This window comes from Pagrus pagrus, assembly GCF_965226575.1.
Source record: "Pagrus pagrus genome assembly, chromosome: 18".
Lineage (NCBI taxonomy): Eukaryota > Metazoa > Chordata > Actinopteri > Spariformes > Sparidae > Pagrus > Pagrus pagrus.
In genome coordinates, this window is record NC_140202.1 from 14675507 (window position 1) to 14786157 (window position 110651).

Below are 110651 nucleotides of genomic sequence, written 5' to 3' on the forward strand. Positions count from 1 at the left end.
CATACATTATGGGGGAAAGCAGGGGTCGCACGTGCATTTGTCCCCCTCCCACTAAAAATATGAAAGAAGCCAGGACTTTATTTTTACAAACGGCTTGCCTATTATATTTTGAATTGTCACCTGGCACCTGATTATTGTGTATTCCCTCACTGGAATAGCTTTCAACCATAAATTGAGACAGAAAAGGCACAAAAGGACTCCTACACTCCCGGCTTGATTCAAGTTTTAAGGTTCATTCGATTGTCATTCTGCAACACAGCGTTGTTCAATGAAATGCATGTTGTATTCCCTTTATGCTACACAAGAAAAAGAGTGTTGACGATGAGTTCAGGAGTCTCACAGCCTGAGAAACTGCTCAGTAGTCTGGTGGCACGACACCGGATACATCTGTAGCTTTTACCATGCGGCAGCAGGGCGATATGAACTCTCATCATACTGCGGACGATGAAGGTAGTTCCTCCTGCTTACTTCGCTGTAGAGTTCTCTGGATGTCTGGGGCAGTGTGGAAAGGATGGGGCTGAGCACACAGCCCTGGGGGAGTTGAGAACTAAAGTGTGACTGACAATCCCAAACTATCTTGGGTCTGTTTGTGAGGAATATGTGTCCCCTACGCCCTTGACTGTACACTTCTGTGTGTGTGTGTGTGTGTGTGTGTGTGTGTGTGTGTGTGTGTGTGTGTGTGTGTGTGTGTGTGTGTGTGTGTGTGAGCATGCTAGAGTGAGTGAGTTCAGAAATGCAGATGTGAGGTGAAGATGGCATCATAGCCCGCTGACGTCAGCCCTCCATCTGTGCCCCGAATGTGAGGACGGGTAGCTTTGCTGATGTAAAACCTATTCCTCATGTCAACAAACTGGTTGAAAAGGGGGGCCATTTGTCACGCAGGCTTGAGCACAGTCACCTGCAGTTTTGTTATAGGGAGCATGACTGCCTCAACGTATGCATGAGAGTAAACTCTGCAGCAGACACCAGGGTTCCTCAGCAGGGTTTATTTTAGGCTGCATCGATCGCTGGTCTAAGTTGCTCTGACTTTGAAAGGAGCAGGAGAGGAGAGAGTGCAGGGAAGAAACATTATTTGATGCAGGAGCCGAGAGTATGACATGAAACGGAAAGAGAAGGCATTCAGGAATTTATGGAATCGAGCTGTGGGTGGTGGAGCATGAAAAGCAAGTGAAAGATAACACTGTGTGCTGAAGAGGTATGCATTTTCAGCCATGGTGATATGAGTTCTGTGTGATTTCGCAGCACATATATATACATCTGTGGACAGTACAGAGAGAAAGAGCAGAGCAGAGTTCTTGGTTGTTCAGGAAATGGGGGAAGGGTGTACAGGGATGTTTCAGCGGCCAAGTCAGATGTGATTAATGTTGTCGTCGCTTGAGAGAACACACAGCCCTGCACACTCTGGGATACACAGTGTGTGTGTGTGTTCGTATTACACACCACGGCACTGCTGGACTTTCATGGTAGTTGTAGTGATGAGGTGGATTTAAATCGGCGTCCTTTAGATCAGTGGCTCCTTTTCACAGCAGTGGAGGGGTGACGAATTACAACGTCTCCTCCTGACCTGCGAGGTTTTCTGCTTTTTAATGGAGCATCGGTCGCATTAGTAGATTTCCACGGATAGCAGTCGACTGAATTACACCGAATTCTGCTCCACTTGTGTGTCCGAGTTGTCCTCCTCATTAACATATAGATTAGATGTAGAGAAGTCAGTGTGGTTTATAACCCTTCTTCCCCACTTCTATTGCATCATTAGTGTAAAGGCGGAGGAGGTCGGGCAGGGAGGCGGAGGTATCAAAGGTTGACACAGAAGCAACGAAAGCTCAAGTATTACCATAAAACATAATTTGATATGGTCATGATGATGTTATGAATGTCAAGCTTTTGTGCAGAATAACACAGTAGGTCTACTTTACTGGCTCATTCCTCATCCCCGCTCCTCTCTCTGTCCATCTGCTTTTCTCCTGCCTGTCTGTTCATTCTGTCCTGTCTGGTGTTTGTATGTGGGCTCACTAAGAATGTAATCCTGCTCTCTGCACATATATAATATATAAAGCAGGTCCGCCCACTTCATCCTGGAAGAAGGGGCCTGTTTTTGTTATCAGTAAAGGATTTCTTTTGGGAGTTGTCCCTCATTCAAACCCAGGATGTAAGTATATACTGTAGGGTGTTGTATACAGTTAAGATTTAACAAACCACTTCTAACATGTTAAAAATGTGACTACCAACACGTTGACCTATTTCTTACAGGCACTGCTGATGCTCAAAGACAGGATTAGGAGTTAGAGGCAGTGATTCAGTGGGACTATTGTTGCAAGTGGCGTCAGCATACTGCAGTTCCCACTGACAGCCAGTGACAGTTAATGTCAGGTTTATACACCGGGGAAGCTACAGCTTCAGAATTACCAGCCGAGAATGTGACAGGTGTAAAATGTCATATACAAACAAATCATGAAAGTGTAATGGAGATTGTACTGTTTGCATGAATAGCCCTATAGGGACGTGGCTCAAAAATGCAGACTCACTTCCTGGTTTTACAGCAACAAAATGTAAAACTAGGCCAACATTCAGATGATACTAAGTATTTACATTGTTCAGTCAAGACGTGTTGCCATTGAACTTGCTCTATAGGGAGAGACTGCATATTTTAATACACCAGAAGAGATTCAGTGACCTATAATTCTTCAGTGCTGTTTGATGTGTTACAGAAAAGAGGAGCTGCAGTAGGACATGTAACGCTGCTCCACAGCCTCAGGATTAGGAGCTATTTACAGCCCAAAAGCAGATTCTCCTCTTCTACACTCACGTGCCTTCTCTGTCTCCCTCCCATAAAGTCTGTCTTCCACAGAGACTTAATAGTGAATAGGACATCTTCCTTTTTAAGCCTCCGCAACCAAACCCTTCTTCACTATCGCTCACCTTAAATTCAATACACATGCTCTTGTTTATCTTACAATGACTGCTGCAGCATCCGATCACGGCCTATATTTGCTGATTTATTTTAAGAATTTAAGAGTTGATTAAGCGTTACTCACTTGATTTTACCCATATTGCCAGGGTAAGAATTAGTGCTGCTGTTAAAATCTTTCAAATACATCATCGCACCACAGTGAGACGTGCAAAATACATTCCCACGGGTCCGTCCTATTTTAAATTCTTAAATGTGGGTAAATGTGGGGTTTTGTAGATATTAGAGTCTGGCAGTGGATTTCTACATGCATAATGCTATTAGAAACCACAAGCAAAAGACTGCACTAAAAACACAAGTGGTGACCCAGTTTTTCTGAACCATAACATCATTATTTGGCATTGCCGCTGCTTGTGTGGCCCACAGTGCACTGCAGTGTGTCGCTGCCATTTCCTTTCATCGTGTAGCCTTGTTTCTCTGCACTGATTGCACAAAAAATATAAAATTACAATCCATGTGAGTTGACTCTTTTCTTTGGGTTTGATAAAATATTCAATTCTGGCGCTGGAGTGGGGTGCATAGGACGATAAATGTTTCCATACAATAAGAGATTATACTGAACATTTTCAGCTACATATGCAGCTATGACGATATCGACAACTTGTGAAAGGTCTCGTATGGCATTTGGTAATTGGTAACATGAAAGTTTGCAGCAAACATTCATGTCCACCTCAAGACCTTATAACTTTGATGACTGCTAAATTTAGCATTTAGCTCAAAGAGGCTCTGCACCTAAGCTGAACTCTCACAGAGCCACAAGGATGGCTGTAACTCTTAACAAGTCACCCAAAAACTGAAAGTCCAGTCATCCATGGAAAGTCGACTGAAACTTCATAGTCCACAAAACATTTCTGAAGCTTCACAGCAGTATTCTCCTGCACAACTGAGAATGGGAGCCCCAGAGATCCCAAATTGATTTGAAAAAACACGATATTTACACCCTTTTAAATCTGGACTCTTCACTGTAGCTGCTCAGCTAAAAGCCTTAGCTTGCACCCCTTCTAAAGTGGGTGCACAAGCTCAGCTGCATGTTGAGGGTGTCATAGTGTCTTTCCAAATCAATTTTGGACTTCCCGGGGCTTCTGGAGACACGCATTATGCCGAATAAGCATCGTTATGTTCAACAAGGTTGTACTTTGTACGGCAAGCACAGATCACGTTGTGTCTTGTCTGCAGCGACAGACCTAGAACGCTGAATTTTAAATGAACAAAACCTGTCCTACTTCCTCTATGTTCTTCTTTTTTTAACCTGGAGTTAATGTTGGCATTTAGCTGGCCCTGCAGTTTCTGCCAATATGAGAGACTCATAGTCTTATTTAACTTTTTGACAGTAATGATGTACTACAGACGGCGGGCAGGAAGTTGGTTTACTGTGATCAGTCACAGTTCATGCATCATATTGTGGGTTTGAATCCAATTCGTTGTTGCCATGGGAGTCCTCGTGTTCTGCCTGATGCAGCTCCTTCTGGTTTCTCTGAAGCAGAGCTGTGAACAAAACATTATCACCCTGTTGGATTCTCCCCCATTGAAAGTAGGTCACATTACCCCCTCATAATTCATGATTACAAAAACTTTCAACAGCTCTTCTTCATGGATTCTAGTTGATTTTTGCAGGGGTTAAACAAAACTATTTGATTATCTTTCACATACATCCACACACAGCAGATAACGGCTTGTAAGTGGAACATCAGTACACAGGCAGTCTCTTTACTTTAGATTCTTGAAGCTAATTATGTTCGACACGAGGGGAGCAGAGTTCATAATTCAGTGTCAGGAAATGTGCTTTAATCTGGACTCGACGCCTAGTCAGATAAGCATGTATTAGAAAGGACAGGTTATTCTCCCCAGCAGGATGGAAATGATGTATTTTCAGCAGTCACTCAGCTGATTTACTCTCCCCTCTCACATTCAATCTATCTCTCCCCGTCTCTATCTGTGCTCTCCTGTCCAGACAGTTATTAGAAAGAGTGAACCTGTCAGTCACAGACAGTATTACATCCTCTGCTGGTCTGGCCTCTTCTCGACATCCAGGTGCATTAGTAGTACAGCTGCTGTTATTAGATGTCACGCGATCGCGCCTTCAGAATTGATCTTGGTTCCATCGACCAAAGTCTAAGGTAAGATAAGATATGGAAAGATACAACTTTCATTTTCCTAATGTGGAAAGTTGGACATTTGAACCAATGTAATCATTAATTGTGATCTCACTTCCTTATATGATGACTAGGATATTCAAGAAGTCTTCTGGCAACTTTCTCAGTGTCACAAGCTTTCTGTAATGTTTAACTAGTCAGAGCAAAGCTTAACAGGACCGCCTACAACCATGTTCATAAAGATTATACAGACTCTAGCCATCCAGCTTGACTGACTGTAAAAAGTACATGCGCCCCAGAGGCTTTGTTTGAAATTTGATGTGGATCATTAAAACCCCAGGTTGGATTAATCCATGGTGTAAAGCACAAAACAGCCCAATAACCAGGACAGGCACACAGATGGCGGCTGGATCATACAGAGGATTGACCTTGTTTCCTCCTCAGCTCTGGATTTGATTGTGCATAATCCTGGCCCACTGACAGACTGACTGATCATCTGCAGATAAAAACCAATGTCAGCAGTTTCTTTTCTCTCTCTCTGGAAGAAAAAGAAGAACGACCGGCTCAGTTTGAACATGACCTTCAAGTGCCTCCTCAGAACCAAATCTGTCAGCAGGGTAGGTGAGAGAAAAGTGCTAGAGTGCTTTTTAAGCAAGAAACTGCATCTGCCAGATGTACTATGTCAGATAACTGCATGTGCTCTGACCCTGCAGGTGGTCCAAAAACTTACTACAATTAAGGTCTCTTTAACAGACTGACCTGGTCTCTAGGCCCATAGGTCTATAGCTCCTGCGCTAGCCATGTAAACACTAATGGCATTTTTACCCCAGTGCTTTTTGCCGTGCCGAGTCAAACCGAACCGCGCCAAATAGCTTGTCCATCACCAGTTTTATGAGTAGGGCCAAGCCGTGCTCGCTATAAGGGCAGCCACAGTTAGCAGTAGTTAGTGTTACCCTGGTGATATGCTGCTGGTGATAAACTAACTTACTTTAAAGTTAGCCTGGCATACTGCATGAGGAAAAAATTATGCTAGTGTCAAAGTTTAAGAGGTGAATTAACCCTGCAATGTTTTGTTTTGGTCTATAGGGGGCAGCAGAAACAAGTGTGAATACAACATTGACATATCAATGTTTATGTTAATCCAGTAAACATGTTAGCTAACAGTTGCTTATTTACACATCCAGCAGTTAAGGAGCAACAATGTCATTCATTTGGAGTTGTGTTTGTGGCCACCTGCTGAATGTAAGTCCAATATTCACTCTCTTTTAGCTCTGTGTTTGGTCTCCACCAACTCCTGAGGCAAATATCTGTTTCTTAAGCTGCTAAATAGTCCCCTTTTGTCCACTAGCTACGTGCTAACTGCTAATATCTGCAATATGCAATACGTTTAGAGTAGTTTTTAGATCTTTTTCTCTCAAAACATTAGCATGATGCAGCTGAAAACAACACCGTGAGAGGGATTAGTGGGCCAAAACAGAAAAGTCAGACAGCTGAGCAGTGAGCTGAAACTTGCTATAAAGCTCCATGAAGACACTTCTTGTCATACAGTTCTTAAAGTGTTGATTATAGCTGCTTTAAAGCAAACAGAAAATAATTTGATTATGTTCAATGGCCATATAACAGAGACTTCTTGAGATCATTGCTGTTCCAATTTGTGTTCATGTTGTGTGGGCTTTGCACATACAGTAGCCTACTTTTTAGTAAGAGAAAGATATCATCACACTGCACAGCACTACCCTGATTATACTCTAAGTGTGTGACTGTGTGTGCCCCCCCTGGATTCACTGAGGGGAGGTGGGAGGGGGGGAACAATAGGGAGGTGTGAGAGAGGAGGGGTAGAGCAGCAGCAGTCCCACCACCTGCCACCCGCTGGGTTGTAGGTGGGGTTTAGGGACCCGTGGGGGGGGGGGGTTTTGGAGGGAACGTACCCCAGTTTTAGCCGCCTCTCTTCTCACGTGAGCATATGCACAGCGAGACAGACACGCAAAAACCAGACCTGCCCCTAATCTAGATCCCAAATCTGCCTCAGAATGAGATTTGTGATAATCTGAACGCCTTCAGACTAAACACCAGCGTGACTCGCGGCCTTCTGAACAAAAACACAAAGGATGTTTACAGTGCGCGTTGCTTGCTTGCTCTGCCTGAAATTCCTTTCTGTATCTAAATGAAAACACATGCACGGTATGCTGCGACCTGTTTAAAACATCTGAAATGGGATTATCGAAATAACTGCAAACGCCCTGGTGCATATTTTACACGCTCTAGTTGTAGATAAGAACATTAACTGTAGTTGCTGAAAAAAGAGGTGTAAAGGTCAACACTCTCCTACTTTCTGTGTGTTTTGACATGTAATATCCTTGTGATTTTACAACACAACCACTGCAGTGTGCAAATGTAACACCGGCCTACAAAGAGCACCTTGTTTTCTCACAGAATCTGGCCTGCTGCTGCCGGATCTATTGGTGGCTTTTTGTTATGTTGTAATAAGTGAAGCAGAGTGCAGTGTTTTCCTGAGGGAGCGGAGGGAGAGAATGGAGGCGCAGCTCTGAGGTCAACAACACAGAGGCCTTGAACCAGAAACTGATCAGCCGTTAAAAGGTGCTTCACTGCACCCCTTTCATCCTCCTCTTAAAGGTCAAATCTAGCCGCGTCACCTTTGAACCAGAAGTGATTCTCCAAATAATGGGAGATACCTGCACAGAAAGAGCACACAGATTATTCACCTGCTGGGCTAAAAAAACACAGAGAGAAACAAATGCATCCTTTCATGGTCTTCCCCTCCGCCGCCTTTAGAGCATCCCTCGCCTTTGTGTAATTTTCGTCGGCTCCGTCTTGTGATCTCGCAAGAAAGGGGGGAACATTTCAGACACGAATATAGGCCACCGACTCTGTCTTCTTTAGCCTTGTTATTTCTCCCTGCAAGCTTGAATGATAAATAATGCAAAGAGGCCCCCCTGCTCACATGCACATACAAAAACCCCAGTTAGATTTAAAAAGCACCCGTTTTTCAGGGGGTATCCCCTCACAAAAGTCCCACCCGGCTCACTTTTTAATTTGCTCCTTCTCTCTAAACCCTGCACCCTCCTCAAGCGCTCTCTCTTTCAGTTTCTCCTCCGTCCCCTCCCCCTCTATCCCATTTATTTCTTCTCTTTTCTCAATCCCCTGGTTTCCCTTTCATTCTCTCCCCCTCTCGTCCTTGTTTTAGGGATCCCTCGCTCTCTGTGCAGTCTGCAGCGTGGCAGATAAGACAGACAGAGGACAGAGTGATAATCATGTTTAGCCACAGCAGAGATCCCCTGGCAGTGTGCGAATGTCTGGCTGCAGGAAGGATGTGGCGTTTGGTTTGTTATGGCGTGTCCCCAGGTGACTTTACATACATACAGTGTGTGTGACTCGTGGCTGTGTGTGGAAGAGCAACAGAATAATGTAGTAACAGAGAGAGCCACAGTGCCTGAGTCATTCTGGTAACTAGCCATTTGGTTAGTTTTGTATCCTCTTCTCTCCTCTCCTTTCCTTTCCTTTCCTTTCCTCTCTCCTTCTTATTCCTTTCCTATTTTTTCCTCTCCCCACACATTCTCTCATCTCTTCCTCTCCTCTGCTCAGTTTCTCCTACCTTTTCTCTGTCCTAGCCTCACCTGCTCTCTCCTTTTGTTCGTTCACCTCTCCTCTTTAGTCCGTTCCTTTCCTTCCCTTTCCTACCCTACTTTGTCCTCACTCCCTTCACTCCCCTGTTCTCCTCTCTTCTTTCCTCCTCCTTCCTCCCACGCTACCTTGTCCTTTTACCTCCTTTCCTCTCCTGTCTTCTCCTCTGTCTGTCCTCTCTCATCCTTTCGTCCTCCTATCCCTTCTTTCATCCTTTCCTCTTTTCACATTCTCCCTCCTTTCCATTCCTCCCCTCGTTTCTCCTCCTCTCTCCTCCTCTCTCCTCAACTTGTCTCTTGTCTTCTCTCATTTCCCGTCTCCTCCTCTCCTCTCACCTCACCTCACCTCTTTTCTCCTCTCTTCTTGTATCCTTTTCTCTCTTCTCATTGCATTACCTCTCCTCCTCTCCTCTCTCCTCTGGCAGAGGAGGAGGATCTATCTGACAGGCCCAGCCCCCTGCGCTATGACTCGTCCACACTGTGTGACAGGGGAAGGCTGGGCTGTCCCGAGCTTTATCTCAACACACACACACACACACACACACACACTCACACTGAGACACACACTCTCTTACACACACACACTCAGTGACTGCCTGTGCCAGAGCCTGCCTGCGCTCTCAGCTCAAGCCCTCTTAAAGCTGTTTTTCTGCTGGAGATCAGCGAGAGCTAACGACACACAGCTGCCTCTGCTGAAGACAGGAGGACAAGAGGAGAACAGAGGGAGGGGAAAAAGAGGAGCAGGAGGGAGGAGAGGGAAACAAAACCACCAGCAGCCTCTTAACTTCTGTCTCTGCGTCTCTCCGGCGGTCCGGTGCAGTCATTCTTCAGCAGGGAGTGTGTTCTGCTCCAGTTCAGGACTTTTTTTTGTTTCTCATTAAGAGGGGGTGGATAAGAAGAGGAAGAAGAAGAGGGACTGGAGTTCACATGACATAATCAGAGTGAATGGGTTGCCATGGTGACTCACCCAGGGAGCCTGACCCGTGCAGAGTGAATGGAGGGAGCGCCTTGGACGCCAAGTGAACGATAAACTAACGGAGGGGAGTCACCAGCGAGAGAGGAGAGGAGAGGAGAGGAGAAGGAGAGGTGGATAACAGAGGGAGTAGAGAGGAGCGGAGCAGAGGTTGAGAATGGAGGACGGCTTTTCCAGCTACAGCAGCTTGTATGACACCTCATCACTGCTACAGTTCTGCAACGGTAAAACTACTAATCCTCTCATCCCCATCCCCTGTGTTCCCTCTGCTGCATGTTGTTTCTCTGGACTTGACATGTCACCAGCTGACTGGCTAAACTTGACACCAAGTAGAGGTGTGTGTTGCTATATGTGCGTGTGTGTGCTGCAGACGTGAGCTATTTTCAGCTCCAGTGCAAGCTTTTTATGTTCTTCTGCATGTCAAAACATTTGCTTTTGAGCATATGGTCTTTGGTGAATATTTAAGGAAATGATGGAAAATAACTGCTGGAGAATCAAAATGAAGTTTCTGGTTTTCTGCGTGTGAGCCAGCAGCCACCAAGAGAGCCAATAAACAAAGAAGGAGGGAGGATGAGGAGCAGTCCTTTGCTCACAGCAGCTGCCCTGATTACTCTGGTTCTGCTTGATGTGATGAGGTTTATGTTATGAATATATTTCTCCCCTGTTGGCTGATTGCGATCAGTTCACTGAACGAGACAGCACAGAAGTGACGGGACGGGACGCTACTGCTCATGTCGCCTGCTGCACTAATGTTATTTATTTGGTGGCAGAGGGAGAAACCATACTTCAGGCTGCTGATGTTATGGGTGGGAGAGGGAGTGACTCAGGGAAGAAGTAAGGCAGCATGACACATCAGTATGACATCAGTTTAGGATTTATTTCCAAGAGAGCTGCAGTTGCTTTTTTTAAATAAAGTAAACACTGGTAAACTATGCTCACAAAGATGGTGAGTAAGCTGATCTTGGTCCAACATTTCTAATCGCTTTTGAATGAGGTTCAGTTTAACTGCGTGCATACTGACAAACTAGAGTTAGCGAGCCCCCTTCACAAAGGGGATTATCCCCAACACAATAACCTGTGTCCCTAATAGAAACTGTAGCGCAGGGACTTTGAACCAGGCTGTAATGCTGATTCGAGCCTCACTCAACCAGCTAAATGAAAATAAAATGAAATCTTTTATCATATGACTCTCACACACACTTTTCATTGTGTACTTAGCAGTTGACTGCAAACTGGTTAGCGAGCGTAAGCTATCATTGCTGAGGCATAGAGTAACCTATAATTGGCACTAGTGGATAATGAAAAAATCAATAATATTTACTGCGCTGTGTAAGCAGTAGCTGTCGATGGGATGAGGGAACACTGTTGTCCAACAGAGCAAATTATAGCTGTGGAATTACATAGAGGAAGAGGTATCCCCCCCCAGCCGTGGATACTGGGAACCTCACTACTTTCATGAATGACTGATGAGGTGAATCCGGTTAAAAGCTTTTATCCCTCATGGATTTCCCTCATTAAATTTATAGCGATCACAAAGGAGGAGATGCAGACAAAGAGGAAAAGATGGGCTAGAGAAGCTTATAGTTGTGATAAAGATCATCCGAACTGAAAAAAATATGTTTTTCTTATATATTTAGTGTAACAAACAGAGATATAACTACTCCCTTGATACAAGTCCATAAATGAGTAATTAAAGATGGAACATCTGCTCCAGTTTTGAAGGTCACTTGTAAAGAGAAACAGGAATAAGTAACAAAGAGGAGGCGTCAGATTGAATCCAGTTCATGGTTTTGCGTCAGGGTTGTGCCATCTCGTATCCTTCAAGATAATATTGGTATCATTTTAACATGATAATGATAATAGCCTGTTTAAACACACGGCAACAACAACAATGGCTGAAAGCATAGGTAACATTGCTCCTGGCTCCAGGGTGGAGGAGCTGACTCTTCATTAACGTTACCATCGCCTCCAGCCTCACGTTCACCTTGCAGTGCTTTTTATCCTCAGTTACTTTACCTTTCACAGCTAGCTTTGTGTTCGTAACACGGATATGCTTCACATTACATTGTGCAATCTCTATTAATCTCTATTAATCCCTGTTAGCTGGGGGAAGAGAACAGAACTGGGTTTGTACTTGTCTACTCACATGTTGTGTTTCTGTGCGCCAAGGATAACAACTGAGGTGGGTTGGTTGGATTGACCTGAAAAACAGGTGTAGCAGTTGTAGTACAGTAAGAAGAGCTCTACGGATTCCTCTGAGGAAATGACTGACCTTTAAACATCTCACAAATTACAGCGCAGAGGTGGCAGGTACAGCGTTTCAGTGCTACACGCCCTCGAGGCTCAGTGGTTTGTGGACAGGTGGAAGAAGTTCAGTGTCAGAGCAGGCGAGCGTGGAGAGAATCTGTAACTTCCTCCTCTTCTCTACACTTTGTCCACTCAGTCTACTTTTGATTACGCTTAAGATTCCCCTCTTGTCCTTCTTGCCATGTCATTTCCTGCAACCAGAGTGAGAGGCTGTGAGTTTACACTGCGAGGTTGTTTGTAATGCTTCACAATGTCACGTCTCCTCTCTGAGAGAAAGCAGATGAAATAAGACAAGCTCCTCGGGGGCTGTTGCCAGGGATTTTCCAGTCTCCAAACAAACTGATTTCTCTCTCTCTCTCTCCTTCACACACACACACACACACACACACACATAAAACTAAAACACACTTAACTGGGCAGCAGCACTTTGCTCGTTGTTCCAACAGAGTGCTTAATTGGTTGAGCCTTACTTAAGGTGAGTGTGTGTTTGAGTGTATGTAGGGTTACAGCAGCTACAGCAGATATTCTTGTGTTTGTGTGTTTGTGTGTAGGGCCTGTAGGCCAAAGTGACATCACTCTGCTGCTGCCGTCCAGCTGAACCCAGATCCACTCAAAGCAAAAGTCAATGATGTCATTCATCCTCCCTCTCTCTCTCTGTCTCTCTCTCTCGGCCCGTGTGTTGTGGAGCATCCAACCAGACTAATGTTCGGAGACTAGGTCAGCTAAACTGCAGAAACACGCGCAGGCTGCATGTTTTGTCCTCAGGAGGTTGGGGCTAGCTCAGGCTAACTGGAAATTAGCCTCATTACACACTCTGACACACACTGATTACAGCTGATGAAGGAAGCGAATCCTTTAGAGAAGCTTTCTGTCTGTGTTAAATATATCAAATTACATTTGGGATCTACTGGTTCTGGAGAAGAGGACAGTTTGATTGAATTAGTCTGTGTTGTGCCCCTTGTAATAAGATTGCTGTTGTTTTTATAGAATTATCATTGTCCTTGTATCAGATTGGCAGGATTCTTGTTCAGTTTAAGGGTAAAAAAGTGTCACATTTGATGCTACCATCACTTTAAAGGACCATCATGGTTGTTTTTCCTACTTCCCTGACATCGTACAAAGGAGTATTCTGGCCAACAGCAATCTTTTTTCATGCAATAAGAAATTAATTCCTGAAAAATCTCTCCACTGTCCCGACTGCTTGTTGTTCATTTTCTGGCTTTAAATTTGCTAGTGCAGTGCCTCTTCAAAACATGCTGTTCAGCACAGATTATCTGGTAATGTGAGGGGTTCACAGATCCAGTCTTAAGCCTCCTGAAGTGCTCACAGACTCATCGGGGTTGCCCTGATGATATCAAAATAAATTCTGGATGATTACATCCGAACTTTTTCCGAGCCAGACCACAAAAACCAATGAGAGAAGACTCCCGGTGCAGCTGACGGTGCTGCCTTGAAAGGGTAAACATTCAAGCCCTTGAGGCCTTGTTTATGTCTGCTTCCCCATGAGATTGAAGTGAGTATCAGATCAGATTTTCACTGCTTGATTACCGTGACCGAAAATAATTCACGATATCAATATTATCCCAATATCTCGCTCTAGATTCTATCTTTCTAAAATCGTTTGCTGCTTTGGACGAAGATTTGCAATACTTGAAACAGTAGCTGAAACATGCACGATCATTAGAGCAAAAAACATGACTTAATGCGATTCCTTGTTCCTTATCTCCTGATGCACCAAAAGCTCCTGATGTGTTAATAAGTAAATCTGTTAATAAGTAAATCCGGCTCGCTTACAGCACTCTAATACTGATGATCACACACTCATGTTCATCTCGAAGCGCCCAGCCTCTACATCCTATCAAATCCATTTGCCTGCGCTCATTAGTGAGAGGTGGTCTTGTACCGTTTTGAGGTAATGACGTCCGCTCAGATTTGGATCAAAACATCCCTTTATCTCTGTGTTCCACACTCACGCTGTACACCCACAGGCACACTGGCACAGCCTGCACCTCAGCTGCAGCGTACCATGATGGCACCAGAACATGTCAGCAAGACAGCTGAGGGGGCATGGTAAAGACGGGATATAGAGAAATTCGGAGCAAAAGAACAGCAGAGTGAGACCTTAAGAAAGAGAAGGAGGAAGTTTGAGTCAGTCGCAGTGCAGATGGATGGGGCAGGCATGCTGGGCGGAGAGGGGAAATTAATGAAGACGGAGGCTCTTTTGATGTTTGTCGGAGGTATTTTGACACACAGTGGAGGTGACGCGACTCCATCCAGTCTCCTCCTCTTCTTGGCTGTGCATCTATGGGTATCTGCATGCAAACCCTGATTGGTGATGGCACGTGCAGGGGGATTAGGATTAAAGCCCCGCTCACGTTACCAAGCACAGAAGCCAAGAAAGGGTGCCAGGGAGGAGGAGACGGAGGTGCATGTGTCTGTATTTGTGTTTGAGACTGAGTTTGTTTTCTTCAATTTAGAGGCTACAGTGAAACTTCAGGTCAAATAGTGTTGATAGAGCCTTAATTTTAGATTTTTGATTTTCTTGTGGACCTTTAAAGGAGACATATGCTCATTACATCCCCTCCCCCCATCCACCAGGTGTGCTCTGACTGGTCATCTTGCACATACCTGAGCCAAAATTGTTAGTCACAACAGAGCAACTTTGCTAAATCAATTCTTATGTACCAAACTAGCCGCTAGGCATTACATTATGCAAATGTGCGACATGCTGATGGAGTGTGATGTCACAAAGTCACACAAGGCAGGACTTCTGACGAAGTGTTTCAGGAGCACTGTTTTCTGTGGGAGAGAGGAGCTTCTGTTGCCTTTTCAACTTTCAAGATCTTTTACTTGCACAATAACTTATAAAACAGAGTCTCTCTTAAATAATACAACATTTCCTCCTAAAGTGATAAATCAAGTAGTTTGAGTTATGCCTTCCTGATGTGGTTAAATCCACATGTATTGACTCTCAGCTTACCAGGAAATATCCACTCCTCTTCATCCTTTTAACCTCTTTCCCTGCTCTTTTACATCGTCTATCAATGTCTAGTAAAACCTGCTGGCAGGCTGACCTGCACTCTGATATTTCCTCCACTTGAGTAAAGGTGCACTAAAATGTCAATGCAGAAACAGTTAGAGAGAGGAGTTAGAGGAACTGATGTCTTTCGCTGCCATTATTCATGTGTCACTGTAAAATGTAGCAGAGCAGCAGTTTAATAATTATCGACCTGAATGGGATAACTCATCCACTGCTGCTGATTCATTTAAAGGTTGCCATTGATTTCCTATTGCTGTGTCAGTGAGAGCACACACTACTCTCCATTTCTTTTTTTTTATCGCGCTCTCTCGACGTCGCTGGATTTCTTCCTTTTACAAGACTCTCTCTGTCCTTCACCTCACTTTGCTTGCCCTTTTCTCTGTTCACCCCTCATCCCGGTGTCAGACTCTCTCACGCTCTTTGTTTGATCTTGTGAGAGTGCCCCAAGTAGAGCTCACAGTGCTTTTAGTTTTTTATCTCCAGACAGTCAGATATTGAGCTGGGTGGTTTGGGCTTCTGTAGTCACGAGTCTGCCCACCCCCCTCCCCCCCACTCCTTATCTCCCTCGCTGTTTTTCTCGCCTTTCTCCTGATAAGGTTCGTCTTGCACTTTCTCTTTCATGCTGCAGAATAGCTGCTCACAGTTACACCCAGTGGCTCTAATCAAACTTGGACATGCTAACAGCTATATTGAGTGTGCGCAGAAGGCTACAGCAGCGGCTACACTGTGACTCTGTGGTGTGTTGTCCAAAACAGCAGATTGTGCTGCAGGAGAGTCAAGCTGTGTGTGTGTGTATGAGAGTGTGTGTGTTTGCGGATCTGTGGCTGCCCTCGTTGCCAGTTGAGAAATGATGCCGATTACATAACGAAAGCAGTCCAGTGACCACGTAGTGCCAGCCCTCCTCTCTGGGATCCTGCAGTCTGTACAGTGGATACACACTGCATAGAGAGGAGAGTGAACTCTATCTGTAGAGATGTGCTGTATAGTATCTGCATAGAGGCCACGAGCCAGGATCATGCTGAGTCAGGATCAAATGATGCAGAATAGCAGGTGGGAATGTGAACAGCCCCAATAAATAATTTTATTGTACATCCACAGTGGATGTACTTTTTGCTGAGATGAAATCCATATTTGAGTCATGATATCCGAGCTTTGTCCAAACAAAAAATTGTTGTTGCTGTTTTCCCTTTGAGGGCTGAATGCAACTTCAGTTGTTGTGCTTTTGTGCTGGGACAAATTGTCAATACTGCAAAAATATAGAATATGTTTGTCAATATGCTGGCACCAGCGTCACAATACTTTCTGTTGCCCTATTGAGGCGGAGGCACTTTCTTAGTTTTCTGCTGACGTTGCACGTCTGCATGAGCTCAGCTCTGTATAAAACTCTCCATAAAACTCAGAAGTATTTTGTTATAGTGTTGTGCGTGGTGCGGTAACCTTGTGATGCGGTGCGTTTTATGCAGAAATAAGGTCAGAGTCAGTGTGCTCGTGGAAAACAGCCTCTTGGCGAGCCAGCGGGCAGGGGATGCCATTTGTTGTCCTAACTGAGTATTCCCCCTCTCCTCTCTCTCTCTCCCTCTCTCTCCCTCTCTTGTCTTTTCCTCCACTGACACACATTCACGCAGCCTCATCTCATGACCCACTAAAACAATCAGGCATGTAAAGCAGGCGTGTGTGAGTTCCTGTGCTAAATATATATACTGGCTAATGCGTCTGCCGGTCGAACATGAGAGGGAGAAGCACTCTCTGGTCATGTGTGACTGTATTTGTATATCTGTGTGTGTGTCCATCTTCAAGTTCATGTTGTGCATGTGCGTGCATGCCGTCACAAGGTCAGGAGAGGAGACACACAGGCTGCATGAGTCCTTGGACAGGATGTCAGGGGTGTGTAAAAATACCATGAAAGAGCCAAAAACAGAATTGCCTCAGATGCTTCCACTCTGCATGGAAACACTAAGTGTGCTCAGCAGCGCGTCGACTTCTACCTGTGGGGGAGGGCAACGAGTCATAAATCACACAAGTCAGCAGAATCCCAAGGAGATGCCATTATTTTTAGTCCCTGCTTGATGCTCAGAGTAACACCAAAGCTACTCTGTTCAATCAGTGAGACACAAGAAAGGAAAACAGGCATTAAAAAGTCATGAATTTTTTACATCTGAAGAAGCTGTATGGCGCAGTCAGGTATTCACGTGTGTTTCAAATTAGTATGCAAATGATTTCCAGCACAGATCATCAGTGTGTGTCTGCGTGAGTGCAGGTATGTCAGCAATCATGAGTGCACATATCCGTGAATATGAATGTCTGTGCATAAATCTCCCTTTTAATCCAGCAATATGCCACCAAACAGTTTAAGATTAATCAAAGATCAATTTAATTACTGTAACAAGGCGAGCGATGTCTCGATTAGATTTATGGTAATTATCTCCAAAAGCTTATTGTCTCCAGTGGGCCCAAAGCCATGGCTCATTGATTTGTCCGCTCCTCATCTCAAAACCTCTGCCAGGATTTCATCTGTCCAGTTGTGATGTGAACAGATATAATTAACCTCTGGGTGCCCGTGGTGCAGCTCCCAGGAGCTGCTCAGCACCCTAATTGGTCTCTTACACCTGCTGTTAATGGAGGAACCAAGAGGGAAGCCCCAGCTCTGCATGCATGTGTGCGTATGTCCGCTGTTGCATGTGTTCAGCCTGTCTGTAACAGATGGAGAGGGAGAAGAGGAGAATCCCATTAGAAATTCCATAAAAAATAGATGCATCAAGAACACAGGTGCAGAGATGAGAGGAAAGAGGGTGGACATGATTATTTGATTTCTTTTGCCCTCTTTCTGTCAGTTTCAATGAGGGGATAAAGGAAAAGTCAAAGCTTTAAACATACATTATTATTATATTTACATAGTTGCAATGTACTGTCTTTTCTTTGACCAGTGTTGGCATATTTTTCAAGCTCGATAAAATACTTGTCATTAAATCAGAATTCATTCATCATTAACATAGATGGTAAATGTCACATTTTGTTCTCAGAGTCACAGAGCAGTGAAGGTAAACAGTTACACAGCCAGAAATACTGAACGCAACAACAAGCTACCAATCCATATATTAAAAGAAATCATTAACAGAACAGAAGACCTGTTAACTCACTTGAAACTTGAAGCTGTCTCATTTTTTCTATTTGCTGTGGATTAAATCTGACGTAACTCAAAACTGTTGTTCCCAAACTCTTTTAGCCTAAGGTCCCCCCTCAAAAGAAATGTTTAGCATGGCACCCCAGAGCCACCCGATTTCCAGTTTAGCAAACATACACACATGCTTATCGGTTTTCACACTTTTTGATTTAATATTACTAAATTAGGCTATATTGTACAGAATTAGTTCAAGATAAATAATACAGGCCCGTTCTCAAATATGAATAAAAGCTGCAGATATATGATGTTGGGAACACACAATACCACACTGACAATGACAGATATCCATCTGCAAAAGCAGCCAAAGCCTGTCGTGTGACGGTGTCAACAGAGCAGTGTTGAGTCTGATTTTAGTTTATTAATCTGCTCAGATTCACTCCTGTCAGACTGTGCTGAGGGCTGAGATGTATCAGCACTTCTTTGAACTCTGTCTGTTTACCACCGCTGCTGCTCTGACTGAAGGTTGCTATTTTTCCGACTGCTGAGGAGCTGAAAAATGTGTTGCTATGACAATGAGAAACTGTGAGTTGTCGTGTCACTGTCTGTGGCTCAACTTAATACAAAGTTATTGATAGCGTGATTTTGATTTTAACTGCTGTTTTTAAGGCTCTGAGGGCACCCACTTTGGGAACCACTGATCTACAGGCCTCAGTCAATGCTTACATTTAAGTCTGGAGAGCCAACATTGACAATCAGTGAAAGCCCATGGCTGACTGGTCCAATCAGTGAGCTATGGGAAGAATTTAAATGATTACTCAGGACTCCTCAAAGTCACCAAAACTATTTAAACAAACCAGAACTGAAACAGCGCACAACTCCAAATGTGAGGGATATTTCTTTTCCCAGATTTATTTAGAAATCTGTACAGTTTTTCATGCAACACCCATAGGAAATAAAGCTCACAGCCCAGAGAATTGCATTTAAGTAAATCAGAATACTTGTAAACATCCCACGGGTCTGAAGCAACTGTCCACTGTGACCACAGCGAGCAAAGAAAATATAATGAGGTGGCCTTGTGAGGTTTATCGCTCACTCGAGATAAACATAGCTGGGACAGGCTCAGGTGTGTTTTCTGGGTGATGTGACGGCTCTGGTTGTAAAAATAGACTGCATGTAGAAGCAGATATGGTTTGTTGTGTGATAAGCCTGAGCGCAGAATAGTGAATCATCCCTAAATAACTCCTGAAATGCATTGAGCATCACTGACATATAGCAGCGTGAGTGCATTGGAGGGATAGAATTCAAAAATAGAAATGTACTAAAATTAGTTTTTTAACATTACCATCGGTCGAGTTGTGCACACTCCATGCAATGAGCAAACATATGGGCCACACCCATGTAGTCCTAGATCTGATTGGTCAGGCCCCCAATAATCTATCGCCTCCCTTCCCAATAATCGCGCCGCCTGGTCTCTAGTTGTGTAATGATCTCATTCGCTGCCAACACTAGTGCCACTGTATGTTCTCTCGCCTCCAGATGGCAGATATACAATTGGCTGATGTTCAGGATGGTGACAGTCTGTATGTGTGAGACCATTCTCACACCATGGAAATCTGGTTTCCCATAACAACACTCTTACTGGATGGAACAAAATGAGTGCACACACACATATATTGGATAGAAGAAGTGTCCCGCCTCCTGTTCCTTCCTGGTTGTTTGTTACAGAGGGACAAAGCCCTGTTTTATGTGGGGAAAGGTTGAGACTGAGAAAGAGGCTTGTGTCAGAGCCCAGAGTCGCTGCCAGGCATGACTTAGAGCTTCTGTGGTCTGTTTCTGCCCTAAAAGTCACGGCAACAAGAGGGGTGTCTGTCGTCAGCCGTTTGTTACTTTTATTAGTTTAATCCTAGACAGAGATGTCATATAAAGTACAAATCACCGGTGTTTGGGTGAAAATAGCTGCCATAACAACTGCCCCGCTGATGAGTCAGCAAAGAGCTCCCTTTTCATTCAGGGACTGCAGCCATCTGTTTACAATATTATGGCTGGGATAGTAACAGGCTTATAGCTGCAAACTTGTCGCCTTTTTGCAAAATTCATCAAAAACATGGCTCCCTTGCGACTCATATAGATACAAAGAGTTTTTTTATTAGGGAAGGGGCTTAAATATGCATATATATATAAGTCTAGATACACCATACACCATCTGACTCTGATATGATATGCTGCCCCTTGTATTTTTGAAACGACCTTCGAATTCTGGCCAGATTTGACATAATTGCACCTTTAAACCTTTTCAGCCATTGTGCAGCCTGTCTGAAGAAGCGATGAATAAACGTTATCTAAAGGCCATCAGAGGCTTTGACCTTTTCTCCAGGCAGGGAGCGACATTAAAGCATAAAACACGCAGCAGTTGCTGCTGCATCTTTTTCCGTTAATCTCTCGTGCATGTAAGGTCATTTAAATCCATAATGGGAATGGCAGACCCCGCCACTAACAATGAAAACGACTACGTAGAGATATAATTACACACTTTACATACATTGAATGACGTTTGCTGAATACATGCAGACCATTAAAATTATCGATAACAGGGTTTGAGTCAATGAAAATCTTCAGTATTGCAGCAACTTTAAATATGTATTTGTTCTACTATCCTATAATCCCATTATATGACAATATCCATGTGTATCTAAGCCCAATTTACAGTATGCTACATACTACTTGTGCAAAGTCAGTGTCATTTTTATGGCTGCACACTGCATAGGTTGCTTTCTGAATTCCACTCCAGTTTAGCATATCAATGCTCCAAACATCCCACGCTCGGAAGTCTGCATGTCCTCCCAAAAGTCTGTCGCTAAAGCTAATCTGTCATTGGACTGAGCAGCCGAGACGAGAGCAAGAGAAACAGAGGACAGATGTTGGAGAAAAACTGCCGAGCCCTATTTAAGTGTAATCCTCCAGTCTCTCTTTTTCCTCCCACAGTCAATTCATTTCAGCCTTGATTCAAGACTCCATCCCACCACAGCTTCATGAGACAGACAAATAGAGGGAGAGGTGAAGGAGGTTAGAGACGGAGCGAGAGACAGAATACAAATCCAGCCGGCTGCTAAGCTCAAACCCCCTGAGTGTAGGGATCACTAGCACTGAGCAAGATCTGCTCCACATATCCAGCATAATCCCTCCGCCACACCGTGAACACTTCCTCTTTGACAGTGTGTGCAGGAGTGTGTGATTGTGTCTGTGTGTGTAGGGTGTTATTGGTGTATATACAGTATGGAGTTAAGAAGGAGTTATTCTGCCTCAATGGGCCGTGTCTTTTCTCTCTCTCTTTTTGACTTTCAGATTCCTCACACTGTCTCAGAAAGTCTTCAGGGACTGTAGCAAAGTTACTGTTGGTGGAAGGGGGGGGGGGGTTACACCTTATATTTCAGTTTATTAAAATGTCCAGACACCCCCCCGCATTGTTATTATTTTATCTGGACCTGGAAAAAAGACATTTAACACCATCTTATATCTGATATCTCTAATATCTCAACAGTACTGGGCCGCTACAAGTCTTTCAAGCATTATTAACTGAAAAGACGAAACTTTTCCTGAGATAACAATATAATTAATTCAATATTAAATAGTATATATATATGACACATTTAATGTTTTACTTTTGATTTTGATGCAGAAAAAGGAACGTCTTTTAGTAGAAATCCCTGAAATAGAAACATATTCTCTGCATATGGGAAAGTGCACCTTAATGACCCACTGTGCCCACTAAAGCGATCATTTACAGCAATTTGATTCTTTTTTTTTATCAATCCAGCGAGGGACTGCTGCGATATCATTCGAGGTGTTAAAAAAACTAAAAACACCAAAGAAAAAACACACAATGCTGCCCCTTTCCTGACCTCGCCTCCCCCTCTAATAATTTGTACACAGTCCCTTAGATCTCTGTAGGCAGACAAAAATGCTGATGGCGTTTGGTGCATCGCCTGATCATTAACTCAGCCACACCCGACTCTGCTTGTGCATCCGTGTGTGTGTATAAGTGTCGGTGCATGTGTGGGAGTCTTTGTGACGGTGTGAGCAGCAAGGTGGGGGAGCTTGTATCATCCCATTTGACCTGCATTTGACCCCAGGAAGGATGTAGCTGATGGGAGGAAGGAAGGGCTGGAAGGGTTTAACATGCTCTTAGGAGGACAGTAGTGTCTCTCGTGGGGGTCGTTTGGCCTCTCTTCATGCTCCTCTTTGACTCACACACACATATCAACAGTTCCATCTTTATTTTAACCCCCCTGTCAGTGTTTGTGCGATTGTCTCTCTCCCTGCACCGTCTCCTCTTTAATCTCCACTCAGGTCGTGTGAGGGCTTCCCTTCTCTGATCCACCTCTGTCTATTTATAGCCCCTAAGCTCCGGTCCAGCAGGAGCCATCAAGGCGGCTTGTGAACCAAGCATCTGTCTCCCTAATCTGGCTAGTTGATTAGCTAACACACCTCTCTGCTTGCTGCAGGTGACACACAGGATTGATGAGACTTTAAGTTACTTTTTCTTTCTCCTTCGCTTTCGCTCTTTCTCCGGTCTCATTTTTCATTCTGCTGACATGCACCTGATGGATGATTTCAGTCATGCCTGGGGCAGACGGCAATTTTCTAAATGCTGCAATTTCAAGCGTGATATTTGTCATGTCTCGCACTGTGCATGTTATTAAAATTCAGCAACATGCATTCATATTAATTCAACCTTTTAGCTATGCAGACAGCGTGGATGGCAGTGTCAGTCAGTTGGCCCACCGCATTGGTCCAGACAGAAATATCTTAATAACTGTTGGATGGGTTGCCATGAATCTTTGTCAAGACATTCATTGTCCCCAGGGGATGAATTCTAATGACTTTGTCCAGCACTTTGATTTTTGACCAAATTCCTGCTAAACTATTGACATCCTCATCAGCCTCAGCTGTACTTTGTGTTTAATGCAAATGCAGATGTTAGCATGCTAACATGATACTCTTAGAGGCTGTTCACATTTGTTTTTACAATCCATCCTGACTGATCCGATCGCAGGTGGACAGCTTCAAGCCCGTCAATTCACCGCTGGCATTAAATGTGTCCCTCACTTTCCCACTCTATATGCAAATATACACACACATCACTGAATCAAACAGACACTTTTTCACATGAAGAATGAAATATCTTCTTGTATTATGTTTGCTGAATTAACAGGTAGACTCAAATAGTTAAGAATGTGTTGTAAACAGCGTTTCACAGAGTTTAGAAAGTCTCTCCTGACGCAGCAAGTCTCAAAATTGAGCTTTTTTTTAAGGGAGTCTGGGGATGACAAAGAAGTATCATGTATAAGTTACTGTTTACTGTATTATTAACAGCCAATATGTTATATTCTTTAGTAAATTTGGTGTAAAGGTGAATCAGTTGAAAACTGAACGTCACTTCAGACGCAGAGGCAGACAGGGCTTGGATCACTCAGGACACATGATGATACCACATCTGAAAAGCCTTAGCATACTAGCATTAGTAAAAGCAGCACTATACTTCAGTACATCCCACGGAGCTACTAGCATGTCTGCAGACTCTTGTTTTATTATCAAGGTTATTCACTGCACCACCTACATTCACTCTAATTCAACTCTCTCTCCCCTCTGCCTTAGTCCCTGTCTGTCTCTAAATCACTGCCTCCTTCACCTCTTGGCATGAAATTAAATCCTGCATGCCATTTGATTATGATTAGGTCTGGACTTCCCTTAGTGAAGCCAGCAGCAGACTGAAGTCAGGTTGTTTAATAAGTGTGACTCATTGGTCTTGGGAGAGAGATGGCTTTCCTGGAGGCACAATCTGCAGCAGCTGAACTGGCACGATACGGCGGTGCACCACCTGGTCGTGTGCGCTCACGTTATGAAATTAAAACCAGTTGGCAAACTGTTTTCCGTCAGCATCCAGCAAATGGGAAAGACGTGCCAGCAGTCAGCGTTATCTTTTCTGTCTCTGGAAAACAGGAATTGTAGTCGTAATGTTGTGACAGGCTGTTTCCTGCAGCCTCGTGTTTCTTTGATCTGTTGGATTTCTGCAAACACTGGTTGGTGGTTTTTCAAAACCCCCCATTGTGGGCGCAGCTTAACCTGGCTGCTGAACTTTCCATCAAGTCAATTCAGCTTTTATTGTTCTGCTCTGCTTTTCACCGCTGGGTGAAAAGAAAATAGACATCAATCACTGTGGTTGTCAGTGTGCAGGAGTTCTCGAACACATGGCGAGACAGCTGGTATCCCGACGGGGAATTTCCTTCACGTCATCTTCTTTGATTCCTTGAGTGTGTACTATATATATTCACATCCTCACGTGTTTTTATAAGGTATATAAAAGTGCACGTATAAAAGAAGAACGCCAGACAGCTCAGGGCTGCTGCAGAAGATGCTACATGAAGTCGCCATGTATTGCTCGAAATGTGACAGTGCCAGGACTATTTTAGCATGTTACTCCTTTAGTGTATTGATCTTCTTGGTTGATGAGAGTGCAGAAGGGTGGAAATGGGTCAGAGCATTTGTGCATGCACCAGTGTTCATAATTGATGGCGGCGAGGTCAGTAAATGACTCAGGAATAAGGAGGAGATGAAAGTAGGGGCGGGTGTGGTTATTTTAGAGCAGGCAAAATGAACTGAAGAGAGTGCCTGCTTTCTATTCGCCCTTGATCGAGTCGCTGTGGCTGAAGTGATGGACAAGCACTTAAGCAGGCAGGTGGTCCTGCCAGAACGACATGGCCTTGCAGAGAAAGGTAATAGTGTCACAATGCATTAGGGCGAGGATAGCTCTCCGTCTCAGATTTGTGATCCAGCCACATATTGACCAGATAATGAAACAAGGACGGAAAAAGACAGCGAGGGAGAAGCTCCGACGGGGAAGATTGGCAGAAATGAAGTAATTTAAGCAGCCGGCTGACAGGTGTGAGAGGAGAGGAGGGTGCTGGGGTGAAATGAGATGCTTTTGTGGGGATGAAAGAGAGGGACGAGTGTCCAGGGGTGTGATGTGTGATGGATTTGTTGTTAAATGAAGATTGACATCTCACTGATTCAGAGTCTCCAGACAGAAATCACGTGACCTGCGCCCCAGAGAGCGCTGTCACATCAAGAGCAAATTTAGGCGCATCAGTGTCACACTATCATCACACATGCTCCTGTAAGAAAACAAACACCAAACTTGAGCTCCACTGACCTTTTCTGGTTTGAACGTGTTATTGGGCGTTAACTTGCCCCAGAGCTATTAAACCGGGGAGCGGGGTGACAGAGGGAGGACGTCCGAGCGGAGCTGTGACAGCCAGTCATTGTACCTCAACGACTCATGGTATCATGCTGTCATTGTGTCAGTGTTGGGAGCAGACCCTCAACAGATGCTGAACAGATAATAGAGGCTTTATGTCGGGATATTCACTGAATATGAACAAGGAGGGCTTCAAAGAGAGCGTCTCAGGTGAGCAGACAGTTATTTCTGAAGACAAAGTTATGAAAGAAGGAAGCTTCTCCTTTGAGTATGAATCTGTAAGTGAATGTATAAGTGTTTGAACTAAAGCAGAAGTATTTTTTATTGTATTTCACTGCTGGGAGTGTAATATATTAGATTGTGCACCCGCAGGTTTCATCTAACTCCATTTCTCCAGATGGGGAGTTTTCATTATGGCACTTCGCTGGGTGGCCGGTGAAGCAGAGTGTGTTTCCGAGAAATCTATGTGTGTTTTCATCACAAAACACCAGTAATAGCTGTGACAGTGACGGATGCGATTCCAGTGAAATCAAAGAGGGCACTGGAGGACGCCTCTGTGTGTGCGTACAGTATGTGTTGGTGTTTCTGTTTGAGAAGTAATTGGTTGATCCAGCCGTGCTGAATCTGTTCAGATTTCCATTTTCTGCTACAAGCGTCAAGTGTCCCTTCTGCCTAATGCAGCCATTCACCATCCCGTCTCATCGAGGGTTTTCCCGACTGAAACAATTCATAACCGGCTCACTAATGGAATTTGTCCACTCATAAACAAATCTGTGAAATTGGTTTTCCGCCGTAATCTGCCAGTTAAATTAAACTGACCTTATTGGACCTGATGGGATTATAGTTTAGTTCTGAATATTTGAGAGATGAAAGTGTTTCTTAAGAAATGTGGCAGTTCTGATTTGGTTTTTGATTGACTTATCAGTCAGTGTGACACTTCCATGATATTATTTATTAGAAAAACACCTGTGCTAACAAGGACCCTGACGAAGGGTCCTTGTTAGGAATTGTGCCCAAATCCTACAGTGTGCCTGCATTTAAAATCTTTTATCAAGATTATTTCACCCATGCAATGAGCCCTTCACAAGATGGAATAACCTTTGCTGCTCAGTTGGAAAATCTTGTTTGGTAATTTATTTGCGTTTCAGTCATCATCTACTCATCCCCATGCTGATGGAAATTCAGGTGAAGTTTCGTTAACCACAAAGCATTTCTGGGGCTTCACAGTAAAACAGAGTTGCACCATTCTCCTGAACAACTACAGAGTAGATGGGGACTTGTTTTAAAATGCTCCATCCAGATCTCGTCCAGCCCTGAGAACCTACATTTATTTGAAAAGATGTTATTTATACCCTTTCTTTAGCCAAAGTCTTCAGTGTAGCTGTTACACTAAAAGCATTAGCGCACGCCCATCTGAAATGGATGTACGAGCTCAACCTCATGTCGAGAGCGTTTAATGTCTTTTCAAATCAATTTGGGATCTCAGGGCCTCTGGAGACTTAGATTACACCGGACAAGCTGTATAAAGGCCATTTTATGTGTTTCGGACATTAAGAGGCTCTGATCAAGGATGTTTATTTAATAGACTCGTCACGCCACTTTGCTTTCAGCAGATTGTCTGAATTCTGACACATTTGGGGTATTTAAATGCGTTTAAAACACTGTTGTCCTTGATTGTTTGAACATGTTATTTACAGAAGTCAAGCGCTTCCTCAGAAACCCATAATGTTAGCAGGCAGCTCAGACTCACAGGAGGAACACAGACTGCAGATCTGCCTAATCACCAGATGCCTGCTCTCTAATGCATAATGCATTAAACTGTTATTGCAAGTCTGCAGGGAAAACACAGCAGTGATTTACATTAATATTTCATCAAGTCCCTGTGACATCAAAGTCTTAATGGAGGAGACCCTGCCTGCGTGTGTGTGTGTGTGTTACCATTAATGAAGTGGACCCCGGTGGCCTGTGCTTGGCCTCTATCGGGGGGTAAGATGGAGAGGTGGTGGGAATGACGTGTTAAGTTTGTTTAAACTCGACGAACAGACAGACAACTCATGAATAAAAGGTTTAATAGAAAAGCAGCCAGGTCTTTGAACCAGAAGCTGAACCCTTTCACAGACAGAGTCCGAGGGTATACAAAGCATAAAAGTGAGATTATAGTGTGAATGGAGTTTGTATATCAACCCTGGCTTTGCACTTTCTTTTACAATCCTTCCTTTCTGTCTTTCTCTGTCCTATATTTGTCTCCATCTGAATGAATGAAAGGGTATAAAAAACCTTTTATATAAAAAAAGTTGATAGTAGTGATTTTATGTGAAAGAAAACTCTTCGCCTGATGTATCAGCTTTGTAACGCTTTCCACATCTCTGACATGTGTGTCCTCAGATGACAGTGCGTCAGCAGCCAGCAGTATGGAGGTGACCGACCGCATCGCCTCCCTGGAGCAGAGGGTCCAGATGCAGGAGGACGAGATCCAGCTGCTTAAGTCTGCTCTGGCCGACGTGGTGCGCCGGCTCAACGCGTCTGAGGAGCAGCAGGCCATGGGGTCACGCAGAGGACCCACCAAAGGTAACATATATACATCAGCATGGTCTCTCAGTTACTTTTTTTGGGGTGTCGAACAACGGGGTCGTTTTTGGAGATCTCCGTTTTCCGCTTTCTTTCCTGATCATGTCTCCATCGAAACCCGCTTATTTCCTTTCTCTGACTGGTTGTCGGTCTCCTCCCTCTCTCTCTCCCTCCTGTCCTCTCCTCTCCTGGACTGTGTTGTGTTGTTAAACGTGTTGTGCGTCATGTGTATAGACCCTGCTTTGATGAGAAAGTCTCCCTCAGCAGACAGCAATGTTGGGAAGCCAGGTATGCTGACTGTGAAGTCTGTCTGCACTAACCAGGCCTGGTGTTGTGTTTACAAAAAGCACATTTCAGTCACTGCCTGCTGGAATTATGTAGTCCACACTGTAGTATTTCACCAGGAAACACACAGTTAATTTCAGTACTACACTGCCTGAGGTCAATGCACCGTGGTCTGAGTCTGGAGATAGAAATGGTTTTAGCCAGGGGGCATTTGTGTCTGCATTATAAACACTCATCATGCCTCTTTATACTGCTTCTAAATCCAAAAACTCATTGATGATTTTAATTGACCTATGGGCCACCAAAAATTAGTGAGAATAAGCTGCTAAGCACGTTTTATGTTTACATCTGCGTGTATGCAACGTTTCTGTTGAATGACAAATCAGCATTCAAACTCTTGTCCCTGTCAAAACGAGAAGAACTGTTGTCTCTGTGTTGTTTCATTCCAACTGAAAATGTCATGATGTAATGTCACAAGTATTTAACAGCATTCACACCTGGCAATGTAAGTGGTTGCAGCCAGCTGTAAAAGTTACGATGGAGGATTAGTTTGACATTTTGGCAAATAGACTCGTGAGGTTTCTTGCCGAGATTTAGATGAGAAAATTGACATCACTTTAGTGTCTGTCACGGCGTGCAAGCTGTTATCTTAGCATAAAGAGTGAATTCAAGGGGAAACAGTTAGCCTGTCCAGTGTTAACAAAGTCCTCTTACAAGCACCTCTAAAGATATATAGCTATTAAGGTTAGGCTAGGCTAGCTGTTTCATCCATTTTCCAGTGTTTGTGCTATGCTAAGCTAAGCTAAGCTAACTGGATTCTGGCTGCAACCTCATATTGAATGGATAGCTATTAGATTGCAGCTACATTGAGCCCTGGAAAAAAATTCCCAAAGAAGACAATAAGGTATATAATATCACATTGTATTGTATTGGATCGGATCAGATAGGATCAGATCATAGAAAGGTATTGATATTCTCATCTAACCAAAAACGTCAACACAACAACCCAATTGCCAAGATAACTGTTGGCAATGTGTGTTTCTGCAAACTCATGTTGCAACTTGTGTTTCTTTGGGTTCAGTTTTTAATTGTATGTTGTGTTTGAGACTGTGTTCATGGTCTGGTTAGGTTTAGACACAAGAACCATTTGGTTGGGGTTAGGAAAAGATCCTGTGTGACTTGTCTGATTCTCTTCTGGTTCCTCCACAATCAGCACATAATCACAGGATAAGAACTCACTGAACATCATAGATTGATACTCTTTTCTGTACAATATTGCATGTATTGATTTTCAGCTGAGTCGTGTTTGATATAATCACGTCTCTTAAACAGCATCTTCACGCAAGAGGCTGATGAAGTCATGCATGTGAAATCAGCTGCACTTCATCCCTTTTTATGTGCTCAAATGTGCATTTGAATGATGAACCAGAAACAGATTGTGATTCTGAGCTGCTGCCAGTTCCAGTCTCCAGAGTGACTGTGGACGGAAGAAGTTTCAGTTTGATCTGGGAGCCGGAGGATGACTCAGACTCCGAGCTGCTTTCCTTTACTGCTCTCCACTTGATGCTACGGGGAGGCAGCAGCCTACCGCCCTAAACTGAATGATCAGCTTCACAAAGCTCAAGCCAGGCACACAGTCTGCACATGTACAGTCATGGACACACACACAGGAACACATTCATCTTCTTTAACATGCTAACGAAATTACATCCTCGGTTTGCCCCCGCTGTGTAATTACTACATGAAAGATAACAGAGCAATGTGTGTGTGTAGGCCTGAGAGCGCATGCATGTGTGTTTGTGTGTGTGTCAGCTGAATGAAAAGGGTCTATTAAATATTTATCACTGCAGATAAAGCTGCAGCTTGGATTTGTTATTCTGGGCTAGCCTGACGGGCATGTGTGTGTGCGTCAAAGTGTCTGTGTGTGCATGACCCTTTTCTTTTGTTGAATCACCTCCTGCAAATGATTTGTGAACATATGTGATCTGTTTAAACAACTCACTAAAACATAGAACTATATTATCAATAAAATGAGGAAAATACAGCTAATTCATATTTTATTTACATTTGGAATAACATGAATCTCACGTGCTGTATTTACTTTCATCCTTGTGATACATTACACTGTGTACACATGCTGAGGGAGTATTTTATGATGTAGTTAAAGCTACAACAGAAAGAGGTACACTATATATCAGTTAAAATGAGCAAGTGTTCATTTTAAGTTTTTATGAACATTATTATTGTATTAATACAGCGATATCTCAAAAAGCGGCAGAAGAAGTACTCAGCTCTTTCACTTTAGTAAAATACCACATTGTAGAAATACTCTCTATTCCAATTTCACTTTACTAAAAAAACAAAAGTATCAGCATCAAAATGCACACAAAGCAACAAAAGTAAAAGTACACATTGTGCATAATGGCCCATTCCAGAATAATATACATTACAGGATTATATTTACTGATGCATTCATGTGTTCATCACTTTAATATTGCAGCTGATAAAGTGGAGCCAATTTAAATTATTCCATATATTGCTGGGTAGCTTGGGAATTTCCCCCGAGGATTAGTTCAGTCTTATATTAATGGACAGCAACCTTCAATCATAATTTATGGATTATATTTTGTCTTATTAATCTGATTCTGCCAATTAACTAGTCACTAAAGCTATTAAATAAATGTAGTTGAGTAAAAGCTACAATATAGGACCTCAAGTTAGCACTTGAGTTAATGTACTTAGTTTTCACCACTGGTGGTGACACATATCTTATGGCACAAGGTGGACAAAGCAAACCTTCCAGGAAAACATTAAACTTAGCTGACAGTATTGCCTTAGGTATTCATAAGAGTTGTTAATAATGTTTGTTTGTGTTTTGATGTAATTAATGTAGTAATTAAAGCCATTTTGTATCATTTAAAAATGTTAAGTTTAGGCCACAACATGATAAATGTTGAGTTCTTCAGAATTGAGGTTTCCAGTTTAGCATGATGCTGAATTAGCTTCTCAGAACTGATAATCAGCACTATATAGATGAACTGCAGGAACAATGAGAACTCTGTAGAGACATGAATAAACTAATAGTGGGATCCATAAACCTGTTACTCCAGTGCATGCTGGGAGGCTTTCCACTACACCACTCCTCCTGGGATGCCAAATACAGCTCTGTTGATTTTCACTACATATGAAAGTGTTACAATACATCATGAGATGCAACGTTCTGACCAGCATTCTGTAACTCCTCGCTCTCACAGGTTGCTTTAACAGTTGATAATAGTCTTAAATCCAGATTTGTTCTGAACACGCTGCTTGTTGTCGTCTTGTTCCTTCCAGCCAGGCCAATGATCGCCACCCTGCCCTTACGGCCCACAGTAAACAACGGGACCATCCTACCAAAGAAAGGCAGCGGGACTCTGCCCTCCCCATCTGGATCTGGATCCAGGAAGGACAACAGCACACCAGCCAACAAGAGGTATCACATTTTAGTGAACTTTTGACTGTACATGTTGCTGCGGCTCAAGTCGAGTGTTTCCTGCCGAATTCAGTCGATCTTTTAGTGTTTCTTTACTGAACCATTGTGTCTTGTTAAGTCCCTTGTAAACGTGTTAAATCCTGATGTGAGCTACATGCAGTCCAGGTTGTGAGGTCCTGCATGTATCACATATTCGTGTACAGACATTTATTTGTCTCAAGAGGCTTTTACGTCACTGTCCGTCTGTGCCACATCATCTAGTCCGAGCCATAAATCATCATATTTCTGGCTTTTTATCAGCTGACATTAAACAAGGCTGATAAAAAGAGGAACAGTGTCATCACCAGTGTCTCTGCTTCACTGGCGTGTGTGTGTGTGTGTGTGTGTGTGTGTGTGTTTACACATGCATGTGGAGCGCAGGTTATCAATCTTGTCTGTCAGGGGAACAATAGCCTTTTCCCATCTCTGGATGATATTACCATAATCAGATGGAGCTCCGCAGACAGCAGAGAGCGGCTCCAGTCCAAACAGATGTGAACCCCCCTGTGGCGTCGTTTCTTTGATTTTCCATGTGTGTTCTCTTATTTCTGCTTCGGGGATGTTTTCTGATACCGAGAGTTGATACTTTTAATACTTGCTGACTCTCACCTTGAGGTTTACTGGAGAGGACAGTAAAGAAATGGTTCTGCAGATTGAAATGTAGCCACTAGCCAGGGTGAGGATTGTTGTAGGAACAAACCCCCAAACAAGAAGCGGGACAGGAAATGTGATTTGGTCTGGTGTGTTTCCTTGTTGAGTTTTCTTGCCTTTCGAGCTTGACTGCCTCTTTCCAATTCACGGTTTCTCAAACTTAAACTTGTACTAGAGCCAAGATTTTAAACTGAAGTCATCAGGCCAAGTCTAGAGAGATCTGTTTGCTCATTTGTATTTATTTTTACATTTTCCACCATAGTGGCTTCAGTACTGTTTCAAATCCTTCTCCACGGTGCCCACAGCAAATGTTTGTGGAGAAATACTGAAGGTCTCATAATTGTATTTATTTATTGGCCTAAAAATTGAAGAAAAAAAAATAGATTAAGTGTAAAATGACTTTAATGAGCCATTAAGAAATTCATTCTGTACATGATTGATTCCTTCCAGCTTGTTTAAACCCTGAAATTTCCAGAAAAAATACACATGACCTCAGTGTCTGATATGAATGAAGCTATTGAATGAGTTTTCATGCTGCTGTGCTAAATAGAGGACTTGAATTTGTCCATCCACTGAAATTTAGACATTTTTGGGACATCCTCTTGACATTATATTGCAGATCAGATTCGGTATAATACACAATCTTCTTCATATACTTATCCTGATTTTTAATTCATGTGGATTTAATACTGTCAGGTGGCAAGATCGATTTTACAATTGATTGTAGAGTGAATAAAGTTAAACAAGTAAGATTTACTTGTTTGTATGGTTTTTAACAAAATAAATCAGATTGCTGTTCAAGTAAATACAAAGGAAAGGTCATAACCCAACTGAAAGGCAGTTCACCTACTAGTAAAATCTCAGTTATTATATGCTCACCAGAGGAAGTAGAGTGAAAGCGTACGTCGAGGGTTTAAGTAACGTCTCTTTAATCAATTTGGGATCTCAGGGCTTCTGATGACTTGTATTAGCTGTATGGGACCATTTTAGGTTTTGTTTTTTTCCTGTTTCCTGTTCCTCATCTACTTCAGTTGTTTAGGGAAATGCTCCTACACTGTTTTGCTGAGAAATGTTTTGTGGACTACGAAACTTCATCCGGCTTTTCGATCAGCATGGGACTGAGTAGATAATGACTGAAGGTTCATTTTTGGGCAACATTTTTCAGAAGACAGTATATTTCACTTGAATTTCACTTAATTTTTGTTGAGTTTAATTGGTTTGCATGCTTTTTTTAAGTAAGAGTTTACGGTGCATCAGTCATCTCTCCTGTTTATCTTTGTGTTGTCTGTCTTTCCCATCTCTCCCATCTTGCATGTTCTCGCTGTCATGTATTGTCTCTCTCTGATAAAGTGATGTCATACCCTGTTTGTGTCCCGTTTACCTACAATGCGATGTCCTGTGAATCTGTCCACTCTGTCTTCTCTGTCTCACTCTACCAGATTTCTCTACCTGCCCCTCAGGTGAGAGGAAGTGACAGCGTACTGGTCACTATTTAACACCATGGCTGCTCTGATCAGCGCTAACTATGTTATTAATCCCCTTCACCAAGCTACATAATTACTGTGACATTCCCTCTCACCATTTCGCTCATTGCTAACGCTCACTGTTTGCTGTTTGACGCATCGTTCTTTGGAGTTTGAGTTGTTTACCGTCTGTGTGTGGGATTAGTCTAAACTGCAGATTGGTCACAATCCCATCAGTGCTGGCATACACACACAACAGCCTTCCCCAATGCCCCGTGGCCCAATTACTATGATTCCTCATGGGATAACACAGCAAACAACAGTTTCTCTCTCGCTCTCTCGCTCTCTCTCTCTTCTTTCTATTCTGTTCTGCTCTTTACTGAACAAACACACACAGGCTCTCCAGAAGGGATAACGGCCAGCGGCCAGTTTTAGGATTTGAATAGACTTTTCTCCCATAGGGTGGATTAGGTGACTGTGCCCACTGGCCATTGGACTGCTGATGGAGCCTTTTCATTGTTGTGAATAGGCAGGCTGTCTGCACCACTGATATGCAGATTTGCACAGGTCGGTACTGATGTTGTGGTTATGAACACCACAGTAAAGAGAGAGTGAGGAAACAACGAATATCCACATTTCTTTCTTTCTCTTCTGCTTCGGTGCAAATTCTCTCTGACACTGTTAGAAAAGAGTCACACTTTAAAAAAAAAAAAACGTCTGAGCTATACGTGCTTTCAGAAGCTATTTCCTGGATGAAAACTTAACCAGAGGGCATTTTTAGAAAAGCAGCGTCAGGTACTTTTATGACCTATTTCTTGTGCTTCCCCCCCTCCCTTCTCTCTTTTTTTTGCCTCTGTCCACCTTTCTCCTCACCGCAGCACTGTGAGGCGAGCCAACTCAAACGAACACGTGGGAACTCTTACGCGGAAAGATTCAGGCGACAAGGGCAACCGCACTCGCGCAGGATCCACTGGCAGCAACTCAAGCGGCAAAAGAAGTGACAGGTAACGTCATGTTAAAGCCAGCTTTCCTCCATCCTCACAGTCAATGAGGTTTTCTGTCTAATCAAGACAGGAGGCCAACACTGATCTCCTTATAATCAATGGTTTACCTGGAGGTGGGATGCCGAATGACAGCTGTCTGTTTACTCATTTACTTTGCAGCAAACAGAGGGATCCAGTGTTCAACGCAGGTAAGAACTAGAGGCTCTTTTATGGCTCTGTAGCCTGACAGCTTTAATAGTTTCATGCAATGATACAATCCATCAAGAGCCATTACACACCAGGCGCTCAGTGGCTCCCTGTGTCAGTAAAAGGTCAACTCATTTTTGAAGGAAGGCTGTCAAAATGAATAATAATGCATTGTGTGCCCAAACAAGACAGAAATTGATGTTAGCTTTAATCTGAGTCAGTGCCTTGGACTGTTTCCTGCACACAGAGGACCACTGAGGGCGTCTCTTCATGATGTCGTGTCTTAATCATTCATTCTTTCCATGATCTGTTCATCCACAAGTAACCAGTCATCCATTACTACATCTTCACATCCACACTTCCATGCATTGTTTTCTTTTTAACAAGCTCCCTCTGCGTTGTGTAAATCAAACTTTAGTCGTGTTCTATTTAAGGTTTGGGTCTCCCAGTAAATGTTTTTAGCGTTCTGATCCAGAGCTCTACACGAGACGAGACAACCATCTCACAGTTTATTCTCCAAACACAAAGCAGGGCAGACACAAGACAATGGGGCTGAAGATGAAATGAAATGAGTATTGATCAGAATTTCCATCTCCAGCGTGCTATTGATTTTTGTGTAAATTGAACTGCTGTTTTTAATTTGCATTACCTGGCTCCGCTTTTCTTCAGTTGGCTTTGCATCCAAACAAACTACCTTAAATATTTGTTTAGTTTGAGGTCTAGTAACAGCAGATATAAAAATACATGTTCTTAGTGTGTTTGCAAACCATCAGATTACGAGGCGGAGGATGGTAACGCAGTAAAAATCAGTCACATAACATTATGCAAGTGTTAGCCCGTTAATTGCTCCTAAAATATCCCTAAGGTTGATGCTGACGAGGAGAAAGTGAGCCACAGGGTTAATTATTACCGCTGCACACCACTTATTGGACATTTGAATTCATTACAGACAAATAATCTCCTGCAAAGTGGCGCAATCAGCGCAGTGTCGTGAACATAAACTGCCACTGGGTGACAATTAACCGATACAGATGATAATTACGACAGTGAATTCTGCCAATATACTGCTTACCTGCAATACATGAAGTCATCACATGCAAAGTGGTTCATTTCATTCAAGGAAATGTGCTCCAAGTCAGTGTAAGCACTTTTCTGTGCATAGTTAGAAACAACAGCTGAAGTAAGATTAAAGACAAAGGAAGATTAAAACAAACCAAAAATCAGAACAAAAGGAGAATTTATTGAATCACCATAAACCATCACACAGGAAATGAAGAGCTTTTAAGATGCAGTTCGTTAGCAGCAGGAAACAGGAAGTGCACTCAGATTAGGGCAGACCAGGAAGTGAGGAATTCACCTGGTGCCACCCTTCACCTGGTGCTTGTGTCTTTCTCTGTGACCTTTACAAGGGATGCGACGTGTGACCCACTGCAAAGGTAGGCTGACCACCCCTCCCTCCCCTTAAAGCCCCCGGCCTACACAGCTCTCTGGACACTGCAGATGATTTGTGCAATGCATTGGATAAAACCTGCACTTTTATTTTGAAAAATTAATTGATATCCTGTAAATGTAGAGATTCCCTTTGGTGCAATGATCAGTGAGCTGTCCAGACAGGGGCAGGAGTGGGTTGACAAAGTGTGTGTGAGTGAAAGTGACCTTACCTTTATTGTCCTTAGACTAACACACACACATCCTACCTAACCTGCACTGAGAGCTGCGTCAGAGTGTGATTGCAGTGTTTGCAGTTCACCCGTGTGTCTCCACACTTGTTGTTTAACTGCGGATGGAGCTGCCGTTCCACCCAAACATGTGTGTGCGTGTTTGCTCACAGCCGCGCTTTCGCTTGTAGGCATTTAGTCTCTGTCACCATAGTAACAACACAAAGATTTCTGACACTCGCTTCCTCGCAGTCGCTTTGAGTTTCGCTGCGAACACTTTTAAATCCTCTGCTCTGAGAGTCCTCGCTGCAGCTGAGGGCGAGTAGATTTTGCCGCTGCTCTTATTGTCTTCCGGCACTCCAAATGAATATTTGCATAACAAACACACTGAGTCTCTTTTCTGCTGTAGTTCCCATTGAAGTCTGTTCGATTTTACTGTTTGTAGTTTCCTCACATGTTCTGAAGTGTCGTCTGTTTGTGTGTAGCCTCCCCTCAGTAAAGTATTCACAAAGCTGCCAAGGATTTAGAAAAGAATGGAGTTGAGGCTCATTTCCTCACAGATATATTGCTGTTTACCCAGTCGTCTTACAGGATAATTCATTCTTTAAACAACCATTTTACCCTTGGAAGCATGTAGACCAGTGGTTCTCAACCTTATTGGCTGGTGACCTCTTAAAATGAGGCAGAAGCTTACATCCACTCGTCACAGGTTGCATACAGTACGTCGACAGTATGTTCTGAGCAGTTTCATTAAAAAGGGATTTTTCCCGTAAAGCTCTGTTTGTTCGACTAAATAATTATTATAATCCCAAAGAATTTTAAAACTATGCAGCAGTTAACAAGACAAAATTGATCCCCTCCAAACGTGTATTGAGACCCACATTAAAATGTATAATGTGTGTCTCAAAGTGTTTTTGCAGACAACAAGTACAATTATTAAAATCCTTAAAATGTCACCTACTCCTAAGATATTTTGTTTGCACCAGGATTGGCTTCCAAACTATTTGTGATATCACAGATCACGCTCATCAGCCCGCCTCTTAAAATCAGATCTTCAGTGAGCACAGAGAAGAATTTGCACTTTCTGCAATGAATGTGAAATATAAACAAAGTAAAACAGCTTTAAATTGTGTTTTAAGTTGTGCTTTAAGTTGTGTTTGTTTGTTCGGTTTATTCAGTCATGAAAGCGAAGAGAGTTTGTTGAGGCATAAAAAAATCAGTCAATGAAGAGCTTTTCTCTTCTGATTAAAACTACATAGTGTCAGACTTACTTTATGAATCCCTTTAAGGAGAAATCTAGTTTTTCACTCTGTTGTTGTTTTTTTACAGGCCCAAAATATGTCTTAATAACTACAACTTCAAAATAAGATCCCAGTGTTTGATTATAACACTCAACAGCAGTTCCCTGATTTTTTATTTTGTTACTTTGTGTTTTGCCAGTTTCATGTTGCTTTTTACTAAATGTGACACAAAATCTGTCTAACTTCTTCTACCAACCTCCTCTACCCTTTACATGTCTTGCTCCTCTGCCCCTGCTTGTCCCTGTTTGGCCCCCTCCACCCAACTGGCCCTGACAACCTCCACAACCCCTCTCCATCGTTTTGCGGCTCCTCTGTTCTTGTCCCTCATCTACGTTGTAGTCACAGTGCAGATTTACCTCAGCCGCTCTGCCAAACGGACGGGGACCAGCGGCAGCCCCGCGGCCTCGACTGTTACGGCCCGTTCAGCCACCAGCTCCCAACTAACCCCCGAAAGCAGCAAGGCCCCCACGGCCAGAAGGGTCGGCGCGGCCGCTAAGGTGCCACCGGCCAGAAAGACCCCGAGTATTAACATCCAGTTGAGAAAGACAGGGAGTTTGTCATCGTACTCTCTCCTCGATACACCCAGTTATCGCAGCCCCGTCAAGTCTCCCAGCCAGTACTTCCAGATCTGTTACTAGTTTGGAAAGCCCCAGTGGACATTCACCTCTCTAGATGTGTGTTTATTCCAGTTATCAAGGCAGTCAGTGCAGAGCCAAATCCACGGTTTTATATCACATCTGTACCCTTAAAAACACTATGGCCACATGTCCTCTTATACCCATAAAGTTGCAGAGAGATTTAGCTTCACCTAATAAAAAGAAATAATAAAACAAGTCCCAATCTCACTTTACATTTATATTACACAGACTTACGGGTGAGATTGGGAACTTCTTTTAAATTTTCTAATGAGATTAGAAAAAAAACAACCTCTGTGGACATTTATGATTCGTTTTGTTTGTTTTGTTTTCTGCATGATTTCGTTTCCAGTGTTTTACATTTGACGAGGATTTCTCATTATCCACTTTTCTAAGCTTGGATCTGTTTTTGTTTTTTTCATAACATTTCCATTGCCCTGCTTGTGTCTGCATTTTATGTTGGTTAACCTCTGCTGTGAGCTGAATATTTATGAGTTTTCAACGTAATTGCAGTTCATTTTGCGCTCTCTGTTGTTGTCATACAAATGTTTTTGAAATGACTAATAAAGTCTGTTAAAAAGCTGATTTGTTCGTGTTTGCAAATTCTGTCATTTGTTGTCTTTAATTGAGAATACATCATATCACATCCTTCCATTATCCTCTAATCTTGTTGCATATTCATTGTCACCCTTGTCATTCACATCATAATAACACGTTGTATTGTGCTTCAGTGTCATGTCTGTGCTTTTTGCATACTGTCATAAATAAGAAAACAACATAATCAAACCAATCACCTGTGTTTTTCTACATTATCATGCCTGACTGATCCTTTCTGTTGCTTTTTCTAGAGGAAGGTTATGTGAAAATGTACTTGAAGGGTCGCCCCATCACCATGTTCATGCCCAAAGAGCAGGTGGACGGCTACTGCCTGGAGGCCAAAGCCGACCTGCCCAGCAACAAACTCAAACTGGACTGGGTGTATCCTTTCACTGTGGCTTGTTTATTTATTTTTTTCTTTGCACGGGAAATAAACAACCCTTCTCCTGAATTGAAAAGTTTTGAGAAGTAATCTCGTGAGGCGAGTAAATCCAGATTGGCCTGTGATGTAGTTAAGAGAGGAAGCCGACAAATGTGTCGTCTCCTCTCGCCGCCTGTCAGAGTAGATCTGCTCAGATGTTCATTTTCAACGTGCCGGGCTGCCGCAGTCGGAGTCGGCCTCATCGCTCTGCAGCCTGCAGTCAGTAATAACCTGCACACAGCTGGCAGGCTGAGACGCAACCAGTCAGCAGCTCCTCTTGTGCTGTTTTATTTTTATTTTGTTTCATTTGCTGCTCTCTCTCTATCTCTCTATCTCTCTCTCTGTCTATCTATCTCTTTCATTTACTGAAGGAAGAATGAATGTAGTTTGTTGTTCAGTCAAGCAGAAAGCCGAAGGAGAAAGAGCCGTAAGGGAGACAAAGAAAAGATTAAATCTGGGAAGAGAACACACACACACACACGCGCACAGAAATGAACATGTGGGCTGCATATTTTGTATGTTGAATCCAGTATGAACTGGATTAAAGATGAACCAGTGACATGCATACAGTAGATAGATGATTTAATGGAGCAAAGAGTAGATTGATGTACTCATTTAAATGTGCTTTTGAAGTTTCTGACCAACATGTTATAAAATGTGAGATTAAATATTTGTGTCTAACTGATGTCTTGATATGACCTACACAAGCAAATGAGAAGATATGCTGATTCTATAGTTATTTTGTTGTCTGCACCAGGTCAAATTTTCCCGTGAAATCATAGTATTCCTAGGGAACTAACAGCTGTTAGCCCTTAGCCACATATATGCTAACCTAGGTGTATGAATAAATGTGAATAAATACATTACTTAATTACGTTCACCCTGCAAACAGCTGTGTTCGAAAGCTAGTATTAAAAACGAGTTGCGTGAATATCATTACTTCTTCAATAAGTGCACAGGAGCCAGATCAAGATCTTTATCTCAGTTGGAGCTCATACCACTTTTGTCCACAGGGGCCGCCAGAATCAACACAAAAAAATAGTTTCTTGTAGCCGCTTTAACTTTTTAACTTGGAACTAATACCATTTTCTTCTCAATTCATGTCTTGGTCTATAAAACGGATAGACAATCCACAAGTTTTCTGGGGAGGTTACTGGGATAACCATTATGGGTGATTTATTTGAGAGTACCATTTTACCAATAAAAGGAAGTGAAAGAAAAGAAAATTCACATACTTGACTGCACACAGACCCACAAGGCCAGTGGTCAAGGCAAGTTATACGTCATCTGAGAAAGACCAATAACTAACACACTTGAGATCATTTCAAGGCTTTCGAGCGTTAGCTTAGTGAGCTGGTTTTAGTAGTGTTCACATGATAAAGTCACTAACATGGATCGTCATGAATTAATGACACCCCTTAGGAATGGTTAGTGTCCTGTTACCATGGACAACGCCAGTTCCAGCAAAGTAACCATCATAATTCACGCAAGGTATCATGGGGGCTAGGAATAATTTATGAAAATTACGCTGATGTCTTCAAACTCCTTGTTCTGTCCAACAGTCCAAAACCAAGGTATCCAGTTTACTATTAGAGACCAAATAGCAGCAAATCTTCAAAAGTGAGAAGCTCCATCCAGGAAATGTTATTGCATTGGCATTATTCTTGTTTTACTCCTTGACCCTATCTGATCTCCAGTTATGGCTACCGCGGTCGAGACTGTCGCTCCAACCTTTACTTGCTGCCCACTGGAGAGACAGTGTACTTCATCGCCTCCGTTGTCGTCCTGTTCAATGTGGACGAGCAGCTGCAGAGACACTACACCGGACACACAGATGACATCAAATGGTGAGAGACGCACATAACCCGAGGGACTGCTGTTCCACATGCAGTCAACTGCAGCACATATCACATCTGTCATCTACTTTTCATCACTTTTTCCTGTTGGAGCTGATATTTCAACACTATTTCCTCAATCCTCACAGGCTTTGGAGCTTATTCACAGCAGGTTTTTCTTCTATTAAGAGCACAAACACAGAGACAAAGGTCTTTCAGTATGTTTGTCTACTCCTGCAAGCAGGCATTTCTGCACAGGCATTTAAGTATGTCTGTGGGAAAATGTAAAGTGCAGCTAAGCCTTTAAAAGTCAGCCATGATTATGTTTTAACACTCTGGGGTTAACGAAAGTTCAAATTATTAATGAACTCTTTGGATAACAGATCAGAAGGACAGATTGAAAACAGATTCTTACTCCTTTGAAGCCATATGTTCGAGCTTTACACGTGCCACGAGTGTTGCTACACCATCATACCCAAAAGAGGATGACTTTATCTTAAACTGTTTCATTTTCCCCCTCACATTAGCACAGACGGCGGCGTGTGGTAGTTACAGTGAATATCATATTCACAGCTTAAAAAACCTCCCTCACCAAATGCTGCCTTTCATGTCCTGTGAGCACGTTGCTCATCTATATTCACGCGTCCCTTTTGATGTTGAAAGGCTTTTAACCAGTTTCATGTCTGTTTTTTTTTTTTTTTTACATCTTCTTCTTCACCAGCCTGGCCGTCCACCCCGATAAAATCACCATAGCAACTGGGCAGGTGGCGGGCACCTCTTCGGATGGGAAAGTAAGTGAGAGAGATTGATATTTTATCACTTCAGCTCTCAGCGACTGATTTATTATTGGAGTGAGGAGTTATGGTTTTGCTGTTTTCTTATTATGTTTTTACCCGACTGAGGAGCTGAAACACATTCACTCTTTCTTTCTATTGAATTCAGCCTCACATCATTTCATACTGAAGATATACCTTTGTGACCGTGTGTGTGTGTGTGTGTGTGTGTGTGTGTGTGTGTGTGTGTGTGGTTTTCCCGGGCAGCAGCTGGCTCCTCATGTCCGTGTGTGGGACTCCGTCAGCCTCAACACACTCCACGTTCTGGGCATAGGCTTCTTTGACCGAGCCTTGGTCTGCCTGGCTTTCTCCAAGTCGGTGAGGAAACAGCACAGACACACCTAACAAGAAGCGTTAAGGCCATGTCTGACATGCTTTGACTGTTCTCACACTGCAAAACACGGGTTTGTGTCTTTTTGTGATTGTTAGAATGGAGGAAACACATTGTGTGTCGTTGACGACTCGAATGACCACGTCCTCTCCGTCTGGGACTGGCAGAGAGAGGACAGACTGGCTGAGGTCAAGGTATGTGTGTACATGTGTGTTAAATTGAGGGCTCCTCCGCCAATTTCACACATTACAGGGTGTTTACAGGTCTTGGGGAGTACAACTGCATTATTCACAATGCAACTCAGCATCACTGGAAGCAATTTATCAAATTACATGCAGTTTCCTCTGGAGCCACAAAAGGCTTTATACTACTTTTTCACATATGCAGTAGTACTCCACCTGTAGACCTGTAAATACATTTCAATGTGTAAAATTGGTGGAGTTACCCTTTAAGACATAACATTCTGCCAGTGTCAACGACTCACTATTTCTTGTCTTACATGTTTCGGTTCAGTGCTCCAACGAGTCGGTTTTCGCTGCAGACTTTCACCCAACAGACTGCAACGTCATAGTGACCTGCGGCAAGTCTCATCTCTATTTCTGGAGCCTGGAGAAAGGCATGCTGGTCAAGAAGCAAGGCCTGTTTGAGGTAGGACACCAGACTGCTTCACACATGCTTGATCAATACCATAAAGCAGGTCTATTTAACTGGCAGCCTGTGGGCTGAATGCAGCTCTTAAACAACCTAAGTCCAGCCATTTGTTAGCTTTGTTAGTGGGCTAATTAGCCCATTCATTAGTTATGTATGTTGCAAAGCACCTTATTACGTTAAAAAGTTTTCACTCAGGTTGTGTAAGTCAAATAGACAACTCTAAGATTAAGATAAGAAATGATACAATATGATACAGTGCGATACAATACGAGATGAAATGATACAGTATGATACGATACATACGAAACAATACAGTGCGATATGTAACGATACAGTACAATATGATACAATACACAGGGAATGTAAAAGTCCAGCCCCTTGGCACGTCACCTTTTTCCAATCTGGCCCTTGTAGTTAAAGAATAAAGTGTGATATGAGGAACAAATTCAGACATGGCAGCCTGTGTTGGGATGTGATCCAATCTATAGCTTTGTACTGTAGAGACGATCAGTGCAAATAAAGCAAAAAGGGAAAAACATTCTGTTTTTTGTGTTTCTTGCAGAAACAGGAGAAGCCCAAGTTTGTGTTGTGTGTGACCTTTGCAGAAAACGGAGATGCCATCACAGGAGACTCAAGCGGAAACATCCTGGTGTGGGGAAAAGGCATGTTCACTCATTCAGTCCTTCAAGCTCTATTAATACAGAGTGGTCCAATGAGAGGAGTTCACTCCCTTTTGTATGGGTGTCACATGAACATAAATTCAACATTTAGACAAATATCAAAACTTAAAAACTGCACCATCTCCCTTTTTGTCTCTGATTGATCCGTTGGTCACCGCGCCCGTCTGTCTGTCTGTCTGTCCGTTAATCTGCCCTCTTCAAGCAGTCGACCTTTACGTCCGACCAACTGAACCTTCTCATCTATCTCATCCCATCTCTGTCACGCAGGCACTAATCGCATCAGCCACGTCATCCAAGGGGCTCACGAGGGCAGCATCTTTGCCCTGTCCATGCTGAGGAACGGCACGCTGGTGTCTGGAGGGAAAGACCGCAGGCTCGTCTGCTGGGACAGCAGCTACCAGCAGATACAAACAGTGGAGGTGGGAAAAAGTTCAACAGAAGTCAGAGTCTCCTTTTCTTGAGATATCTTTGAATCTCAAGGATAAAATGCATAAGTTATACTTTATAAAAATAATTTAGCTACAAGACTGTGTGGGCTTTTAAAGCAGAGCTCTACAGCATCCTAATGATCCACATTCTGTTAATATGCTTTAATAAAATGTTAAGCTGCAGACCCTTTTTTTTTAAGTAGGTTGCTTATATTAGACAGAAATTGCACTCCTGCCCGAGGCGGCGGACTCTGCGTTCTGAATACTGCACGATATCATAAATATTACAGAGGATGAGATGGGTTTGTGCTCTCACTGAGATTCATGGATATTTATAGCAGTGAAAATTATGGATCACTCATGTCTTATTTGCTCTAAAGAGACCTCATTATGCAGTAAAAAAAAAATGAGTTGATGTTTATCCTGGCAAGTGTTGGATTGCAGGTGAACAGATGGTTTACATGATTAATGTGTTTTCTCTCCGCAGGTGCCTGAGCTGTTTGGTCCCATCCGTACTATAGCGGAGGGCAGAGGGGAGACTGTGCTCATCGGGACCACCAAGAACTTTGTTTTGCAAGGAAGTTTGGATGGAGAATTCATGCCTATCACACAGGTAGATGCATAAATACATATTGTTTTATTGTATTTATTTAATACAATGTAGATCAATTTGTCATCAATTGTTGCAGCTCTTCTAAGGCTAACATCTGAAAAGCTGTGATGTTGTAGCTAAAGAAGAAAGCTCTCCTCTCCTCTGCAGGGTCACACAGATGAGCTGTGGGGTCTGGCTGTCCACCCCTGGAAGCCTCAGTTCCTCACATGTGGATACGACAGGCAGGTCTGTCTGTGGGACTCGAGTTCCCATCAGCTCATCTGGACCAAGAGTATGGAGGTAAGTTTAGTCAACACTGCCCCCTGGGGTCAGCCAGGGGAAATTACATATCACACAACAGCTAATGAGTCAGGCCATTAGTCTGTAGTCATTTTATCAGTTGCAATGTCCATTAGAAGCATCAAGAATATTATATTTAGCTACTAAAATGTATTGTATTATGTATGTGTTATATGGAATAGATGTATGTTTTGAAATGAATGTGCATGGAAAGACTTGAAAATCTGCAATTATCATATAAGCAATGTACCATGTGCATTATTTGGGTTTTTCATGAATTTGGTTAATAACAGATTTTCTCCTTTTAATTTTTTGACATTAACGATCCCATTTGGACATTTCATGACATGAAAATACTCTGATTTGAACAATAATTTGCGTCTGTAAAGATTTTTTCCACAAAAAGTTCAGTTACTTTCATAAAATCTATTTCTCCGCCCTCATTGAAAAATGTTTGGATACACAGAATCTGTTCATCATCCTTCAAATTGTTATGTACTTGAACGCTTTTGTAAATTAAGTGATGTATTGGACCATGATTGGCTCCCTAACTAGTGATGATGTCAGAAGATCCTGCTTGTATCTACACGTGTTAAACTCAGATTTAAGATGGGAACAGAGAAACTGTCCTCCTTCATCAGATGAATGTAAAAAAACAGCCATTTAGAAATCTACGTTCTGCACAGTGAAGCTTCAAATATCCTTTTCTTCCTGTTTCTGGCAGGATTCTGCCCAATCAGCAGGCTTCCACCCGTCTGGAGCCGTGGTCGCCATTGGAACTCAGACTGGCAGGTAGGGGTTTCCATCACTAAAAACACTTCTCTCCTCTCACTCTTTTCTAAATAAATATAGTGTTTTACTGTCTGCTTCAGTTAAACATTGATGAAGAACAAGTTTTCTGAGCAGTCTGTCTCTGACCCTGCAGGTGGCTGGTGCTGGACACTGACTCTAAGGATCTCGTCACAGTGCACACAGATGGGAATGAACAGCTGTCTGTTATGAGCTACGGGCCAGGTGTGCTGATAACTGCTGACAGTGTGTTTCCACTGTCTGTTTGCCCATTTGGACATTTACAGAATTTATTCATGTCTAAGGAAAAACAATAAGGATTATACAAAAAAGTTGTATTTTATGGTTTTATAGAATAATATTTCTAAAAACATTTTACAAAATTATTATTATAATTATAACTATTGAGCTTAGCTTATCTGCATCTACATTTTCTTTTCTTTTACCACCAATAATCTTCCTGTCTTCTTCTGTTTTATTCAGATGGTAACTTCCTGGCCATCGGCTCCCACGACAACTACATCTATATCTACGCTGTGGCAGAAAATGGGAGGAAGTACAGCCGAGTGGGGAAATGCTCGGTGAGCACCTGTATTTATAATCCCCCCTCATCCGTGGCTCCTGTATTTTTAGTTCCTCCCAGCATCAGCTTTATATTTAGTTCCCTCCTCGAGCTCTATATTTGGGCCTGTACGCTCTGTCCTCACTGTGTGTTGATAAAGAAGCTGTAAAATGACAACGAGCTGAGTCATGCCGTGGTGCGTCTATGTAAACATACTGACAAGGGCTGCTGTATCAAATCCAACCCACGTTGTTAGGATTATTTCTGGGGCTTGAAGAACCGCATTGCCTCTAGTCCAGGAACAGGAAGTGTCTGTAAAGATAAATAATCTAACCTGGTCCTTTTGTGTCAAATCTCAGGGTCACTCTAGTTTCATCACTCACCTGGACTGGTCAGTGGACTCCCAGTACCTGGTATCAAATTCAGGGGACTATGAGATTCTGTATTGTGAGTATGATCCCTCTCATCCTTTCACAGCCTTTCTAGTTTTGGTGGTTTAGTTGTTGTATTAATCACTTGAAGTGGTACCAAATTGTCAATGTTTAGCAGTTTACTCAACACATTAACTCTGTTAGTGCATACACTTCACTCCAATCAAAACCTGATGTGACAAGAGCTCATTTTTGCTGTGAAGTAGGTCCTGAAACGTATTAAAACAGCACCCATGATACTTAATTCATGTTTACTTGGTTTGTGTGTTTCCTCAGGGATCCCGTCAGTGTGTAAACAGGTGGTCAGTGTGGAGACCACCAGAGATATCGAGTGGAACACCTACACCTGCACTCTGGGCTTCCAGGTGTTCGGTAAGTGAAGGCTCATTCCCTCTCCCTCTTTATGTGTGTGTTTTAGTTTAATGTCCATTCATATAAATGTTTCCACTGCTCTCTGCTCCCCAGGCTTGTGGCCCGACGGCTCGGACGGCACCGACATCAATGCCGTCTGCAGGACCAATGATAAGAGCCTCCTGGTCACTGGAGATGACTTTGGGAAGGTCCACCTATTCTCATACCCCTGCTCACAGTTCAGGGTAAGATACTGTACGCTGTCAGGCAAAAATATACATCTTTGTCATGTTAAAGGATAAGTGTACCCAAAAATTAATATCATTGTCATTATCTACTCACCCTCATGCTAATGGAAGGTCTGGTGAAGTTTTCAGTTGACAAAAGGATGTTAAAGAAGTTCTTTTGCATTGTCTTTCCAGGCTCCCAGCCATGCTTACGGCGGCCACAGCAGCCACGTGACCAACGTCACCTTCCTGTACGACGACAGCTACCTGGTGTCGACTGGAGGGAAGGACATGAGCGTGATGCAGTGGAGGATAGTCTGAGGCAGAAACAGATACTGTCGGTTGTGACTGATGTCGGGGACCTGAAACCCAGCTGAACTGAACTGAACTGAACTGAACTGAACTGCACTAAACTGAACCGAACCAAACTTAAATTAACTCAGATGCTAAAAACAAAAAGTGGATCTGCCTGAACTGAAGTGAATTGACAGAAGAGGAACCCGAGGTTTCTATTCCTGATCTGCTCTCAGATCCCGAATGAGGTGAACTGTTGGAGGTGTAACGTGTTGTTGCTTGAAATACAAAAAATCTTGAATATTTCTCCTTTTTCTTTGATCACACTACATGTAAAAACAAAAAAAAAATGAAAATGAACATTTCTCTCTTACGTACTGTAGCCTACTCACCAATGAGACGAAACGAATCAAACGGATCAAATCCAACTAAACAGAACCAAAGGCTCGGACTTTCTGACTGCATTTGTACAGTTTGGCTTTCGCTGTTCTTGTGTTGTGTGAACTCCAGCCGCTGGACCGAGGAGGTTCCCAACTGAATATCATCGTGCCGGAGATCCAAGAGCATCGGAACAAAAACTGTGTATGGAAAGAAAGAACATAGTGATTTTCTAATTGTTAAACTTTCTTTTATTTTGTATTTAACAACTCAGGAAAGCACTAGTGAAGCAGGACTCCTCCCTGTTATTATTAACATTGACATATCAGAACGAGCCCGAAACACATCCAAACATGCAGAGAACCACGGTTAATATCAGCGACCAACCATTATTGACCCATTTGCGTTGACTAATTGTGTATGAAAACTACCTAAAGAGTCGAGGCAAATGCTGAATTTGGTGGACATGATATTAAAACTAAGGGCAAACGAAAAATGACATTATCTGGAATCAGAGTTAGGATTTTAACCATTTTCCACAAGATTATCTAAACATGTTCTACGTTTTTTTGTGCTTCCAGGTCTTTTTAAAAAAAGGCACCTTTTCTATTATTTATTGAGTCGAATCCTTCACTGCCAATTTCCTTTTTTCCTTTTGAGTTTTTCCCAGATGTGTAAATATGCAGAGAGGCTTGAATGAGTGGAAATGTGGGTGAATATACAGCATTTGAAACTGTTTCAGAGTTTTGGGATGAGTTGTTGCATCTTTCCTTCACTTAAACGTGCAGGGAAAATGAAAATCGAGCATGAAGTGGCGTTTTTCAATGATGTAAAGCCTTCTCAGATCTGTATCTAGGGGGAAAGGTGAGACCATTACACTGTAACTGTTTACGTCTGATGTGCACATCAGTCACTGGCAAGATATTTAACTGACCTGAAGCTTCTTGAGGTGTTTTTTTTGTTTTGTTTTTTACTATAATTCAGCCTGATAAACACACAGCGGGTGTCTTTACCTGCACAGTAGAAGAAGGAAATCACCATTTAGCACTTACTGTAGCTTTTCATGAACCAATGATGTCTGCGTTCAACCTTTCAAGCTGCATACGGTCCTTAAATGCACTGTATGCAGCATGTCACTCTCTCATCTCATGGTTAACAGCAAACAAATATTACACAAATCATGCATGATTAAACAAGATGTATTTGATTGGGGTTCAGTAGATATGAGGCATACTGTTCTGATTGTTGGAGTTGTCATATCAGGAAAAAAATCCTCTAACAGCAGTGATATAAAGTCACCACTCTTCAGGGTGAATGTAACATGATTTGTCTTACCACTAAACACTCGGGGCTGCAGAATACCATTGAACATTTAACATTTGTCTGAAAGTAAACGCAACATGAAATTACTTGTTTGTGTTGTGTCTTATATTTTCCACTTTTTCCCTTTCATTTTTTTTGTATGTTGCTGTTTAGTTTGACATCTTTATTTTAGGAGTAAGTATCAAAATCCCCAAGAAGTCACTGTTTTGTTGACTGAAAATTAATTATTTGAGACTCGACTTGTACTTGGAAGTTAAGGACTGGTGACTTGACTTGAGACATGATAAAGGACTTGTCTTCATTAAAAGTTTTCAGTTTAGGTTGTTTTGGGTTGGGTTTTTTTTATATCAGGCTTCACTTAAATGTGGAATAGGTAAGTTTTCTAACAATAATGTTTTGTTATTGGTGCAGAAAATCAGGTGTCACATTGGAGCAAATATGGCACATTTTTTGTTCAGTCAAACCCACCACTATCGTCCAGTCTAATTCTTAAATACAGCACTTTTATTTCACTGAATATCAATAAATATAATACAAATTAAATTTATGTTGAACATTTCCAACAGGTTAGAAGTAATATATTGTCTCGACTCTTTATAAAGACTGGATACTGCAGGTAAGACTGACTTGTCTTGACTTGACCAAGAAAAAATGGGACTTGGGACTTCCTGAGAATTGGACCAAATGACTTAAAGGGTAACTCCACCAATTTCACACAGCAAAGTTTGTTTATAGAAAGAAAACAAAATCATGCAAAGCCTTTTGTGGCTCCAGAGAAAGCTGCATGTGATCTGATATTCAGGGATGTCACTCTGTGGCTAAGTTGCATTGTGGGTAATATAGGTACCGGGTTTTGAAAAGCAGTCCACTGGTCTAGCATTGCACTCATATACACTGTTGGACTCGATACAGCAGAACCAGAGATATCACCTTGTTCATACCACACAGTCTTCTTTGTCTTCAAAACCTACATTACCCACAATGCAACTTAGCTACTGAGTGTCATTAGTGGAGGCAATTTAACAGGTGACATGCGTATCCTTAAGTCATATGTGCACTTTTATACTATACTGACGACCGGTTTATTTCTTTATAGTAAAACTATTGTCGTAAAAATTTAAATTTAGGAGGATTTTAAAGATAAAGCAGCTGAACACCAGACTTTAAGCTTTTATATTAGACATTAACTAACACCAGACAGGCACGCCGGTAATCTCAGGGTGGGGTAGGGGGGCGTCGGTGGGCTGCATGTGTGCGTCTTGGCCGCAGATGGGCAGCATCGAGCCGGTCTGTCTCCCCCTCCCTCCCCTCCTCCTTCGCACGCAGCAGGCTATTAGCATTTTCCCCCAAACCCGCTCCACCTCACCAAAACACTCCGAATGGGAAGAAAATATGGCTTGAAGGAGGCGGCGGCTGACGACCAGCGTTCACCGTCTTGCACCGAGCGCGATACCCGGCTGAACATGGACTTAAGGACGGGCGGCAGCGCGTGTGGAGAGCAGAGACAACGGAGCACAAAGCGGATGGGAGACAACGCTCGTGTTCTCGCTTAACACGACTCACCATCACCATTAGCAGCCTGTGATATCGCCACAAAGGACAGCTGATCCAAGCCTCTCAGACTGTAAATACAGACTAATAAATAAGCGGACCGGTGGTCCTATTCATCAGCCTCATCAGTGCCATCATCTCCGGCTGGATAAAGACGAGAAAATGAGGTAAGCGGCGGCCAGCACCATGCGCTCTGTTTGACGCGTCATGACAGATGCGCACTCAGCCCTCTGCCTCCAGCATCTGCATTTATACATTTATCTTATGAGAACATACACAGCTCATGATGTACTGAGGATGTGCAGCATCTCAGCCATCTTAAGGCTCGTTTTTCTGCATTAGGAGCACCCAGGGGCCCACCCACCGGGCCTCAGCTCCTTATAGGCGTCCTTTACCGCTCGCTGTACACTCCTGATATACACGACCCTTCATTTTTCATCAGTTCTGTCCTCTATTAGCCCTCTATTGTCGCCGCCGGACCCGCCCAGTGGGTTCAATGCAGGATTTAAGCCAGGATAATGTTGTCATGGAAACGACAGCATCATTTTCTTTATTTCTCCACCTGGTTGGGTTGATGCACCGGCCAGTGTGCTGAGTGGCTGCAGGGGGTGGGAAATAGGATAAGTGAGGGCGCATGGGAGGGAGGAGGGTGTTTATTCTGGTGGTTGCCAGGCAGGTTATCATATCGCCCCCCCTTACACCCACCCAACCACCCACCCTCACCCCTCCTCACACACACCTACATAAGCCCACCCCATGCACACATTGAGCCTATAGATAATGTGTCTCATGGCGAAATCCTCTTTCCATATTCGAGGATGGTATGCCAAACGCGTCGACTCCCCAGATCTTCTCCTGCAGCTCAGTCTCTGTATTCTGATCTATTTATGAAGCACTCCTTTTATATTTCCCCCTCCTGCTGCCTGTAGTTTGACTCCCCCGTGTCCCCGTAGCTGCAGCCTGCACCATTCTGTTTTATGGCTTCAGATTTAGTCTGACAGCTCTACTCTACAGTGCACTCTCACCGCTTTCACTGTAGCTACCGGTGTTTGTCTGCATGTGTGTGTGAGTGTGAGTGAGTGCGTCTGCCGGGGTGTGTAGTTGTGGTGTTACTCCCCCTCAGAGAGGAAGAGGAGACAGAGAGACAGAGAGAGAGAGAGAGAATAAGACAGAAATAGCACATCTGGATATCTTCATCTACGTACTCATCCAAAAAAAAAATCATCCCTCTCCTGTAACCTCACACGACTCAAAGCCAGTAGCTGAACTCTCCTGCTCTCAGACGATAAACATGTAAGATTCATATCTTCCAGTCCAGTTGGATGAACATGCCGTTTCCTCTTTTCTGTAAAGCTCTGCTGCCTGTGTCCCATCCTGTGTGTTTGTTCTTGCCAGAGGCAGATCTGTTCTTTGACTCAAAGCCCAAAAGGGAAGTCTTAAATCCGCACAAAGCAACAGCGAGACCTGCAGAGTGAAGAAAAGGAAGATTTAATTCAACCATTATTTGTTCAGCATCACTGCGTCCTTTGCTGCATTTATGTAAGAGTGCACGTGCATTATGTGAGTGTAGCCGAGTTATTTTTAGTCCTGTAACAGTAGTGGGTTCATTATGTGATGCTGTGTGTGTGTGTGTATGTGTGTGTGTGTGTGTGTGTGAGAGAGAATTGGGCAAAAAGCGAGCCGTCCGTCCTTTACTATTAATGCAGGACGATTTCTGAAGCCCCTGTTGTGGTGACTCATCGTAGGAAAGGTAGAGAGAGCGAGTGCAGCCAGCGGAAGGTAAAACGCTGAGTTATGCATCTTACTGCAGGCTGCTGCTGCTGCTGCTGCCCTCCTGGCTGATCAGAGAGCAGCTCCACGTGAGCCGGCGTCACCACGTACAGCCACTACACTCATGCTTCATTAATGGGGAGGATGTATAGGTTTACTTCAGCCTTTCAGAGAGACCAGAGGAAAGGAAAATACAGAGAAGGGCAGACAGAAATACAAAAATGTTTTTATTCAAGGAAAGAAAACAGAGATATGAAATGTTGTCTTAACACAACTTTGGCAAATTTTAATTTAAATCTGACACTATGATCAAACAGTATGCTGACAAGATAACTAGTCTCACCAGGCATTTGATTCTCTAGCTTGTGGGACTCGACACCAGACAGAAAAGTAAAAATATATAAGGTTTGTTTCTCATGTTTTTTTCAGGTTGGAGCAGGGTCAGTTACATTTCTCAGGTTTAAGAGGTTTTTTTTTAGCCATGCCTTGAATAGGATGTCATTCAGTCAACCACTTCGGTCCAGACTGGAAAAATCTGAACAACTATTACATGGTTTGCCATGAAATCCTATACAGACATTCACATGCCATGTGTGGCAGCCTACTGGCGTAAATATTGACGTCGCAACCAGCGCAGTTGCACCGGGCCCCGAGGCTGTCAGAGGCCCGTCCGCGGTCAGACTCAGAATAGTAGAGCTTAACCCCCTTAATTTTTTCCATTCATCCTCTGTGATAGTTCTTATCGCTTGATAATGCCATATATTTTTGGCCACAACCAGGATTTAGTTGTCACTCTTCCCCCCTTTTGGATAAACGTAAGTGACTTTTTGGAAAGAAGAAATATTTGCACCAGGGCCAGTCACAATGATGTTGCACTGCAGTGGCAGCCCCATCACTATGTCTGTGGGTGTGTTCCTGTCTATATTTTGTCTGTATGTGTGTGTTAACTGTACAATAGAGTGGAAAAAAATCAATCTTCCCTTTTATGGAGAATAGAGCATACTAAATTTGGAGATTCCCTGATTTTTTTCCTACCACCATGAGGTTGACATTTGTGGTTTTGAGTGAAATGTCTCACTTTAATGGATTGCCATGAAATAACACACCAAAATAATATGGTGGACGTGGATTGCAAGCATTACATCTGATAAACAAAAGAATGTTGGCATTGTCACTGTGAGATACTTTATGTAAGCGTGTGGCTGGAAACTCTTAGCCTTGTTTAAAGGGAAAACATGACAGTTAACAGACCTTAAAATGGGTACAAAAAATCAAAGACGGTGCATTGGGAAAAAAATTATATACATATATTTCGAGGAGTAATGAAGCCAACACAAGCGAAACACCCACAAACTGCATATACAAAGACAAACAGTGGATTAACCAACAGTCATGTGAAAATCATGATGCAATATTCAGATGGTGGTGATAGAGCGCTGCACGATATGGTCAAAAAATCAAATTGCAATTATTTTTGACAGATATTGCAGTTGTGTCTGATCATTTTTGCATCACAGCATCCTGAAAAATAATATTGCAGCTTCTTGCGATTTGGATATTGCACTTGGCCATATTTCAATTCATTGTGGAGCCCTACTCTAATGTTGATACAGCCCACACAGCCTCAGCTGTACTGTGTTTAGTGCTAATCAGCCAAATGTAAGCATGCTAACACACCAAACTAAGATGGATGACATGGATTGTGAAGATTTAATCTGCATCAACAAAGACAGTCATGTGAAAATCATAACACAATATCATAATCGTACAAGAGTCTTTATTTCTAGCAGTGGTTCAATGCTGGTTCAGTTTCTTCAACTTCAAGTGTTGATGCTGTTTTGTCTTCCTCCTGTAGGTGTCAGCAATAATGTATCAGTAGAGTACTGTTCGTTTCATTGTCTGCAATTATATAGGTCAAGTAACCACTTCATTAATAGGGAGATTACAGAATTCATATCTGCATATTTTTCTAGCACAGATCACTCCCCGAGGAGAGAGGATACATCCAAGGGGTTTCAAGAAGATTTAGAAAGTGGAAAAAACATACTCAAAATTATATATATATATAAGATTTGACAATGAATGTGCATCATGTGTCCTGTTGGCCTGATGGAGGTCACACAGGCTGTATCAGATGACCCCAACACATACTGTGAGAAGCATTTACAGTCAAGTCACAATACATTTCTGAATACATACATACATACATATATAGCTTCTTTTTCTTTCGGATGCATATTCTTGCGTCCTATTTCATACGAGCCCTGTTTTTGGATAAGAAATTTATCTTGTATTTCACTGACCCTCCAGGCTCCATTTTGGAGTCTGTTGCGTGTTTCGTACTATTTTCTAAACCCACAAAGCCTCCTAATCTTTCCGTGGACTAGACGGCTCTTTGTTTGTTCCCCACACCTCAGCTTCGTCGTGGCAAAAAAGCCTAATCTTCAGAGTTTGCCTCAGCCAGATGGACCACCGGTCGAGGACAAGCGCTGACAAAACCGCGAGCAAACCACAAATGTTGCAGTAGATGAATGAAACCCTTTGTTGCTGGAATATAAAACTAATCATTACATCTGTTCCTGCAGTGAGCTTTAATGTCTTGTCCTCTTTATGAGAGCTGAGCTGAATGAATGAATGAATAAACTGGTGTGTTGCTGTGTGTTTCCCCACTCTGTAGTTAATTGATGATTAGGGGTTACATGCATTTTTTAGACGTCGGTTACCGTAGAATCTATTTAAAGCTTCACCCTACTGTTTCATGAACCTTACATGCTATAGAGAGGCGGCTTGTAAAGGCACTCCTGTTTCCTATATAGTCTAACATGTAATTTCCATCCAGTGGAAATGATTCCTTGGAGGTTGAAAGACGGCACTCCAATCCTCGGAGTGGAGAGAGGTGACTGGTCCAACACAGGTCACATGATCTTCTCTCTCTCTCTCTCTCTCTTGCATTCCCTTACTCTGTTGCAACACTCCTCATCTCTCTCTCTCACTCACTCCTTCCCTCCCACTCTCTCTCTCTGTCTCAGTCTTATGTCTGCTCTGTTGGCGTAGAGGATTTAAAAAAAAAGAAAGAAAGGAACGTTTTTAGAGGATGTGAAGAAGAAGGGAAAAGGTTGCTTCAGCATGTGTACCGCTCTCTCCTCTCAGGCTGACACTTCCCCCTCTCCTCCATAATCTCTCCCCTTTATACCTCTTTTCATCCTTTGCCTGAGGATTGGACTGACTCCTTCAGCGACATGTATTCCCTGGACGACTTTGGGTAAGTCGACCCCCTCATCATCTTCTCTCTCTCTCTCTGTCTCTTTTAGCCTTTCTGTGCTTTTGGAGTCATGTGCTTAAAACAAAAAAAAACTGGCTTTGGAGTGTTGTTTCTTCTCTCCCGAGTGTTTCTGTTTAAAGCCTGGCTCAGCTTCCAGACCGCAGAATCTGTACTTGTGGGATTGTTTGTCAGCAGCAAAACCTGCATTTCTTTCTGAATCATCCGTCTCAGCCCTACATGCTGTTGAAAAATGTGACTGGATTGAGTTGGAAAGAAATCCAGGAAAAACAGGAGAGGAAAAACTCCTCTAGGAGTTGCTGACTTTCTGTGTTCTGTCTCCTTCTTTCCACCCCTCTGTCTGTGTTTTCTCTGGAGCCAGCTGTTAGCAGAGGAGCCTGATTGGTTACCCTTCAGCATATCTTTCATTGGTTCAGTCTTTTTCCTGGGAAGAAGGAATGAGCTCCTCGCTGTCTGTCGGTGTGTCCGCTCAGCTGCTCGCTGTCGTTCACGGGATGGATCCCATCTGACTCGTTGCCTGTGTGAGAAAGAGAGACAGGAAGAAAGGGATAGAGAGCGCTAATCTCTGAATGGCTGAATGAGTGGGACTATCAAAAGCCAGATGACACAAGGATAGAGGGGTCGCTGTATAATATGGCCTTGGCAGATTACAGCGGGGCACAGTGATTTGTTGAAGCTCAAATACAGATGTGGAGCCGAGTGGGGTAGAGGAGATAACATCAGGGGTTTACGCTTGACCACATGCACTCTAGTAATCTACTGTAAAGTACAGTACATCAGAGGGAAAACCTCTCTCTCACAGTTCACTGTTCATTATTAAAGAGGACCTGCTCACACTAGCATGATCATGTAACAGAAAAGAAACTGAGATAATCAGGCCAGTCACAGTAATTACTTTATTGACTTATCCTATCTTATATTATGGTACACAACTTATCGACTTGTCCATTTATGCACGTATCCTCGATCATTTTTGCTGACGTCGATGTTACCCATTGTGTTTATAAAGTGCAGCGGGAAGGACGTACTTTTGGAGGCAAACCCCAAAGTTTACATTACCCCTTTTTCCATTTTTCATTGGATTATTGCTGAAAATAAGCTCAGTGGTTTATCCACTACATGATCTTCACAAATGAACATCACTTAAATTATTTTTGAAGCGTAAATGAAATTTGCAGCTCGCAGTCCCCTCCCTGCTCTCTACGTCACCACACTTGCACGACTCCTTCCTTTATTTTTTCAAGGCAGTTCTCTTTGCCTCGCTTTTCTTCAAGCGTTTTCGTCACTTGTTTACTAGTATAAGCTGTCACACAGAGCGCTGGAGTTGGTAGCTCTCCCTGGCACCAGAACAGAACGATCCTGCTCTCCGCCTGGTCGCCAAACAGATAGGACCGCCTCATTATGGCGTTCTCTGTCCTGATTGGATAAAGTGAGCAGGTATAACAGAACATTTATTTTCCCTTTTATTGCATGAGCAGGAGGAGGAGAGACATGGATTAATGACCAAACACTCAATAACAATGACAGCTGTTTGAATATGGAATTATTTTAATAAAAAAATATCACTTACAGCAGCTTTAAGTCGGCCTGTAAAGATGGACCAGTGAGTGGATGAGTCTCCATGTTTGGCGTGATGACATTTAATGCCCCCCACATCCTCTGTAGTTGCATTAAGCCACCTTATTTCAGGCCTTTTAACCATTCAAAAAAACCATTGACTTCAAGACGAGGGAACCTGTCATCATTTCATCCCATTCAGTCAGCTCTCCCCTTTCTTACCCTGTCACCCTTCAGACATTACAGCACGTAAGTAACAGTACATATTCCACTGAATGACAGTTATATAAAAATATAAATGCAGGACCCTTGTTGTATTGTATTGTATTTAATTCTTCACTGACTGAGAGATCACCGAGTTGAATGAAATATGAACAGGCTTATATTCCTTCCTTCATTTTGTACACGCTGTGTATCCATCAGCGTATCCTATGTAAGTATTTTCCTCCAAATGGAAGCGGCGTTTCCCTTTAAGGATCAGGATTAGTGACAGAAGCAGACACAAGAGCGCTGAAGAAGGTGGAGGGAGGCGGAGGAGCTGTAGCGGTGGGGGAGGGGTTGTGTTGAAGTGGGGGTTGCTACCCATATTGTACTGTATGTGTGTCCATGACAATTAGCCTGAGGGCCAACTGGCATCTATAGAGGTGTGTGATGAATAAGTGATGTCGTCATGATGTTCAATATGCTGATTCCTCACTCTGGGAGGCTTCACTGCTGCTTACTGTGGATATGATACCATCATATCCACTCCTGATTAACACAGTGATCCATAATTAAGCTTTCGTCTAAGGATCGTTCAGTCTCATTCGATATTTTGATTTGGTGTATTGATATAAAACCAATATTGTGTCTGAAGAGTCTTTGTAATGAACAGTAAATGCCTCTAATTGCAGAGTAACATCCACATCACCAATGACTTTTTGTCAAGCATCCTTTTGATTTGCTAATTTAGGAACACAGTGATGAAATGTCTGTCCTCAGAGCCTTATAAAATGCTCTGATGAAAGTGTGCAGGAGTTTTTATGGTTCTTTCACAGTTAGTTTATGATCCGACACACTTGTCAATAAGATTTTCTGGAGCGCAAGAGCTTTGAAGTGTCTGCTGGGAACATAATAGGCACCCCCAACCCCAAATAACATCACAATCGTAATATGGCAAAGTGCAATATCCATATCGAGGGACCTGCAATTTTGTGATAAAGGTAAAATGTGTCACAGCCCACCATATAAATGACGAATTGTGGTGCCACAGAGATGCCCTGGCCTATGAGATCATATTCTCCAGATGTAAGGGAACATGCTTATTCGATACAGTCACTTCATTTTTAAATTTTCTTCAGCAAAATGTCCCACTGAAATTGTGACTTATGTAGCTATTGTTATATCTGTCAAAATAATGCTGTGATTCTTTGCATGCGGCTCGGCCCTACCTCCATCACATTGTTACATCAACAATACAGAGGGCTTGAGATGATGTCATCACACTAACAGATACTCATGTCTGACAAACTCCATTAGACTGAAGACGTAACACAATTCATGGGCAATATTAAGACTGTATCTGAGCAAATGTCCCAAAGGTAATCAATTCCTGAGTACATCTACTCTTTATCTTCATCTTAAAGCATGTCTGTGTTACAGGGATACTTTGTTTATATATATATATATATATATATATACACATACTGTATATACATATTGCAAGATAAGATAGATCCTAGTAAAGTTTACTGTTTTGGTGCATTGATTGCATTATGCATGATGCATTATGGACACTAAAGTAGGTTGTTAAACTGTAAAATATTTCTCACCAAAAAAATATGTTATGTCTTCAAGAAAACTATCTGGACAAAGTTGAGATCTTTAGAGATTTTTTTTTTTTTTTCCTTTCATCCTTTATGTTGAAAAGGCAGCTAGGAGAGATGGGCAGGAAAGTGGGGAGAGAGAGGTGAAAACATGCAGTGAAAGGGCTTCGGGTTGGACTGAAACCCGCACCACTGCTGAGGACTCAGCCTCTGTACACGGGACACATGCTCTTGAGCTAACAGGGTGCCCCAAGTTGAGATATTTTGAGTGTTCATTGTGCTAAATTTAACTTTTAGCACCAACGACTCCACATCCATGTATTGTCACATGTTTGATGCCCAGTGTGATCACTTGCCCTGCAGCAGTTGAGCTTTGCCTGTTCTCATTTTCTAAATGTTAGAGAGCGGGCAGCGTCCTCCCTCCTCAGGGCACGACAGAGCCTCGTCTGCACAGATCGAGCTTGTTAACATTTGCCCGACCGGCCACAGAGATGTCCTGCAGTCCAGCTGGGCACTCAGAGCCTCCGACGGGCCAACGGTGTTTCTGCTATAACAAGTCTGGTAAAAACAAATCACTTTTGACTGCCGCTCCCATTCAACCAATCACTGTTGATCGTGACCCTCATTTAACCAATCACAAGTGGCATTTTTTTTGCTGCGGAGTGGCATGTCACGCCTCCTGGCGGTGTGACTGTTGTTTGCTGTCACAGCGGCATATGAGGTCAGCTGTTGGAGTGGAGGCCAGTGAACCAGAGAGGTCAAAGTTGAAAGAGTAATAATCTGTCATACTCACGCTGGAGTACTGTCAGTCCTGTGTGTGTGTGTGTGTGTGTGTGTGTGTGTGTGTGTGTGTGTGTGTGTGTGTGTGTGTGAGAGAGAGAATTTGAGGCTCTTGATGGGTGTATTAATTCTATGTTTTGATCACCAGCCTTGACAGTGTCAGCTGGTAATGTATTCACCTTGTGAGTCTGTGTGTGTGTCACGGCAGCATGTGTTCCTGGAGACACCTATTGTAGCAGGAACTAACACAGAAGTGTTTTTATGTCTGCCTGACTGTCCGTGTGTCTGTGGACAGATTTTTTCAGCATGATAGCGTCACAACCGTGCAAGATGCAGTCACGTAACTTTACAGGATTGAAGTTGAGATCAAAATGAAGGCCGACTTTGAAGATGGGCGTGAGAACTCATGCAATAATGTAGCAGTCATCGGTCAGTGCATGAACATGTTGATGGGTGTCGCAACTGGTGCGATCCTTTGAGGTGATCCTTTGAGAGAGTCTCTTGTCTTATTTATTATATTTGATCATCTTTTGATCGTTGTCTGAGGAAGACCTGAAGCCTGTCAAAGGGTCACTCACAAAACGCTTGAAAAACGATTTTTTAAGGCTGTTATATTGCTATCAATATTTTCTTTTAAGTTTAATAAAGTCTAATAATGATATATCGACCAGTTTAAAATTTTGGTCGTTTAAATTTATTTTTTTACTTAAATGCACATTTTATAAGAGGAAAATTAGAAGGATTTAAAGAATTGTGACCAGGACCTGAGCAGGATATTTAACATATTAACAAAACTAAAAGTCAGCCAGGACAATGGGAAGATAAACCAAACTTGAATGGAAGATGTGTCTCGGCCCTGAATGGCCCCCTAACTTTTGGTGTGGGTGCGGATAAAGAAACGGATTCAGGATATTTTTCTCACTTTCTTTAACATTTAGAGACAGGGCATCCATCCATCCATCCAATAAAAGCCATTCATCGTCTAATAACTACTGCACACACTTTTGTGGTATAGTTTTATCCATCCAATAGTTGTTGAGATATTTTAGTCTGGACCGAATTGGTAGACCAATCAACCAAAGACCTACGCCGCTAGCCTGGCCAAAAATAAACTTGTCAGTGCTATGTCATGGAGACGCTGCGTACATCAATATCATTATATCAGCATCAGCTTATATAGGCCAATTCACCGATCCAGTTCTAGTTTTAATTTAACTGGAATACAGTCTGGACAGAGTGCCTCCAGCCAGTGATAAAGCTGATAAAACGCCTCTCTGATTGAGTGTTCGTTAGTCAATTACTCAGTGGATGTTAATGGACTTTCAGCACGCCACCTCTCCCAATAAATGTGCGTCGTACATGTTGGTGTATGTTCACCAGCTTCATGTGTCCGCTGAGGTCGAGGGCATCCCAATCAATAGGAGCGACCACAGTATGAACCACTGGCTGTTAATACAGGCTGTGCTTAATACTGGGTGGCTATGGCAACAGCAGGCTACAGTGGGGGGTAACAACACACACACACACACACACACACACACACACAAGCATTAAACATTAGTGTGCGTGTGGAGGGGGGGATAGAAGCTGGTTGAGACGGATATGAGGTAATCTCCCTTGGGTTAACAGTATGACAATAGCACAGAGGTTCAATCACACACACACACACACACACACACGCACGCTCATCTGTTATGCGGTCATCAGACAACAGGCTGGTCAATGACTTCATCCCTGCCAGTCTGTCCGTCAGTCATCTCTTTGTTGCCGGATGGATCATAGTGGATGCAGCAGCGCAAGAATTCAACACTGAGGGACGTTTTTTAATCTCATTTTTAAGTGGATGTTTTTGTTCTTTTACAGCCGTCGCTCTTGTTTTTATGTCATTTATGTGGCCGGCTTTCAGCAGGAGGATTAAACTGCGTTTAATGAGTTATAGTTTGAAGCTAGCGGAGCAGCCCGAGAGGGAGTTTGTGTCTTAGACTGCTGCAGTTGTTGTTTTTGCTGTTCACCAAAATGGACATACATCGGCTCCAAGTGCTTCGTTACTGCCTCCCCCAGAGTGTCAGTGACTCAGGGTTGTTTTACAGCCACATCGCCGCCAGGTTTGTACCCACACTTTGTGCGACAATGTGTGTGAGAACGTGTGGTCACTTTTACTTCCAGTATATGTCAAAGATGAGCGATGAAAGTTAAATGTCAAAGGCGGCAAATTAACTGAACAAAGAGATGAAAACCTTGTGGGTTTGTTTGGAATACGTGCTCTTGACGTCTGATAGTTTTCGATCGTTGTGTGTAAAGAAAGTGTTTTTATGTTTAAGCAGCAGCACAGACAGACAAATCTTTCCCTGCTGTATTTTAATCAGAGCTAAAATACTAATCTTTAATCTTAATCTGGCCTCAACAAACTGTCGTTCACACACAGAATTTAGGTTATTTCGGATTACTTATTCTGTGCATGGATCATTTGAGTTTGACTGCGAGCAAAACATCTCAATTTTAGCGTCTTGTGTGTAAGAGTTAAGTGTCAGAAGTTGTGACTGTGATGTGTTTTGATTCTCTCCTCCTGACTCGTCGCATCTTTTCAGTCAAAGCCAGCGATGCTGCCAGAGAGATGCAGCGGCCCGCAGTGTGAACACCACACCGAGCATCTTCTTTATTCTAAACACCCGGCAGCCTCACATAGAGCATCTCTGAATAGCCAGGCTTTGTAAGGGCTCCATACATGTTTAATTCACACAAGTATTGAAGACAGCATGGCTTCTGGCTAAAATTGCAGCCTTTCGGGCCAGTGCCCTTCTCCTTCTCTCTCTGTTTTCTGATGGGAGGATGGAAGATGCGGATAAGAGATGGAGAGAGGGGAGGGAGGTTTGGTCGCTGCTGCTGTCCCAAGTGAGAGCTGAAGGATCAAACAGCTCTGTTGGCTGTCTTGCTATCATGAGGGAGAGGAGGAAGGGAAGGGGGGCGACGATTTAAAAAAAATAAAGGACAATGAGGTTTTATGTGGACAGTATGTGCAGCTGCTGCTTAAAAATGGCCTGAACAGCTCAATATGTAGCACACAAGAGCCTGCATGGTCGTTCAAACCCGATAGTGGCATCATGACATTAGCCTGCTTTAATGAGAGCTGCGATAGACAATTACATAAACATTTCATTGTGTGTTTGTGTGTGAGTGTGAGTGTGTTAGTGCGTGTGTGCGTGGGGGCTGTGGAGGGGGGGGAATCATTTAAAATTTTATTTATACTGTCACGATTTCATTTTCACTGGACAATTATCGTGGCCAAAAGACTTCCCTTTAACTTTGTTTAGTGTATGTTTTGTCTGCTTTTTCTCAAATGAAAAACTTGCATTAAACGTATAAATGTGTTATATGAGTGTGGAGAGGTGCTGAGAGAGTCTATGTGACCATAAATGTCTGTCGTTTTGACGTGATTTTGCACAGCAGGAGTAAATCAATGAGTAGCGGCCACACACCAGGTCAATGCCACACTGGCTAGCTCACAGTTAACTGTTACTGCAGCTTTTTCTTCTTCTTTTTCTGTTGTATGGCGGTTGGTAAGGTGCATTACTCACACCTAATATAACAAAGCGAGAACAGAAAGAAACAGAAACTATTGAAGAACACGCTTTTCAGTCGCACTGCTTTTCCTGTTGATTACATATGATGGCCGGATGCAGACATTCCTGTCATCCCTGCGCTGTTATTTTATCAATAAACCTCTTTTTATTTTATATTTCTGAGAATTTACTTCATTTGTATATATCACAATTAAAAAAACAGAGTGTATGATACTGGACGTTATCTATATATCCCTAAACTTAAGTCAGAGTGGACAGAAATTACAGAAAAATCGCAGAAAAATACAATAACGAAGAACAGAATGACAACCCTAAACAAATGAAATAGTGTTGCAGTAAACATTCAGTGCAGTGAGTTAACATAAATATGGCTGACCATTTTTCCCTATTTTGTGCCGCCTGGTTGAATGAAATGAACTATTTTCATTCCTATGAGTGTGTTTTGGTGCCAGTACACCTGTAATCAGTCACTTATATGTATTTCAGTATATTGTAATACATGTGAAGCACACAGTCAAGGAAATGCAGAATGTAGGTCATGAATTTCTGTCATTATGTTGTGTGTGTGAATTCAAGTAGCAGCGCTGGAAACTGATACATCATGGCATGAGACTGAGCTTTTTGCGCACAACTGGGACATTTAGCTAAGAACATAAGCACATTAATGCGGTTTGCATTAATGCCATTAAGACGGCAGTTCTCTGCTCTCTCTCTCTCTTCCCCATTTGGGGCTTAATTTTAGCCCTTTCTGCATTATTGCAGGGGAGTATCACTGGGGCAGAGGTTAGATAAACACACCATGGTGTAGTACAGTTATCACAATCTGGACAACATGGATGGATCAGGGATGCTGAAGCTTTAATGACGTTGTGTGTAGCTTATGAGCATCTGAACTGCTCCGCCACTATATAATAGTCTTTTTGTTAGTGGAATATGATGCATTAGTGGAGGAGCTGGAGATATCTTTTCTTTAAGTCTCTGAATCCTCATCGCTGCGGTCTTAATCGCGATTACATGAAAAGCATGTTACTTAAATATTCAGTGCTAATACCTCACGTAGAATGTCTCATACATATTTATACCAGCCTACAGTAGAAAGACAAATGTAGAATTTGGCTCCATATGAAAGAAAAATAGGTCTTTGCTGCAGTCTCAAGGGGGGAAAAGTGCAAATCTGAATCTTTTTTATTAAGTGTCAGGTTTATATGTCGGCAGCTGAAAACCTGCCATATGAGATGCATGAGATGACATGCAGTTAGTGAGTTAGTTTTTTAGGTCGACTTAGCAATCAGAGACTTAGACATCATAAGTATAGAAGCTTGATTCCACTCTTGTGTCTGTGCCGTGTAAATATGTAGCCGCTACAGGCTGTTAGCTGTCTAGTTAGCTATACTTAGTATAAGGACTAAAAACACAGGGAATGCCAAAGTGTAAAAATGACACACCATTTCACGGAGTCACGTGCCACCTGATTTATTGGCTAGGAGCAGTAACTTGAGTCTCTACTGGTTGCCAACTGCTCCTAGCCAAGAAATAGCCTGGCCCAGCAGTGAGCTCGGATCGTCAGAGGATTGTTGGTGTTGTTTATTATTGGATCATCACCTCTTGAGGTACAAGGTGACAAGGGGCTCGCTAGTTAGCATGCTAACTTCAATCGATACCCCTGTAACACAGTACATATACGTCTTTGAAATAATGTCAAAGGTGTTATTTCTTCACTCTCTCTTGATAATTTAAGCTGCTTTTTGAATGTTATAAACTAAAATTCCTACATATTGCACCTTTTAAGAGTTTGATTTGACACGCATGGAAAATGGCGGGGCGATTATAATCTGGATGTAGATCGCAACATTTGAATAATAATTCTTTATGACTGTTTGAGACTCTTTTTTAGTTTTAATTACAGTAGTAGGGTGTTCCTCACGTGAAGCAACATCAGTGCAATCCCTGAAATCTGGCATCTGTCGTATTTCTTGCTGTTTGCCGACAAGCTAACTGTGCTTTGTTTGCTCACTTACAAATGAGCAGGCTTCACACTGCTCCCCAGCAATATAGTTGGCTTGTGCTGTTTTTAGTTCCCGCAGGCCTCCTTCCCTCCGTGTGCCTGTGAACAGTACTTTCCCCGTGGAGCAGATTAGAGGTCTTGTACGAGAGTTAAGTCCTGGTTAATTTAGATTTAAGACTGCAGTGAGGTAATGATCTGCCTGCCAGGCTCTGTCTCTAATCCAGCCAGTCAGACAGACCTCTTGCCTCCGTCAGCTGGACCCCAGCACCCACCCAAACACACACACACACATGCATCCATACTGTAAATGTATACACCCCCACCTATTCTATACAAAGGCGGTGGCTTTGCCTTGCCCCAAAATTTCCAGTGATCCCTGGAGGCTATAATCCTCATGGTGGCCGTAATAATGACAGACGACTAACCGAATCCATATACAGTTACCAATCTATGTGTGTGTGTTGGGGAGGGGGAGGTGGGGAGTCGATGCGTTTTAACCATCGTTGTGAGGACATTTGTATATTGTGAGGACATTTTGGCTGGTCCTTAGGTTTAAATTAAGCATTTAGTTTAGATGGTTTGGATAGAGTTAGTTGTTAGTGACAAATTTATGACAACCCAGTATCATGCCAAATCGTAAAAAAGACCCCTTGGTCCACCGTGTCTCTGTCGTGTTTGGCCTGTCTAACCATGAAAACAAAACTCTCATTCGGTGGTCAAGCTAGTAATAACAAACATGGAACGACTGGTGAGACTTTCAAAATAAAACCACCAAAACTGCCTGGTTAGGTTTAGGAAAACATCGTGGTTTGGCTCAAAATAACTTTTTCCATAAATAATCACCACTACTTGGTTTTGGAAAAAGATCATGGTTTAGTGAAAATAAATGTTCCCATGAAGTCAAAATTGATGTTTGAATGTTTTTATCACATAATTCTTGCTGTGTATCTCTACTTTGCGCCAGTATTAGACCAATCAGTGACAACAAAGTTCTTTTTTAGGTATTATTAATGATATTTTAGAGTTTTTAATTTACCTGAAAAAAATAACAAATGTTGATGACTCATCGTGCACTCGGGGGCATGTACTAATTTTTATCCAATAAACGCCTTCTCAATTTGATAATGCTGCTGTTTTACATGAAAGATGTAACTATGCTGAAGCAAAAAGCACTCCACCAGCCATTTCATCGCAACTTTAAAACAATCACTATTGACTCAAACCCTGGTCACCTGGTCTTTCTGGCTCTTTCTACCATGTTCGTCCTTTGGTCTTGTCATCATCACCCCCTGCTGGTACTGCACCTTCACACACACGTGTCCTTATCACACCTAGGTGAGGGAAACACTCACTCACACTCGGCTTGTCAATGACGTATACAAGTATTCAAGCGCGTGTCTGTTTGTCTGCATGTATGAGTGTTTGTGCCTGTCTGTTTCTGTCGCCCCAAGGCCAGCCCTTCACTAAAAATATCAGTGCATGTTATTCTGGGTGTACGTACGGCATGGGTACCATAATATACCCTGTGTGGGTGTATAATTATGTATCTCTGTTCCTGTTGAGCGGATAGCCTCAGTCCTCAGCAAGATGAGGACATGAGCTGACATCCCGCTCGAACTGCTGTTTGTGCTTTACATTCCCAGCAGTCTGTTTACATCTCCTCTTATGTTCAGGATAAACCCAAACTAGATGGATAACTGAGAACATGCCTATTATACAGAGCTGGCATAGACATAGTTTAGTCTCTCTCCACTCCAGACAGCCAGATTGGAGCTATGACAGCATATTTCCCTGCTGACATAAACACTGTCCATCTGAAGATGCCATTGTTTGTTTACCAAACCTTGGATTGAGTTATAAACCCTCCCTGACACTGACTGTATGTCTCTATTAGTACCAACCAGGGATGCATAAAACTGTGTAATTATCACTCCGGCTGCACAGGAAACCTCTCTGGATTGCTTTCGTCTCTCAGCTGGCGATTATCATACAGGAGGTTATGATTTTTTAAAGCTAGTTAATTAGCATGAAATGAATTGATTAATTGGATACATGAAGCTGTCGCCCGCTGCGCAGATCGACTGCTGCACCTCTAAGACGGAGCAAATAATCAGGGTTAATTCTGTCCTTTGTCTCCGATGTGACAGTTGAGAAAAGGATTAATTAGGATTTTCTGTTTACTATAAGGTCTCTTTTCATTATTTTAGGAATCAGTTTTGCCCTTATTAGCTCTGAGCATTGGCAGAGACATGAGAGGCACAGGGTCGATGAAGCGGGCACTGAGTCTTTTCTTTATATTTTAAAGTTTTATATGGAGGTAATTAAATAATTCTAATACAGGCTAATTCTTTCAAGCAAATTCAGGAAAGCCTCTTTTCGTCCTTGCACACAGTTTGTAAATTAAACTGTTAGATTAGCCTAGTTTAGATGGGTGTGTGTTAAATAAAGGAGCAGCTGTGGTAGGAAAATGCAGCCTCTCGAACACTGGGTTTAATACTGAGGACTCACATGAGCATTCATTCTTGAAAAATAGCTATTGCAAGTAATACACAATCCAACAATAACTTTTCTTTAGCTTGTCGTTGCTGTGGCTACAGAGGCAAGTAGGAGGTGGATTTGGATCTTTTCTAGATTGTATCTATGGCTGCGCAATGAATCAAAATATTATTGAAATCACATTATGGCCAAGAGCAACATCCGCATCGCAGGAGCTGCAATTTTCTGGTAAAGTAAAAGATTTGTGACCAGACAGCGTTTTAAAAAGCTACTGTAGTGCTGCAGAGATACAAAAAGGATCATTCCCACAAATATGTGAATCATATCACAGTCGTAATATCTGTTGAAAAATAATCGGAATATGATTATGATATATTGTATTTATGTGCAGCCCTAGTTACTGTATATCTTTATGAATAGAGAAAATCATCAACTAAGAGTACATACTAGTGGCTCACAGGTTTAAGTTGTAGACCATGAACGTCCCCAGTTTGAGTCCAGTCAGGGACTTTTGTTGCACGTTGTTTCTCATCTCGTTCTCCCTTCATTTCCTGTCCTCATCTGTCAAATAAAGCCATAAAATGCAACACAACATACTATTAGAAATATACAAACATGTCAGCCATCAATTTTTGGAAAAGTATTTAACTCCATTTGAGTGGAGCTGCTACATGACCACTTAACTGAATCACATATATTTAAGCAAAGCTAGACTAACTGCATTACTCAAGGAAAATGTAAAGCAGGCTACAAAGAACTTCTATATTTGTTGATTCTGGCGGCCCCTGTGGATAAAAGTGCTACGAGCAGCACCGTCTCCTGTTGTAGAGATCTGGATCTGGCTGTCATGTGCATTTGTTTTGAAAGCAACTGACAGAAAGACGCAAATTATTTAAAATTTGAGGTAATGTATGTATCTGTGGCTATGTAAAATTAATAACTGTGTTATGACGCTGGTGAAATAATGTAAACTTTGTTTTAGTGCCGTACTGTAACACCAGACTTCAGGGCAGCCTCTTTCCTGTGAGACCCCTCGGTTCATCCTCAGCACTCTGCCATAAAAACTCTTTTATTTTTATGCCTTATTTGAACCGTATATGTCAGAATCCAACCAGGTGACAGGTATTAAGAATTACTCTAATAACTATTCAGGAATAGCCAATCTTCTCGCTAATGGTCTTGTGCGTTTATGTAGGTCATATAGAGGAATCATTATTGAACTGAGACTGTCTCATAACCAGTGTAAAACTACTTAAGGAAAAATAGCAAAATTCCCTAAAAACTGAACCATGAGGACTCTCATACTGATGTCTAGCTTTGTCATTATACAGTATACGACAGTACCTGTTTATCAGTGGTCCAACATGTATAGATCTTTGCTGACGGCGCACTTCTCTACAGCCATTGGTCGTGTTTTCAACATTTAGTTTTCATCACCGCACGGGGCCGTGCTGAATGACTCATCATTTGTTCGGGTCTGTTCGGGTGCCTTCCACTGTGAACCAGCAGGATGAAACAATTACCCCGGCAACAAAAGCTAATTGCCATGATAACAGAAGCTCTGCCCTCGGGTGCTACCCAGAGAGAACCCCACATACACCCCACCGGCCCGATCCACTCTCTCAGTATGCCAAGGAAACACTTTCCCAGCCTAAATACACCCAGTGATTAATGGTGAAGCTGCAGAGTCTCACGGAAACCTGAAAGTGCTGCTCCTTAATACAGTATGCACACTCAGCCCATGATGTACACAGTTGTTTGCTGGACAGGATCAGGCTCAGGCATCATTTCTCCCTGCACTGAGATCTCTGCTAATGGACTGAAAACACACAGCCGTGACACTCAGAGAGTGCATGTATAGGATTTGTGTGGAAGAGGGTGGGGTGAGTGGGGGGCACATATGTCTAACCATGTGTGCAGGGAAGTGCTTTGCTTAATTCAAAAGCCTGGGAATGTGGCCTCCTTTTCACCACTCGCCTATGAGGCTTATTTGACATGAGGAAGTGCTCAGTGTGGCAGAAGCCTTCATATCCTCTCTGCCCTTGTTTTTGTCTCTATTCATCTCCCTCTCTCACTCTCTGTGCTCTGTGCTCCTCGTCTTTTTTCTTCTCAGCCCGTCTCAGGCTGCCTTCTGAGGTGAATATTATTCAGACTCCACTGAGAAATCTGCTTAGTCCAGCAAAAACAAGGTGAAATGCTCAGACAGGAGCTGTTGGCCAAATCAAGTCAGGCTGATCCCTCTTATGAGCCAGACTTTAATATCAGGATACACGTGTTTTCTCTGCACCAAAACAATTATACTGTCAGCTAATAGAAAAAACAGCTACAGCAACATTTTAAATATTTGTGCTCATCTCATTAGCCTGTCAGTGTGGTGTGAGGAACAGTATTTCTTTTTTTATTCATGAGCCAGCAAAGAGGGGAGTGCTTATGCATTTTTAAAGATGTAGTGTATAGAGAATACACAATAGGGAAAATACCAGCAGGCTCAAACCTTCAGAGGATTGGAGCGGCCTGAAGAGACAAACTGCCCAAATGATCAGTCAGCTGTCGTTCATTCAGACGATCTGCACCTCAGTGAAACGGTGCAGGGCGGCTTTAATCAATATTCTTATATTAACGGTGGATCACCTGACCACTTATGTAAAAGGGGTCGATTGTGAAGAACCTACCGACTCTGCAGGAGCATTTTGACACCGTCTAGCTTTTACTGTTTACCCGTACTGTTTACGCATATATTGTACTAAAAAACACAATTTAATATATTAAAAAATAGATTTTAGTCCACAAATATTTAATTAATTCAAGCCATTTTTTTGCATTTTACTTCAAGAGTATATTACATAATACATTTTAATAATACACAGGTAATATACACACGGATATGTATTTTAAAATCTATTACTTAAAATGTATTTTGTGCATTTTACTAGACAGCATGTTTTTGGAAAATATATGGTAATATTTTTCAATAATTTTCACAAACGCACAGTATCTATTTTTTGTCACTAGGGGTCTCACAATCTAAACCATAAAAGTAGTTTGAGGACATAGTGAGGTGGTGACAATGGTTGTGACCATTGCGATGAAAGTTTGGATGGAGTTTTATTCACGTTGTTCACATTCATCGACTTCCGTCGCATCATCTGATGTTTCCCCAGAAGTGATAGCGGTAGGCGACCAAATGAAACGCGTTACCTTCAAAACTGTGAGTAACATTTGGAATAATGCGCGGACACATAACAGATTGAGTTGTTTTTAGACATTTGAATGTGGAAATGTTACACACTATCTCTTTAATTTGACCTTCAGTTCCTCCTGTTATGTTCGTTCCTGCTCTGAGCATCAGTTTGATTCATCGCGTTATTTTAATGTCACTGATTTGTGATTTTCAGCAATAACTGACCTTTCTCAGATTATGCCGTATCTCCTGCTATCCCTTCATCACAAACACATAGTCACTCTGTTTTCTTTGCCTCTCATCTCTGTCATCTCTCTACTCAACCACCCTTTTTTCTGAAAGTATCAAGCGTTTGAGCAAAATGAGCCTCTTCTTTTTTTTTTTTTTTGTCTGTAGATGCAGCTGTGATGTAAGGCAGCCATCATGTGCCCTATTGTGCCTTGTCTCGTCTTCGTCATGTGACCTAGAGAGAGTAGCTGGATCAAACGCAGAAGCATTTAGCACGCTGTCAGAAGTGGTGAGAAGCCTGTGAAGGTCTAGATGAGGCGCCTGCTGAGAAATTGTCTCAGGCTAGATCACCATCCTCTTCCTCTTCTTTTTTTTTTCTTGTTCCACATCCCATCATGTGTTGATTGAGCAATGTGCCGCATGTAAAGAAGCAATAAGACGAGACGCCAGCTTTATTTCGGACTGCTTGAAGAGAACTGAAACCGTCAGCGTCAAGCTGGAGGCACTCCTCCATCCCTCTGGCCCAAACTGCTCCAGAAATAGGGCCTGTTTTTGTAAGAAGATCCATGAGAGAGATGCAGCCACCTCCCTCCTCCCCTCCCTTTCCTTTTCCCAGGGAGACTCTGGTGGTCTGTCGGGTCTCTGAAGTGGAGAGAAGTGTCTGTTATGTGATTAGAGAGTGTGTTTAACTTATTTAGAGATGGAGGAAACATGATGTCTGTAGTTATCCCTCATGGTTTCACATCCAGAATAGGAGGTTCTCCTTGAATATAGAGGCAGGGAACTTTTTCGATTCATTTATCCTCCAGCCTGGCTTTTCAGTGTTGAAACTCATTATTATTTTCAACTGGAAAGTTGGATAAATGTTTCAGTTTTTCCCAGTCTAAATATATAAGGAGCACGATAACATCTGCATGAGGTTAAGGAGGAATCTCGTCTATGTCTGGGCTGTCAAACATGACTTTTGATTTGATCTGGGGTGAATTGTCGAGTTCAGATTCTGTTTAAATGCGTTTGAGAAACTTTCCCTTCACATTTACTTGTGTTAATGACAAATGTGTTTCCTGTTTGATTTTGAAACGTGTCTCCTGTTTGTCCCTAGATGGAGGATCTTGATTGTGTAACCGTTTTCCAGCCATCAGCATCTAGACTCTCTGTTGTCTTAATTTTGTCTCTGCTGGAATGATTGTCGTACATAAATTGTGTTTTGATAGCTTTGATATGATATATCGCTGCTGGTTAACTCGACACCAGTTGTGCAGTGGGGAATGATGGATGTTGGACAGAGGGAGGGTGGTTGTAATCGTGGGAGTTGTTGCTGAAATCCATCTGTCAAGTGAGCTTTACAGGCCTCTCCCTCAGGAACGCCATGATGTTGCTGTGCAGTTTTTACGTGCTCTGATAGTGTTGCATGGAGATAAACATCTGTGTACACCTGTCCCCTGTCAGAAAGGTTAATTGCCCCTGAGAGTCTTATTTTGTTGCACCCAAAGTGCACTCAATATCACTTTGTTTCAAATGCTGAATACCAAGTGCATCAACAAACAACAGTCCCAAATCAGTGTCCAACATGAAAAAATCATTTTTGGAGAAGATGAGCAGCAGTCGAGTGAAGCCAATAGCAGCACTGCTCTCTCATCACTGCTGAGTTATTTGAGGCTGTTCAGCCCACCGCAAGGGAACCGGAGAGCAGATGACGGCAGGAAAGTGAGAGGAAGCCGGCTGAGACAGAACCATGTGTTATAGCGGTCCGGGGGAGGGTGGGGGGTCTCTCAGGTGTCATGCTGACTTCCTCCTGCAGAGCGGCACACCGGAGGAAAGGTTGTCAGAGGATGGAGGGAGGGAGGGGGGATCCTTGTTGCCGTTTGAATGTTACAGCCGTCCTTAGGGAAACAAGTCCTCGTAATCTGACTATTCATATATCTCACTTTATTATTACTGGCATTTTTATTGTTAATGTAATTGGAGTAAATTGCCAGGGGTTCAACGTTACACCGTACAATCTCATTCACTTCAGGCTCTCTAGATAATAGAACAATTGATCATACTTTGGTTGTTGTCACCATTTCTGGCTTTTTCTTTGCTCTCAAGCACTGTTTTGTAATATACAGTGTTATTCTGCCAGGAAATCTCTCTAGAGGAGTCTGTAGGAGTCTATATCTACGGCGTATCGTTCCTAAGTCTCGGATATTAATGTTTTGTCAAATGAAATGTAATAATGGATTTAAAATGTGACTGTAAGGCACCTTCTTTGTCTTACTGAAACTATATTATCTCTCAAGACAAGTGTAACAGGTTATATGAAATCTTACATTTTAATGCTGCATCAGTTTGGTCAATTTGTCAGTCAGAGAAAAATAATTTGCAGTGCACAAGTATGATATTTTCACAGTACAATAAACGTCCTGGTTTCACAGTATCATAGTCTACAGTTTTGCACAGTACTGTATTTGATTATTATTGTTGTTGAACAACCGCTTTCTTATAATTTAACAAGACGTACAGACATTAAAACTTGATATAAACTTGGAGTAATGTATATATGTACTGTATGTATGTATGTATATTTTTCATAACACGAATACGTATAAATAATTCATCATGGATAAGCAAATATAAGCTACACGGTATGATTTAACCCCTTTAAAATCACTATATCACTGCATCCTTACAAATCATCAACTATTTTGATGATCAATTAATCATTTCAGTTTTCTTTTTCTTTTTTCAAACAAATATGTGAAACATATCAAATGTGAGAATTAGTTGCTTTTATTTATCACGTTATAAAAGCAAAAGTCAGGCAAATCATGATATTTGATGTCATCACTTTTGGCTCTGGGATGTTGTGAACAGCGTCTCAACTTTCTGGCATTTCGTAGAGCATTTAATGGTGAATGGTTAGTTGAGAAAAATAACAGGCAGTTAATGAAAATGTCAAGTTGCAGCCCTGGTAAATTTTGTGAAGTTGCACAGTTATAGTCTGGCTCTTTCTCCACCTAATCTAAGGCTGGGCGTTATAGCTTATAAATAATAACATGTATTTTCTAAAGATTTAAGTAAGATTTTATATATACCATATTTTAAATGCCATATCATGATATAACTATATCCAAAATCTAGGATACATAGTTTCACGTCATGATAACGATATAATATAAATATACTGCCCAGCCCTAACCTGATCCTATTAACTTCTTCTGCTGCAGTGACCACATTTGTTTTAATTTACTTCCTGTCATCTCACTGCAGAGGCTAAGGCACTGGAATACCTTGACAGTCAGTGAGCACATCAGCAACGTTCTTCAGTTCGCTTTTCTTGGCCCTCAGTCCTTCATGCTGGTAATGTGAGTCTCGCTGCCAGAGAATCAGTCCCTCGGGTGTTGGAAGTGAAAATGCGAGAAGCATTTAGTCACTTCACAGGTTCTGCAGGTTAACCTCACCTCCACCCGTCCAAATCACCTCTCCACCTGCTTTCATGTGTTTCCATATGAGGCCACTTTAACACCTTCAGGCTCATATGGTGCTAAGGTCATAACAGTAGCATGCTGTATACGGCTCTGTGTCTTCTCCAGCTGCAGCACTTGAAAGTGGTGATTTTGTGATGTGACCACATAAGTCACTGGCCAAATTCGTCTTTTTCAGTGATCCCCTCTCAGCTCTGTGGTTGTGAACATGATTACTTTATGCTTCTTTGTCGCTGTGTGTTGTGTGACTTTTCCATTTGCTTCTTACCAAATGAGCCTCCAGCTGGCGATACACTTGCTGATCAAACACTTCTGTTGCGTTTTTAACACACTGTGTCATTACCCAACACATTGCGCACACCCTCCCGCACTGCTGCAGGGGAATTTTCCAGGGTTCAGTTTTAGGTTGAGGTCTTGTTTATAGCTCTTAAAAATGGCTCTGCAGCACACACACACTGTCAGATTTCTACAGTTGCAGTATGTTATTCCTCATGTGGTGACTTGTAGTGGTAGCTGCAGAAAGGTGTGGCTCCCCAGTGACCCCTCAGCTACCCAGATAATCATAGAGTAACTGTATTTGACTGATTTGATTTTATTGGCCGCTATCACATTTACACTATTCTGGTGTACAGTAACATATTGAGAATTACCAGTGCTGTGAAACATCCCTATGATCCAGTATTCTCTATTATTTAGGGAACCGAATCCTGCTCACGTTGCAAAAAATAACAATATCATGTTTCAGAGAAACTGATGAAAGAAAATGAATTAACTGCATCTCTAAATGCCTCTCCACAGTCAACAGTGCGACGTTTCAATACTCAACTTGACTCTCATCATGTTCTGTCTCTCTGCCGTCAGTGAACAGAGTATCTGCCAGGCGCGGGCCTCGGTGATGGTCTACGACGATGCCAGTAAGAAGTGGGTGCCCATCAAGCCTGGGCAGCAGGGCTTCAGCCGCATCAACATCTACCACAACACTGCCAACAACACCTTCAGAGTGGTGGGCGTCAAACTGCAGGACCAGCAGGTGAGAGACGAAGGGAAATAATCAGCATCACTCAAGACTGTGATGCTTAGTGGATTTCATGGCTGATGAGACATTTCATTTTTGTGTTCATTAGTTCTGTCCCTCAAACCGTTATGTGGGATGAATGGTAAATATGGGTATAACCAGTATTTATCAATAATAAAATATCTGTGCTGAGGTGTGATCAAGACGGTATGATTATAGAGCTGATCATGTGAGGATTCAAATATTGCGCATTGACAATATCACACTGTATACATTAAATTTGGGTTGAATTCAATTAAACAATGGTCGTTGGCTGATTTGAGACATCCACGATTGTTGTTTTCAGACATTTCCATATTAGCACTGCCAAGTCGGAGATATCGGAGCTTTCATACGAATCGGAGGAAGTTTCTCAGTTGTAATCACAACTTGGATGTTGGTGTGAAGACTATTCACAAGTCAGAAACTCATAATCACAATAACTCTGGTATGACATGAGTGCAGCATTAGCAAAAGCAAAAAGAGTAACATGTTACATAGTTGAGAAAATTTTACATTTGTGCCTTTACTTAAAATGAAACATGTTCACGCCTTTTCAGGACTTTATCAGTACAGAAATGTCTGCCTCTTCTTGATGGGTTTAGTCTGATATGATTATTGATGATGCAGCATGATGACCAGGGTTTTTTCAAAGTCTGAGACTGTGGGCCTCCCCTCAGACAAAGCCTGGAAAAAGGCTCCCCCTCACCCTCCTGTAGTTTACTTGATTCGTTTAGCTCAATGGATACCTAGATCGTGATTATGGTATTTGATCCCATAGACACTCAACAATTGAGCCAAGATAGCCTAAAATCGTCGGGCATGTGTTAGTTTCTGACTCTGGTGGAAAAAGTGGGGAAAAAAGGTAAAGATTCCCCCCAAACTACTGTATGTCTAAACTATCTCTGTAATCAAATCACACACATTAGGCTATTGTATGTGACTTATATAATAACTAATACTAATATGTTTCAATGTCATTCACTGAGACTCCCACTTTGAACACCTCTGTCTGAGAACTAACCCCAGCTCTTTTGATTGACTTATTTTGACTCCAAAACTTGATGCTAATTGTTCATGATTGAAACAGTCGAGCAAATCCACATTTGGTCAATTAGTCACTTTGTATAATTACAAGAAAAATGTCCTATATTTCCTAATTTACCTATAGAGGTTAGAAAGTCATCAAGCAAAGCAGAGCAGAGGGACACTGGTGTTAAATGTCCAATCAGCTGGTAAAATATCAAATCTCCATAACATTTTAATTCACAACTTCATTTTCCTTCCCCTCTTGCAGGTGGTGATCAATTACTCCATAGTGAAGGGCCTGAAGTACAATCAGGCCACTCCGACCTTCCATCAGTGGCGTGACGCCCGGCAGGTCTATGGGCTGAACTTTGCCAGTAAGGAGGAGGCTACCACCTTCTCCAACGCCATGCTGTTCGCCCTCAATGTCCTCAGCTCACCTGACAGTGGAGGTGAGGATTCATTAGATATGATTGAAATGAATCTTTTTGGTATTTAATTGCACAGTCCGCTCTGTTATCCTTTCATTAAGGACTTTCTCCATGATGGGCTGAGAGCCTGATTTGTATTTGACTTCCTGGCACATCTTACTGAGACATTTTCTGAATGTTTTTGAATCTTAAATTATCGGTTCCTTTAATGGATTTTGGTTCAGATTACAACTAACTGCTTTCATCTGTGTTGAGTCTATTTTTGCCTTCAAAAAGACTGTCAGGTAACTACAATCAAATAATCCACACGGTTTTGAGTGCACATAGACTCTCTTTGACTAATACTTTCTCATCGGACCTGCTAAACAGGAATACAGTGTTCACAGACAGCAGAAGTGTGCAGACCATGATTGGGAATATTTGACGCAATGGCACAATAATTATATAAATAGTTGATTATACATCCATATTCAATACACTGCAATGTTCAAAGCCCATGAAGCGTACCTACTTAACTAAGCTGTACTCCCCTCTGCTGGTTGGCATCATGTACTGCAGCTGCACTCTGCACACTGAGCCAAACAATAACAACAATAGCAGGGCCTGGTCGGTTGATGACTGATGACTTTTCCTCATTTAAAGATGATTTATTTCAGTTTCATTTCAATACAATGCTTTTCATTGCCTTATAAAGTAAAACATAAGAGGTGTGTGTAGCAGGAATGCAAAATAATTAGAGACATTTAGTTAAACAGACAGATTTGTAGTTTTGTTTTTTCCTTTTTTCGTTTATTTAAACATTGAAATAAATTATGAACCCTGAACTGTTTGAAGCCAAACTTACGTCTACTCTTAGTTTACTAAATAGCATCTGACCAGCTCTGGTTACAAGCTACTTATAAGTTTTGTGTGTGTGTGTGTGTGTGTGTGTGTGTGTGTGTGTGTGTAATTAAGTAAGATATTGAGAGAGAATATTTGTGAGTGTTTAACTGCCGTGTCATCCCATCCTTGCTCTCCCATTGGTGGTTAAAATATCCCGTATGGAGCCTCGATGTCGAACCCCACCATGCTCACATGGCAGCCCTCCTTTTTTTGGGTGCGTTCAGATGTGGGATGATGGGCCTCGTCATGCAAGGGAAAAGTTCCTCTGTCTGTGGAAAATACTTCTTCACCTATTTGACCACGTTCTTCATGCTGTTTCATGCTGGAAGAAGTCACATACGGTAGTCGTAGAAGACATATCTTATAGTTCTCACCATGCCGACTTCAGAGATTTCACCTGGTGTCCTTAGAAGGATTTCCTCTGCCATCATCGTCCTCAGTAAGTGTTGTGCAGTAGAGAATTGTGTCCGCTAGCAATGCATGGTTTCATAGTAACAGACGCTGAGCATCACACTATGAAATGGAGAGACGTGTGTAGGTGATTGTCAGTGGACAATAACAAAGTACATTTAACCTAAGACTCATGTCACAAAGAGTTGTGGGGGCACACATATTTTACTTGAGTATTTGAGAAGGAGAGCCTGAAAATCTGTTGAGATCAGGATATTTACCAATCTGTAATGAACAAATGGCAGTTTGTACTTGAGACAGGCAATGCTAAAGTACACTAGGAGCCTTATTATCTGTGATTTGGGGAAAGGTAAGAGACTCAAAAGGGTATTACCATAGACCATACATCAGAACAAAAGTCATTGAACACTTGGAGTTTTTAAAGTGATTATGTTAAAGAAATGTTAAAGAAAAAATGAAGGAGAACAAGAGGGAGGAATAATTGATTTTTCTTTGATTACACCAAGATAACTCTCTCTCACACACACACACACTGGTCTCCTGAGCTCCCACAAAGTGCTTACAAGCCTGATCAGGCCCTCTCATCCCCTGAGCTTCCTGTACTCTGACCTTCACCATGGCAATCAACAGAGAGCTGTCAGCAGTGGAGACGCACATCCATGCACATATGCACAGATACACCTGGGGTGATAATTGTCACCCTCACATTGACGTCATTAAAGCCTGCACAAAGGTTGTGAGGTGTTAATAAAGTCCCGGGTCGTGTTTAAGAGTGAATCCCTGAAGTCTCACATAAAGAAATACGTAATGGAGGTGGACCGGGGAGTTCATTGTGTTTTAGTATCTGTATCTTTATATTCTTGAATCCTTTTCTTGACGATTTATGTTTATGCAACAAACATTGCTGCTGGTGCAACAGAATACAATAATGAAACAGATTTAAAAAAAACAGGTTGTCATGCTGATACCTAAACAGAAAGTGTGTATTCATGATACTTGCAAGCCTTTCTACTGCATCCATCAGCTCCCTATTAGAGCATCTGAAACAAGTTCTAAAATGCTTAATTAAGCCTGATCAAAGCAGTTAGTTATTTCAGTGTCCTCTTTTCTTGCAAGGAAAGGGGGGTTCTTTGCCTTTAACTCTCAGGATATTTGCTAAATTTAATGTGCAGCTTTACCAGCTGAGCGCATAATTACCATGAGCTAACAAGCAGAGTTCAGGGGAGTGTCAGGGAGCGAGGAAACAAGACATCTTTCAGGCCGCACGTCTTCTTTCTGTGCTTCTCATTACAGTTGCGATGCAACAAAAGAAATCTGCCAGCCAGGTCGGCTGTGGCAGTATGTCATTATCAGCAAGTGATACTTTATTTAGCATGCTTTGGTCTGAAGATTTTGAGGCAATAGGAGTCACGTTTTAGCCAAAAAACACAATTAGACATTGACGGAAAGGGCACATTTGATGCAAAATGACAATGAAGGTGAAAATACAAAAGGCTCGGGTGAAAATCCCAAGTAGTTATAATCGTCATTTTCAGCCTTCGCTCTGATCCAGATTGTGTTGTTCAAATAGCACTTTGAAGCCACAGCTCTGTTTTGTGTTGACTGCCCCCATGGCCCCGCCCGCCCTCCAGCTACCCCCATGCTCCAGACACCGTCAACGGAAATATCACCCGAGGGTGTTGTTGATGTCACGATGGGCGTTGAAGTTTAATGACTGGTATTTTGGTGATATGTGATCAGCGCTCTCCCTGATGCTGCCCGTTAATAGCCGCCCCAGAATGAGGCTCTAACTCTGTCTCTCAGCTGGGGGTGGGAGGCTGAACACTGTCTGTAGTTGGGCAACAAGCAAAGTGCTAAACTGAGATGATCATGTGGCTGACGGGAACTTCATGAAACAATGTTAATGACTCATGTTTTATTGACAGAGTGTAATTGCAGACTAATCCTGTCTATAATTGTACTGTAGCTTGTGTTGAATTCATATTTGCGGGATGTATTCTTCAGCTCTTTTAGTTTAATTTCTGCTGTGGTTTACAGTTGAAATTCCTGCGGCTGGCAGCATGTTGAGCAAATCACATTATAAACAGCTTGTTGGCTCTCTGGGGCAAAGTGCCTCACATGATGCCGGCTGTGCTCTGTTCATTCAGTAAACACAGCTTCCTGCACTCTCTGCTGGGACCATTTTTCATCAGAAGATTACAATGTTGACAGTTTGTTTACAGATGGAGATCTATCTCACAATTAATCTCTATTGATTTCATACATATCATATGGAAGATGTTATATACGTTGAACAAGGCACACCCACACACTTCAGTAGTAAAGGGGTGACTATCAGTGTTGGGAAAGTTACTTTTGAAGTGTAAGGTGACCCTGTTTAAATGTCATAAGTAATGTAACTGTTTCAATTACGTCAATGAAATTAATCAAGTAATGTAACTTGCTACATTTGATTACTTTTTGAGGACCTTAAAATTAATGTTTTAAGCTGTGAGATAAAGACTTTTTATGTTTTCAGCATTTTCACCACTGGTAAACACACTGTAATCAGTAGTGGGGCGATGACGGGGGATGCTTTTAGCAGAATGATCTAAATGTATCACCATTTCATGGGTTTCTTGTTCACCTAGAATCCCCTCTCTTCGTTCCCAAGTAGCAGAGAGAGTGCAGGAGCAGAGGGGTTTACTCTTTGAAAATGTTAGTCTAGTCTGCATGACTTATTGATCCTTTATCTGACTGAGGTTTGTAAGAATCTAAGCCACAATAATGGCTCTGGAACAAAAGGGACCAATGGAGTTAGTTCGCTAGTCGTGGGTGAATAAAACGGACCGGGCCTGACAGAGATGTTGGAACCTTCTCTGTTGAAATATTGTTGAATTTCCTGTGTGTGGATTGCTACTGTTTTTTATTGCTTTCATGCAGTTGAACTTTTTTCCACCTTGTGTCTTTCAGGTCCAGTCGTCCAGCGCCAAAATGGGCCCTCTTCAGAGGAAAGCGAGGCACAGAGGAGGTAGGATTTCTAACAGCTGCATGCAAGAGAAGCAAACAAAACAAAGCGCCATGCTGCTGCTTCTTCTAATCCCAAGACACAGAAGCAGGTCTTAATTTGAGGCCAGCGCAGCCGTTAGTGTTCTGGTGTGTTATTCATTAATGATAAACAGAAAGGCAGTCATACCACAGTTAAAGAGCAGTGGCATCCTTTCAATTCATAGGATGATGGAGCAGCATCAGATGGTGCACAAGGAGAGGGAGCGACGAACGTCAGGATCAGGTGAGGCTTGAACAAACACACCCACACCCAGCTGTATTAACACACACACACGCACACGCACTCGGTTTTACACGCTGCTCTGGAGACCAAAGCGAATAAAGGGGCTGGCATAGTGTTTGCTCCTAGCTTCACAAACATTGTAGACAAAAGCTGTCACAGCACACTCTGCAGGGGAGCAAATGGATGTTTGCCCTGCTTTTGTTTTGTTTTTAATGAGGGAAGTTATCAGTGTTGGGTCAGGCACAGCACACTTTACTTTCCCACGGCAAACAGGTGACTTCAGCTGTAATACATACCACAGATTCCACACTCTGATACGGTAGGTTCCTGGAGGTAAACAGGCTTTTCCCGATGTGTGTTAGTGTTTCCCGCCTTAGTTCCAACCACTGCTCCCTCCCAGTCTGTACGCCCTTATGCTTTTTTATCCATGCACACATATAAATGTTCAAGTCTGCCCCGTAAAAGCACATACAGACTTAAACATCCTCCTGTGTCCCTGCTGTCAGTGGCGATATCAGTACCTCCCTGTCCCTGCAACATGCTCTACTGCCATCTCTTTCTTCCAGCTACTGTTGGGGGGAAATGCCATATGCTTTCTGACCATGGCTCAGTCATGTTGCATTCTGCTGCTTGTTCTTTTTATGATATTTTGATTCTTTATTTGCTACTGGCTTCCGTTTTTTGGATTGCTCCTGATTTTCTCATCTTTACTTGCTTGGTTTGCTCAGTCGGTTGCTTTTCATTCTTCTCACGTTTTTCTCTTTTCTGTTTTCCTTTGTTTGTTGCCCTCCTTCGTCCCTCCTCTTCGTCTGCATCTCCTCTCTCTCTCTCTCTCTCTCTATCTCTGTCTTTCTCTCTCTTTCTGCCCGTCACAGTCGTTTCCACTCTCCAATATAAAGTCTCCACCCCTCCCATCCACCCAGACACTCCTCCTGAGTACAGACAGTACAGGGCTAGCACACTGCCACCCTCCTACGTCCGCGTGGCCTCCTCCTCTCCTCCCTCCTCCGCCTCCTCCTCTCCCTCTCAGGAGAAAGAGGCGGGGGCTGCTAGGGACAAGGCCCAGCTCTCCTCCCAGCTCTCCACCTCGCTTGCCTCAGCCTTTTCCCCAGTCCAGGCAGGAGTGACCACCCAGGGCCGACAGGTCCGTCAGATTCCCCTGTCACCTCCCACAGCAGCCCGCCACCTCCACCTTCAACAGCAACTCCAGCAACAAGACATCATGCTCCCCCCTAAACACGGCACATGGTCTGCCTCACATTTGCAACAAATGTACGCCCAGTGTGCCCCGTCTTCCTCCCCTCCCGTTATGATGGCTATGCCTGCGAGGCAGAGTATGCCCCCACAGCCTGTCCTCCCGATGGCTCACCCCCTCCCTCCCTTAAACACTAGGATGAAGCCCCCACCTCTTGACCCAAGCACAGTGACAGGCTCTCACCAGTACCCCTCACACCAGCCCCACCCTCACTCCAACGGTCAGCCAGACGACTCCTACTCTCCTCACTCGCAGCATCTGCCACTCACCCCGCAGTACTGCGAGGCCATCCCCCTGCCTCCCCTAACAGCCCCGGGCCCCACCCCCAGCCAGCAGCCCCAATACGCATCCACCTTCCACCCTCAGCAGCAACAGCATCCGCAACATCAGCAACATCAGCAGCAGCAGGTGTACTACCAGCAGGCCCAGCCCCCCACCACCACCACCACTTCCTCCTCCTCCTCCTCACCCCCCTCTTACACTGCCATGTCTGACGGGGGCTCGCCCAAGAAGACCCCCTCCCCCGTCCCCCAGCAGGCCCCCATGGCCAGCAGCAGTAAGTATGAGGAGGAGAGAGGAGGAGGTAGTCTCTCAGCAGAGGGGTTGTTATGTGTGTCTGTGTGAGTGCGTGTGAGTGTGAATATATGTGTGCAAATGTGTGTGAATGCCCCTCACATATAATGTTACACATGAAAAACAGACATGTGTCATAAGCCCACAATAACTACAGGGTGGGACAACTATAATCAATACTGTTAGCACAGGAAGTTTTGTGACTGAAGTGTAATTTTCTTCCCAAATTGAATCTGATTTGAGGAAAACACCTGTGTGGGAGTCAAGAACTCATTCTACCATTGCAGCACACTGCAGCAGGACACTAGGCCTTTGACTTGTCGCAGCAGGAAGTGCACCGTTGTTACTGATAACATTGGTGATGGCTCTGTTTTATTTCAGCGTCGCAGAAAGATGCGACAGAGTGACAGTGAGCCGACATGGCCCTTAAACTGAAGCAGCTGAATGGACTTCAGCTATCAGTAGTTTCATTATGTACACCTGTGCTTTTCCTACTGTGTCATGTCAAAATGTCTCCTGTGTAAATAGCCTACAACACTAAACGTACAAGCAGGTAACCAAGGGGTTCTTATGACCCACTATTTGAATGTTTTCGATTAGCCTGACCAGCTCAATGGGTGTTTCACATACTGAAAAAAAAAAACATTTAAGGAAAAATGTACCGAAAATGGCCACATTAGTAAAGCTGATGTGATCATATTTGCACAGCGTCCATTCTCCTCTGATGTCCTGCTCAGGGTGGGAAACTCAAATGTCGTGCTGCTGTCTTCCTGGTTGCAAGACCCGTAAACGCAGCGAATCTGACAAATTGTTATCATTTCACTGCTTCCTGGTTTACCTACAGCTGACAAGACAATAGTGAAAATCAGGAAGGACACTGTGCCAAATTTGAAATTGTAACAAACTGTCAGATTCCTTGCTTTTGTACGACTTGCAAACTGGAACACGGCAGCATAACATTGTGTCAGCATTCGAGCTTTCCGTCCTTAGCTGGCCAGAGAAAAATGGTCACCAAGTGAATATGGACTCTCAGTCAAAACATCAGCAAGTAATTAACTGCAATCGATCTGCAAGCAATTATTAAATATTACTTTATTTCAGGTCGTGTTAACTTGTGAAATTACGTTTTGTCCCGTAAAGCAGGAGGACTGAGTTAGAAAGGGCCACAATTTATACACTGTTCATCTGACGGATGTAAACACCTTCAAATTAAAGATTACATGCACCTCCTCCGGAGCCATAGAAGGTTTTATACTACTCACATATGCAGCAGTTATCCCCAAGACCCATAAACACACTTATAAAACCTACTTGAATCGATCAAAGTCAACATTTTATCACCTTTATCATCAAAGTACTGTGACTGTCACATGGTTGTGTGGTTGCAGGCAGTTGTTATAGCTCTTAACATTGTGAAAGGATAGTATGCAGGCTGAACAGTTCATTGCTTTAAGGTTATTTGAGTTTCCCACATGCACTTACAGAATCACCACCAAGCTAGAGTTCCTAAACTGCCCCCATTTGCAACTGTTTTCCAATGAGACTTTAATATTACTTTCATGCTGCACTAAAATGAATTAAAATCAATGGCTGCCTGTTAAGTAGAAAATATCAAAACCTTAGCTCTTATCCATTATAATCAACCAGTTTACCATATATCCAATATCCTTCTCATCATGAAAACACGTGGCACAGCGGCCAGCGACCGTGTAGGTAGAAATTATTGGTAGTTCATTACACAGTGCGAGTGCATATCATTCCTCAGACGGTCTTCATACAACCTTCCAAGGGGCACAAAAGGTAAATCAACCCGTGCAGCCATTAACCAGTATCGACCTCTGCCCCTCCCAGGCCCCCCTGTCTCTGCAGGTCACCCAGCTATGCTCTCTGTGGCACCTCCAGCTGCAGTTCCAGCACCCATGGCTGGTCCTCCAGCCCCACCGCCACCGCCGGGTCCACCACCCCCAATGGCAGTGCCCCCGCCCATGCCCCCTCCACTGCCCACTGGTGGAGGGCCTCCTGGGGGCCCGCCTGGGGTCCAGCAACAACCCTCAGGACTTGCTGCAGCACTGGCTGGAGCCAAACTACGTAAAGTACATAGGGTGAGCCTCCGTGGTTAAAGGTCCACTCCGTCCAGTTTTATTCTTTCAGCAAAAGCCTGAAACCCATTTTCTGATGTGTTCTTCAGGATGAGAGCAGTCCGCCGGGGTCTGGTGGCAAAAGTGACTCCAACCGATCTAGTGGTGGCAGTGGTGGTGGTGGGGAGGGGCTGATGCAGGAGATGAATGCCTTACTAGCTCGCAGGTGAAACAGTTACACACAAATACACACCTCTCACCTTTCCCTTAAAATTAGTCATGGAAACAGAAGAAAACACCTGAAAACTCCTTGATATACATTATATAACATATTATACCAACATTTTTGTATGTGCACCTCCCTGTTTGCTCATGTACTAATTTCTCTCTTTCATAGACGGAAAGCTTCAGAGAAACCTGATGAAGTAAGTTTGTGTTTTACAGCAAAAAATTGACATTTTTAACAGAGAAAAAAAGTTAATGTTAGATCAGAAGATTGATACCACTCCCATGTCTGTTTGTGAAATTCGAGGCTGGAGCTGGCAGCCCGTTAGCTTAGCTTAGCATAAAGACTAGGAGCTGTACAAGATGTTTTAAACTTGTGATATGAACAAAAAAAAGGGTAGAGCTGATTGTGTAGTGATGATTCATTTCTTCCTCTCCTGCAGGACGACTCTAGTGGTCGAGGTCAGCAGAACTCAACAGGTAACGAACAGCCTACTCATTAGATTATTATATAACACAGCTTCAAAACATGCAAATCTTCTGCTTTGCATTACAGCCTCCTGTTCCAGGGTTGTTTTATTTGATGCAATCTATTCTCTCCCCCTCTCCAGATGCTGTGAAGAAGCCATGGGAACGATCCAACTCTGCGGACAAGTCCTCCCTGGTGTCCAGGTCTGTAGATAAGAGGAGTGACGGAAGTGTTGTCTAAAACCTCAAGCAAACCTCATTAACCGCAGGGATTTCAGGATGAGTCTCATCTTCAAGCACAGAAATGTTGTGGCTATGTGTGGCAAAAAGCCCTTTTAATGACACATAATCCTTAAATATGTGGTACAATACTCATCCGTTGAAAAAAGGCTTGGCTGCTTTTATATTCAACCAGTTTATCCATTTGTGTTGCAGAGTGAGACCCATCGGCAGCACTAGTGAATCAGACACAGAGTTTGACAGGATGAAACAGGTTGGTATAAAGTGCTCTATTACAGAAGGGATTTTCTACCAGTGTACCCCTCCTGTGAACTCATGAGCGCCTTGTTTTGCAGGAAATTTTGGATGAAGTTGTACGCGAGTTGCATAAGGTGAAAGATGAAATCATTAATGGTAAGCAAAGTTCACTGCATTATGCGGGAGCACAAAGCATGTTTAATCTTTAATCTTTTGCACACAGTAGCTTTTACAACTCGCTGGCAGTAAAATTTTACTACCCCCCCCCACACACATTTTATCAGTGTGTTCGAAAAATTCTCTAAAGTCCTGCGTCCTTCTCTTGCAGCCATCAGACAAGAAATCGGCAGAATCAGTACATCCTAATCTCATCCGAGCAACAGTAGGAGGAGAGCGAGAGGAGGAGCTGGAGGAGGATGGACATGCAGATGCACAGACACGAGGACCAGGGAATGTTCTCTCAATGTTTCTGTGACCTCGCCACGCCACGATGCAAGTTGCAGAGATGTTGTGCCAACATTTGAGTCTGCTGGACAGCGAAAACGGAAGAAAGAAACAGAGAAGAAGAGAGGGAGGAGCAGAGGGATGGATAAAGAAAGTCTGAAGGGACTGATGAACTCTAAAAGAGAGGATGGAGAATATTGTAAAAGATGATTCGAGCGATGGATGGACGGACATTCGTGCTGAGTTTGGTGTTGTGGTCCTCTCTGTGCACCTATAGACTCAGTCAGCCCGGTGTTGCAACTCTTTGTTCTCTGTTCAGTCCAAGTCTTAAGAAGAAAATATTTTTGTTTTCTAAGTTTTTACTGTTTTATTATTTAAAAACTGTGGTGATAATGATGATGCTGTTGATGACAATGAGTATTTTATTGATATTATAGAAGGAAAAAGGAATCTTGCACACCATTTATGTCAGCCTTTTATATTTTCTATTATGATTTTTTGTTTAGTTTAGCCCTGACTATTCGACGATAACAAGCACAATATGGGTACAACGGTGCTGCAGACTCACGTGCCCTCGACTGGAATATTTAAAAAAAAAAAAAAGAAAACACAAAAAAAAGAAAAAAAACAGGCTTTTTATGACCTTATTCATACTGGTGTTGTGTGTCTAACCTTTTCTCTCCAGAGACGCTGGAAAACATGTTAATGTTTGAGCCACAATTAGCCACTTAATGACCTCTTTTCTCCACAAGGACATTAAAAATGAGCGATCGATTTTCCTTTTTTGGGCAATTAATTGAATTACACAATAACAGTCTGCTCTACAACTCCAGTGTGACCGAGGTACACGTTTCTCTCCACCTGTTCAGATGTGTGAGATCGTTTAAAACTTGGGGATCATTCACCAAACAGGCCGATAACTGTAAATGTGCCACCTGGTTTTACCTAGATATAACAATGTAGTACTCTCTATTAGTCATCCTATGCTTTGTGAACCTTCCAAGTATGCATGAAACCCCTCATCTCTATAATTAGTTGTTTTTTTTATTTGGTTTGAAAAAAAAAAAATACAAACGGTGGTACATTTATTATAGTGGTTTGTTTCCATGAAGATTCCCCTTTTCTATATATGAGATGTTGAACTTGATGATGGTAGCAATGTGAAAATTAATAATGACGGGGGTTGCTCTGGCAATATGCAAATCTTACCTAGACAAGAATGTGCAGAAAGTGAATGGTAGGCCTATGTGATGGTAGCTAAATGTGTCTTTGCAGGAAGGATTTGGTTGAATATCGGTTGTTGCATTCTATCCACTCTGTCCGCTCTCAACTACGTTCTGATTTAAAAGCTGGAAGTAAATTCATTCAAACAAAACATGAGGCTGTGTCAACCATCTGCGCAATATCCTGTGTGTGTGTGAGTGTGTGTGTGTGTGTGTGTGTGTGTTCCTTTGCGTTTTGGTACGTGTGAAAAGTTTAAATAGTTTTCACCTTAAAGATAAATGGATTTTTTGTCGATTCTGGCGGCCCCCTTGGACAAAAGATGACGATGGTGAAACAAAGTAAGTTGCTTTTAGAGCAGTTTCTTTCCTCCGGCTGTGAGACTCCTCAGTTCATCTTCAGCAATCCGCCATAAAAAAATGTTTTTAATTTTATGACTTATCAAACCTGTCAGAATCCTCCAGGCAATAAGAGACGAACAAGAATAACTATAAAGAAATAGCCATTCTTCTTGCTGATGGCCTCTTTTGCATATGTAGGTCATAAAAAGGCACCACAAAACAGACAGGAAATGAAAAACCAGGTACAAACTCATTTTTATTTTTCTAACTCATTTATAGTTTTTTCTTATATAAAGATATTTTACTGTTTTTTATATATAGTGTAGTCATTTAAATATAATTACAAAGATAAAGCTGATCAATCACAAAAAATAGACAAAGTTAAGTGGGTGGACAAAATAACAAAAACACAGTACAATACAATAGCTCTGCCGTAAATCCCAAATTGATAAATCTTCAAAGGTTTTTATTCACAAGTGTTGATGTCCTGTATTTTGTGGTGTCAAAAGACTTTCAATGAGTGAAGGTCAGGGACTGCTCTTCTTTCCCGATGCCGTTTTCTTTTGTTTGGCCGACATCAACAAGATTTCCTTCTCCTCACCTCAGTACCTATTATCCTGGATTTTGTGTTTGATGCACCAGCATTTCAGGCTGTCAGTATTTGGCCTATTTTTTCACAGTTTCTTGGTTTGCCGTGGACACTCCCAACATTAAAAAAAATGAATTTTTCTCACATTTGTGCTTCGGAAACTGGGACACAGGTGATTCAGAGTTGCTGCCTGAATTGGTGGTGCATCAGTCACCCAAAAAATTATAAACTCATGAAGACAGAGGCCAAATATAGGAAAATTGCACAAGTAAAGAGAACCAGTAGTCACAAGAACACTAACAATCATTGACTGAAAAGCAGCGTTTCTAACCTTTGGAGGAACTTAGTGTACTTCCCCCCCCAAGAGGCCAGGGTCTAAATTGACTTTCAGCGACTTAATTTTAGTCTCATAAAAAGTTTCCTCTCCAAAAAGCACAGGCACTTTGGAGGTGGTGCTTGCGGTGCTGTACATTTGTGATTGGCCGAGCCCTCACAGAAGTTTATTTCAGCCACCATTTTTAAAAAGCAGTTTGTTGTTAATTTATTTGTTCATTGTGCTTTAACAAATACACAGAGCTGCAGATGGGCAGACATCAAAACAGATGTCACTTTTTCAGGTCAGCAGACTAATTTGCCTAATCTTTGTGGGTCTTTAGACTTTGGAGAAAATGCAAACAACATGCTGGGGGAGCCTTGAAAATAAGCTCCTGGGACTGAATGTTCTTGAGACTAAAAGTTTCAGATACTTGGGGTGGAAACGCGGCTAAGAGACATCATGGAGTGTTGGTTGAGGAGAATGAAATGACCTCAGAGTTAAGTTTAAAAAAAAAAGGCACCCAACATAATAAGACTTCATGGCATTTTCTAAAGAAGGACTTTTTTGCACTGTAAGGTGTTTCTGTTGTTTTGTCCACTCCCTGTAGATGTAATCAAACAGTTCACAGCACAAATAGAGCAGTGAACAAGCAGAATGTGGCGTCACTGAAGAAAAGGCTCCTCTCACTGAAAGGCAAGCTTCAATGCTCATTTTCCACCTCAGCACTGTTCTGCATGATAGCTGTGAAATTGTAATTAATCTGAGAGGCTTTGTGCGCGTTGATCGCCACATTTCAAACTCTTAATCAGCCTGACGCCATGCTTACAGGCAGGAAGAGGAGAACACAGAGCCAGTGACTTCATGAAAATGTATGCGACCATAATCCTATAATAAGGAGTTTTTATCTGTTGAATACTATTATTTGTTGTCTCCGACTGCAGGGAGGGAGATATTATCTTTTCATCATAATTTTGCCCTCTGGATACATAGCAGTGTCATCACTGTGTCATGGGGATTCTGAATTAGCTTTCCTGACTGATTTAAGATGGTAGAAATTTGACTTTACACTGACAACCACACAATAAAAAAACAACACATATCAAGTAGATGATATTTCAGAGATGTCCATAGATTTTTAACAACTGAAATTCACATTCCTGTTATAAGGGAAACGTAATCAGTCACAGATCTACTCCTTCTTGCTTATCTTGTACGTCCGTTTGATTCTGGCATAGGGGCCGATGCTGTCGTCAAACACAAAGTCCCATAATACCCGGGTCCAGGAAGTGTGCTGAGGCAGGGAGTCGTAATACTCTGCTGCGATTTGCTTGACCTGCCAATGAAAAGAAAATATCAGGAGTGAGAAAAAGAAACATGAGTCTGTAAACTACATAAAGTACCTATATACATGACATCTAAATTGCAGAAAAGTAAAACAAAAAACGAGGCGCCTGCAGGGGCAAAAAAGGCTGATAGACGGAGAAAATTCACTGCTCTGTTCAACAAAGACATTACAATGCACAGTTTCTTCTCTTAAACAAGACCTTTGTCGCGTAAGAATTGATTTGGCACAGCTAAAGATGGAGCGTTTCAGACGGCGGGAATACAGAGCTGCAGCACTGGACAGTTTGATAAAACTGATGTGTTTTTTGAGCATTAAAGCATGTAAACCTATTCGAATTCCTCCTTCAAAAGCCTTTGATACCACCTGGCACAATTTTGATAACAGTCTTTTTATATTACACAGTGAATTTTCTTTTTTTAATCCTGAAATGTATCACTCTCTGAATCTCTTCATGCTTCTAATGGTTCTAAAGAGCCAGCAGTTAATCAGTTACAAAGCCCAGCCTTTCATCTGATAAATATTTGCCGTTGATAAAACAAAATGTCAAGCAGCATTCGTCAATACTGTTTTGTCTGAAAGACGGAAGAGGCCCCATCTTATCTGACCACACCTGGTGGTGATGCAAGTGTTCTCCACGGCTCAACCAATAATAGTCTCGGGGAAAAAATTAGTTTACTTATTGGAAATGTGGGAGTGATTTATCACAGTTACACAGTCTCACCTGAGGTAGTTTACTGCCAGGTATGCTCGGGAAGTCATGGTGCTCCATGTGATACCCGACGTTGAAGGTGATTAAGTTCAGAGGTCCATAGTAAGAATATGTCTCGTGTCCCTTCAGGAACATGTAATGCTCGGCTATAAAATGTCCAGAGATAGGATGCAGTCCCATACACAGGATTGAACCTGCAATGAGGTAAACAATGGGCTTCATTCCCCAGAGATAGTAGATAATTAAGTCTACTGTGAGCTGAACAACTGCGTTCTGGATCTCCAGCTGACCCACTGGCTTAGGGTTGACCAACAGAGGGCGAAGGGCATAGAAGAAGGGCTGGAGGAAGAGCCAGACGACCTTCCTGGCAGGAGTGCAGAAGAACCATCCCTCAATGTCTGTAGGGATGTCAACATCCAGCTGGTCGCCACCCAGATACCGATGGTGGTCGACGTGATACTTCTTAAAGGAGGCTGAGTAAGGCAACCCAATGGGCAGGTTTGCCCACATGGCAAACCAGCGGTTCCACTTGGCCAGCTTGTTGCCAAAGGCAACGTTGTGAGAGATGTCATGGATAGCCAGAGTCAGGGAGTGGTTGATGCATCCCCCGAAAGCGTAGGCCCAGAAGAAGATCCACTTCCAGGAGAGGTCGTGGACCAGGTAGCAGGCCAGGAGCTGGGTTAGGACCATGCCGGATACCACCCACTTCAGCTGGGGGTCCGGACCCATCAGAGACTTGATCTCTGGATATTTGGCTGAGGTGAGAAGGAGACAGAAAGGGGGATGGAAAGGAAAGGAAGGAAGCAGCAAGAGCAGAGGAGGATTGAAGATGACCAGGAGGTATTGAAGAGGGAGAAAAAAAAACATATTCATTTCATTTTTTGAATAATTATATACATTGTAAAGAAAGTAAACTATCTGTCATGAATCCAGCAGAAAAAGCGGTTTATCAGGACTCTCTCTCCTTGGTGTTTACAAAAGCTTGGTCTCAACTAATCACTGTGTAAATAGACAATAAAGCGTGTCATGGTAGCAGCCTTTCTCCTGGGATGAGCCTGCTGACAAAAGTCATTTTTTAATTGGCAGAGGTGTTGCTTTGCTGAGGGACGTGAAACTCAGGGAGGGTTTAGTTTAGTTCATAAGAGATTTACAACTTAATCTACGTATCACGCCATATGGGGTCTAGCTTGTTCTGGCTGCCACACCTTACAGCACACTAACTTGAAGCCAATAAGTCAGTTGTTGTTTTTCTTATCCATCTAAAATTCAGGATCACGGGGGTTCAGAAGCCTACCCTAACATGCTTTGTTGCAGTTGAAAGTCACGTGCCATTGTGTGATAGCTCATGCAAATCTTGTGTGTTCGTATGCCTCCAGCTCACTTGTGTAATGACTGTATGCAAACGGGGCTCGCCTTGGTAACATAAAGGTTAAAATCACCAGAGCCTGGAGCCTTTCAACAGCGTTTCTGCTGCATGTAGGTCTCCACTTTACTGACCAAACCCTTTTGTTTCTGTTAATGTTTAGCCAAGAGGAATTCCCTACCGCTCCCCTACTCACTTATTTTAAAACATTAATTTATCCAGATACAGCTCCAACACAATATTTAGTTCATATTTTCATATCTAGTGTGTCATTTGCTCATGTTATTTACAGCCATGCTATTGGGTTGTACATCTTAAGGTGTCTGCAATGTTGCCCACTCACAGGCTGTAAAGTTGAATCAATAACCAGACATCATAAAATAATCTGTTTAAACTGCATCAAGCCGATGAGCAGAACATGCTGTAAAACCATCAGTGGATTTCACCTTCACCTTGTCAGAGAGACAGAGAGTCATTTCATCAAACTTGCGGTCACACACTTCGCCCATTTAAGAGTTCAGCCTCAAGTTTCAACTTAATATTTCATAATCAACAAGCAGGCTACGAGTAAAAAGACAAAACAATTAAATTGTGTATTGTTCAGAGCTACAATTTTCCAGAGCTGCTAAAAATTATCAACAATAAGGCACTGTTGCAATCATTCATGTGACCTCACAAGCTACTTAAAAAGTCAGGCGTTGATGTCCTGTGAATTTACAGGGTACAGCAATATCAAGTTTATGATGTGTGAAAGAACAAAACCTACAGGCTGCAGTCATGTCAAAGAACTAGCCATTCACCTCATGAAACCACTTGCCAATATCCTCCTCCCACTTTTTTTTTACATCTGGGTGGGGAGGAAGGTGCAATCAGGCTGGAAAATAGGAGTCATCACATGATATTCTGCACGATCATTGTACACCAAATGACATCAGGTGTAGAGGAAATCCTCAGTGAGGAACAAGGCCAAGGGTGAATTAACCAGATCTTCACTCTCAGGAACATCACTGAGCCGTGTAGTGAAAGGCAATGAAAAAACTTAATCAACTCTCCTTAACGCTTTTGACAGCATTCATAGTGATCCAGAAGATCCTTAGAAGTTATGGGATCCCCTCTCATATTGTAAACATCATGTGCACAGCGTAACAGGAGTGATCAACTCACTGGCAATCAAACTATCTCACCTGACAATGTAAAAGGATGTGAGGCTGAGCCACCTCTGACACTCACACAGGGTGAGGCAGATTCAATTAAAAAACAAAACACTTTTAATAATTCAAGACTCTGTGGTATCAAACAACCCATCATCTGCAAGCATGCGACTGCCAGACAAAGCCAGGATCAAATATGCACCGACAGGTTTAGATCTTGTCGATCTAATGGTTGTAAAGGAACTACATGATACATCAGATTACAAAAGATGACTGTTCTTGATACATATTTGATATCATGAAAGAGTACCAAAACAAGGGGATCTTATGTACAGTATTCTCTTGCATTAATAAACTGATGACAACAGATGTGGTTTAAAGCAGTTTTGGTGATTCCTGACAAATCCTTCATGACCCCCCTGACTCTACCAAAGCCTTTCTTCTCACTGTGTTTTGTCATGAGCATGGAATGTGTCTTGTTACCTGGCAAGCCCCTGGTGCATTGTCAGCCGCACCTGCTATCAATATGCTCTTATTGTCTCACAAGCAAAGGAAAAAGATGACCAGAGGAAGATAGGTTTACACTGCGAGGACAGGTTGTCACCCTCAGTGAGACTTTCAAGCAAAACTGAAATCACCTTGTATTTGATAGTGACAGTCACATGCCTTTTGCTCTGGGTGACTGAGCTCATTGAAAACTGTACACTCCCAGTTTCTTTAAAAAAAAGGGACTTTTTATTACAAAACCTCATGAAATACTGAAAGTTTTGCAGCCGCCTAAGTTTTACTCAGCTGTGAAGCAATGTCAGAAATAGTAATGTAGTACGCTTTAGAAATATTACACCATATGTTTCACATCCATGTGCATTAAATTACAAAATAATATATATTAACCTTAAAAATCTGCGATTGTCAAAGGACATCTCTACCTGTACTTCTACAAAAGGACTGTGTAACTTCCATCAAACTTCCTTATTTAAAATTGTGTTAAGCTTTATAGACATGTCACTTTCTGCATTTCTCCTGCACATACTGTTGACTACAGCTCGTTAAGCAACATCTAGTAAACAGGTTAAACCGGCTACGATTTTATAAGCAGGCTGCGGTCAGAGAAAGCCCACGCTTCACCTTACCACACAAACTAACCCGAAGTTCAGCTCATCAGATTTCCTCAAAGTTTTATCTTTTTTTTTTTTTTTTTCGTTTCTCACCCAGGATTTCTTTTCTTCTTGAAGTGTGCGGCTGGTCATTGTAGACCCATTCAAAGTCGTCTCTTCCACCTGTCTTCCCCATGATTCTCCCTCTGTGTGTGTGAGAGAGGCAAGCGGCTCTGTGGCGTTATGTGTCATCAAACACAGTATCGGGGCACACCCACACACGCAGGTTGTAGGCTGAAGGTGCAAGGTGTGATCACAAGCTCCTCCCCCAACCGGAGGGAAGGACCAAGCTGGCTGTGCACCTGCACAAGTGTGCGCAACCCTGCAGCATCTTTACATTCTTACTTTTAATGTAAAGGTTTATTGTGACTGCTGACTGGTTTTTCTATTGCATTTTTTTAAACTATAGAAATCATGAATCTTTTACATATCAGTGGAATTCGCATATAAGTAATGTCACAGCAGAGATAAACCATATGAAAGAGGTTTTCCTAATTCACATGATATATGTTTATATATAAATAAGTTGATCAATTTAGACCATCTATTATTCACTTCAGTCATTTTTCAATTAAAAATGCCAGGCATCTGTTGATTCCAGCTTCTGAAATGTAAGAATGTGTTGTTTGTTTCTATTTCATATGATTATAAATTAAATCTATATAAATCAACAAATAAAAAATAATAAATATGAACTATTTTGTCACATATTATAGACCAAGCAGTAAATGAAATAATCAAAAACAAATAACTGCATTATTATTCAGCAATGAAAATAACTACATTTACTAAAGTGCTGTACTTACATACATTTTTGAGGCACTTTCCTTTAGTATTTCCATTTTTCTGCTATCAATACGCTTTTAATTTCTCACAAGTCAAGAAAACAGATGACCAGAGGAATTTACACTGAAAGAAAAGTTTGTAACCCTCAGTGAGACTTTCAAGCAAAACTGAAATCACCTTGTATATGATGGTGACAGTCACATGTCTTTTGCTCTGGGTGACTGAACTCATTTAAGACTGTACACTCCCAGTTTCCTAAAAGAAGGGAATTTTTCATTACAAAACCTCATGACATACTGAACGTTTTGCGGCCGCCTGAGTTTGACTCAGCTGTGAAGCAATGGATTTATTGGACTGGACACTTGCACTTTCCTTGGGTATTTCCATTTTTCTGCTACTTTGCCGACTAAGTATAAAGTAGCAGAAATATAGTAATACAGTAAATACACTATATACATACATGTAAATATATGCATAATTTTACTTTTACCTGTACTTTTAGTACTTAAGACCATTTATTGCCAGATTATTACTTTTGATATTTAAGTACATTTACAATCTGATACTTTTAGACTTTTACTCAAGCCACGTACTTTTCATATGGGTGACTTTCACTTTTACTTGAGTCATATTTACCATTATATCTTTAGTTTTACTTAAGTATGACTTTTAGGTACTTTTCACAACAATGCATATGAAATGGTAAAAATAGGGAAGCTAAAATGCTGGTCATTTACATACAGTTGCTTGAGTTGTCAGGCAAATATTTAGAGGCAGTATTACATGTTGTGATTCATATGAACGTTAGAAATTGTGTCCCATGATAATAACTGAAAAATGCAAACACTTTTACATTTAAATCAGTAACTTTATTGGCACTTTTTACAGGCTTAGTAACATTTTCAAGAAGACTTGTTGGTCCAAATCACGCGAGACTTCAAAACTGGAGCATTGTGGCGACGAGAGTACACTAGTGTAGAGTTGTTGTTAGAGAGGGAGGGGGAAGGCTGAGTGTAGACAGGAGGGAAAGCGAGAGTGTTAAAAAAAATAGCATAGAAGTAGTAGGAAACACAAAATTTATGATGGCATCGGGGGACACCCTGTACATAGAAACGGACGGGTCAGAAATGCCAGCCGAAATAGTGGAACTGCACGAAATTGAAGTAGAGACAATCGAGACTACAGTTGTGGGAGACGACGGTGAACACCAGCCTATGATCGCCTTACAGCCTCTTGACTCGGATGATCCACACTCGCTTCACCCGCACCAAGAGGTGATCCTGGTGCAAACAAGAGAAGAGGTCGTGGGCGAGGATGACTCCGAACTGCACACGGATGACGGCTTTGAGGACCAAATCCTCATCCCAGTACCCGCCGTGGAGGAGGACTTTATCGAACAGACTCTGGTTACTGTCGCGGGGAAAAGCTCCTCGACAGGCCGGATGAAGAAGGCTGGAAGCGGAAAGAAAGCGGGCAAAAAGAGCTACCTAAGCGGGGGTGAAATGGGCAGAAAATGGGAGCAGAAGCAGGTCCAGATAAAGACTTTGGAGGGGGAGTTTTCAGTCACTATGTGGGCATCGGGTAAGTTGTGTGAATTCCTGCAAGCTGGTTCCTCGCTTTGTTCTCAGCGTGTGTGCCGTGTGACTGGGCCTAGTTGGGGCCTTGTCCTCCGCTAAAAGTAGGAATTATTTCCCAACTCTGAGCCACTTAAACTTCATTTGAAATGTTTTTGTTTTTATGGGAAGCCATGTTTTATGTGTCGATGGGCGCCGCCATATTTCCCCGGTCTAGAAAGTATGGCGGCCCGAAAAAATGGCGTTTATTTGGCCGACGAAGATGGCGGCGAGAGTGGGAGCGACTGCAGCTGGCTCCGCTAGGCCGCTGTGGCGCAGTTCAGTTCAAGTGTGGTGGTGGTGCGTTCAGGAACCCGTCATACTTTACATTTCTGAGGCTTTAAATACACATTACTTGCTGTGTGCTTCCAGCGAGTCAGATCCCGTGTCAAAAAGTAGTCCCTCTGTTTGCTAGTGTTGTGCACTGGTTTTGAAAAAGATTATTTAATCGAGACGCGTTTACGGCACTGTTATTTTATTTATTCTTGTTGTGTAGACAATATTGTATGTATTAAAAGGTGACAAATTCGTAAAAAATACCAACATCTTAGCTTTATTTCCACTGTGAAACAGGATATTTGTAAATTTTATTTGTATATATTTGAAAAGTGTTTTTTGTAAACATGGCTGTGAGTCTTCCTGTACCATTTAATCTTCATTAACTAAATTAAAGCTAGTTACTTCCAGACATATTGAATGTAAGTTACATGAGGCAATAGTAAATCCATGACCCTTTAATCCCTCCATAATAAGACATTGTGAAAAGTATTTGTAGGATCCTCTATTCTTCGTACTATTTATATTTATAAAGGCTATTTAAACATGTAGTGGCTGTGTCTTCAAAGAAAGTTTTTTTAAGAACCTTGTTTTTAGACCTTTGAGCCAAAACCTTTATTTCCTGTCACATTTTTCTACAAGTAGTAAATAAATAACCATATAGAGTGTTGCAGGAGATACTGTGAGGGAGGTGGGGGTGATGTGATAAAGATTTGGCTATAAATGGCTTTAATCAATTTGTTCCACATGATCTGGTACTGTTTTAATTATCAACATGCCTGTCCCTCTCATTCAGATGACAAGAAGGACATAGACCATGAGGAGCAAATCACAGGCGAAAACTCCCCTCCAGATTATTCAGAATACATGACAGGGAAGAAGCTTCCTCCTGGAGGCATTCCAGGCATTGACCTGTCAGACCCCAAACAGCTGGCAGAGTTTGCACGGTAAGTTGTAGTGTTGATGTTAATGTATATGGTGGCAAGACAAATTCAGTGGGCCATTATAAATTACATGCATTCACACAGTACTGAAGAGAAAGTTGTTTGCTTCATGAAAAACCTGTCCAAGAAACATTATTGTAAACTGTGAGGGTGCACGAGTGAAAGAAGTAATACAATTATTGTGGTTAAAACGGCGCTTGCTGCATTTCTTTTGTGTGAAGTCTGGCACAAATGACTGTGTGGCCTGGCCCACTATGCATACATGTATTGTTGAGTGAAGCAAACGAATCTTAGTTTGTTTCAGGAGTGTGGAGAGTTTTGTTAACAGTCTGTAATGATTATGTGACCACTTTTATTTCTGCTGCAGAATGAAACCAAGAAAAGTAAAAGAAGACGATGCGCCCAGGACAATAGCTTGTCCACACAAAGTAAGTGCATAGTTCTGTTTTTTTTAAACCAGTTTATACAAAAGTTGAGTGTAAAATAAATTATATTTTTGCTCACTTGTACTGTATGCCTTTACTATTAACAATACATTACTGGGAACATGCATGTATTTATGACAATGGTATGAGGAGCATTTAATCGTTGTGAACTGATGTGATTCAATTGCTAAAGGAACACTGCAAAGTGAATATGTCCCGAGTGATTAGCTTCATGTTGTTTCTCTTCCTCTAAGGGATGCACCAAGATGTTCAGGGACAACTCAGCGATGAGGAAGCACTTGCATACCCATGGGCCTCGTGTGCACGTCTGTGCAGAATGTGGCAAAGCCTTCGTCGAGAGCTCAAAGCTGAAGAGGCATCAACTCGTACACACAGGAGAGAAACCTTTCCAGGTGAGTTTCTTCTCTGCCTCAAGTCATACATACGTTTCCATGTTCTGGAGAAAACAACGGCATAATTTTACTTTGCTTTATTAGTGACGGGAAAAGAAAAAATGTCACTAATAAAGCAAAGTAAAATCATCTCAAATGCCTGCTGTTGCAAAATGATATCTATTTATCTGTGAGTCAGGCTGAGGCATGCAGTGATAGTAACTCAATCTCTCTCGTCTGCAGTGCACATTTGAGGGCTGTGGCAAGCGGTTCTCACTGGACTTTAACTTGCGCACACATGTGCGCATTCACACTGGAGACCGCCCGTATGTGTGCCCTTTCGATGGCTGCAACAAAAAATTTGCCCAGTCAACTAACCTGAAGTCTCACATCCTCACACACGCCAAAGCCAAAAACAACCAGTGAATTAGCCCTGAACCCGGATAACGACGACAACGTGAGCATACACTGGAGGACTCGACATGTATCTCCGCTCCCTGACAAACTAATGTCCCGTGGCCTGCTTTGTTGTGAGAGAAGAAGTCCCCTTTGTATCATCTCTAGATAAAAGGTTTAAACAGAGAAATGAAACTTTCTCAAACTTTTTGATATACATATGGAGGTTTGAACAAGGAACTCGTGAGAACCCAGACCCCCTCAGGCGTCCTACCCTACTTTGATGCTACCTGGATGGAACGATTTACGGTTTCTTCTTGTGAAGATATTAATTCAAGGATCTGCACCTAAAAACTTATTTATACCTGAACACAGCCAGTTAAACCTTTTGCAATAGACAAATTTGAATCAATCCTCAGCAGTGACACCTTTTCAATTTTGTACTTATCCCCCTTTAAGTGTGCATATTGTACACTGTTTGACATAAGCTCTGTGGTAATGTATGTAGTCAGATTGTCCCTGTAGCTCTTCATGGAAGAGGTTTCACAGTTTGTTTTACCTTCCCCTTCATGTGAGTGTGTTTCCAGGGGAGATTGGGGGGTCTTTGCATATTTTCATTTTGTACAAGGCAATATCAGAAAAATGTAGATAATAGCCATGTGATTTTCAGTAGTGATCACTGATTAAACTGTTCCCCCCTTGCACTACCAATACAAAACGTGTCATTTTGTCCCCTCACAATTAAAACTCAACCTTCACATTTATGTTTATATTATTTTTCAGCTGTTTTAAAAGCCATGTCAACCATGACTATTCAACTGTTTTGTTAAATCACTTGGTCACAAGGATTTGAGGTTGCTTCCGCAGTTGTATGGTTGATAAAGATCTTAATTATGTATAATTTTGGTAAAATCAAAGGGAGGAAGTGACAAATTCTGGTGGTTTTTATTTCAGAGTTCTGCATATACACAATTGACAAATGTAATCGCAAAACTTGGCTTTAAAGTGACATCTAATAGCTGGTTAATTCTGTGAGTCTGACCAAAGACAATACACAGACCAGAGGGAGCGTCAAAATAAGCATTGGAAATTTAAAGGTTTCATTCTGATATATTTTTAAAGATATTCACTTTGCCAGTAGCTACAGCGAAAGGTTAAAGTTCAATCAAAATCAAATCTCAATGTAGAAGCAGGAACTAGGATATGTTTGGCAGTGTTTCTTTAAAAAGGGAAATGAGTCAGAGTTGCAGTTTCTGTTGTACAACACTTCACGCCTTTAACATCTGACACCTCTTCTAACATCAGGATAATCCTGAACAATCAACTGACATTTCAAAGTAGAAGTCCAGCTTTAATAAACTCACAAACAGCACAGGCAGTCTGACATTAAATACATCTCATTTGAGGATTTACATGATTAAAAGGTAAAAACAAGTGCAACGATGCTGGTGGGTAGAGTTGCTGAATCACTTTTAACCCACATATTACAGTGCATTTAGTTAGTTCATAGCCGCAGAGCAGACGGCAACAAACCAAAGTTTTTAAAGTTTGATCTTAAGCCACATACTGAATGATCACATTTTATTACAAACACATTAGTAACATTTTGTGGATCGCATGCAGAGATGTTATTAAATGAAATGGTGACGTACCTAGCTCATCCCTGAAGGTTAGTTAGTATGGCAGAACAGACAGTCTTACAACAAATCAAACTTTTATCCAATTACATGCTAAAATGTCTTGATCTGATGAAATGATTGCATCCGATATACAGATTTATTAGACACTATTAATATTATAAACATGGGCCTATGTGCACATGTAAGAGGTGATTGCCATGTGTACATTAAGTATGTTTTCTTTATGCATAGCAACCAGTTTACCCACACTTTCCGTTGGTATAAATCTGGTGGCGTTAATCTACCTGCAAGTTAGTGTAAGAAATTCAGAGAAATCTGGATCAGTTAAAATGCAGTGAACAGCAGAAACAGGCAACTGCAGTGTAGCGTTAAAATTCCCGATCCACCACTATCCCTGACCTAAAAATATCTCAACAGTTTAAAGCCTTTGGATAAAATCAAATTACACTGATAAAAAAAAAAGGAGTTAAGCAAACCCTTAACTGGATAGAAGTGAGGATGGCAGATAAAAACATTCCTGAAGGCTGAATAAAACAGGAGAGGCATAAATCTAAAGCGTAGGCATCATTTCTCCTCCATTTCACCATCCTGCCTTTGGTATCAGGCACCTGGTCAATAGTTTGGATATTTGTATAATGTTTGTATTGTTCACTCAGCCAGCAGGGCAGCCAGCAGTTCGGGGTAGTTTGGTGTCCCCCAGCCTGTAACAGGGTCCCACGATGGTGCAGCACAGAAACCTTTTCCCTGAACCTTTTCGTCCAGACAGCTCAGGTGACAGCCTTCAGTCACCTGAAGACAAGGATGCAACGCATTTAGGAAAAGAGTTGGAGAAGGGTTTCCTTGTAACATGTAGCAATGCCTTACCAACTTACAGTGGCAAAGAAAGAAAAAAAAATAATTGTCTTGGGTTTTTCATACAAAATGTGACACAATAATGCAATTGTGGTTAACTAGGTGCCTCGAGAAGTAATCAAAGTTTGACAATTTGAGTCCTTGGGTGAATCTTCACTTGTACACCAACTTTGAAGCACAGGTGGAAAAGCTTTACAAATGCAATCCACGGCCACACCTGTACAATCTAATGAAATCCAGAACTGTTCTGTGTTTTATGAAGCCTCTCACCTTTTGACACCGTCATAAAGGTGCCAATTCAATCATATGTTCGCTATTAAGGTCATAATGAATGCTGGTGTCATTATTATAGTCCGCATTATATTGAGGTGTATGCTTTATTCTTCCCCCCATGAATATAAATGAGGGCAAAAACATGAAGCATCTTTGATATACAACACGTAATTTAATTTGGACATGTCTGAAAATGTCAACAAAAACCGAACACTACATTTATGATTTGATTTATGGCAGTGTTGTTGTACCGAATTGCAATCAGGTGTAACAAAGTAGCTAAAGAGGGAGTAAATATCTTTGCAGAGAATAAATATCAGCAAAAAAAGAACACCACTCCCCAAAAATGTTGGTAATGATTGATAATACAAGACTGCTACATAAAATCAAGTTTTAAAATGAGCTGGTTATAACTGGACTTACATCAAACAGAGCCTGTCCCTTGAGCTTGTAGAGGCGAGGGTTGAGGAAGCCGAGGGCAGGCAGGCCCTTCAGCAGCCGCTGGTCATTGATGAGAGACAGCATGCCTCCGACCACAGGGGTCGACGCCTGGAAGGGAGATCAATCAATCAATGAGATGTGATATATGCAGTTAGGTGAGCAATCAGAACAATCAATACTAAAAGATAAACAATGTATGCACAAAGTAGGTGAAATATATCCTGTATGTTTTTTCTTTTCTCACAATACTGCCCTACAAAGGCACCGAAGTTGAGAAAAAAGGGTTTGAAGTCTTCAGTCTAGCTGGTAAACTGCATAACTATGGAGGACTAAATCTGCCAAAAACCAAATAAACATTAAAAAAAAAAACATTATTTCAACCCCCAAAAAGATCATTGCTGAAGACCTTACACATTACTTTGAGACAAATTCCCACATTTTGTTTGTAGCATTTACTCTGTCATACAAAGGCTGCCACATAAATATACAGTATATACATACAATATGGTGCAGTAACAGACGTAAAGTGCATAGCGCAGAGGTAAGTATACTCAAGTACGTACAACACAGCCCTCATCAACAAATCAATGTTCATACAATTGAATACATTTAAATAAAGCCTCTCTACCAAATTGATTGGTCCAAAGTCTAGTTTGAAAAGTGAAAGCAACAGGAAGAGACCCTGGAACAACCTGCCGGAAAACCACAGACTCGCCAAACTCATACCATTTTGTAATCGGTGCTTTGATTTCATCATTTATGTTTGTTTTTTTAATCCTTAGTTTTTACTTGTATGGCTGTATCTATCTGTTCTGACACACTGTCAATTAAAGTGTTAAGTTAAGTTAAGTATTTTACCGATGTCCCGGAAACCCAGGGGACGGGTACTCTGTTGATGACCACCCAGTAGTTATCAGACAGGGCAGCCATGTCGGGATAGGCTCTGCCACTGGTATTGTAATATGACTGAGGAGGAAGGCTCGCTGCTACCATCTTCAGATACGCATCCACTGCACTGGCCTAAAGGGACACAGATACACACCATCGATGACACCATATGCAATAATTGAGCTTTTAAAGAGCTGATGACTCTGTTATTACCTGGTAGTCGGGCATCTTGAAGACGTTGCTGAAGCCTCCTCCACTGATGTAATCTGTTATTTCATACGTGACCTTATATGGGTTCTTGAATGAGGTTCCTCCAACTGTAGTCACATAGGGGCTGGGATGAAAAAGACACAGGAAATTGAGAGCGTTAGATGTTTAGCAATTCTCCTAAACCTTTTGAGACTAGGACCATTATCTTTGGATTCATTTTTGTGATTTACACCAGAAGGCTACAGCACATACAAGAGGAAGGCTAGATGCCTTCTCATGCTAGTATGAGTGCAAAAACAGGTCTACTTTCAGGAATGTACAAATGCTTTACCTTGAGGCAGGAAAACTTGGCCTGAAGGAGTTTTGTTCTTTACCCAAATGTTTGCAGCCTGCACCGCTGTCACCTATTCATGAAACAAGACCACAGAGATACAGAATGATGTAACAAATTTACTCATTAAACAAGCTCAGATTGATGGCAGATGATGTGCCAGGTAATCACGCAGCACAACTTTCTGCCTGGCAGGCTCTGCGAGTATTGTTGTTGGTTACGGAAAAAGCTACATGCCAACAGGTAACGTGCAAACGTGTTTTTCCAGATCAGGAGTGTTTGTTTAAAACATTACCGCCGTTATCACGTTGCAAGTGACACAATGATGTGTCAGTAAGACTGGAGCCTTGCCACAGTAGGTTGACAAGTTGCCAAAGAAACCAAGGCTGTCTTGCTATTGTTGCAACATCAGCTCTCTCTCAGACTGTTTCACATTACATCAAGTGTTTTCTCTCTGTCCAGTACCACTAAAAAACATGAATTTGGGTTCTTTTACTAAATGGACTCAACAAGAAGCAAGTACTGTACATAATATATGTTAATTGTACTTTGGCCTGTGTGCCTTAAGGCATGCAGAGTCTGCATATTTCCTCCTCACTAACCAGAAGCAAAGAGCAAAGAGATTCCCCTGACGCCAGCCTTCATGAACTCTGTGTTGATGCGCATCATGTACGCAGTAGACAGGCTATCTTCATCATCTCCGTAGCTTATGGTGTGAACCCAGGGGAGGTCAGACATGTTGCTGAGCAAAACCATCCACTGGAGGAAAGGCTCCTGGGTCTCGTGACGACCTGAAGGACAATGAGGAAATGAGAGTGTGTGACTTTTTGACAATGAGCCAAAAATGCTATACCTAAATCATAGCAGGTACACACTTAAATAGATCATCAGTTACGGAAAATTAATTCACAGTTACCACATACATTAGCTAATGTGCAAGCAAGGTAGCTTCCTATTCCTATGAGAAGTGTTGTGCTTTCAGAGAGGCTGAGCAAAAACATGGGTCTGCTTGGCCATACTTAAAATATGATTGAATTTAGTGGCTCTAGTTTAGCCATTAGCTTAACTGAGAAGAAAGTCTGAAGGCAAGCATTTCAATACAATCCTTGTAATATGTACAGAGTTTCAGTTCTCCACACCAACACGTGATTGAAGCCTCGCTCACTCATACAGACCTGGATTGGTGAAGACCCACGTGGAGATGTTTGCCCCCGTGCTCATGATGTACTCCACGTCCAGACTGGCCTCCATACCAGCCTTTCCTGCTCCCTGAGTGCCCACAACTCGGTCCACCTGAGAGTGATGCTTGAAACTCCTGCCAAACATGGCCATGAACTCAGCCAGGTCTGCGGGGCTGTAGTACTGCTCCAAGAACTAAAAGAGAAAACAGTGTCTTTAAGTACTGAGCTCATGTGCACGTCTGACAGCAACCACTTTTTAGTTTGGACTTCTTCTGAGATGGTCACACCTGAGCTACAGCCTGGCTGTTGTTCTGAGCTGTTCCCACATCAGTTGCTGACAGGTTATAGCGGGCCCTCAAGATGGCAGGAGTCACTCCCAGGTGCACCCCTGCTTTAGACTGCTTTTGCCTCCTGTTGGAGGAGGCTTTACTGAGGTCCTGCCCTTTAGGAGGAAGGCGGTGAAGCCCCCCAACTGATGAATCACAAAAATAAAAATATTCATCCAGCAATTACAGATGACAGCTGAACATTTCACAGCTACAGATATGGTTCTCACCAAAGTCCAGGTGCTGGTGAACATCATCATGTACTGAGTACGGAGCTGAAGACCTCACTACAGACTGGCTGTCTCTGGTGTAACGTCGGAACTTGCTGCCTGGGAGCAGCGTCTCTGCAACCCTTAATACACAAAACAAAAACAACTATAGCATATATGTATAACAATTCACATGAAAAACATATTCAATTCCAGCATAAGTACTTAAGAAACCCTTTGGCTTGTGTGTGAAACTTCTATAACACCAAGTAAGTTACATTTACTCAATGAGTGCAGTTGCATAACCATTACCAGGAAATAACATTGGCCTTGATTTTTGAATTGCAACAGCCTTCAGCCTGAGATTAGTTTGATTTTAACCAATAACCACAGAAAGAGGAACAATCTCACAAGATAAGTGCATGATCTTTGCATGTATTACACATAGAGGGAACTTAAGCAGACAAGGTACTTTTTGTCTCCCAACTGTGTCAAGAGCAAGTAAAAAATAACTGCAGAGTAAGCAGAACATGTGTTGCTGAAAAAGATATGCTTACTCTGCAGTCATGGTGCACTGTAAAAAGTCCTGAGTGCGAACAGTCAGGCAGTTTGTAATCCCATGACTCTGCAGCCAGCGACGCACCACCTTCTGGGTCAGGTCAGATGGACGAACGAGGGAGGACACCTCCTCCAGGGTGAGGTGTTTACCTGTGGAGGAGTAAGTATTGAGGCAAGGTTGAGACATGATCACTTAAAGCTGGTTTTAAATTCAGAGCTGGTCAGATCCTAGACTACTAAGGTTACTCCAGGACAACCTGCAATTATCAGACAGAGCCATACCATATTGTGCTGAGTCAGGGTCCGACACCCGTCTGAGTGTCTCCTCCAGCAGGTCGATGTTTCGCTGCTTCAGGGCAAAAGTCAGCTCCAGCTCCTCTGTGGGGTCGACCCGGCCAACATGAGTCCAGTCGTCTGGTATACTGAGGAAAGAGGAGAAACTTATGATTCTCGTGACCTAAATAGAGTAACTGTAATCTTTACTATGTTGTGATTCTGCCGTAACTGAACCTTAGTGCAAGCTTTTGGATACATCACACTAATTTGAAGAAGAAGATCTCATGAACGGCAGCACAGTTGGATACAAAATTTGGCAAATGAATTAACCAGGGTTTGATCAAAAATTGTCAGACATCACAGGTCCTGCAAACCAAACTGCTCAGCATGGTAAAATCCAAATCGGCACCACCTGATTTTTGGCCTTAATATGGAGCCACGCCTGGAAACAAAAGCCCCAAGAGGACACTTCCTTCAAAACACACGCAGGGCTCCAGGGTGTTTCTGTTGCTTCTGTTAAGTGCAGCTAAACATTTTGAATGGTTGCACCGGTTAAAATTAATTTTAACAAACACCAACTGGGTGTGCAGACAGTGGGCTTTGAACAATTATTAGCCTATAAACAATTTTTTCTGCAGATTTCTTCATCAGCAGGATTTTATGTACATCTTGCACATGTGACATGGATATCTGCATGTGTTTGCATGTGTAATACGACACTGTTTACAATCATTTTGCATGACGTGTTTAAGAAATTAGATCAAAATGTGTGAATGGGTGCACCTAAATGAAAAGGTTAAGTGCAACTAGAATAGTTAGTCCTTCCTTATTCGAGACTACTGTATTCCTCTTTTATAAAGGTCATATTAAGACTGACAAGACTTGTCTGTACCGATGAAAAAAGTCTATAAGGCTCGACTTTCAATATGTTTAATAATGAATGAGAATGGATCTTAAAGTGGATTTGCTCACAGGACATCTTGGTTATATTCCAGATATCCACTCCAGACCAACGAGCTGAACAACAAGGGGATGGAGAAGGTCAGTCTGGTGGAAGGAGACACAAAACATAATGGAATGAATGCACACACTCATAAATATAGCTGACACATGTTGACAACACTTCCTAATTCAGTGTGTTATCTCACAACAAAACAAAGTCTCAATGTGACTTGTAGTATGTCAAATGAAACGCGTTTCTCAGTTACACACACGAGGCACTTCGCTAACACAACACTTTTAAATAAGAAACACAGCTTGTTATTTACAGTCGCCTCCTTGAACGTTACGTGGGTTAGACTTCAACCTGCCGTGTTAGCTGGCAGCTATCTATCTGGGTCACCTCAGACCCAAACAGAAACAAAAAGCACAGGCTGCCATGCAGAACAAGGTGAAGAGAGAGTTAGCGTCATGCGACCGCCTTCTTTCCCGTTTCTCTCTCTAAAAACACACATTTATGAACTTATATAGTGAACTCACAGCGTCTTCATCGTGTCCTCTGCTGCTGCCTGAACTCAGCGGCTGTGTCCGGTGGGCTGGTGATATAGACGCAGCAGTCACGTGACGTGGCTTCACGTGACTCTGTTATTCAAAAATGAGTTCACCGCTCCTGTGTCAGCGCATTGGGCGCATTTAGTCATGTTTATTTTTTTATATTTAACATTTTTATGGAAAATATGAAGTCAGCAGCAGCCATCTCAATTTGGCTTAATCTGGCAGGTGTGTGTGAGCTGGGTCAGATTCATACATTTAATGTAAAATCATAAAATATTAGCTATAATATAGTTTAGTTTAGAGAGTTTATTGTCATTATACAATGTACAACGAATTTTTAAAAAAGGGCTTCATATTAAGGCACACAAGAAACAGAAAATACAAAATACAGGCAACCCAGCACAAAAAAATTAATAAATTGCAGGTGTATGTATAAATATATTGAACTGTAAGGTGAGTTATCCATACATAAATCATATATTCATAGTCAGATTCGTGACTCGTGTATATGGTGCTGTGTTTCAGATTGAAATCCAGGTCATTCATGCTTTATTTCATCCTTTTTTTCCACCCAAATCCACCTGTGCTGACTTGAACCAGAGCGAACGATAAATGTGCTCTAAAAGAAGGGCACAGGATGCAGCCATGAGGAAGTGTCATCATCCCCTTTGATGCCATATTAATGGCCTCATAATGCAACTGCACACCTGCTGCCTTCAGGTGACCTCTCCTCTGTAGGCAGGGACCCAGAAGAGAAGGTTTGTTAATGTGGAGGACACGGGTCAAAGGAGTTGGTGTAAAAACACACTTAAAGCAGGGATACTTTTTAGCAGACGAATGTAGGAACCGAGAGAAAAATAAAATCCTATCTATGGAGCGGTGGAAGAAGTATTCACATCCTTCAATTTAGCAAAAGTACTGAAACCACGCTGTGTAAATATACTACATGTCAGAGTCCTGCATTCAAAA

The 110651-nt window shown here is 42.3% G+C and overlaps 5 protein-coding genes across 14 annotated transcripts; 3 read left to right on the forward strand and 2 right to left on the reverse strand.

The window, feature by feature from the left end:
* Nucleotides 1-9250: 9250 nt before the first annotated feature.
* On the forward strand, nt 9251-49769 carry eml1 (EMAP like 1). Of its 7 annotated transcripts, XM_084381272.1 has the most exons (25): nt 9251-9899; nt 27784-27966; nt 28201-28254; nt 31585-31723; nt 33853-33873; nt 34755-34880; nt 35040-35068; nt 36476-36502; nt 39509-39638; nt 41376-41525; nt 42235-42304; nt 42554-42664; nt 42776-42871; nt 43191-43325; nt 43891-43990; nt 44276-44427; nt 44924-45049; nt 45197-45328; nt 46053-46120; nt 46254-46342; nt 46601-46698; nt 47039-47126; nt 47387-47482; nt 47576-47706; nt 47884-49769. In XM_084381272.1, exons 1-25 carry the CDS (start codon nt 9833-9835, stop codon nt 48007-48009), a joined length of 2544 nt encoding a protein of 847 aa, XP_084237398.1. In that variant the 5' UTR covers nt 9251-9832; the 3' UTR covers nt 48010-49769. The 7 variants fall into 7 exon arrangements, with proteins under 7 accessions (XP_084237398.1, XP_084237399.1, XP_084237400.1 ...); XM_084381273.1 differs by lacking the exon at nt 33853-33873; XM_084381274.1 differs by lacking the exon at nt 33853-33873 and having other exon boundaries at nt 42557-42664.
* A 1157-nt stretch (nt 49770-50926) lies between these two features.
* evla (Enah/Vasp-like a) lies at nt 50927-89359 on the forward strand. 4 transcript variants are annotated; one of them, XM_084380997.1, is made up of 14 exons: nt 50927-51401; nt 76246-76414; nt 77736-77916; nt 82141-82198; nt 82401-82459; nt 83335-84270; nt 86139-86389; nt 86476-86591; nt 86763-86790; nt 87034-87070; nt 87202-87262; nt 87494-87551; nt 87634-87691; nt 87864-89359. In XM_084380997.1, the coding sequence occupies exons 1-14, from the start codon at nt 51397-51399 to the stop codon at nt 87899-87901; spliced, it is 2055 nt and encodes a 684-aa protein (XP_084237123.1). In that variant the 5' UTR covers nt 50927-51396; the 3' UTR covers nt 87902-89359. The 4 variants fall into 4 exon arrangements, with proteins under 4 accessions (XP_084237123.1, XP_084237122.1, XP_084237121.1 ...); XM_084380996.1 differs by lacking the exon at nt 50927-51401 and adding an exon at nt 56045-56266; XM_084380995.1 differs by lacking the exon at nt 50927-51401 and adding an exon at nt 62199-62531.
* Nucleotides 89360-89779: 420 nt separating this feature from the next.
* Nucleotides 89780-96307, reverse strand: degs2 (delta(4)-desaturase, sphingolipid 2; the record flags this gene model as incomplete). Its single annotated transcript, XM_084381009.1, has 3 exons — nt 89780-91779; nt 92513-93255; nt 96226-96307. 3 exons carry the CDS (start codon nt 96305-96307, stop codon nt 91636-91638), a joined length of 969 nt encoding a protein of 322 aa, XP_084237135.1. The 3' UTR covers nt 89780-91635.
* A 1622-nt stretch (nt 96308-97929) lies between these two features.
* On the forward strand, nt 97930-101710 carry yy1a (YY1 transcription factor a). The gene is made up of 5 exons (XM_084381008.1): nt 97930-98538; nt 99643-99793; nt 100158-100218; nt 100470-100628; nt 100851-101710. The coding sequence occupies exons 1-5, from the start codon at nt 98037-98039 to the stop codon at nt 101031-101033; spliced, it is 1056 nt and encodes a 351-aa protein (XP_084237134.1). The 5' UTR covers nt 97930-98036; the 3' UTR covers nt 101034-101710.
* A 222-nt stretch (nt 101711-101932) lies between these two features.
* Nucleotides 101933-109732, reverse strand: tpp1 (tripeptidyl peptidase I). Its single transcript, XM_084381002.1, has 13 exons — nt 109668-109732; nt 109161-109235; nt 108195-108334; nt 107912-108062; nt 107376-107497; nt 107107-107291; nt 106814-107012; nt 106241-106429; nt 105639-105711; nt 105311-105431; nt 105068-105229; nt 104192-104317; nt 101933-103432 (listed from the first exon to the last, which is right to left on the reverse strand). The coding sequence occupies exons 1-13, from the start codon at nt 109676-109678 to the stop codon at nt 103292-103294; spliced, it is 1695 nt and encodes a 564-aa protein (XP_084237128.1). The 5' UTR covers nt 109679-109732; the 3' UTR covers nt 101933-103291.
* Nucleotides 109733-110651: the final 919 nt, after the last annotated feature.

Coding starts and splice junctions, on each gene's coding strand:
- eml1 (XM_084381272.1), top strand. CDS start 9,833: ATGGAGGACGGCTTTTCCAGCTACAGCAGCTTGTATGACACCTCATCA. Junction 33,874..34,754: donor TTTCTCTACCTGCCCCTCAG/GTGAGAGGAAGT, acceptor TCCTCACCGCAG/CACTGTGAGGCGAGCCAACT. Junction 42,872..43,190: donor ACAGACTGGCTGAGGTCAAG/GTATGTGTGTAC, acceptor GTTTCGGTTCAG/TGCTCCAACGAGTCGGTTTT.
- tpp1 (XM_084381002.1), bottom strand. Junction 105,712..106,240: donor CTCTTTGCTCTTTGCTTCTG/GTTAGTGAGGAG, acceptor TTTCATGAATAG/GTGACAGCGGTGCAGGCTGC. Junction 105,230..105,310: donor TCAAGATGCCCGACTACCAG/GTAATAACAGAG, acceptor GTGTCCCTTTAG/GCCAGTGCAGTGGATGCGTA.
- evla (XM_084380995.1), top strand. CDS start 62,443: ATGGACATACATCGGCTCCAAGTGCTTCGTTACTGCCTCCCCCAGAGT. Junction 87,263..87,493: donor AAGTCCTCCCTGGTGTCCAG/GTCTGTAGATAA, acceptor TTTGTGTTGCAG/AGTGAGACCCATCGGCAGCA. Junction 87,692..87,863: donor GAAAGATGAAATCATTAATG/GTAAGCAAAGTT, acceptor CTTCTCTTGCAG/CCATCAGACAAGAAATCGGC.
- yy1a (XM_084381008.1), top strand. CDS start 98,037: ATGATGGCATCGGGGGACACCCTGTACATAGAAACGGACGGGTCAGAA. Junction 98,539..99,642: donor AGTCACTATGTGGGCATCGG/GTAAGTTGTGTG, acceptor CCTCTCATTCAG/ATGACAAGAAGGACATAGAC. Junction 100,629..100,850: donor CAGGAGAGAAACCTTTCCAG/GTGAGTTTCTTC, acceptor TCTCGTCTGCAG/TGCACATTTGAGGGCTGTGG.